This window comes from Malania oleifera, chromosome 9, assembly GCF_029873635.1.
Source record: "Malania oleifera isolate guangnan ecotype guangnan chromosome 9, ASM2987363v1, whole genome shotgun sequence".
In the NCBI taxonomy this organism is placed as follows: Eukaryota; Viridiplantae; Streptophyta; class Magnoliopsida; order Santalales; family Ximeniaceae; genus Malania; species Malania oleifera.
Window position 1 is genome coordinate 88,808,508 of NC_080425.1, and position 144,179 is coordinate 88,952,686.

Sequence of the window (144,179 nt, forward strand, 5' to 3'; positions counted from 1 at the left end):
ATGCACTACACGACGAAGGGCGAAACCAGAAAGAGTAGGATCATAGAAGATAGGTCCTCCAGAAGAAGTGGCTATGGGAGGAGCCAACTAAATAAGTGGAGGCTCGTTGTTGGCAACTGGGGTGTCCTCCATCTGAGAAGAGTCACCTTGTACGTCTAGCTTCTTCTTCAACTTCCTACTCGCCCTCTGCTTTTTGGCCTCGACCATTACTGCCTCGTACTGATTAAAGTCCATGTCTACAAAAAGAAAAGAGGGAGAAGTGAGGAAAATTTAAATAGAACAAAGTACACATACAATATGCATAAAGCTCAAGAAAAGCAGAGACTAGGAGAGACGTGACTCAACCCCCATTGCACAAGGACTTGCTCCTTGAGCAGCTGCTCGTGGGGAATAAGCCCCTGCTGAGCATTGGCCCACAACTCTTGAAGGATAGCTTCCTCTAACTGAGACAAAGTGGGAGCCAAGTGTCGCAATCGGGCTAAAACAAAGGGTACGATTATACAATAATGTATATATAACTTAGGAATCTACAGAATAAACAAAACATGGAGGGAAGAACATCACCATCTAGAGGAGTGGACCACACACGGGGCCCATGCTAATATAGCTCTCCAGACGCAAAAAAGAACCGAAACTTCCAATCATGAATGGAAAAGCTACCAAGGGTAAACAACTTGTAGTCTGGAAGGGCATTGAAATAGTATAGGTGCTTCTTTACAATATGCCTTCTCATTTGATAACAACTCCGAAAAAAAGGCACGGTGGGCTAGTGACCTCATTTGAGGAGAAGGATGGCGAAACACGTCAACGTCAAATAAGAATTGGGGGCCAACTGCAAAGGGGCAATGTTGTAGAAATGAAGCATATTGGAGAAGAAAGCTAAGAAAGGAAGCCTAAGACCTAGTTCAAGGTAATCAGTGTACAGAAATATCTCATTTGGACCGAGCAGCTAAGTTGACTCGGAGCTGGTGGGTAGCCTGATGTGGATAGTGTCAGGGATAACGAATAAACGACGTATAATCTGTAGCTCTGCTAGGGTAAGGTTAGACCGAACATTCCTAATGGTTACAGAGATTTGTATTGAACCTCGAAAGAATTCATGGAGCCAATACTTTAAAGTGTCAAAAGGACAAATAATTTACACTATACAAAGATTTGGATCAATAGTGCATATTTCCAATAGTTTACTAAAAACACATCCAAGGAAAATGAAGAACGCAGAGAACATTCAAACAAGATATGAAGAACATTAAGAACATAGCATAAAAAATCAGCACACAATGCAAAGAAAAAGAATGAAAAGATGCAAGGAAAAGGGCGGAGTGAGGGTGTACCTAGTAGCAAGGGAACCTCTTGGCTGAGATAGGGAGCAAATGGGCTAGCAAATGCCTTTTATAGAGAGAAGTTGGCCCAAATCTCTACAAGAAAGCAAATCTAGAGGAGGTGGGATCATTGATTATTTCATGTCTCGAGGAAAAGGCTGTAAGTCCCCGTATGGGCCCACAGTCCCAAGAAGATATTTTGTATAACCCACGTGCTGGCAAAGGCTCTGTACAAGCACGTCTCCTAACTAGATGGGACACCTAAGAGATGTATAGTCCCAAGGAAAATCGCGATACCCCAAAGGTATGACTCACTTAACAAAAAATCTTGAAACTCTGTAGGTGAAAGCAATATTATGGAAACTCTTTGAACTTCAAAAGTACACCACTGTTTGTGAACCCGTCTCGAAACTGGCCCAATTGATGAGCAACGCTCATGAGGCCTCAAGAAGATGCACAAAAATGAGCATGACTCATTAGGCAAAGAAGACCAGCCCAACTGATGGGCTAAGGCTCATGAAGCCACAATAGATGCCCAAAAAATGAGTACGACTCATTAGGCAAGGAAGACCTGCCCAACTGATGAGCTAAGGATCATGAGGCCACAAAAGATGCCCAAAAAATGAGCATGGCTCATTAGGCAAAGATGACAGACCCAACTGATGAGCTAAGGCTCAAAAGACCACAAAAGATGCCCAAAAATAAGTATGACTCATGAGGCAAAGAAGAACGACCCAACTAATGAGCTAAGGCTCATAAGGCCGTGAAAGATGCCCAAAAAATGAGCATGAATCATTAGGTAAAGAATACTGAGAGCTGCTTGATAGGATTCCTCGACAAGAGCTGGTCGGAACAAAGTTTCCAAGACGAGCTGCTTGGCAAAACTCCCTGAGAATGGCTCGTCAGAACAAAGTTCCCAAAAGAAGCTGCTCGGCAAAATTCCCCAAGAATGGCTGGTCGGAACAAAGTTTCCCAAGAGGAGCTACTCGGCAGGATCTCTCGACAAGAGCTAGTCGGAACAAAGTTCCCCAAGAGGAGCTGCTCGACAGAATTTCTTGAGAAGAGCTGGTCGGAACAAAGTTTCCCAAGAGGAGCTACTCGAAAAGATTTCTCGACAAGAGTTGGTTGGAACAAAGTTCCCCAAAAGGAGCTACTTGGTAGAATTTCTAGGGAAGAGCTGGTTGGAAAGAAGTTCCCCAAAAGGAGCTACTCGACAAAATTACTCGAGAGGAGCTGTTCGGAATAGAGTTCACCAAAAGGAGCTACTCGGCAGAATTTCTCGAGAAGAACTGGTCAGAACAAAGTTCCGCAAGAGGAGCTTCTCGACAAAATTACTCGAGATGTAACGACCCGAATTTAAAATGGAATTTAAATGATAAAAAGAAAGGGAAAGGGAAATAGGAATAGTAGGAAGCTGCCAAGCTTCATCGACAAACACAGGGTTTCATCGACGAAGGCTTTAAGAATTTCGTTGACGAAGCCCTGTGTTCGTCGACGAGAAAATACCGAGAGGGGGAAATGAGCCAACTGAATTTTGTCGATGAAGGACTGAATTTCGTCGACGAAATTATCAAAGAATTCGTCAACGAAGGTCGAGCTCGTCGATGAATTCCACTGTCTATATATATGAAAAACCAATTTTTATTTCATCTGCAAGCTTCCTCTCCACACTCTCTCTCTCCCCTTCGGCTCTCTCTCTCTCTCTCTCTCTCTCTCTCTCTCTCATCATTTTTGGGCCAGTTTTACGCCGGATCGACGATCCGAAGTCACCACGACGCTCTTGGGGAATTCTCTCCAAATCTGCCAGAGCGGATCGCTGGTGAAAGCTAGTTGGAAATCATCCCTGAGTTGAGGTAAGGCTTTTTAAGCCAAATTTGGTCTTGTGGTAGTTGTAGGAAATGATGTACGTATGAAAATACTTAAGTTTAATACTGGAAATTTTTAGTTTTAGGGTATTGATCAGGAAGTCCTACGAGGGTCAGACTAGGATATTTTAGGAGCTTTCTCAGTAGTCAGGTAAAGGAGTAAACTAAAGCAGTTATTTTCCATGCAAGTTATTATTAATTATGAGCACATTTATTTTCAGAAAAACATATACTATATTTGTTAATCACATATGAAATGTATGTTGGAAAATACTGCTATTATGATTAAAAGGTATATGTATGTATAAGATGCTAGAAATGATGATTTTAGAATATGAGGTATGACTTTAAACGGCACATGTGTGACATGAACATTATTTTACATGAAGTGATTCATGATATGAATGATTTTACGAACAAAACATATTTTCAGGTATTATGAAAAAAATGAGTTATGTTGTGATGATTTTGACGAATATATGATAAATGATTTATTTTCAGAGCATATATATCTGAAACGATGTTGGCGCGAGGCCATATATTTTATGTTATCGGCACGAGGCCGTATTTATGTTTTGGCACGAGGCCATATTTATGTTATCGGCACGAGGCCGTATTTATGTTTTGGCACGATGCCATATTTACGTTATCGGCACGAGGCCATATTTATATTTTGGCATGAGGCCATATTTATGATTTCGGAGCGAGGCCGTATTTATGAAAATGATCGGCACGAGGCTGCTATTATATCATGTATTATATGTTATCACAATCAGGATGTTAGTTTAGTTCAGTTCAGGAGCTTGGTATCGTAGCTATATTGTAGATCAGATATCTAGGTTAGATTAGTGCTAACTATCCCACGAGGGAATGGGAGATAGATAGTCGATGTGGCTTTCAATAGAGTGCGGACGTCCACCTGGCAGTCCGGACCAGGGTATGGCGGGCCTATTGTACTTATAGACATTTGATTCGGTAGTGGTCGGCCAGCCATTGTCGGGTCCCACCTTTGGGCTGCACAACCCGTCATGGGGGGTAATACATGACATTAGCTAACTATTCATCCTGGGTATATTTTCAGTACTATTACAGTTATGACAGATGTTTTATGTATGTTATGATTTATTAACAAATGTGAAAGTACATGATTATCTAGTATGATATGATGAATATTTGTTGAGTTATGAAATGTATTGTATAAGTATAGTTGCCTTAAATGTTCATGTTGCCACACAGCTGTATTTAGTTTATTTTCCCTTACTGAGAAGTGTCTCACCCTCAAACTTAATTAATTTTTCAGGAGCCCCTGAGAGACCGACGGGTCAAGGCCGCCGTTGAGATAGTGAGGTTACCCTGTGAGGAGGGTAAGATTTTGTAATAGGGTCAAAGTTATTTTATGTTTGACCTTAGAGATATTTTGATGTATATGGTGATGTATAGAAGTACAGTTTTTATAAAGTTATAGAATGCTCTGGTATTATGCTTTATGGATGGATGTTTGGATTTTATGTTTATTGCTGCGTAGAATTCCGCTGTGTTGATAGGTATCCCCATTACCCACAGGTTCAGGTTGATCATTTTTATTTATTATGTTATATTATATTGAGGATCGTTACATTTGGTATCAGAGCCTAGGATACTAGGTTCTGTAGTCTCTAGAGTGCAGCAGTAACAATACTAGAGTATAGGATAAGGAAATTTGAGGTTTGGTTTTGTAGTCTAGATGTAGGACTTCCGTGGTGGTTTGTGTGATTTTCCTGGGGTAACGATTTCAGGAAAGTCATTGTAAACTATCGTCGGGTTGGGTATCTAGGCTGCAGGATTGAACCTTGAATTGAGATTAAGAGAGATGAGTTAATTAGGAGAATATACGATATGAGTTGAGTGACATGTATAGGTGATTACGCACCGAAATTGCATAATTGGACGTTTAACCCGAGCTTTACAGTTTATGTTTTTAATTAAATATCCAAAATTATCCAATATTTTAATAAAATGCCAAAATCATTATTCTTGAACTTTATTGCACTATTTATGAGAATTTGGTAATTTTTTGTCGCAGGAAAATTCCCGGGAACCAAAATCGACACCTGTTCGTATTTCGTGCATAACTTTTCCGTCCAAGCTCCGATTGAGACGATTCAAATTTTTGGAGAAAGAGAAAAGGATCATCTACAACTTTCATGTTTTGACTTTTGTGAGATACGGGCTCCAAAAGACCAGAATTTGCAACAAACAGAGAGTTAAAAAAATGAAAAAAATCAAGTTGCTGGGTTGCTTGGATCCGGGTCAGCTCCTATTGGGTCTTAGGGCACCGCCCCCTACCCTTTAAATTCCCTTCTTCTTCTCCCCTGTTTGGGGGAAGCAGCCCGTGGGGCGGCTCTCTTCTTCTTCTTCTTCTTCTTCTTCTTTTTCTTCGTTTTATTTTATTTCAATTTCTGCTTTGCTCTTCTCTTCCCTACTTTTCCCTTCTCCTCTTCTCCTTTCTCTTCTTGTTTTTCCCTTAGTTCTGTATTTGTTTTCTCTTATTATTCTTCCCTATTCTCTTCCCCAATCTTTCCCTACTCTTCTTCCTTAAATCCCTCTGCTCCCTGCCATCTTCATGCTCCAGCAGCTGCAACAATACCAGCACCACCACAGCCGCACTGCAGCCAGTCACTCTACTGGAACCCGAGACCACTGCAACCTGCCCCCTGTCCTCTCCGGCAGCCCCTGCACGACACCGGAAGAAACTCTCTGCTGCAACAGTTTCTTCAACCAAGAACACACAGCAGCAGCAGCCGCGGCTTCACCATACCAGCAGCAGTTCCTGTTCGCAGCAGCTCCACAAAACAGCAACTCCTTCCTGCTGTCCAAGCCACACACAGCAGCTGCATCTGCTGCCATGGCCCTCTCTCTCCCTCTCTCTCTCTCTCTCTCTTCTTTCCTCTGCTCTTTTCTTTCTTTTATTTTAAATTACAGCAGGATATTGTTTTTTTTCTTCTTCTTTATTTGGTTATTATTTAGAGTTTTGAAAAGATTATATGAATGAGTGTTAAAGTGATGTTAATTTATTTTAGTGAAGTTTAATTTTTACTTATCTATTTGGCTTTTAATTGATGTTATTGTTAAATTTGAAGAATTTAGATTAGTTTTGCTTAGAGCTCTTATTCAATTAAAGATTCGATTTTTATTAAGCGTGTGTGTGTTGGGTTTAGTTTCCACTGGGTGTTTTTAATTCCATGTTTTAGGTGACCATTTTTAAACTAACGCGTGTTAAGTTTCCTTGAGTAGGTTAAGGTTTCCATTAGTGTTTGTTAGTTCAATACATGTTAGTTTAGAATTTCAATTTACGTGTTATTTAATTCGTTAAAAGTGAAATTGAACAACTTTGAAAATCCTGAATCTGAACCGAGTTCAGTGCAATTTAATTTTGATTGGAAGAACGTTAAATCTGAGATTACACGCATTCCCTGAGGAGACGATCTAGCCCTTGGGCTTAGTATTACACGACAAAACTCCTATACTTGGGATAGCTTCCGAGCTGCTCATTTTTCGAGTGAGTCAATAGGAAGGGGTTTTGAGTTAAGTTATCATGTTTTTCAGGATGGACCTTGGTGGTAATAGTGCCCACGCCAGTGGAAGTGAGGGTGCTGGACCCTCAGGCGCTGCGGGTAGTGATTTAGATGCCGTTTTACGCAGCGTAGCCCAGCAAGTGATGGTAGAGATTGCCAGAAGTTCGAAGGAACATGGTGGTCCGTCTGTAGGCCACGGTAGTACGATCGAGAAATTTATAAAGATGAGTCCTCCAGCTTTCTCGGGAGGGACGGATCCTGCAGCCGCTAAGAATTGGGTGTAGGAGATGGAGAAAATGTCACGCCCTGAACCCGAAAATTAAACCTAGGGGTGAATTTAAGTAACCTAACCTGTCTCTGTATCGATTAAACATACATGATACCACATAAAAAGAGGGTCTGACCCCGTAGGGTGAACGGATGCCCTGCATACATACATACAAACGTCCATACTCATCAAAATACGCAGCGGAATATGGTCTTTCTTTACATAAACTGTACCATACCAGAGTCTATACCATAAAAGGAAATACATCCCTACGAATCCCATACATACTACGGGCGTCTACAAAAACCATCATGACAACCCGGTTACAAAAACTCGTACCTATCAGGCACTAGTAGTAGCTAAACAACACCCCTCGCTTCCGGATGCTAGGATGCTAATTTCGGTTACCCGAAGGACCTGAAAAAACATTTGTATATATATATTCGGGGTGAGAAACCTCTCAGTAAGGGAGAAAACAAGTTATATCAGTGTGTGGCATACCAGTGTCATTTTACATACTTCATAACACTTTACATACAATACAGTTAAAACAATTCGTACAGTTTCAAAACAATTCCATACATTTCCATACAGTTCCAGTATTTTCACAAAAACCCATTCCAGTTCATACGATACCCAAATACATACATACATACATACATACATATGGTCAGTGTCGTCACACTAGTTCGCAATTACACCAGGTCACCTCGTCTCACAGCGATTACATTGCTACATACGCAACTACGCTGCGACGATCAAGGCCCAATGGTGAATCCATTGCTACATACGCAACTACACAATGTCACCTAGTCTCATAGCGGTTACGTTTCTACACATGCAACTACGAAGATCTACGAATCAGGCCCAATAGTGAATCCAATGCTACATACGCAACTACACAAGGTCACCTAGTCTTACCTCGATTACATTGCCACGTGTCAAACTACGCTGTGTCGACCTAGGCCCACTGTGAATCCATTGCTACATACGGTGTATATCACACCTTCGGTGACCAGTCGAACCATACTAGTGATATTTCACACCCCGGATATAGAGCTGGCCACTTTCGCCACGGTAACTACCCGAAACCTGGCTATTTTACAAATCCCTGGAATCATTTTGGAACTCAGGATCCTATACATTTCAGAGTACGGTATTTAACTGCAACATAGCTGTTTCACAAATAACTGGAACAAAATACATTCATACACACATACCACACTTATTTGGTTTACGGCAAATCCTATCGTTTACAATTTCAAGTATACAGTTTATGGAAATATGGATTACGGTCATCTCAATAATACAATTTTAAAGCAAACAAACAGTTTTCCAAACAAACAAGAGATGATACCCGAAATCCCCAATTTTCTCGAAAATTGTAACCCGAAAATCCCATGTTTTTAGCCAATAGATTTCCCCAAATAAGTAGTCAAAACATACATACGATTGTAGCCTATGGGCTTACCGATCCTGATTTAAAAAATGAACTAATATAAGTAGAATCCCCTTACCTTAACCCGAATTCCAACCACGAACTCTACGGTCCTCAAAACTACGAACCGAGACTCCAAAACCTACAAACCACAGTACATAACATACTTACAATCCGTACTACTATATATATACCGAATTAGAAATGAAAACCGAGCCTTACCTCGATTTTGGCCTGAAACCCGAAATCCTTCGAAACGAGATTCTGATCCAGTAGAAACGTAGAGAATTCTTTACTGATCCTTGTAGTAATTGTGGATTTGTGAATCCGGTGACAAACGACGAAGGAATCAAAGAGAGAGAGATAGAGAGAATATCCAAAACTTAGCAATGAAGAAACCCAAAATATCCTTTTATAGACCTTTGACCCGAGGGATTTCGTCGACGAAAAGGTGTCTTCATCGACGAAAAATCTGGCATTTCGTCGAGAAATCGGAGGCCTCGTTGACGAAGTCTGATATTTCCCATTTTCCACCTCTCAGCTTTTCTTCGTCGACGAACCTCTGAATTTTGTCGACGAAAATCCTACTACCTTCGTCGACGAATTCTGGCTTCGTCGACGAAGCCTGCAAAATTTCCATTTTACCCCTTTTTTACATAAAAATTCACATATCACGGTTCGGGTTCTTACAGAAAATATTTGCAGTGCTGCAGTATTCAGAGGAGCAGAAGGTGTTGTTTGCCACCTGTAAATTGGCTAGAGAGGTCGAGAGATGGTGGTCGGTGGTGAGATTATTAGAGCAGCAGAGGACTGTACCTGTAGAGATGACGTGAGATTGGTTTAAAGAAATATTCTTTGATAGGTATTTCTAGCCTCGTCTAGGGAGGCTAAGATTGAGTAGTTCTTGAATCTGAAACAGGGATAGCTATCAGTGCAGTAGTACGCTACGAGGTTTATCGAGCTATCTCGCTTCGCCCCGTACATCATTCCAGATGAGGCTAAGAAGGTACGATAGTTTGAAAGAGGCCTGAGGAGAGAAATTTATAAGCAGGTATCAATTTTGAAGTTGCAGGATTTTGTTGAGCTAGTGGATAGAGCCACTATAGCAGAGATTGGAGAGCGGTTGGAGGCGGAGGAGTAGAGACAGAAGAAGAGATCCAACCCTTCTGGTTCCCAGTAGGGAGTCGGCCGTGCCGCGTGGAAGAGAGGTGGCTATTATAGAGACCGGAGACAAGAGACCGGGTATCGCGGTTTCCAGGGTGTGCAGCCATCTCCAGCTTGCCCATCTTGTGGGAAGAGACACTTAGGGGAGTGTCGTGTCGGGCAAGGTGTCTTTTACAGGTGCGGGGAGTCAGGACATATGATGAGGGAGTGTCCGACACAGACTGGTACAACTCCTGCTCCTAGACCTGCACGAGAAGGTTACCAGGCACCACGAGGAGGCCAGCAGAGGAATACGGCCCCAGCTAGAGTTTTCACTTTGACGTCGAGTGACGCTGAGGCGGCCGGCGACGTGGTGACAGGTACTGTTAATATATTTTCGTTTAAAGTTATTACACTTTTTGATTATGGTGCCACACATTCATTTGTGTCATTAGAGTGTGTTAAATTATGTGGGGTAGAAACGCAATCATTAGATGTCGAGCTATTAGTAGCTATACCGATCGGGTCAACGGTGAGATGCAGTAGGGTACTCTGTGGTTGTCCAGTTGATGTTTAGGGGAAGATTTTATCTGCCGATTTGGTGGTATTAGATATGCACGGGTTTGACATTATTTTCGGCATGGATTGGCTAGCGGCTAATTCTACTATTATAGATTGCCGTGCTAAAGAAGTGATATTCAGACCTCCAGGGAAACCAAAATTTAGATTTACAGGGTCACGAGTGTAGTCTTTACCTCAGATAGTCTCAACTATTTAGGCGAGGAGGCTGCTTCAGAATGGCTGTCTGGGATTCGTGGCTTTTGTGAAGGAAATGTCAGAAAATGAATTGAAGCTTATTAATACGCCTGTGGTAAAGAAATTTACAGATGTATTTCCAGATGAATTACCAGGTTTGCTGCCTGATCGTGAAGTAGATTTTTCCATTGATCTACTTCCAAGTACAGCGCCTATCTCTAAAGCTCCGTACCAAATGGCGCCGGCAGAGTTGGTGGAATTGAAAGACCAGTTACAAGATTTGCTTGATAAAGATTTCATACGACCTAGTGTATCACCGTGGGGAGCTTCAGTGCTATTTGTAAAGAAGAATGATGGGTCTATGAGGATGTGCATAGATTACAGAGAGATTAATAAAGTGACTATCAAGAACAAGTATCCTCTACCCTGTATAGACGACTTGTTTGATCAGCTCCAGGGTACACGGGTGTATTCAAAGATCCATCTCAGATCAGGTTACCATCAGGTGAAAGTGAGGGCAGAAGATGTATCGAAGACGGCTTTCAAGACCAGATATAGGCATTATAAGTTTCTTGTTATGCTATTTGGTCTGACGAATGCTCCTGCGGTATTTATGGACTTAATGAATAGAGTCTTCCACCAATACCTAGACCAATTTGTTGTTGTTTTTATTGATGATGTACTGGTCTATTTGAGGAGCTATGAGGAGCATGAGATACATTTAAGGCGGGTTTTACAAATGCTTAGGGAGAAGAAGCTGTATGCAAAATTCAGTAAATGTGAGTTTTGGCTCGAGAAAGTTGTGTTTTTAAGGCATGTCATTTCAGGAGACGAAATTTCTATAGATCCTACTAAGATTGAGGCGATAGTGAATTGGACTAGACCAAGGAACGTCCAGGAGATTAGGAGTTTCTTGGGTTTAGCTGGATATTACCGTCATTGTTGAGGGGTTCTCAGTTTTATCAAGGCCTCTGACACGATTAACAAAGAAGAATGCCAGATTTAAGTGGGACGACAGCTGTGAGCAGAGTTTTCAGGAGCTGAAGCGGAGATTAGTCACAGCGCCGGTATTGATCATCTCATCTGGGGGTGAGGAGTACACTATTTACAGTGATGCGTCTTTGAAGGGACTTGACTGTGTGTTGATGTAGAATGGCAGGGTAGTGGCGTATGCATCTAGACAGTTGAAAGAATATGAAAAGAACTACCCTACCCACGATCTTGAGTTGGCTGCAGTGGTACACACGTTGAAAATTTGGAGGCATTATCTGTACGGTGAGCAGTGTGAGATCTTTTCTGACCACAAAAGCTTAAAGTATTTCTTCATGCAGAAGGAACTGAATATGAGGCAGAGAGGGTGGTTGGAACTGATTAAAGATTTTGATTGTACTATCAATTACCACCTAGGGAAAGCAAACGTGGTAGCTGATGCACTGAGCAGGAAGTCTGGAGTATCAGCATTGACAGCTATGGAGATCCAGCGTCCGATCATGATGGATCTAGAGAGACTCGACATTGAATTGATAGAGAATAATACTCTAGTATGTATCGCCAACCTAGTGGTACAGCCTACTTTGCAGGAAAGAATTAAAGCTGCCCAGAATGAAGATCCAGAATTGGTAGAGGTGATGGATAGAGTGCAGAGTGGTTAGGGAGAGGAATTCCGCATCTCAGATGATGGAGCTTTACAGTTCCGTTCCAAATTGTGTGTTCCTGCAGATGCTAACATTAGGAGGACGATTTTAGAGGAGGCTCACAAATCCTTGTATACAGTTCATCCCGGCAGTACGAAAATGTACAGGGATCTGTGAGAGTTTTACTGGTGGAGTGGAATGAAGAGAGAGATTGCTGAATATGTCGCCCAGTGCTTGACATGCCAGAAGATCAAAGCTGAGTACTAGAGGCCGCCAGGCTAGTTGCAGGCGTTGTTTATCCCAGAGTGGAAGTGGGATCATATTTCCATGGACTTTGTTTCAGGGCTGCTGTCGACATCGCATGATCAGAATGCGATTTGGGTGATAGTAGATCGTTTGACTAAGTCTGCCCATTTTCTCCCTATCAAGATTAGCTATTCCCTTAGCCGTTTAGCGGAAATTTACATTCAGGAGATAGTTCATTCTCATGGGGTGCCTGTATCTATTGTGTTAGATCGAGACCCGCGATTCACGTCACGATTTTGGAGGAGCTTACAAGAGGCTCTGGGGTCTCAGTTATCGTTTAATACGACATTCCATCCTTAGTCAGACGGACAGACTGAGAGGACAATACAGATACTAGAAGATATGCTCCATGCATGTGTACTAGATTATGGGGGTAGCTGGACTCAGTTGATGCCACTGGTAGAGTTCGCATATAATAACAGTTACTAGTCCAGTATTGGCATGACACCGTTTGAGGCACTGTACGGTAGGAGATGTCGATCTCCTTTGTTTTGGGATGAAGTGGGTGAGCGGCAAGTAGTGGGACCAGAGCTAGTACAGCAGGCATACGATAAGGTTCGGCTTATTAGGGAAAGAATTAGTGCAGCTCAGAGCCAACAGAAGAATTATGCCGATAATCGCCGCAGGAACTTAGAGTTTGATGTGGGTAATCACATATTTTTGAAAATAGCTCTGATGAAAGGGGTTATGCGATTCGGGAATAAGGGTAAACTTAGTCCTAGGTTTATTGGTCCATTTGAGATTCTAGATAAAGTGGGACCAGTAGCCTACAGACTAGCTTTGCCACCTGTGTTATCCAAAATTCACGATGTATTCCACGTATCGATGTTGAGGAAATACGTTCCAGATCCTTCTCATATCATCAGTTATGATGAATTGGAGCTTAGTGATTCACTAGGGTATGAGGGGGTACTAGTACAGATTCTGGATAGGAAAATACAGGAGTTATGTAATAAGAAGATTCCTTGGGTAAAAGTTTTGTGGAGGAATCATGCGGTAGAAGAGGCTTCCTAGGAGTCGAAGGAGCAGATGAGACAGAGATATCCGCAATTATTTCAAGAAGTTTAAATGTAATTAGAAAATATGAGTAAATATGTAGTTTTCTTTTGCAAGTACATGTAATGTTTTAGTTAGTATGTGATCTTTTAGTTTTGGGGGAAATTTATTTGGTATATGTAATCTCCCAAGACTTGAGTTGTAACCACGGTATTCCTCCGCCATAAGTGAGGGTAAGTAATAAAACGAGTAGACCATTTTGCCTGAGGGATGATAAATTATATGAATAGTAAATTTTGAGGTCGAAATTTTTATAAGGAGGGGAGGATGTAATGACTCGAATTTAAAATGGAATTTAAATGATAAAAAGAAAGGGAAAGGGAAATAGGAACAGTAGGAAGCTGCCAAGTTTTGTCGACGAACACAGGGTTTCGTTGATGAAGGCTTTAAGAATTTCGTCGACGAACATAGGGCTTCGTTGACGAGAAAATACCGAGAGGGGGAAATGAGCCGACTGAATTTCGTCAACGAAATTATCAAAGAATTCGTCGACGAAGGTCGAGCTTGTCGACGAATTCCGCTGTCTATATATATGAAAAATCCAATTTTTATTTCATTTGCAAGCTTCCTCTCCATTCTCTCTCTCTCTCTCTCATCATTTCTGGGCCAGTTTTACACTGGATCGACGATCCGAAGTCACCATGACGCTCCTAGGAAGTTCTCTCCAAATCAGCCGAAGCGGATCGCTGGTGAAAGTTAGTTGGAAATCATCCCTGAGTTGAGGTAAGATTTTTTAAACCAAATTTGGTCTTGTGGTACTTGTAGGAAATGATGTACGTATGAAAATACTGAAGTTTAATACTGGAAATTTTTAGTTTCAGGGTATTGATCAGGAAGTCCTACGGGGGTCAGGTTAGGATATTTTAGGGGCTTTCTCAGTAGTCAGGTAAGGGAATAAACTAAAGCAGTTATTTTCCATGCAAGTTATTATTAATTATGAGCACATTTTTTTTTTAGAAAAATATATGCTTTATTTGTTTATCACATATGAAATGTATGTTGGAAAATACTGCTATTATGATTAAAAGGTATATGTATGTATAAGATGCTAGAAATGATGATTTTAGAATATGAGGTATGACTTTAAACGGCACATGTGTGACATGAATATTATTTTACGTGAAGTGAATCATGATATGAATGGTTTTACGAACAAAACATATTTTCAGGTATTATGAAAAAAATGAGTTATGTTGTGATGATTTTGACGAATATATGATAAATGATTTATTTTCAGAGCATATATACCTGAAACAATGTTGGCGTGAGGCCATATATTTTATGTTATTGGCACGAGGCCGTATTTATGTTTTGGTGCGAGGCCATATTTATGTTATAGGCACGAGGCCGTATTTATGTTTTGGCGCGAGGCCATATTTACGTTATCAGCACAAGACCGTATTTATATTTTGGCGTGAGGCCATATTTATGATTTCGGCGTGAGGCCGTATTTATGAAAATGATCGGCACGAGGCTGCTATTATATCATGTATTATATGTTATCACAACCAGGATGTTAGTTTAGTTCAGCTCAGGAGCTCGGTACCATAGCTATATTGTAGATCAGATATCTAGGTTAGATTAGTGCTAACCATCCCACGAGGGGATGAGAGATGGATAGTCGATGTGGCTTTCAGTAGAGTGCGGATGTCCACCTGACAGTCCGGACTAGGGTACGGCGGGCCCATCGTACTTATAGACATATTTGATTCGGTAGTGGTCGGCCAACCATTGTCGGGTCCGGCCTTTGGGCTGCACAACCCGTTATGGGGGGTAATACATGACATTAGCTAGTTATTCATCCTGAGTATGTTTTCAGTACTATTACAATTATGACAGATGTTTTATGTATGTTATGATTTATTAACAAATGTGAAAGCACATGATTATCTAGTATGATATGATGAATATTTGTTGAGTTATGAAATGTATTGTATAAGCATAACTGCCTTAAATGTTCATGTTGCCACACAGCTGTATTTAGTTTATTTTCCCTTACTGAGAAGTGTCTCACCCCTAAACTTAATTAATTTTTTAGGGGCCCCTGAGAGACCGGCCGGTCAAGGCCGCCGTTGAGATAGTGAGGTTACCCTGTGAGGAGGGTAAGATTTTGTAATAAGGTTAGAGTTATTTTATGTTTGACCTTAGAGATATTTTGATGTATATGGGAATATATAGAAGTACAATTTTTATAAAGTTATAGAATGCTCTGGTATTATGCTTTATGGATGGATGTTTGGATTTTATATTTACTGCTGCGTAGAATTTCGCTATGTTGACAGGTATCCCCGTTACCCACGGGTTCGGGTTGATCATTTTTATTTATTATGTTATATTATATTAGGGGTCGTTACACGAGAAGAGCTGCTCGGAACAAAATTTCCAAGAGGAGTTGCTCGAAAGCATCTCTCGACAAGAGCTGGTCATAATAAAGTACCCCAAGAGGAGCTGCTCGACAGGATTCCTCGAGAAGAGCTAGTTGGAACAAAGTTCCCCAAAAAGAGTTGCTCAGAGGAATTTCTTGAGAAGAGCTGGTCGGAACAAAGTTCCCCAAGAAAAGCTGCTCGAAAAAATTACTCAAGAAGAGCTATTCGTAACAAAGTTTCCCAACAGGAGCTGCTCGGCAAAATTTCTCAAGAAGAGCTGGTCGGAACAAAGTTTCCCAAGAGGAGCTGCTCAAAAAAATTCCTTGAGAAGAGCTGTTCGAAACAAAGTTCCCCAAGAAGCTGCTCAGAAGTTTACCTCGAGAAGAGCTGAGGAGCTGCTCGGAAGAAATCCACAAGGAGAGCTGCTCGGGGTAAACACTTGCGAGAGCCAGCTCGAAGTGATCGGTTCGGCAAAGCCCATGCATCTCAAAATCAGCCGAAATTGGCTCTGCATCGGCTCGGATAAGCCGTCTCCCTCCAATCTGGCTCTTTCTTTTCTTGTTTGTTTGCAAAGAATTATTTTCTCTTTGAGAGTTATTTTCCGCCTCCAGATCAAAGGAACTTAAAATATATTTTTTGTTTTTATGCATCACATCAAACAAGGGAAGATACCAAAAATCATTCTTCACAAAATGAATATTGCAATATTCTAAATTCTTTTAGTGTTGACATCCATGAGAGGTCAAGCCTAAATACTTGCCCTGTTTTATAACAGATAAAGTGACCAGGGAGTGTTTTAAATAGCATGGTCATTTTTCACAAAAGAGAGGAGACAAATCTGCAACAAGAAGGTCTATGGAATCAACTTGCTAAGTCCCTATTTTGAAGTACTTAAAAAAAGTGCTTATAATACTTATCATTTAAAATAAACACTTTTACAGGAAAAAAAAAAAATGCATTTGGTTTGCAATGGGATAAACACCGGTGCAATAAGTTCTTTTCTAGAATCATTTTTTTAAAAAATAAACAATTTAAGCAAATTTTGAAAATTTTATGATAACTTTTTGGCCACTCATAAGTGACACCATTCATAATAATAAAATTTAGTAACTATTTTATAATTTAAAAAATACATTAAAAGATAATCATATGTTATTTTATTATGTATTATAATATATTATTATTAATGAAATATAATTCAAATTTGGAATGAAGAAAAAAACCATCTTTTAATTTACATTAATTTTAAATAATTAAAATAATAATTTAATTAAATAATATTATATAATTTTAGTTAATAGAAAATATTTAAATTTGAATAAGAAAATTAATATAATTTTCAGTTAAATTTTTAATTAAAAAATTTATATTTTTATTTAAATTATATTTAAAAACATAAATAAGTTATTATAATCCAATTATGTATTGAACAAGAACTATTTATTAGTTTAAATTAATATTAAATAAATTAAAATTATAAATTTAATTTATAATATTATTTTTATCATAATTTAATATGATAGCTATATGTTATAAATATACATTAATTCTAAGATTATTTTTAATTAAAAATAATAACCTTATATTATTTTTAATAGAAAATATTTAAATTTTAATTATATATGATTAAAATCATTATTAAGGTAATTGTTAACTAAAAATAATAATTTTTTTTAAATTTAAAATATGAACCCTATAATAAAAGTATGCATCCATATACCATTTATTTTTAACATAACCAAACATCATTTACAATAATTCAATACTTTTTCAATCCAACACTTATTAAATTCAGCACTTTTTTCTAAAAAACACTTCTACATCAGCTGTTCCAAACGATCCCTAAATAAATCAACATGCATCAAAGAAGGAAAATAATACAAATTCAGCCAAACAAATCATGATACAAATATTAGTAGCAATAGAAACATATAAATTATCTAAGAAAAATCTAATTTCATTTCTCGTCAACAATATTTACATGTTCTCAAAAAAATAATGCAGTTTGGTGCACAACAAAATAATAGTAGTTATATCGATTATTTGATAAAATTCTAATGCCATAGATGCTGCCCCTTAAATAGAAGCTGCCTAATCCGCCCTACGATCACGGAATTTCAAAACATATTTTGGCATACAGTGAAGATGCTTTCAAATACAGCAATGCACTGATGCAAAATAGTGATTCCACTGAATTTGCAACTCTCACAAATTAATTTTAAAATTTTAAAATATTAATTTAATTAATAATATTACTTTAGCATAAATTAATATGATAATCATATGTTATAAATATAAATTAGAACAAGATTATTTTTAATCAAAAAATAAGATTATATTATTTTTAATTTAATAAAAATATTTAAATATTAATTAAAAATGAGGGTTAAATAATTATTAATTAAATTTTTAATTAAAATTAATCGTATACTATTTTATTATGCACTATAACCTATTAAAATTAATCATATACTATTTTATTATGCACTATAACCTATTAAAATTTTGTCCTAGAGTATACTAAATTCATCACAATAAAATTTGCTCCAAGAGTCTCGGGTTCGGCACCAATTTTGGGGGTGGGGATTTAGAGGTAGTTAGGACCAAAGTAGCTTTGTGATTATGATCAATAAACTTTATTCAATGAAGGTGATGAGAAGTCTATATATGATATGTCTTGCACTTATTATTTTCTTTTCTTTTTTTAAAACTCAAGCTATTCTTCCCTTAAAAAAAGGAATTAAAATAATAAAGAGTTAGACATAAGCTTTTCTTGTGAAAATTAGTACGGTAAAGGCACATTAAGAATTTATAATCTCACAGATCATCAATAGAAATAAAGAATTTTATGTTGACATTGAAGGTTCTAAAATGAAATGCAACTAGTGTCAAAAATAAACTAAAATTAATAACCAACAACTATTAAATCCACTAATTTTTCTATCAATCCAATCTACAAAAGCATAAAAAATATATAAAATGTTCGAAAATATAATAAAAGACTAACTATTTCCTTATTCGTGTATACTGTTAGGTTTAAGTTCATATTTCAAATTTTTTTTTTATAGATTTATTCGATTTATTGAAAAAACACGCAACATATTAATTTTTTTTTTTTTTTGAAAAAGTTAAGTTAGGGAAAATAGGTTTTAATATCCATATAATAGTCATGTTAGATTTATTCTTTTCATGTGCTATTTCAGTATAAAAAATATTGTGGATTTTTAACAAGTATTTGTAGTTGGTAACTTAATTCAGAACAAAAATTACTTACATTTGATGAAGGGTAAAACTTGAAAGTGTTAGATCAAAAAACAAAATCACAAGTTCAAATCAAAGGAACAGTCTCTCCATAAAGCTACATACATAATATATTTTTATTAAATCCTGATTTGTAGTGTGAGAACGTCAAGCATATTATAATGTTTTAGGTAAGGGAGCTACAAATGGCACCAATGAAGGGACTATACAAGGAAGGAAAAAAGGCAATTGCGTGAGATGTTGGAGTATCGATTTTTTTGGGCTTTAGGCTAGTAACAAAGTAACTTCGTTGGTAAGTTTGTTGTATCAATTGATAACCCTAGTTATATTTTTGACCTTTTTTTTTTTTTTTTTCACACTTAGACCTTGTGAATCAGAAACGGATCCATCAAATAATATCTGCATTTTATTTATTAAATTATTTTTATTTTGGTTTAAAGATTTAAATATTATCTACACATACTTAACTATTTGGATAGTTATTTTAGGTGACAATTGAGAAATACATGTGTTCTTATATTACAATGTGGGCAACAACCCGCATGTTCGCTATATTTATCAACATGTCAAAAAAGGATATTGTTATGAGTTTTTGTTTATTGTGTGGTTCGTACACTTTGGATTTTCATAAACAAAAAAGAAAGAAAAACATAAGGGGGGCAGCACAACAGGGACTCGTCGACGAGTGCCCTATCCTCGTCAATGAGTAGATCTCGAGAGCAGAGAAATCTCAGTCAAGGGCTCGTTGACGAATCTCCTGTTCTTGTCGATGAAGAGATACCGAGACTCATAAAATCTCATAATTAAAGAATCGTCGATGAGAGGATAGTCTAGTCGACCAATGGGGTTCATTGGTTATCCACTATTCTCGTTGACGAGTGTGCTTGGGCTACGAGAAGAAATTTAAATTTTGAATTTGAACGTTGTGGTGGTTGGGTAATCAGAGGGAAACCTCCGAGGGACTGTTATATATGTCATTCTGGGTGTATATTGACATAGAGAGTGATCATTTGATATGTGTATTGTGTGCTTTGACATTTTTTTAGTGAAATTCTTGTGTCATTACTTTTGTCGATGTAGGTTTTGCCGAACCACATAAATCTTGTTGTTGTGCTTGTTGTTTCTTGTTTACAGGTTATGTTTGATTTACTTTTTGTTTGATTAATTCCATTGTGCATCCTATATCCGATAATTATTATAACAAATTAGCATTAGAGAGATTGTTGTCACGGCGTCGGGATCATCTTCTGCAAGATTTGACATTGTCAAATTCGATGGAACCAGAAATTTTGGTTTATGACAAAGGAGAGTCAAGGATATTCTTGTGTAACAAGGAATGACTAAGGCTTTACTTGACAATTAACCGGAAGGAATGGATGAGGCAACATGGGTAGATTTGAAAGCAAAGACCGCTTCTACAATACGCTTGTGTTTGGCTGACGAAGTGCTCTATCGTATGATGGAAGAGGATTCTCCAGCGGCTATTTGGAGAAAGTTAGAAAGTCGGTACATGTCCAAATCTCTCAACAATAAATTTTTTTAAGCAGCGTCTTTATTGGTTTAAGATGGTTGAAGGACAAAACTTAGATCAACATATTAATGCCTTCAATCAAATCACCAGTGATTTGATGAGAGTTGGTGTTAAGTTTGACGAGGATGATAAAACTTTGATGTTGTTGAACCCATTGTCATCGACTCATACCTATGAAAATCTTGTGACCACACTTACATGGGAAAAAAAAACTCTTGATCTAGAAGAAGTAACAAGTGTTTTGCTAAATTTTCATCAAAGATTGAAAATATGTGATGAAGGAGAAGGACTTGTGGTAAAAGGTAATAATGAGCGAGACTAAGGAAAATCCAAACATGGATCAAGTCAGAAATCCCGTAATCAATCCAAGAAGAAGAAAGAAATTCGGTGTTATAAATGCGGTAAAAAGGGGCATGTGAAACTGGAGTGTCCGAATTGAAAGAAAGAAAATTTTGAAAAACATGAGGGTACTTCAAAATCTGCAAATGTAGTTCAAGAAGGATATTCAACGTGTAGTGATAGTGATGTTTTATTTGTTTCAGCGGGGTCGGATAATCTAACAGACTCTTGGATACTTGACTCAGCATGTTATTATCACATGACTCCAAACAAGGAGTGATTTAACACTTACAAGTTAATAAATTATGGATCAGTTCTTATGGGTAGTGATGCTTCTTGCAAGATCATTGACATAGGAAATGTAAAGATAAAAATGTTTAATGGTGCTGTGAGAACTTTGTGTAATATAAGACATATACCAGAGTTGATGAAGAGTTTGAAATCACTCGGTACTTTGGATTGTAATGACTTTAATTACAAATCCAAAGGCGGAGTTCTGAAGGTTTGGAAAGGAAATATGATGGTGATGAAAGGGCAAAAGCTGGATGAGAATATCTACACATAATAGGGAACTACTTTTGTAGGTGAAATTGCAGTCGTAGATGCTGAATCAGATGATACCGTCTTGTGGCATATGCGTCTTGGGCACATAGGGGAACACGACGTGAAGGAACTACACAAGAGGAAACTCTTGAAGGACTTGAAATCATGTAAGCTGGAATTTTACAGGATTTGTGTTCTTGGAAAACAGAATAGGACAAAGTTCGGATTTGCTATACACAAGACAAAGGGTATTCTTAATATGTGCATTCAGATGTTTGGGATTCAGTTACAGTTGCATCAAAGGGTGGACATGTGTATTATGTGAGTTTTATTGATGATTACTCATGGAAGGTTTGGGCATACTTCATGCGTCACAAATTACATACGTTTGCCACGTTCAAGATTTGGAAGGCTGAAGTGGAAAACCAGATGGGGAGGAGAATCAAATACTTGAGGTCAAACAATGGGACCGAGTACGCTAATTCTCGATTTATGGAGTTTTGTACTGAGCATGGTATTAAGAGACACTTTATAGTTCGCCGGACACCTCAGCAAAATGGTGTGGCGAAAAGGATGAATCATACTTTTACTCAAAGGGCTCGGCATCTCATATTAAATGTAGGGCTACCGAAAAACTTCTAGGCCGAGACATTTGGTATGACTTGTTTTCTGGTAAACCGATCACCAAGGGCATCACTAGAGGGTAAAGTGGCAGAATAGTTATGAATAGGAAATGCTGTAGACTACTCCGAATTGAAAGTATTCGGGTATCTAGCCTATGTTCACGTGTCTAGTGAGGAAAGGTCTAACCTTGACCCAAAGTCTCGTTGTTGCATCTTTTTGAGATATCCAGAGGGTGTAAAGGGGTACAGGATTTGGGACCCAATAGCAACAAAGTGGTGATCAGCAAGGATGTAGTCTTTGATGAAAAGTCTATGGTGAAGCGTACTCAAGAATGTGATGAACAGAAACAGGAGCTAGAAAGTTGGGGCAGTAATAAAAATATTGTGCAGGTGGAGTTGGAAGCTTAGGGCAACAGAAATGATCATGGTCCTATGGTTGTAGGAAGCTCTAGCTCAGGAAACCAGCAAGTTGACGACCTTCCTATACCGAGATCCAGACAAACTATCAGACCTCCACCAAGGTATAGATTTGAAGAATTAGTGTCTTATGCTTTCCTTACTAGTTGCAATGATCCAACTACATTTCAAGAGGTAGTGCACGGCCATGAGAAAGGTAGATGGATGAAAGCAATGATTGAAGAGATGGAGTCACTACGTAAAAATCAAACTTGAGATTTGGTAGAACTTCCAGATGGGAATAGACCGATAGGTTGCAAATGGGTATATAGGAATAAGGAGGCGATTTCAGAAAAGGAAGGATAGAAATTCAAAGCATGGTTGGTGGCAAAAGGATACAAAAGAAGGGGATAGATTATGATGAAATCTTTTCTCCAGTAATCCGACATACTTTTATCATAATTGTGTTGGAGTTGGTAGCCCATTATGATCTTCATTTGGAACAAATGAATGTGAAGACGACGTTTTTTCATGGTGACTTAGAGGAAAAAATCTACATGACACAGCTAGAGGGTTTCATTGAACCGGGGAAAGAAAATTTAGTTTGCAGGTTAAAGAAATCTCTTTTTGGGCTGAAACAATCTCCAAGGCAATGATATAAACGGTTCAATTCTTACATGATCAAGATTGACTACAAAAGGTGTGAGTATGACTGCTGCGTATATGTAAACAAGCTTGAGGATGGTTCTCTTATTTTCTTATTATTGTACATCGATGACATGTTGATAGCTGCAAAAGATTTAACTGAGGTGAATCAGTTAAAGGACCTGTTGTAGAAGGAATTTGACAAGAAGGATCTTGGTTCGGTTAAAAAAAATACTTGGGATGGAGATTCATCGTGACAGAACTACAGGGAGATTATGATTATCTTAGGACGGTTATGTGCATAAGGTGTTGGAGAGGTTTAGCATGACTGATGCAAATCCAGTGCATATACCTTTAGCGAATTATTTTAAGTTGTCTACTGCGAGTTGACTAAGTACGGATGAGGAAATCTGAGATATGTCAAAGGTCTCCCATGCTAATGCTGTGGGGAGTTTAATGTATGCCAAGGTGTGTACGAGGCCAGATTTGGCTCATGTTGTGAGCATGGTAAGTAAGTTTATCTCTAATCCAAGAAGGCAGCATTGAGAAGTTGTCAAATGGATACTAAGATACTTAAAGGGTACATCGGATTATGGCATCATGTTCAGCAAGTAACAATGTTGTCTTTCAGTTATGGGGTATGTAGATGCTGATTATGCTGGAGATATGGAAGACAAAAAATCTACAATCGAGATATGTCTTTACCCTTGTAGGAGGACCGGTATGTTTGAGATCCATGGTTCAGTCTCTAGTAGCATTGTTCACAACTGAGGCGAAATATATGGCAGTTGCCAAAACTGTAAAGTAAGCCTTATGGCTTACCGATTTAGTTAGAGAGCTGGGATTACAGCAAAATGGAGTGATACTGCATTGTGATAGTCAGAGTGTCATTTATTTGGTGAAAAATCAAGTGTACCATGCTAGAACTAAACATATTGATGTGAGGGTGAGCTTATGTTGGAGAAAGTTCACACTTCTGAAAATGCAGTGGATGTTATGACGAAATTGATTACTTCTGAAAAGTTCAAGCATTGTTTGGACTTACTTCGTGTCTCCAATTGATAGATGGGAGATAAACCCAATCGAGCGGTTCAAGTTCAAGATGGAGTAGTAAGATGTTTTTTGGGATTCTCCTAAGGGGCGTATAATCGCCAAGATAGAGATTGTTGTTTATAATGTAACTCTTATACTTTGGATTTCATAAACAAAGAATGAAGAAAAACATAAGGGGGGGCAGCATAGTAGGGACTCGTTGACGAGTGCCCTGTCCTCGTCGATGAGTAGATCCTGAGAGCAGATAAATCTCAGTCAAAGACTCGTCGACAAATCCCCTGTTCTCGTTGACGATGAGATACCGAGAGCCAGAAAATTTCAGCGTTAAAGACTCATTGACGAGAGGATAGTCTAGTTGACAAATGAGCTTCTTTGACTCGTCGACAAATTCCCTATTCTCGTCAATGAGTGTACTTGGGCTACGAGAAGAAATTTAAATTTTAAATTTAAATGTTAGGGTTAGGATTATACACGGTTCGGTGCGGTTCGATTTTGGCCATAACTGAAAACCAAACCAAAATTTTCGATTTTGGAATTTCTGAACCAAAACCAAAACTGAACTGAAATTATGCTTTAATTGAAAACCGAAAATGCGGCGGTTCGATTACGGTTTTTCGATTTTAAACCGATTTTTCTTTTGTACCTTTAGTTTTCATAAAGTTGTTGAAAATTTATTAAGCATTTTAATTTTTTATAGGGACTCATAATTTTAACAAAATAAAATTTATTGGACACTTTTAACAAAAATAACCTTTATTTTTCATAAAGTTCTTAAAAATTTATTAAGCATTGTTATTTTCTATAGTGGCTATATGACTATATTGCATGCTATCTTTTTACTAGTCATATTATATATATCTTATATAAATCGATTTTTCGATTCGGTTTCAACACAAAACCAAAACCGAAATCGAAACCGAACATTTTTATTTTTGAAAACCGCAAACGAAACTGAAAACCAAAAAACCAAAAAACCAAATAGTTTATGATTTCGGTTTAGTTTCGATCCGATTTTTGGCATTTCGGTAATTTTTGTATACCCCTAATTGGGGTGGTTGGATATTCAGAGGTAAACCTCTGGGGGACTGTTATATATGTCATTCTGGATGTATATTGACATAGAGAGTGATCATTTGAGAAGTGTATTGTGTGCTTTGACATTTCCTTAATGAAATTTTTGTGCCATTGCTTCCGTGGATGTAAACTTTGTCAAACCACGTAAATCTTGTTGCTGTGCTTATTATTTCTTGTTTACTGGTTGTGTTTGATTAATTCCGTTATGCATCCTATATCCGACAATTATTACAACACGAGCAACCTAAATTTGATTTAAAAATAAAATTTGCTGATTATTGTTCTTATGACAAAGGTCCTTACGTATTAGTCAACTTCCTTTTTCTTTTTTCTTTTTTCTTTTTTAATTTTATGAGTGATTTCATGTATTATTTACAAGTAATTTACATATAATTCGAGACTCGGAGAAAGCCCACTTCCTATGGTGGAGTCGTTAACATGCTATTCCAGATCTTGCACGGGGAACACAGTCACCGACCTCCCTCTATGCCCTCCAAAAAAAATTAACAATAAAAGAAAAGAGGTCCATGCAATGCATCAAATCACTTAACCACCCCCTTGTTGGGGTTTTACAGATCAAGTAATTAATGGAGAAAAATAAACAAAGCGCACACACACAAATATTGACACCAGAGTTACGTGGTTCGGCCAAATTCTGGCCTACATCCACAGGAGCGAGAGATTACTATTTACTGTGAAAAATACAGAGGAGGAGGAGGATACAATCACTCAACTCTCACTCAACTTTTACAGTTCTCTCTCTACACAATCTCTCTACTTCACATAGCTTACACTGCAACACACTCTCTCACACTTTGCACTCTTATGCACGCTGCAACAAACCACACCACCCTACACAACTCCACACACACGTATATATATATATATATACACAAGGGGGAACAAAAAATTCAACGGGCGGTGGCTAAATGTCAACATGTCCGGCAGAGTAGGTGGAGCAGCAAAGGTTGATGGAGGAGCAACCGGCGCCGAAGATGTTGAAGGAGCAGTAGCCGTCTGCTTTGACTGGGTATGGATCCATCAATTCTCCCCCTCCATACCCATAGGAGGAGAATAATATGTTAATCTTCAATTGACGTCCATCCCAGCTATATCCCTACATAGCTGGAGCTTCTCATAAGTTACCCCCTTTGTTAACATGTCTGCCGGATTCTCTTTAGTATGAATTTTGACTAGCTTCAACAGTTGTTGTTCTATCACTTCGCGTATCTAATGATAGCGAATGTCGATATGTTTTGTTCGGGAATGGTACATTGAATTCTTGCTCAAGTCCAGTGCACTCTAACTATCACAATGTACCTTGTATTCTTCCTGTTTGACTCCTAACTCTTGAAGAAACCGCTTTAACCACAATATCTCCTTCCCAGCTTCCGCTGCGGCAATATATTCTGCTTCTGTTGTGGATAGGGCAACACACTTTTGCAATTTTGACTGCCATGATACAGCTCCCCCTACAAAGGTGAACAAAAAACCTGATGTGGACTTTCTTCCATCAAGATCACCTATGTCTGCATCAGTGTAACCCTCCAAGATTGGTTCAGCTTCCCCAAAACATAAGCATAATCCCGATGTACCTTTCAAGTACTTGAGAATCCATTTCACAGCTTCCCAATGGTCTTTCCCTAGATTGGAAAGAAACCTGCTCACAACGCCTACAGCGTGGGCAATGTCTGGTCTCGTACACACCATTGCGTACATCAAGCTTCCAACTGCTGATGAGTATGGGACTATTGTCATTTCTTTCCTTGATGAGTGAGACAACTTCTTGCTTAGCTTGAAATGATTAGCCAGTGGAGTACTTACTGGCTTGACACTTTCCATGTTGAACTTTTTGATTACCCGCTCAATATACTTCTCCTGTGATAACCATAATTTTCTGGCTTTCCTGTTGCGACTGATCCTGATGCCTAGGATCTGCTGAGCTGGGCCTAAGTCCTTCATTTCAAAAGATTTAGACAACTCCATCTTTAACTTGTTGATCTTGCTTGCATCCTAACCAATGATCAACATGTCATCAATATAGAGTAGTAGTATGACAAGATTACCATCAGGAAATATCTGAACATATGCACACTGATCTGCTGCAGTCCTCTTGTATCCGTGACTCACCATGAAAGAGTCAAATTTTCTATACCATTGTCTCGGTGCTTGTTTAAGACCGTAGAGACTTTTCTTCAACCTGCAGACTAGATGTTCTTTCCCTGGAACTTCAAATCCTTCTGGTTGCTCCATGTAGATGTCTTCTTCCAAGTCTTCATGTAGGAAGGCTCTCTTCACATCCATTTGTTCAAGCTCTAGATTTAACTTGACTACTAATCCGAGTATGACTCGAATTGTTGTCATTTTCACTACTGGCGAAACTATCTCGTCAAAGTCAACGCCTTTCTTCTGTTCGAAACCTTTGATGACCAATCTGGCTCTATGCGTCATAATTTGTCCACTACCATCTTTCTTAAGCTTGAACACCCATTTGTTCCTTAGTGCTCTCTTCCCTTTGGGAAGTCTTACCAGCTTGTACGTTTGATTCTTATGTAAAGAATTCATCTCTGCTTTCATAGCTTCTATCCATTTAGCTTTGTCGGTATGAGACTGGACCTCTTGGAAACTTTCTGGCTCCCCCTCATCAGTGAGTAAAAGATATTCTGATTTTGGATATCTTCTCGACGGAATCAAAACACGAGCTCTTTCAGATCTTCTGGGCTCAACTTCTTCTAGAGGAGGATATACTTCATCATCTGACTGATGTGATGATTCTGCAATTTCTGGTGAAGGGGGTTGTTGCTCCCCCTGCTCAACACCATCTACATCTGTTTCCAAAAGATCATCCTGCAATTCTCCATGGTTTGTGGGAGAATATGATGGTGTAGGATCCGTTACAATGACTGGAGCACTGGAACTAGGCTGGTTAGACTTTATTTGTGGTTCAAAGTCCTCAAACACCTGGTTTTCATGGAAAACCACATCTCTCGATCTGATGACCTTCTTCCTCTCTGGATCCCATAATCTGTAGCCGAATTCATCATCTCCATAGCCAATAAAGATACATAGAATAGATTTCACGTCGAGCTTTTGCCTCTGCTCATTAGATATACATGCAAAAGCTTTGCACCCAAACACTCTTAGATGAGTGTAAGAAACTTTTCTTCTGGTCCATTCTTTCTCTGGAATTCCAAAATTAAGTGGTGCTGACGGTGATCTGTTGATAAGGTAACATGCGGCACGAATAGCTTCCCCCCAAAATGGCTTAGGTAATTTAGCCATACTGAGCATACTTCTAACTCTCTCCATAATGGTCCGATTCATTCTTTCAGCTACACCATTATGTTGTGGGGTACGTGGAACCGTCTTTTCATGCCTAATACCACGTTCAGTACAATATGCTCTGAACTCGTTGGAAGTATACTCGCCTCCATTGTCTGTCCGGAGGCACTTCAATTTCTTCTCTGTTTGCCTCTCTACCATAGCATGAAATTCCTTGAAATATTTAAATACCTGGTACTTTGTTTTCAGAAAGTATACCCACACCTTCCTTGAAGCGTCGTCAATAAAGGTAACAAAATACTTGTTGCCGCTGATTGATTCTACTTCAATGGGTCTGCATACGTCAGAATGTACCAAACTCAATGGCTTCGACCTTCTCTTCATAGAGGAACTAAATGAAACTCTATATTGTTTCCCAAATAAGCAATGATCACATGGGTTTAAGGCAATACCTTTTGTGATTTTGATAAATGCCTTCTTCGCCAGTGTAAGGAGCCCTTTTTCACCCACGTGTCCGAGTCTCTTGTGCCATAGGTTTGGTGATGCTTCATCTTCCACTGCATTGATGGCATCAGTACAAATCTTCACTTGCGTCTTGTACAATGTGCAACAAATGTGTCCTCGTGCTATTGTCAAATTACCTTTTGATAATTTCCAAGCACCTTTCCCAAAGTAGCTTTCATAGCCCTGTTTATCAAGGGCTGCACCAGAAATAAGGTTGAGCCGAAGGTCTGGGACATGTCGAACATCCTTTAGTGTTATGGTGCAACCAATATTGGTCACAATCTGCACGACTCCGATTCCCACGATCTGAGAAGAGCTAGTGTTCCCCATCTTTATTGTACCAAAATCTCCAGATTTATACATCGTGAAGAATTCTTTGTGGGGAGTGGCATGGTAGGAGGCTGCTGTGTCTACCACCCATTCAGTGTCGTGGTTCCCAATATGACAACATGCATCTTCATCAATTAAAAAGACTGATATATCTTGGGTTAAGGTGACCGAGTTCTCACCTTCCTCTTTCTTTTGTTGCTAGCGGCTTTGACCATGATCCCGCCGAAATTTTCGACAATCTTTCTTCATGTGACCTTCAATGCCACAATAGTAACAAGAGATTTTCCCTCTCTGCCAATTTTTACCATCACTAAATCTGCCGCGATCCTAGGATCTTCCTCTAGATTTGCTTCTACATCTGCCTCTACCTCGACTTCTGGTACTGGTACTTTCTTGAGGTCGGCCTCTGGTTTCAGTAACAAAGGCTTGTGACTGATCTGCACCTGTTTCCTTTCTCCTGGCCTCTTTATTGAATAAGACATCTTTTACCATCGCCATGGTAAGTTTGTCGTCAGGAGCTGAATTGCTGAGAGTGATAACCAATGTCTCCCAACTGTCCGGTAAGGAACTAAGAAGCAGCAATGCTTCTGCTTCATCACCAAGATCCATCTTTACTGATGAAAGCTGATTTACTAGATTTTGGAACTCACTAGTATGTTCATCTATAGAGGTCCTGCTTTTTAACTTCAGATTAACAAGCTGTCTCATTAACATGGCTTTGTTGCGAGCAATCTTGGCCTAGTATATGTTTTCCAGCTTCTTCCAAAGACTATAAGCATCAGTCTCTTGTGCGACGTGATGATATACCTTATGATCAATCCATTGTCTGATTTGACCAATGGTCTTCCTATTCATTCTTCTCCAATCATCATCTTTGACGAAATTTAGTTTCATACCTTTATAATCCAAAGAATCTGCCAGATCCTTACAATTAAGGAGATCCTCCATCCGAGACCTCCACAAAGTGTAATTGGAGGCTGTGAGTTTGATCATAGTACCCGAGTTTGACTCCTCCATTGATTTTTAAGTACTAACTTGCTCGTACAGAAAAATTGGTACAGAATTTCGAGAAACCGAATATACGGTTGCGTTCGGAACGGTCAAAAACCCTTGTAATGGCTTAAGTTGTTTGAAAAACGGACCTGGAATGGCCTTGAAAAGCCTGGTCAAAATTCGGTCAAACCGGTCAACTCTGGTCAACTATGCTGACGTGGCAGTGATGACATGTCAGCCTGACGTGGATAGGGGCGCACTGCGGGTCCCAGGTGCTGACGTGGCACTGCCCAGGTTGCTGACTAGGCGCCACGTGTTGCTGACTGGTCGCGGGTCCCGACTGACGTGGCCTGGCGCTGACTCAGCGCTTACGTGGCCGCTGATGTCAGCGTCTTCTTTCTGCGAATGTGCGCCGGACGTTTGCCATCGCGTGAACGCGTGTGACGATGCTTCCCGATCAATAGCCGGCGCGTGGAGGCGCATATGGGAGCATGGAAACGTCGCCTGGACGTTGGCGGCGCGTGTAGGCGCGTACGGCATTTTCCGAAATCGTTTGGAGCTCCAGTTGACACCGTTTGCTTCGTCTCGACGAGTAGAGTTTGATGGTAGCCTCAAAATTAAATTTTGAGTTACTGGACAGAGGCTCAAAAATCTGGGAATTTTCTCCGATCTGAAATTCTACTCCAACAATACGCTTTGATACCACTTTGTTGGGGTTTTACAGATCAAGTAATTAATGGAGAAAAATAAACAAAACGCGCACACACAAATATTGACACCAGAGTTACGTGGTTCGACCAAATTTCGGCCTATGTCCACGGGAGCGAGAGATTACTATTTACTGGGAAAAATACAGAAGAGGAGGAGGATACAATCACTCAACTCTCACTTAACTCTTACAGCTCTCTCTCTACACAATCTCTCTACTTCACGTAGCTTACACTGCAACACACTCTCTCACACTCTGCACTCTTATGCACGCTGCAACACACCACACCACCCTACACAACTCCACACACACACACACACATATATATATATATATATATACACACAAGGGGGAACAAAAAATTCAACGGGCGGTGGCTAAATGTCAACACGTCCGGCTGAGTAGGTGGAGCAGCAAAGGTTGATGGAGGAGCAGCCGGCGCCGAAGATGTTGAAGGAGCAATAGCCGTCTGCTTTGACTGGGTATAAATCCATCACCCCTCTACCCTTTTGAGAGAGAGAGAGAGAGAGAGAGAGAGAGAGAGAGAGAGAGAGAGAGAGAGAGAGAGAGAGAGAGAATTACTATAAGATGGCACACATGCACTTTGGCATCCAATTCATAATGCATCCTATACCATACGTGGGACAATGAATGGTGACAAGTTCTATTTCTGTACTAGTGTGATAAATTATCAAGAACACATTTGTTTCCACATTTGTCTTTTTTTCAGAACAGGAAAAGAAAAGAAAAGACAATCCTGTTTTCTTTTTCTATTTTAAATACAGTTTCCTGTTTTCTGATTTGAGAAATACATTGTCCGAAATCAATGCATTCTCTTTTAAGTCAATAAATATGACTTTTATTTAATTTAATTGTGGTTGGAGCTGCTTAGACAAATGAAAGTAATGGAGGATGTGGTCTTCATAGAATGATACAAATTTGGAATCAAAATATATAGAATCAAAGAGTTACACACTTAACATACAAATTTGGAATCAAAATATATAGAATCAAAGAGTTACACACTTAACATCACCTCCTTATCACTGGTAAGGATGTGTAAACAAAGTGAGTATAGCTTGATGTAAAAGAATTTGGTTAGTACAAACTTTTTTCTAGCTGTATTATGGAACATTTTTTTATCATTCTTTCTAAACAAAGTCAAATTTCCTCTCTTTCGGCTTCTATTCTCATCTTCATTTTTTTTTTTTCATTGATTCAAGAAGCAAAATGATTTGTTGGGCCAAACAATCATAAACAAGCATATTCGGGTGAGCCGACAAAATAGAAAAAAAACGATAACATATATGCATTTACTAAGTAATGCTGAAAGTATGGAAATCTTTTAGAAGCTCACAAACAAGGCAGCCGGCTTTGGTCCATTAGCTTTTGCACTAAACCAGTGGCAGAAGCTTTGGCAATCTCAGAGGGTACGATGTCATATGCTGTTGATGGTAATTGTGCTAACCTGTAGACATCAAAATAATTCTCAGAAAAATCTAAATTAGGTATAGATAGAACTGCTCTTTTCACTTCCCAGGACCAAGATGGCTTCTTTCTCAAGAGGGTCCTGGAAAAGGAAAGAAAAACAAAGGCTTGCGAAGTATGTTCTGAAATTTAAGAACAGTGACATGATAGTTAGGTTTCTGCTCTATAAAGGGCCAAGAAAACAAAACAGAAATGGCCAGACTACAACCGTTTGAGCTGGCACTCTTTTAACATACACAAGTTCAACCATGTTACTGACATAAAAAGTTTAAGCCAAATTCCACCTTGCCAAGAAAGATGGTTCCCTGGTGCACCTGCACAAGAAGAGAGAAGAAAACAACTTCGTTTTGTTGGACAATGTTCAGAGAATCATCACGCAGCACTGAGGCAGTTTTCCCAAGTCCCATATTTTGAGCTGAAGCTCCCTCCACCATTCTGTTCTGCATACTCACAAATAACTGATCGAGCACAAGCATCCCAATTCCATGCTATATCCCTCAGTGACACAGGTTCCATGAGGCTTCGGAGAGAGATGCTGAGCTTTGACTTTGCCTTCATGGAAAGATCTTCGTCCTTGCTGTCAAAGCAGAATGTTGGACCAAATTTTATATCAAATGACGTATATACATAATTCAGGTGGTAGAAGAAATGACAGGGGGGACAGGGAGAGGAGGGAAATTAAGGGAAGCCTCTGAAGCGCTTGGGTTGATCAGCTCCATCCACACAATGTTGCCAGAAGAAATACCAGCATAATAACTAAAAATAAATACAAAAATGCTGGTAAGAGGAGAAAAAACTATAAAAAAAAAAAATCTAACCCTATGTTTTGAGGGGCCTCTAATTTAGATTTGTTTTGTATATGGAATGAGATGTAATATTATATTGAAATTTATCCAAATCCAAATTTAAGGTCCGAAATCCGTGCTCGTAAATACAACGTAAGTGTACAAAACATACAACATAAGCATGTTATTGAGAATTCCACTTGTGAATTTGTCTCACATTGAAAAATTTGAGTGGATGATGGGTATACATGGTTGGGCCCAAGACCCAAAAGACTTAAACTTTTGGGTCAAGTTGGTACTCGCTCATGTGTATTAAGATCACCTATGGACTCCTCTAGTGCTAACAAGTGGTATCAGAGCCGACGATTCATAATTCTGGGTGAACGACATCGTAAAAGTCAATACGTCCAACTAATTCTCCTAATGTGCTAACAGTTGAAGGACCAAGTGTGTGACCAAGGCCAATAAGGATCATCTAAACCTAGGATGGATCCGAATAGGATCAAGATGTGGGAGGTAGGATTGGTTTGGAGACATGTGGAATGCAATTCGAGGCATATAAAGCGCCAGTGGAAAGGCTCACTTAAGCAACTGTTGGGGAATCGGGCTTACTCCCATAAGGGAGATGATTTCTGTTCAAGGGGGAGCAGTTGGAATTTACAAGTAATGGGGAGATTGTTAAGAATTTCACTTGTGAGTTTGTCCCATATTGAAAAATTTGAGTGGATGATGGGTGCTTATATAGATGGTTGAGTCCAAGACCCAATAGTCTTAAGTTTTTGGGTCAAGTTGGTGCTCACTCATGTGCATTAAAACCACCCATGGACTCCTACGGTGTTAACAAGTGGTATCAGAGCCAATAGTTCATAATTCTGGGGTGAGCGACATCGTAAAAGTCAGGACGTGAAATTAATTCTCCTGACGTACTAATAGTTGGACGACCAAGTGTGTGAACAAGGCCCATAAGAATATCATCTAGGCTTGGGATGGATCCGAATAAGGTCAAGACATGGGAGGTAGGATTGGTACGGAGGATGCTTATATACATGGTTAGACTCAAGACCAAATAGGTTTAAACTTTTGGGTTCAGTTGGTGCTCACTCATGTGTATTAAGACCACCCATGGACTCCTCCAGTGCTAACAAGTGGTATCTGAGCCGACAGTTCGTAATTCTGAGTGAGTGACATCGTAAAAGTCGAGACGTGAAACTAATTCTCCTTACGTGCTAACAATTGGAGGACCAAGTGTGTGACCAAGGCCAATAAGGATCATCTAAGCGTATGATGGATCCGAATAGGGTCAAGACATAGGAGGTAGGATTGGTTTGGAGGGTGCTTATATACATGGTTAGGCCCAAGACCCAACACGCTAAAACTTTTGGGTCAAGTTGATGCTCACTTATGTGTATTAAGACCACCCATGGACTCCTCTGTGCTAACACATGTCAATATTTTCAAATACAAAATAAATATAAAAATGTAGCCAACAAGCTAGGAAAGGTTGCATCAAATGTGGAGAACATAACACAAGTCAACGAAAAAAAAAAAAAGCATGCCAATATTTTAAAATATAAATAATCCTTTCGGATTCAAAAATTATTTCACCCCATATTTGGAGAGGCCCTGGATTTGGATAAAATATAATATAAATTATATTGAAATTTGTTCAAATGCACCCAAATCCAAATTTAAGGTCCGAAATCTATGCTCTCAAACGCAGGGGAGAATTTGTGACGCACAGGGGGTTTCATGGTCATTCACGAACAATCAAATTCTTGTGCAGTTTAATTTTTTAATTTTTTTGGAAAAGCTCAGATTGCATGTGCAAATGACATGGATGAAAATTAACTTTTGGCCATCTCTGTAAAAAAATAATCACCTTATTCAGAAAATATTTGGCAGAAAAGCCAGAAAATTAAATGCTATCAGTTCGAAGTTTGATTACTAAAAATATCCTGAGCTGAATAAGATTTGTATTTAACAAAGATATTCAAACTTTCATATTCACCTCTAAATCAATCCCTTATAATCCTATTAGCAATTTTTTTTTTCACACTTTCCTAAAACCCAGTATTTGTAACCTAAAGCACCTGGCCTCATAGCTTTCTTAACAAAACAACTCTTAAAAGTAATAGCTATTTTATACATCATCTTGTAAGTGCTTGACCCATTTTTGCACTAATTTAATGGTCAGCATCAGCTCGAATCTCCCCATCCACATGAATGACCAATCCAGTATAACAAAAATATCACTCATTATTGAGGATTAAGGGCACAATTTTGTCTTCTTTTTAATCTTTACTGCAGGAGCTCAGGAAATTTTAAAACAGACCTCTGCTCTTGGTCAGATATTTTTGCCATCTGACTGTATCTTCTGTAAACTTTTCTCTAGTTGAGCTGGCATCCCCTTGGTGCCCTCTAGTGCAACTCTTGTTCTTTTAAAAGAAAAACAATTAAGGGCTATTTAATTATGGAAAATAGTTTTCATTTTCACATTGTCTTCCAATTTTCCAACATTGGTATGGGAAAGTTGGAAAACATTTTCCTACTGCTTTCCAAATGTTTGATTACTGGAAAATAAGGCACATTCTAATAATTCTTTAAAAAACTGGGGAATAAAAAAAACAGTTTCAACAACTAAACTGGCCCTTAGTATCTTCTTGCCCTCAATTTTCATGATTTCCTAATCTCCACCACAAGTCTTATGAAAATCATATCACATGCTTCTCCAAAATCCTACTCACAATAAAACCTTCATATAATGCACTCCAAAATTCTAAAATAATGTTCACATTTATATTTTCTATGTAAATCTGTCAGCCAGCAAACAGTATATGGTGTTATTATATCCAAAGGAACCATTTGTTTGGAAATTGTGCAACTTATTCAGCATGTCTTCAACTGGGCTTTACCACATCCCCTATATTCTCCTAAGCCTCAATTACTGTTTAACAAACATTCCCTACTAAAAAAGCTTCTCTAACTGTAGAAACATGATTTGAAATGTCATAGGACTTACATATTGCCCCCAACAGACAGCTTTATCTACTTCCACAGGTGCACATTATCATGTTAGTGCCGAGGAAGTCCTCAGAAGCCACTTGATAATAGGTAAGCATCAACTCGACTCAAAAGCTTAATTGGGCCTAACCATGCATAATAAGCACCCACCATCCAATTCTCAACAATCTCCCCCTCATTTAAGAGTTCCAACAATTCCCCCTTGAAGCCCTTATTTGTCATGCAACCAACTAGGAGTCATTACTCAACCATGGGAAAGGGCATGAAACCATGGGAGTCCACTCCTCTTCCACGTGCCTACATTTGCAAGAACACATGCACTAAAGCCCAATTCAAACTCTCCCCTTTTGAGCTGAAACCATCTCTCTTATAGGAGCAAGTCCAATTCTCCAACATCCTACTCATCAACATCTCCACTAACTATCTTCTAAAGTTCATTAGAATCCAATGATACCTTAACATCCTCCATGCTTATGGTTGATTTACTACAACAATGTTTGAATGAGGTGCTCATAAGATTTAGGCAATAAACACAACAATATTAGGGTTTGATCCTCATCATCAATTCAGGGCCGGCCTAACCATAAGGCGGTTGAGGTGTTTGCCTTTGGGGCCCCCAATTTTTTTTTTTTATATAATCATGTTAACATTATTTATTATGCTCTCTTCCCATATATTGACTTCCCAACTACCAAGTAAATGAAATTGTATTTTAAAATGTAAAATAAATGCAATTTAATTTTTTTTTTCAAGTCTCAATGTCTTATGACTGTTTGGCACAACTTTATTATGTCTCTAACTCTCTATTACTCTCATCTTTTTCTCTCTGTCTCTCTCAAAAAATCTCTCCATCTCTCACTCTCTGTCACTCTCATCTCTTGGTCTCTCTATGATTTTTGCTCCGACTCTTGTGTTCATCATCTTCGGGCCTCTGATTCTCTGTAATTTTCATCAACCCTAATTTTGATTTCAGTGTTTGTGCAATATTTTTCTATTATTTTCATTCTGAATTTTTTTTTTTTCTATTTTTTCTTAAATTTTGGAAGCTTTGAGGTTAGAACGTTGTATCTGGCAAGAATCCGATATCTCCAAAGCCTCGCTCGCCAATCGATTTGCAATAATAATAATAATCAGGTTATATTGTTTCAATCTATTATTTTTATAGATTTATTAAATTTATTTTTATTTGTTTACATAATTAGTCAATTTATAGTTAGTGTTAATTTTGAAATTTAATTATGTCAATGAGAAAATATGAATTCGGATATGAAAAAAGAAGAAAGAAAAAGAAAATAGAAGAATTAGTGTTATCTCAAAAGGGAGCTCTTGATAAATTTATTTCTAGTTCTAAACAAAATATAAATGAGTAAGATGAAAATCCTCTAAGAAACGAGCAAACAATTCCAGAGATGGAATAATAATCTAATATAATAATAATAATAATAATAATAATAATAATAATAATAATAATAATAATAAAGATAACATTGATATACAAGAAATGCTAATTAATGATATTTCTTTTGAAAGACATTTTAAAAATATAGAAGAAGAAGAAATAAATAATGATGATAATATTGATGATAATATTTATAATCCAAAATATTGGGAAAATATAGATACCAAATTTCAAAATTTATTAGTTGAAAAAGGTCCTATTAGGGATAATGATTTAATTTTTCCAAAACATGAAAATTCAAGATATTTTCCAAATATATATTATATTTGAAAAATTATCAAATGGAGAGAAACATGATAGAAAATGACTTATATATTCTCAAGATTTAGTAGAGTATTTTGTTTTTGTTGTAAGTTATTTGGCCAAAAATTAAATAACCAACAACTAGCTAATAAAGGGTGTAAAGATTGGAAAAATCTTAGTACTAAGCTTAAAAGTCACAAAATTAGTGAAGAACATATTTTCAATATGAGTACATGGGCTAATTTAGAGTTAAGATTGTTAAAAAATACAACAATTGATAAAAATATGGAAGAATAAAATAACAAAGAAAAAGAACATTGGAAAAAAGTATTATTGAAAATTATTTTTGTTGTGAAAACTCTTGCTAAAAATAATTTGGCATTTTGTGGGAAAAATGAACGAATTTATCAAGAGAATAATGAGATTTTTTTAAGTTTGATTGAAATGATAGTAGAATTTGATCCAATAATAAAAGAACATATTCGACGTTTTCAACATGGTGAAATTCATAATCATTATTTTGGTCATAATATGCAAAATGAATTGATAAATTTGTTAACTCTTAAAATTAAAAAGAAAATTATGAAGCAAAATATTATTCAATCATACTCGATTGCACTCCGGATGTAAGTCATCAAGAACAAATGTCTTTAATAATACAATATTTGAATCTTTCTACAAGTCCAATTAAAATAGAAGAACATTTTATAGAATTTCTAAAAGTAGATGATACGTCAGGAAAATGACTTTTTAATGAATTAATAAATGTCATACAAAATTTGAACTTGGTATTGAGAATATAAGAGGGCAAGGATATGATAATGGATCTAATATGAAAGGAAAACAACAAGGTATACAAAAGAGACTATTAGATATAAATCCTAGAGCATTTTATACTCCGTGTGGTTGTCATAGTCTTAATCTAGTACTTTGTGATGTGTTTACTTGTTGTTCTAAAGTTATAACTTTTTTTGGAGTAGTACAACGAATATATACATTATTTTCTTCTTCTACAAAACGATGAAAAATTTTAACCGAATATGTACCAAATTTAACTGTAAAATCATTATCACAAACACGTTGGGAAGGTCGAATAAAGAGTGTTAAGGCAATAAGGTTTCAAGCTTCTCAAAATTAGAGATGCTATACTTCAATTAGAAAAAAAATCCAAAAATAAAGAATGAATCTTATTGTACAGCAACTTATGAAATGGAAAATTTTGAATTTTTACTTGGAATGATTATTTGGTATGACATACTATTTGTTGTTAATTGTGTTAGTAACAATCAAAAGGTATGCGTATTGATGTCGCCGTTAATCAATTAAAAGGTCTTATTATTTTTCTAAAAAATTATAGGGATAATAGATTTATATCTTCCACGATTTCAGCAAAAGAGATTGCACTTAAAATGAATAGTGAACTTGTATTTCGTAAAAAACGTGTAATTAGTAGGAAAAAACAATTTGATGAGAATGCTAATGATGATACAACACACTTAGCTGAAAAATCTTTTAGGATTAATTTTTTCTTATACATAATAGATCAAGCTATTATTTCACTTAAAAGTAGATTTGAACAATTTCAAACAAATGAGAATACTTTTGTTTTTTTATATGATTTAAACATATTAAAATCATTAGATGAGAATAATTTGAAACAAAAATGTTTGACACTTGAGAATATTTTAAAATGTGGAACACATTTAGATATTAATGGTTTTGATTTATTTTTAGAATTGAAAATTTTAAGAGAAAGTTTGGAAGAAACGAGTACACCAATTGAAACATTGAACTTTATAAAAAAGATAGATTGCTTTTCAAATGTATTTATTACTTATAGAATTTTATTAACAATACTTGTGACAGTAGCTTCTACAGAAAGAAGTTTTGCAAAACTTAAACTTATAAAAAATTATTTGCGATCAACTATGTCACAAGAAAGATTAAATGAATTGGCTACGTTATCAATAGAAAAAGAAATACTTTAAAATCTTGAATATAAAACTTTAATTAGTGATTTTGCATCTCAAAAAGTTAGAAAAATTAATTTTAAATAAAAATAAAAATTAAACAAAATATTAAAGGTCCCTGATTAAATCATTCGCTTAGGATCCCATATTGTGAAGAGTGGGCCCTGCGTCAATCTTAACATCAATATTGGCAAGATCTACGACTATTTTATTCAACTTATCAACATGAGTTTACAGTCAGTTCATATTTGTTGATACAGCTGCTCTAGCTTCAACCACATGTCGTCTGGTATACGTTCATTTTTTACCTCTCTAATTATGTTGTCGGCCAATGATAACAGAATCAGATCATGAGCTTTCTCCAACATCTCTTCCTTCTCCTCATCCTTCAAACCCTCTGGCAAGGTGATCTTTCCCTTTAGCATCTTCAACAATCCTTGCTGTGCAAGAGCTGCTGATACATTTAGTTTCCACAAATTGGAATAATTATTCTCATCAAGATTCTAAATATCAAGCTTCACAAATGACATCTTAGCTAAACCCTTCAATGAACCAAAGCTCTTATACCATTTGTTATGACTGGTCAAGTGTATGGCACTCTTGACTATCACAGAAAACCATGCTTCCATCCTTATCAACTCCCTTGTATTTGACCAAGCCATTCAGCCACAAAGCTTCCTTCACTACTTCTACCAAAGCCAGATATTCTACCTTAGTTGTGGACAAGGCTACTGTTGATAGCAAAACTGCCTTCCAATGGATGGTATTTCCAAGAAAAGTGAAAACATAACCTGTCAAGGACCTCTGCTTCTTTAAGTCACCTGCATAATCTGAAGTTGGATATCCTATGACATTAGCAACTGTCTTGCCCTTGCCATAAACCAGGCCATAACCAGCAGTCCCTTTCAGATGCCTAAATTAAACTTTACAGTTGCCCAGTGCTTCTTCCAAACAATGCGTATATCTGCTCACTACACTGACAACCTGTAATATCTAGTCTAGAGCAAATCATAGCATAAATAAGAGAACCACGTATGGAATTATTTCCATATACCTCTCCCTACTCCTCAGTAGTAGGTAATAGGACCATTGAAAGTTTAAAATGTGCAGCCAAAGGAGTACTAACCGATTTGGATTGACCCATCAAAAAACATTCAAGCACATTTCAACATACTTGCTCTGTGATAGGAACAATGTCTCGGCACTTCTTTTTCTAATGATTTCCATCCCTAAAATCTTCTTTGTTGTACCTAGATCTTTCATTTCAAACTCACTGCTTAACTAAGCATTCAGGTTATTGATCTCAGACATGTTTTTAGAGAGGATCAACATGTCATCAACATTTTTTTTTTAATAATAAAAGAAGGTATTTAGATAGAGAAAGAGAAGTTACAACAAAAGGCGACAAGAAGTCCATCCCAAAAAAATAAAACAAAAATAAAATGAAATGAAAAGAAGAAAAAGAAAAAAGAAAAAATTAACAGCTAAACAAGGAACCCCCTCTGTAACCCTTTTCCTTCATAGTTCATCGAACTCTTCAACATATGATAACAGACAAATAAATGAGTCACCTGAACTTATTATGATACACACAACTATCACACTAACTTTTGATGAAACCATTACCTCACATAACAGTGTCAAACTGCTTATACCACTGTCAGGGTGACTGCTTCAAGCCATATAATGACTTTTCCAACAAGCACACATGATCTTCTTTTTGAGAAACAACAAATCTCTCAGGTTGATACATATAAATATGTTCACTCAATTCATCATGCAGGAAGGTTGTTTTGACATTTAACTGCTCCAGTTCTAAGTCATAATTAGCAACCATAGCAAGCAATACACGAACAGAAGTATGTTTTATGACTAGGGGAAATACATCAAGAAAATCAATATCTTCCTGCTGTGGAAAACCATTTGCTACCAATTGTTCTTTGAACTTCGCATCTTCCACTCCAAAGATTCCCTCTTTCTTCTTGAAGACCCATTTGCTACCAACGCTCTTTTAGTCTCTTGGCGGTTTAGTTAGGGCCTTGGGGTGGGCAAGAAAAATTAGAAAATCAAACCAAACCGCAAAACGGAACAAAACCAAACCAAAAAATTGGTTAACCATTTTGATTCAGAGCTCTTAATTTTTTCGGTTATCGGTTCAATTTCAGTTTAGCCCATTCAATAACCACAATTAACCTAACTGAATTGATATACTATAAATATACATATAAAATAAATATTATATATAATATCATATAAAATTTTAATAATTTAAATTAAAAAAGTTGTACTAATCTAATTTTCATGCTTAAATTTTATTTTAAATATTTTAAATTAACATGTTGATTATTATGAAAAAAAAAATATATATTATTTTTAGTAACTTTAAAACTTTAAATTATACTTAACAATTCGGTTTGGTTAACCACTGGGTATTGGTCTAAAAACCGGTTAACAGAATTTTGGTTAAACATTTTAAATGGTTCGGTTTCGGTTTCGGTTTCGGTTCGCATTTTCTAACGAACCAAAACTTCAATTCAGTTAATGGTTTGATTAACTGAACCATGCCCACCCCTAGGTCTAGTCAGTTCCCAAATATGATTCTTGTGAAGTGACTCAATCTCTTCAATCATGGCCACAAACCACTGTGCTGATTCAGAACTAGACATGGCATCACGATATGATTGTGGTTCTTTACCATGAATGTCACTTGCTACACTTAATGAAAAACCAACTAAATTAACTAGATCAAACCTTTGTGTAGGCTTTAATTGCCGTTTCTCTCTGTCTCATGTTAACTGCCAATCATTTACCTGATCCTGTGGAACAATATCTGCCTGATTAGAATCATATTCCTCTAAATTAATGGGCTTATTTAGAGTGGTTGCCTGAACCCTAGATTTATTGGACTTGGATCTCAGTTCAACTTGAAGCTCCACCTACTCCTTAACACATTGATCATGACCAAGATGCTCATCAACATAGCAGCCTCATGGAAAGTAACATCCCTGCTAATAGTAAACCTGGAGTTCCGATTACCAATACACCATAATTGATAACCCTTAACCTCATATGCATAGCCTAGGAATATGTGTTCCATCGCCCTGACCTCTAACTTCCCATCATAGACATAAGCATAAGCAATACATACAGATTTTGTTCGAAGCCAACAGTAGCTAAAATGAAAAAAAGCAAATGCTTTAAAAGTGTGGCCAAAAGGGCACTATCAAAGGGATTGCCCCAGAAGTTAGACAAAGCTGAGGCAAGTAATAAAAAAGGAAGTAGCCGCAATTATAGAAGACAGTTCAAATTTCTCAGATGGAGTAGATGTAGCAATTCCATCAAAGAATGGGTTCCTTCTTTTTCCCATTCCCACACTCTACATAATTGTAACTTACACTATTTATATTAGTTCTATGCCTAACACTAGCTAGAAATAAGCAATGTGAGACAAAATACAAGATACCTCACATAAGCAACGTGGGAAAAAATGCAAGACACCACAACACATCATTTGTACGTTGTAACTATGATCAATTTAAACTGATCCAATTCTAAAATAGGATCTCCATTCTCCAGCTTAGCTCCTTTTTGGATGCCAAGGACCAAAGCCACTCTTCCAAGACAACTATAGTTTGAGTAGTTTAGATTTGATGGGTAGGTGAAAATAGTAGTTGTAGAACTTCAGGGAAAATTATGCTAATTTAGATATTGAGGAAATTTTCACTTTGAAAAATTCCGAGGGAGTGAATGAAGGAAAACTTGGGAAACTTCTTAATGCGAAGAAACATGTCAAAAGTCTAAGAAAGTAAGAATCAAAATTGACCTATATCTTGGTTAGTCCAAAATCTACCAGAGAATTCACAAAAACAATTAAGCTGAAATTTGCACTTTAAAGTTTAGGAGAAAGGAAAAAGTATTTTTGAAAATTACCAAAAAATAATAATAATGTAACAGTAGTAGAGAAAGCAATAGATTCGGGTGGGAATCAAGTCTCTCTGAGAACAACATGCAAATGCAATGAAACCAAATGTGCCATTCACTCACCTGCCTTCTGCTGGCAGCTTTTCTAGGAGTATAGGGGAGCAGTTCGGATAATTGGTTGGAACAAGTAATTTTAAGGGCAGAATTGATGACTGCAAAAAACCATAATGAACAATGTTAATTCAGGGGAAGAAAGAGAAATGCAGATTAGTACATTGAATTAAGTGTTTGCAACGCACCATTTCTGCAGATGAATGCTGTGATTTTGAGTTTGGATTAACAGGCACAGCATTGAAAGAGCACTTAACAATTGTCCCTTCACCACCTTCACTTGCAGCTGCAGCTGCTGCTGATGTATCGACATTTTCATCACCGATGTCTACCACAGTGTTTATTAGTTTCTGGTTTATCTCCCTTATTTCATCCAGTAGAGCATAATGCGCCTGCAACATGTGAGACGTTATTATTAGTATTAAAGAAACTAATGGGGCACATTCTTGATCTGTTCAAAGTGTCACAGCGGCAGAGCATGACATTTCCTCTGTTGGGACGATCACTTATAATTAAAATTTTTTAGAGAGATGATGTTGACACTCCACATTTATTTAATCATATATTAGATAAAAAAAATTTTACCAACCCTTTGATTTGCATGATAAAATGATGACTTTGCCCTCTCTTTTTGTCCTTTTCACTTGCAGAATGAAAGTCAACTGGTAGACTGTTAATTAATACGTGAAAAAGTAAATGTAGAGTGCAAATGGCATTTTCTGGACTGCCGATAGCTATTTTTTTTTAAATTATTTATTAATGACATTGAGACTTGTCAAGAGTGAAAAATGGATTTAGGCACAACCATAGGTAGCATATCTGCACTCATGTATTTTACTTTTCAATTTTTCAAAATCTCCTTGGCCTATTTGGTATAATTTTTATTTTCGGTTTTTTGTTTTTTTTTCTGTACTGTGAAGAAACAAATTATGAAAATGTGTTTACTTATGTTACTAGTTTTCTATTTCTATTAACAATTTTGAGTTGTCTGCGAAATGAAAACTATATTTTATGGTTTTTAGTTGTTTTGGCAACCTATTGCTAGAATATGTTAGTATCCAAAAATGACTTTTTTAGATTAAATCATTCATTTTATCTATACTTCTTAATCAAACCAAAATAGAATGATCATATAAATTTAAAATATAATTCAGATAAAAAATGCCCGTAAAATTTCAAAAAACTAAAATATGATAAAAATTATTTACAAAATATTTTTACTTTATTTCAATTGTCATATACAATAAGATTGTTCTTGGAAAGTGAGTTTTCTCAAGTACAATAATTATAATAAATTTTATTTTTATTATATTATTTTTAATTTATATTACTATTTACTTTCTTTTTTTTTCAACAAAAGAAGAAATCATTAATAGAAAGAGAATTTACGAGAGGGACTATGAAAAATCTCCCGAGACTAACTGAGACTCTCCAAGTCAAAACAAAAAAAATGCCTAAGGAAAAAATCATCAAGTCAATGCGTTCCTCCAATCTCTTTGCAGCTCTTGAACACTTATTTCTTTAAAAAATTCATAGCCGAAGCACCACAAAGAAGCCAAATTATTTATTTTTCCCCAAACAACATCTAATTTTTTTCCCAAGAAAAATCTGAGTATTATGGATGAACCCCATAATACTAAGAAAAAGCCATACTTCCATATAGTTGTCCTGTCCTTTCTTCTACCAAAACCTACAAAGGATATTTCTAAAAGGTCTACCACCAAGGGAGGACAAACCCAACTTTCTCCCATAACGCCAACAAGCATATTCCAAATACTCTAAGCAAATTTTCACATTGCAAAAGTGTGAGAAGTTGTCTCAAAGTTCTTGTAACAAAGTACACATCCATCAAAAGAGAGAGCCTTCATAAGTCTCCTAATTTGCAACAAGTTATTGATATTTACCTATTAAACACAACCAACCAAGTGAAAGCCTTTACTTTAGGGGGAAAACCTTCCAAATAGTGGAGTATAACAAGAAAGAAGAGTTGGAATGAATCAAAAATTTTTAATATATATATATTTGCAAGAAAAAACACCTGATTGGTCCAAAGATCAAGAATGAACATCCCTCCCTAAAGATGGATTACTCCTGCTCAATAAAGATAACAAAGATGACAATTCCACCATCACCCTATCATTCAGAGGTCTCCTAAATGAAGATTCTAGGAAAGCAAAGGACTACTCAATTCGCCATCAAAGAAAGAAATGGCTTCATTTTGTTCAAAACTAAAATGAAATAGAGAAGGGAAAGAAGTAGAAAATGGTGCATTACCCAGCCAAGAGTCTTTCCAAAAACGAATATGAGAATCCCTCCCCACCTCAAGTTTAGTGTGAGGGATGAAAGAAGGATAAATCTGATAAATGGATCTCCAAAGAGCATATTAAATTAGCATTGTTATCCCACCCGTTCTCATCCAACCCGAATTTACTTCTTATTGCTTTATGCAAGAAGGACGATTCTTCTAAAGGGAAATAGCCATTTAGCTAGAAGAGTGGTGTTTTTAGAGGCCAACTTGCTAAGACCCAAACCTCCCTCCTTTAGATCTACAAAACTCATTCCAACTCACTAAATTGTCCCTATGACTCCCCCTTTTAGACCATAAAAACTCTCTCATGATCCTCTCAAGCTTCTAGCAATCCTCACCAAAATTTTGAAAACAAACAAGAAATATAATAGGATGCTAGCAAGACAAGCCTAAATCAAAGTAATTATACCCCAAGAGAAAAGAGGACTCCCTTCCAACCATCTCATCCCTTCGTCACCTTTTCGACTACCAGGTTCCAAAAATCTGCAGCAGGGTGAACCCCCGTAGGAACACCTAAGTGTGTCAAAGGCCAATCCAAAATACCACACACCACTTCATTAGCCCACTCCCTTGTGCACTCGACTGGCACATTCATAATCACTAAACCACTCTTCCCCATATTAATTTTGAGCCCAGATCCCCCTTTTGAAAATAAGAAGAATACCCAAAATACCCCTAAAAGAGAAACTGTCGTCATCTACAAAGAAAATGGTGTCATCGGCAAACCGGAGATGCTAATGCACCAATCCTCTCTCTCCACTTCTAGACCTCTAACCAAACCTCTTTCCACTACCCTATCACCATCCTACTCAAAAAATATGCTACAAGAACCAAAACAAAAAAGGGGATAAAGAGTCTCCTTGTCTAAAACCCCTTAAAGCACCAAACCAAGATTTTGGCTACGAATTCATAATTACTAGAAACCACACATTAGACAAGCAACCCTTGATCCACCAACGCCAACGCACACCAAAACCCTTTCTCATAAAAATCTTATCCAAAAAACTCCAGCTCATCATAAACTTTCTCAAAATCTAGTTTAAAAACAAACCCCCTCTTATTCCTACAAATATCCACCACCACCTCATTGGCAACTAAAATAGCATCCACAATCTGTCTCCCCCAAATGAACGCACTTTGAGCAATAGAGATGGTATCATCCAGCACCGCACTCAACCTATTAGCTAAGACTTTAGCAATAATCTTATACACACTAGAAACAAGACTAATAGGCCTAAAATCCTCCATTTCAATAGAATTAGATTTCTTTGAAACCAAAACTATGAAGGAGGAATTAAAGCTCTTACTAAGGGCTCTGTTATTAAAGAACTCGCTAAAAAATTTCAGAAAATTATCCTTTACCATATCCCAACAATTTTGAAAGAAAGCAATGTTAAAAACATTTGGGCCTGGAGCTTTATCCCTAACCATCCCAAAAACCACCCCCCTAACTTCTTCCTTATCAAAAGCTCTCTCTATCCAACAAATCTAATCAATAGATATAGGGTTCCAATCTAATTCCTCTATCATCGACCTACAATGATCCTCCTCTAAATACAAGTTCTGAAAGAAATTGGTGATACGAGAATCAATCTGACCTTGATTATTAGAAACTATCCCATCCCCCATATCTAACTCCCTAAATAAATTCTTACTTCTTTTCCCATTAGCTAGTCTATGAAAGAAGTAAGAGTTGAAGTCACCTTCTTTGACCCATTTGAATTTGGTTTTTAGTCTCCAACTTATCAACTCCTAAAATATCACCTCTTCTAGCGTGTTTTTTTTAGGGAAATTCTCATGATCTGCTCACTATCTTTAAGATTACAATCTTGCTCCCTCCTAACCAAACACCTCCTTTTTCCAAACATTCGACCTCTCCTTTAGGCGTTCCAACTTTCTTATGAAACGGAAACCACCCCAACCCCTTTCCAGATCTTCTCCCCAAAAGTCCCTAACCAAAGGCTTGAAGGCAGCATAATTAAGCAACATATTTTCAAATCTAAAAGGAGTAGGACCCCAAGAGACCTTACTAGATTCCAGCAAGATTGGAAAATGGTCAGATGTAGTCCTAGGAAGAACACAATGAGAAAGGTTTGAAATTCATCCTCCCACTCCCTACAAAACAAAACCAATCAAGTCTGCTAGCCACTGCTCTAGCCCCCTTATAGACCAAGTAAACTTGCATTCCCCAAAGGAATATCTATTAAACCACAATCCCTGATAAGCAAATAAAAAATTCTGCATGATAGCTTTTACTCTACCACCCCATCTCTCTCATTCGGGAATCTCACTGCATTCAAATCACCACCCAGTGCACCCACTATCCACCTAGGACTCCTCCCAAAGGGAACTCGAAAGAGTTGGTCTAGTAGGCCCATACACGGAGGAAACCCCCCATTGACCCCTTCTTCACATTTTGAATAACAAGGAAAGAGAGAAAAAGCTAGACAAAGTATCCAACTTGGAAATATTTTGAGAATCCCACATAACTAGGATGCCACCAAAAGCACCACGCAAGAATAAGAACTCCCACTCCCTACTTCAGCCCACGCCATAAACTCCTAACAACCCCCCATCAACCTCTTCCAATTTAGTCTCTTGAATAAGAACGATAACTGGACAGTATTTGTCCATGACTTACTTCATCAAACTCCTCTTCCTGAACCCCCATAGTCCTTTTACATTCCAACTAACAAACTTCATAGTTTACCTCGCTTACCCAACTTGCGAACCCCTGTATTGCATTTATAATTAAAAGAATAAACTAGATTTTTAACTTCATAGTTTACCTCGCTTGCCCAACTTGCGAGCCCCTTTACACATTTATAATTAAAAGAATAAACTAGATTTTTTTAGCTCTTTCTACGCTTTCTTTTTCCTTCTTTCATAAGTCCTAGGACTAAGGAGTTTAAGTGGGTCTATATCATCGTCGTCGTCGTCCTCATCATCTCATCACTAAATAACCATTAACACTCCCCCTCAAGCCAGAGCATATATATCATATGCTCCTAGCTTGTTACAAATGAATTTCACAGGAGCACCTCCCTCTACTCTAGTGAACATGTCAACAAGCTGAAACTCAGGCTTTACATGAGTGGTCGTAAAGAGCTTTTGCACAAGTTTCTCTAGAATAAAGTGGCAACCAACTTCAATGTAATTTGTCCGCACACGGAAGATAGGGTTGGAGGCAATATGAAATGCAACTCCCATAGCCCTATACTCTAACTTAGCACTTGACCTCACAACCACAAATTGTTTATTACTTTTCCAAGACACCGAATTACTACCGACAAAGATACAATACTTGGTTGTGGATCTTCGATTAGAAGGTAATCCAGCCCAATCTGCATTGGTATATCCCTAAATATGATTGTGCCCCGATCCTGATATAAGAGACCTCTCCCTAGTGCACCTTTGAGATATCTCAAAATGCAAATTGCTGCATCCCAGTGACTTGTTCTTAGGAAATCGAGAAACTGAATCACAACACTTCTTGCGAAGGATATATCTGGTCAAGTGACTGTGAGATAATTCAACTTTCCAATAAGTCTTCGATACAGACCTAAGTTAGGCAACCCCTATATCTAGCATTAACTTACTATTGGGATCCATGAGTGTATCAACAGCTTTGGATCCCAATAGCCCTGTCTCATCTAAATGATCAAGAACATACTTCCTCTATGACAAGAAAATTTCTGTATGAGATCTTGATGCTTCTATACCCAAGAAGTACTTCAATGGTCCCAAGTCTTTGGTCTAAAACATACTCTATAGAAAAAGCTTTAGATCCTGGATGCCACGATCATCATCACTAGTGATCACAATGTCATCCACATATACAATAAGAAAAATACCGCCCGAAGAAGTATGACAATAAAATACAAAGTGATATATTGCACATAGATGAAGGCCAAACTCAAGTAGTACAACGCTAAAATGGTCAAACCATACTCTTGGAGATTGTTCTAATCCATATAATGAATTATTTATTCGACATACTAAGCCTAACTCCTCTTGAGCAACAAACCTAGGAGGTTGCTCCATATGTACCTCCTTATGAAGATCACCATGTAGGAAAGTCTTCTTCAAATCTAACTGATGTAGAGGTCAATGACAAGTGGTGGCTAAAGAAATGAACAAACATACTCAGGCAAGTTAAGCAACTAGGGAGAATGCGTCTGAATAATCCAAACCATACACCTAAGTATACCCCTTAGCAACAAGGCAGGCCTTCAAATGAGCCACTGAACTATAAGGATTGACTTTCACATTGTACACCTAGCGACAAGCAACCATAGACTTATTAGGAGGATGAGGCACCAAATCCCAAGTATCATTATCATGTAGTGCACGCATCTCTTCAATCATTGTTGTCCTCCACCTAAAATGGGATAGGGCTTCAAAAATAGATCTTGAAAGAGGGATAGAAGATAAGAGTACTAACAAAAAAGTAATAAGAGGGTAACAAGAAATCATAACAAACAAAATTAGAGATTGGATGTTGGGTACAAGTGTGTTTACCTTTTCGAACAACTATTGGAGGATCAACATCACCAAAAATAAGATCGTCCTACGAGAGAACTAGAGGCACAATAGTAGAATATGGAGGAGGCACTTCCCTTTTGAGTGTTTTGTGTGTACTTGCAAATTGGGATGATTCAAGCGACGACGAGGACTCAAACTAGATGAAGATGTAGAAGGATTGGGCTCAGATACTAGGTTTGGATCTAGAAGGCAAGGCAAAGGAAGGGACTCATCAAGGTCAACAAATCTCAAGGAATCAAAGTAGTATGGTGTAGACTCAAAAAAGGTGACATCAGCAGAGACAAGGAATTGAAGTAAAGTAGGACTATAACATTGATATCCCTTTTGAGTAAGAATAGCCTAAAAAAACACATTTGATAGCACAAGGATCCAACTTATCCATTCTTGGAGATAACTGATGGGCATAGTACACACAACTATATATACGAGGAGGAAGGAGAACAAAGGAGCCTTAGGAAAGATAACTGAATATGGTATTTTACCACTGAGGACAAAGGATGGCGTTTTATTGATGAAGGAGCAAGCTGTGAGCACAACATCACTCCAAAAGACTTTGGGGACATTCATTTGATACAATAGGATACGAGTGACTTCAAGAATATGTCTATTTTTCCGTTCTATAACTCGTTATTGTTGGGGACCATGGGCATAAGAGGATTGATAGCTAATGCTCAGTTTAAGGTAGAAAAATTTGATGGTACCAATAATTTTGGTATGTGGCAATGTGAGGTGATGGACATCCTGTCATGCCCCGAACCCGGAAATGGGACCTGGGGGTGAGAATGTAATCTAACTTGTCCCTATATCATACAAATCACCACAGATACAGTACAAAGGATGAGGGTCCGACCCAAACACAATCATATACGCAGCGGAAAAATGTCATCTATATACATATGCAGTACCATACCAAAGTTTATACAAGAGCAGACACAATGCTCTATCAAAGCGTACAAATGGGTGCCCAACACATCCCAAAATGGCAACCCACCAAAATTACAGTCCTAACACTTACCTAGTGCTAAACGCGGTACACCGGCCACTACGCTCCCTATACCAGGACGCTAGTTCCAGTTACCCAAAGGACCTGTAAAAATGTACGTACAGCAGGGGTGAGACACCTCTCGGTAAGGAAGAACACAGGTTATATCGGTGTGTGGCATTTGAGTGTTATCATGATACAACATACACACAGTTAAATGCATTTTCAGTACTAATTCGCACAGTGCATACACGCACACATACGGCGGCCATTTATACGCAGCCTCGTCACAATACATACACATGATCAGTAATCCTGGTGTTGTCACACCCTTCGGCCCGAAGCCGGCCCGCGACATACGACGTTGACTCGTAGCCAACCAGCAAACACGACGCCACCGGCACATGGCTAGTCCTCGACTCCCATGGCATCGTACCGACGCTAAACTGGTGGATCCACACCCTTCAACCTGATCTGCCGGAATAGGCTCACGCCCTCGGATATAGAGTCGGACATTCTTGCCTACATGGCAGGCGGTAAAATACATGCCCTCGGATATAGAGCCAGACACTCTTAGTACCTGAAATCATTTCGGAACCGCGTTCCTACAAGCATTTCAACATATTACACACACATGCATGCTCATATAACCAAACAAACCACACCCATTTGCCAATCTAAATCATGGTTTTTCAAACAAATACAGTTTACACAAGTCAAGGCACGGCCATCCCAATATCGCAGTATAAATCACACATATACTCGATTTTCGACAAAATCCGGGATTTAGCCCGTCGCCCCCATTTTCTCAAAACTGTAATAATGAAAAACCCATAGTTTTCTCCGTTAGATCCCCCCAAATGAGTAACCAAAACACACACAGGACCATGGACCACAGTTCCACCGAGTCCGATTTCAAAAATAACCAATATAAACATAGTTCCCCTTACCTTTTCCCCGAAAGCAAATCCCGAACTCCAAGATCCCTAAACAGCGAACCGAGTTCCAAAACCTACAAGTCACAGTACAGAATATGTTCACAAGATAGTTACCTACAAAACTACAGGATCAGAATTGAAAACTGAGCCTTACCTCGTTTTTCCGCCAAAACCCGAAAATCTCCGAATCGAGATTCCGATCCGTAGAAGTTGTAGAGAATCCTTCCACGATCCTCGTGGTAACTTCTGTTTTCCAATTCCGTCAACGATTGGCAAAGAATTCTAGAGAGAAGGAGTAGGGAGAAGTTTAGAGAGAGAGAGAGATAAAATCTAAATTTCTTAATGAAGAAGTAATGAGAATTTCCTTTTATAGCCCTTTGACCAGGGAGAACTCGTCGACGAAATGGTGCCTTCGTCGACGAATTAGTGGCCTCGTCGACAAATATGGGATCTCCGGTTTTCCCGAGACTCCTCGGCTTCTCCTCGTCGACGAGTCTCTAAATTTCGTCGATGAGAAGAACAAAGGCTTCGTCGACGAAATCTGGTTTCGTCGACGAATCTTGCTCTTTTACCAACATATCCCTTTCTTTAGAATTTAAATCCATTTATCACAATTCGGGTTCTTACACATCCTGTATCAGCAAGAGTTAGTTATTGCTTTGGATGATAAACCAGTAGATATGGGTGATAGAGAATGGGAAAAAATCAATCGTCAGGCATGTGGTACGATTTGTCTGTGTCTCGCTAAAAATCAGAAATATTGTGTTATGAGAGAGACATCTGCAAAGAAATTGTCGAAGACATTGGAAGATACTTTTATGACCAAGAGTCTGGAAAATCGACTCTATTTGAAAAAGAAATTGTTTCACTTCCAGTATCAACCAGGTATTTCGATTAATGACCACATAAATGTTTTCAATAAAATTTTGGCCGATTTGTTAAATTTGGATGATAAGGTGAAAGATGAGAATAAAATCATATTGTTACTGAATTCTCTCCTTGATGATTATGAACATCTAACCACCACTTTATTGTATGAGAAAGATAAAGTTACTTTTGATGTTGCTTGTACTGCATTGATTAGTACTGAATGTAGAAAAAAGGATCAGAGGGTCCATACGGAAACAGCAGAAACACTAACAATAAGGGGACGTTCTCAGAGTCATAAGCCTAGAAGGAGGAGTACATCTCATGGGAGGAGTAAATCTCATGGGAGACCTGCTAAAGATGAATGCGCCTTTTGTCATGAGAGAGGGCAATGGAAGAAAGATGACCCTAAATTACAGCAGAGTAATAAAGGCAAAGCACATTCTAATGTCAATATAGCCAATGATGATGGAAGTGAGTCAGATTTTTCTCTTGTTGGAACATCTTCGTCACATTATTTTGGTGAGTGGATTTTGGATTCTGGCTGTTCCTATCACATGTGTCCCAATAGGGATGATTTTCTAATTTTGAAGAATTAGATGGTGGGGTTGTTTTTATGGGAAATGATAATATCTGTAAACAACTGGAATAGGATTAATACAGTTGAAATGTCAAGATGGAATTATTAAGACCATGATTGATGTTAGGTATGTTCCAAGCCTAAAGAAAAATCTAATTCCATTGGGTACCTTAGAATCTAAAGGGTTCACTATCACTTAGAAAGATGGAACGGTGCGCTGGTGGTGATGAAAAAACTAAGGAAAAATAACTTGTATTATTTACAAGGTAGTACAGTTATTAACTCAGCAGTTGTTGTTTCTGAAAAAGATGCAGGTACAGATACAACCAGGTTATGGCATATGCGATTAGCACATGCAGGAGAAAAATCTTTGCAACAATTAGCAAAGCGAGGTTTGTTGAAGGGTGTAAAGGTATGCAAACTTGAATTTTGTGAGCATTACATTATAGAAAAACATACTAGAGTAAAATTTGGCACTGCGATCCATCAGACTGAAGGTATTTTAGACTACATCCATACAGATATATGGGGGCCCACAAAAACGGCTTCATTGGGTGGTATGCATTATTTTGTCACTTTTGTTGATGATTTTTTCAGAAGAGTTTGGGTTTGGGTGTATTCTTTGAAGCATAAAATTGAAGTGTGTGATATTTTCCTTAAGTGGAAAAAATTAGTTGAAACTCAAACTGGCAAAAAGATTAAACGGCTCAGATCAGATAATGGTGGTGAATACACAAGTGACCCATTTATAAAGGTATGTCAGGATGAAGGTATTGCTCGACACTTTACAGTTAAAGATACACCACAGCAGAATGGGGTGGCAGAGCGCATGAATTGGACTTTGCTGGAGAAAGTTCAATGTATGTTGTCTAATGCTGGGTTAGACAAAAGTTTTGGACTGAGGCTGTTAGATATGCGTGTCATCTCATCAACCATCTACCATCATCTGCAATAGGGGGAAAAACATCCTATGAGGTATGGTCTGGAAAGCCTGCTAGTGATAATGATTCTTTACATGTATTTGGTACTATGACTTATTATCATGTTAAAGAATCTAAGTTGGATCTAAGAGCCAAGAAAGCAATATTCTTGGGGATAAGTGCAGGAGTCAAAGGATACCGTCTTTGGTGTCTTGAGATGAAAAAAATGATTTTAAGCAAGGATGTGACTTTTGATGAACTTGCGATGATGAAGAAAACAATACGCAAGGAGTCACGAGTTGAAGAGAAGACCAGTGGTACTCAACAACAGGTGGAGGTTGAGACAATTTTGGGAAACCTAGTGAGAAATGAGACTACACAAGGTAACTCTCCAGTTACGGTGGGGAATAGTGTACAAGAAGAGGAGATTTCAATTCAAAAATCTTCACAACAACAAGAATCAATTGTTTCTCAGAGGCCAAGACGAGAAATTCGAAAACCTACTCAGTATACTGATATGGTGGCCTATGCACTTCCAGTTGTGGATGATAATGTTCCTTACACTTTCAAAGAAGCAATGAGGAACTCTGAATCAGACAAGTGGAAAAGAACGATGAATGAAAAAATGCAGCCTCTTCATCACAATCAAACTTGGGAGCTAGCCCAGCTACCCAAGGGTAAGAAAGCAATTGGTTGCAAATGGGTTTTTGTAAAGAAAGAAGGATTTCCAGATGCAAATAATGTCCGCTTCAAAGCTAGATTGGTAGCTAAGGGCTGCGCATAGAAGGAAGACATTGATTATAATGAAGTATTTTCTCCAGTTCTTAAATATTCTTTCATTCGAATTTTGTTGGCTTTGGTAGGACAATTTGATCTTGAACTAGTTTAGCTTGATGTAAAAATTGTATTTTTACATGGTGATTTGGAAGAGGAAATCTATATGACTCAGCCAGATGGATTTCAGGTTGTTGGAAAAGAAAACTGGATATGTAAACTAGGTTAATCGTTGTATGGTTTAAAACAGTCTCCAAGATAGTGGTACAAACGATTTCATCAGTTTATGATGAGTCATAAGTACATCAGAAATAAACATGATCACTGTGTTTATTTTCGCAGACTACAAAATAGATCTTTTATGTATTTACTCTTGTATGTTGATGATATGTTGATAGCTTCAAAGAACTAGAAGAAATCAACATGTTGAAAAGTCAGTTAAATCAAAAGTTTGAGATGAAAGATCTTGGTGAAGCAAAGAAGATACTTAGCATGGAAATTCGCAGAGAATGAATGAGAGGAAGAGTTAGTTTGTCTCAGAAACAGTATTTGAAGAGTTAGTTAGTTTTGGCATGTCTGAGCAGTCAAAACCAATAAGTACTTCTCTTGCTTCTCATTTCAAACTTAGTGCGGTTTTATCTCCTAAATCAGATGAGGAACGTAAGTATATGTCACAGGTTCCTTATGCAAGTGTTGTTGGTAGTCTGATGTATGCACTGGTTTGTACTAAACCTAATATTTCAAAAGTCGTTAGTATAGTGAGCAAGTATATGCATGATCTCGGTAAAGGACATTGGCAAGCTGTGAAATGGATTTTGAAATATATTATGAATACGATTGATGTTGGTATAGTATTTGAGAAAAATAATACTATTGAACAATGGGTTGTTGGATATGTGGATTCTGATTTTGCAGGTGATCTGGATAAACGTCGATCAACTACTGGATATGTTTTTACATTTGCTAATGGTCCAGTGAGTTGGAGGTCTACCTTACAGTCTATCATTGCCTTGTCGACAACAGAAGCAAAGTACATGGCAGCTTCAGAGGCTATTAAGGAAGCTATTTGGTTGCAGGGTTTACTTCAAAATTTGGGAGTTGTTTAGAAGCACATTATTGTGTAATGTGATAGCCAGAGTGCTATTCATTTGGCAAAGAACCAAGTCTACCATGCACGAACGAAGCACATCGACGTTCGGTTTCATTTTATGCAGGATATTATTGATGGAGGCAAGATACTTCTTCAGAAGATTGCTACAGCTGAAAATTCTGTAGATATGTTGACCAAGATTGTAACAACAATCAAGTTCAAACATTGTTTTGACTTGATCAATATCCTGCAAGTTTGAATATTCTTGAAAAGCGTTGATGATGTGGAACTCCAAAAAATGTTGGTGACTAAAAAATTTGTTGAATTTATCGTCAAGGTAGAGATTTGTTGTTTTTTTCCCCACATTAGTAGAATAGTTCCACATTGGTATAAAAAGTTGTTTTGAATTTTTTTTGTTTGTCCCACATTTGTGAGAAGCGTTTTTTGGACTTGAGGTTAAAGCTATATAAAGAGCTCAACTCTCCATTTGTAAAAAACACCTCAAAGTTGTACTTTGTCAAGAAGTAGTGGATTGATCGTCGGCGCCCGACGACGTAGGTAATTTTTTACCGAACCTCGTTAATTTCTTGTCTTGTTCTTTTTATTGTTTTTTATTATTAGTTTCTGCATTTGCTTTAACACTTTGTATTCTCAATAGCATTAGTTGTAGTATTGGTATTTGACACAAGTGGGGTGCTCGGCACAACATTGGGTACTGAAGTACTCCTTAGCATTATCACTACAAAGTATCTTGGCTAGCATGTCAAATTGAGTCTTTATTTGTGTAGAATTATTAGATATATGTCAACCTTTATTAGAGGCTGATCTTTAGGAGATTGACAGCTAACAAATCAGTTGATTTGTTAGCTATTTTTGGTTCCACGATCCTAGGGGATTTGGGTAGCATGTAAACCAATTCTGTAGATAGTCTTTCCTATTTTACTGCTTTCCATTTTAAATAGGATATTCTATTTTTAGTAGGTTGTAAATATTCCTGGTAATTAGATGAGAATTATCATCTATTTAAATGAAATGTAATCTTTTTCATATGTGGGTGGAATATTCTGTTTTCTTTTCCACATTTAAACATGGTATATGAGCATCCTCTAACCCTAATCTTCCCATATGACCAAATACGGTATGGCCACCGTGAGACGCGACTCCACCTCCTCAATCTCAGATGTCACCACCGAATCAGGAAACCATGGTCTCAGGCAACAAGAGCAGTTCAGATAGCAGCCTCATGCCCATTACAGGACATAGGGAATAACTATCTCCAATGGTCCCATTCCATGATGATGTTTATAGGCGGAAAGGGAAAGGATGATTATCTCTTGAGAGTTGCAGCCCAACCAAGCAAGGATGATACGAAGTTCAAAACATGGAAATCGAAAAATAACATGGTCATGTCATGGCTCATTAATTCCATGACAAATGACATTGGAGAAAATTTTCTTCTTTACGAAATAGCGAAGGAGATTTATGAAGCTACCAAGGAAACGTATTCTAACAATGAGAATACATCTAAATTATTCGAGATGGAAAGTGTTCTCCATGACTTATGCCAATAAGATTTGATAGTGACCCAATACTTCAACACCCTAAACCGCTACTGGCAACAACTAGACTTATTCGAGGAGCACTATTGGAGCTATCCCGAAGATGGAATCAGGTATAAACAAATTGTTGAAAAGAAAAGAATATACAAATTTCTAATTGGATTAAATAAAAATCTTGATGAAGTACGAGGAAGAATCCTAGGATCCAAACCACTGCCAAACATCCGAGAAGCATTTTCAGAAGTTCGTCAAGAGGAGAGTTGATGGGCCTTCAAGATTTTGCAACAAACCTGGAGTGTTCAACCCTTGCGGTTCGAGGAAATCCATATTACAGCAATGACAATAGACCAAAGAAAGGGAGGCTGTGGTGTGACCATTGTCGACATCCTGGTCACACCAAGGACACCTATTGGAAAATCCACGGTAAACCCGCAGATTAGAAACCTTCCCGCTTTGCCAACGACAAAGAAGGACGAGGAAATTTCGTCTCGGTAGATGAAAAACCAACACCATCCAAGCCCAGTCTCTTCAGCAAGGAGCAACTAGAATTATTGAAGAAAATGTTCAGCCAATCTTCAGTAGCCCCTAAAACTGTGGTTGGTACCGGTTCTTTGGTAGACAAAGGTAATTTTTTAAGTGCTCTTAATGTTAAAAAGGAAAAGCTAGGTCCATGGATTATAGAGTCAGGAGCATCGGACCGTATGACCGGAGATAAAAATTTTTTTTTCTACTTATAGTCCCTATTATGAAAATTTAATAGTTAGCTGATGGTTCACTCTCAAGGGTGGCTGGTACAGGTTCTGTTAAATTTTCAAAGAACCTAACAGTCAACTCAGTTCTATTAGTGCCAAATTTGGATTGCAATTTACTGTCTATTAGTAAACTCACTCGGGATCTCAATTGTGTTACTAAATTTTTCCCAAATATGTATGAATTTCAGGTTTTGGATTCGGGGAAGACGATTGGCAGTGCCAAGATGTGTTCGGGGCTTTATCTTCTCGAGGTTAATGATCCTCCTCAAGGAACAACTCAAAAATTCGATTGTTTAGTGTTTAGAAGTCAAAGTTTTTTTTTTGTCATTCGTTCTAATAATGATAGTGCAATTTATGTTGTGGCACTATAGGTTAGCACATCCAAATTTCATGTATCTCGAGAAACTTTTTCCTTGATTATTCAATAATAAAAATCCAAATGATTTTCATTGTGATATGTGTCAGTTTTCAAAACATGTTCGCAACTCTTAACCCAACCAACCCTACAAAGCATCCCAACCCTTTTCAATGATTCATAGTGATGTGTGGGGGCCATCTAGGATCAAGAATATTACTGGATCTTGTTGGTTTATATCTTTTATAGATGATCACACTAGACTTACTTGGATATTCCTCATGAAAGAAAAGTCTGAGGCAGGTCAGATTTTCAAAAATTTTAACACCATGATCCAAACACAATTCCAAGAAAAAATACGAATTGTGAAAATTGATAATGCCAAAGAATATTTCAAATCCATTCTTGATGATTATCTCGAGTCAAGGTATAATACACCAAAGTTCTTGTGTCGACACTCCTTAGGAAAATGGAATTGTCGAAAGCTAAAACTGGCACCTGCTAGATGTTGCCTGCTCCCTCATGTTCTCTACACATGTACCGAAACACTTTTGGGGTAAAACCATTCTCACTGCAGCCTACCTCGTCAACAAGATGCCCTCTCGCATTCTCAAATTCCAAACTCCTTGTCAAACTCTACTTCATTCCTTTCCTAAAACTCAACTCATCTCCACTATTCCCTTCAAAGTGTTTGGGTGCTCACCTTTCGTCCATGCTCATATACAACACTAGGGTAAACTTGATCCTAGACCAGTGCATTTTTCTCGGGTACTCTCCAAACCAAAAGGGTTATAAATTCTATTCACCAGCCACTAAAAGATATTACACACTCCATGGATGTCACCTTTTTTGAGCAACAACCATATTACCCTAAATCTAAAATTTAGGGGGAGATAACACAGGAATTCCAGATTTGGGATATTGAAGAGTTATCTCACCCTTCTTCTGATTCTGGCCCTTCTCACCTATCACAAATTTATGAATCTATTCCAACTACTGACCCCATTTCTCCTTCACATCCCTTCTTAGAATCTCCCATGAAACATCAGCATTTAGACACTATTCAACCAACAAAAAATGATGAGTTGATTCATATTCACGGAGGAGAAGGAATCAAAAAGAGATAGAACAACAAGCATCCCTTGAGCAAATCCAAGAGTCTGACTGAGCCCTAGATCAAGTGAAAATCCACTAGGTAACTGTAATCCCGAGACTTCCCATAATGAGTTAAGTAATGATGATAGTGATTGTCCTATTGCTGTGAGAAAAGGTGTGAGATCATACACAAAACACCCAACATACACTTTTGTGTTATATCAAGGGCTGTCATCGAATTTTAGATCTTTTGATCTTTTTTTGCCAACCTATACAAAATCCAGGTTCCTAATAACATACAAGAGGCTCTCAGTACACTTGAATGGAAGTTTGCTGTTTGGGAAGAAATCAATGACTAGAAAAGAATGGAACATGGGAGATCATAGAATTACCAACTAGAAATTGTTCAATAGGTTGCAAATGGATATTCATTGTGAAATACAATAAGGATGGAAGTGTTAACCGATTCAAAACTCAGCCGGTAGCAAAAGGATTCACCCAATCATATGGAATCGACTACGACGAGATATTTGCCCCTGTAGCCAAGTTAAATACGGTGCGGGTCCTCTTATCTTTGGCAGCAAATTTAGATTGGCCTCTTCACCAACTAGATGTCAAAAAATGTCTTCCTCAATGGGACCTCGCTAAAGAAGTCTACATGGAAATTCCTCTGGATTCGAGACACAAGCTACACACGACAAAGTCTGCAAACTCAGAAGATCTTTATATAGGCTTAAGCAATCCCCAAGAACCTGGTTCGAGAGATTCACAAAGGTAGTCGGGAGGTATGGCTATTCCCAATGTCAATCAGATCATACACTATTTGTTAAATACTCTCCCGAAGGAAAAATTTCTATCCTCATTGTATATGTGGACGATATCATTCTAACGGGAGATTATAAGGAGGAAATGAAGAGTCTCAAAAACCTTCTAGCTAAAGAATTCGAAATCAAGGACCTTGGGAATCTCAAATACTTCCTAGGCATGGAAGTGGCACGATCAAGGAAGAGAATCTTTGTCCCCCAAAGGAAATATGTTCTAGATCTTTTGAAAGAGACTGGGATGCTCAGATGCAAGCCAGCAGATACCCCTATGGATTCAACAACCAAACTAGGAGCCAAGGAATACAGTGCACCAGTGGATAAAGGTAGATATCAAAGACTAGTTGGAAAACTTATATATTTGTCTCACACCTAACCTGATATTGGCTTCTCTGTCAGTATGGTGAATCAATTCATGAACAATCCCAATGAAGAACATATGGAGACAGTTTATAGAATCCTATGATATCTGAAGCTAACACCAGGTAAAGGATTATTTTTTTAGAAGAATCAAAGAAGAGATATTGATGTATTCAGTGAAGCAAATTAGGCAGGATCAATACATGATCGAAGGTCAACATCTAGGTAACCTAGTTACATGGCGAAGTAAGAAGCAATCAGTTATGTCAAGAAGCAGTGCAGAAGTTGAATTCAGGGCAATGGCACATGACATCTGCGAAGGAATATGGCTAAGAAGGCATCTAAATGAATTAAAGATTTCAAGTGAAGAACCCAAGAAGATGTTCTGTGACAATAAGTCAGCCATCAGCATTGCAAAGAACCCAGTGCATCGTGATAGGAAAAAAAAACATGGAGATGATCGACATTCCATAAAATAAAAAATAGAGGAAGGAATAATCAAGATGTTGTATGTGCCTACACATCTCCAAACAGCCGATATCCTTACCAAGGCTCTGCCAAGAAAGAATTTTGATGATCTAAGTTCCAAGTTGGGCCTAATCAATATTTACAACCCAACTTGAGGGGGAGTGTAGAATTATTAGATATCTGTCAGCCTTTTATTAGAGGCTGATCTTTAGGAGATTTACAACTAACAAATCAGTTGATTTGTTAGCTATTTTTGGTTCCACGATCCTAGGGGGTTTGGGTAGCATGTTACCCGATTCCGTAGATAGTCTTTCCTATTTTATTGGTTTCCATTTTAAATAGGATATTCTATTTTTGGTAGGTTGTAAATATCCCCAATAATTCGATGAGAATTATTATCTATTTAAAGGGAATGTAATATTTTTCATATGTGAGTGGAATATTCAGTTTTCTTTTCCACATTTCGACAATTTGGGAACAGAAAGCACAAAATATATCAAACAGCTCGTAACAATCTTTCATTAAATATAACCAAGTCATCCTAGGGTAGTCATCAACAAATGTAACAAAGTACTGAAACCCCAACTTTGATGTCACACAACTAGGACCCCAAGACAAGCATGAAAGGACTAACCACACATTTGGTGACCCAGGGAGCAAAGGGGACACAATGATTCTTGCTCAATTGATAGGACACACTCAAGATTAGACACAAAACTCAATGTAGCACCTAGTTGCTTCAACTTGTCGAAGGACGAATGACCAGGGCAACAATAGATTTGAAGTGGTGTAGCTGCGAATGTGCAGGCAATGGGCAGAGAAGGTGACTCAAAGTAGTAAAGTTCACGAGCCTCACGTCCTGTGCCAATTGTATTTCCCGTCGTCAGATCTTGAATAACCACAGAATCAGGGAGGAATACTATAAAGCAATTTAGTGACTTTGTGAGCTTACTACTAACATCATATTAAACGGAGATTTAGGAATGTATAAAGTAGAATAGAGAGAGATAGAAGGAGAAGGATTTACTGTTCCAATCCCCTTAACAACAATAGAGGACCAATCAACAAAGGTAACTTGAGGGAGATTTTTAGGATATTGGAGATTAGAAAAGAAGTTGGTTGCATCTGTTATATGGTCAGTGGCAGCAGAGTCAATAATCCAAGGACTAGTAGGAAGGCTACTAAATGACATGAAGACTATAGGACTACCTTTCTGGGCAAAAGTAACAATGTGATAAAATGCTTTTTGAGACAATTGATACTATAGAAACCTAGAATACTCCTCCTTTGATATAGTCACAGTACGTGGTTTGCTAAAACAAGTGACTAACGAAGGAATCAATACTTTTGGGATTTGCAAACGCCATCCCAACATTCATTAACTCAAACCAATGATCATAAGATTAATTTCCAGGACAATTGGAACAACCACGAACAAGGTGACCCACCATGAACAAGCCACAAATTAATCAGTACAAGGCTGCCATAGCACCAAGAAACTCACATGCAGCCCCAAGAAAGCGACAATCAGCACTGGAGCAATTGGAGAGGTGAACCACCAAAACTACCATGAACAAATCACCACCAACCTCAGATGCAGCCCCAAGAAAGCAACACTGCCACAGCCTCACACAAAAGAAAAAGCTTATGAGCACTGCCACTGCCCCAAGAAGGTTACCAATGACTGGCTAACACCGAACAACAACTAACAAATTACCATGAGTGCATTGTCACAACAAAGATTCGATCTTGGAGCAAAAACACATGCCTAACGGCTTGATATTTTGGTATATGGAAGGAATTAGAATGGTGAATCAAAAAACACAGCAAATCCCACCGTTTCAGACCCAATAAACTCATTAATAATTGATAAACAGCTTCATGAAGCATCAAATAACCATTCCTTGGGTGACGCACTGCCACGGACGAGGTAAACAACTCACCAATGCATATAGCACTGCCATAGTGATTACGCGCCGAAACTGCGTAATTGGACGTCTTAACCCGGGCTTTACGGTTTATATTTTTAATTAAATGTTCAAAATTGTCCAATATTTTAATAAAGTGCCAAAATTATCATTCTTGAGTTTTATTGTGCAATTTATGAATTTTTGGTATATTTTATCGCAGGAAAATTTCCAGGAATCAAAATCGACACCTGTTCGTATTTCATGCATAACTTTTCCGTCCGAACTCCGATCGAGACGATTTAAATTTCTGGAGAACAAGGAAAGGAATATCTACAACTTTTGTGTTTTGAGTTTTACAAGAAATGGGCTCCAGGAGGGTCATATTTGGCTGAGAACGCAGAGAGCAAAGTTGAAGAGAAGAAAAATAATAATAATAATAATAATAATAAAACCATGTTTTTGATGTGACCCGGCCATGCATGGCCGGGTCGGGTTAGCTACCAGCGGCTCATAGGTTTTTTTTTCCCTATCCTATTTATACCTTCTTTCCTTCCCCTGTTCGGTGTGCCTCCGCGCACCCTCTGCACTCCCTCTCGTTCCCTCACCCTCTCTTCTCTTCCACAGCCTCCCACGGATTCCCCGCTGCAACTCCTACCCGCAGCCCCTGCTAGCCAACCAAACACCAGCAGACCTCTCCATACCAGCAGCTTGCAGCAGCTTCACGGCACAGCAGAATACCTGCAGCAAGACTCCTGCCAGCTGGACCCGAGGCAACCACACAGCAGCTTCCACCTGAAGGCCAACAGCTCCAGCCTGCAGCAGCTCCTGCTCTCTGCTCTATCCTTCATCCTCCGACAGGCCTCTCAGCCATCAGCTCCATCCGAGCCCCTTTGAGAAGACAACAACTCCACGGTCCAAGCCACAGCCACCTCTGCGCAGCCACATAGCCATGACTCCAGCCCCTCTACCAGGCCAGCAGCAGCTCCTCTGCTGCTGCAGTCTATATCTCTCTCTCTCTCTCTTTTTTTTTATCTTTTCTCTTTCTTTTAATATTACTAATTAATCAGTTGAAATTTTGTTAACCTTTTATTTGAGCTTATTGTTATTTTTAGATTTTGAACATTATTTGGGGTGTTTCATGATTAGTGAAGTTTAATTTTTTTCCTTTTTTATTATTCTCTTTCGGTTAAATTTTTTCCCGTAGATCAGTTTAATGTTCCAAGTTATTTAATTAATTTAGTTAGGGTCAGTTTCGTCAAAGTTCATATTTTTTTTTTCAGTTTTGTTAAAGTTCGTATTTTTATTTTTTCGGTATCATTCAAAGTTTAGATTTTTGATGTGTTTGCATTTTTGTCCGAGTTCTTGGTTTGAATTATTGATCCATATTAAAGGTTTGATTTTTGGTGTATGTGTGTATGTTTGATTGAGTTTCCATTACATGTCTTAATTCCTTATTTGTAGTTGCCATCTTTACTAATGCGTGTTTGGGTATTTCCTTAAGTAGACTAGGATTTCCATACTTGTTTTTTTTATTGCAAGCATGAGTGGCTAAGTTCGGTAACTTGGGTTGTGGGTCGATGTCGTTTGCGTTCCATAGTTTATTAGTTATCCTATGATATCATTGTTAAACTTTTATTTAGTTAAAACCGAAAATTGAAGGGATCGTTGATAAATCGCTAGCTCTTGCTTCTTGTTTTGTTGTTGACGTTAGGCACATCAAAACCTTGATTTAATCTAGGGTTTTCATCAACTAATTTACACGACATTCGTTTGATGCTTAATGAGAGTTTATATTTTCCTCCGTTTGGATGTGGCAAATTTACTCGAGTTTAGTAATAAAATTTCATCTTATTAATGCCTTGATTGGATTAACAAGAAGAGGAGTAAGGCCTAGGGAATTAGTAAACAATGGAAGCAAGCAGACATTGACCCGTAACCCGAGTGTTTGGTAAAATTTGTTTAGTTTTGGTTGCGTTATTAGATTTACATTTTTGGAAAATTGATAAAATTTCAGTTTCATTTTGATAGTTTACCCAAGCTTCTTCCTCTTTGTTTACTGTTTTCAAAATCATAAAAGACCAAAAAGATTTTCAACCCATATTTTACAGCAACAGGATTTCACTAAACTTTCACAAATACTTTGATATTCAGTGGTCCCTGTGGAATACGATCCTGGACTCATCCTTGATACAACTTGACACTTCTGCACTTGGAAGCATAACTCAGAACGAGTCAAGTTTTTGGCGCCGTTGCCGGGGACTAATTGGTGTCATCGAAGTGTTTCTCAGATTTCAGAGAGGTGTTTTAGAGCTGTGAACGTCTTCACAGCCTGGGTGATATCTACTTCCTCTCCTTTGACCTGTTTGCTTTTATTGCGTTTATACTATGTTTGTATGACTAGTTGGGCTAGAGATAACACATTTAGACTAGTCAGGACAAACTCATCCATCTCATCATTAAGTGAACCCGTTTCACTTGAATCACTATTTGATACACATAGCATCATGGCTGAAAATGAACCTCATGATATGGAGAACCCTAATAGGACACTCAGAGAATATTTGCAACTTGTTAGGACCAGTACCCCATCCTGCATTGTTCTACCTTTGAATGCAAATGCTTTTAATTTTAAACCTAGGATGATTCCATTATTACCTCATTTTCATGGCATTGAATCTGAAAACCCATATTTACATATTAAAGAGTTTGAAGAAGTTGGTGCCACATTCATGGATAGAACATGCACTGAAGAGGTAATAAGACTGAAATTGTTTCCCTTTTCTTTAAAAGATAAGGCAAAAACCTAGTTTTATTCCTTAAGGCCAAGATCCATTGGGACTTGGCAAGAAATGCAAACTGAGTTTTTAAAGAAATTTTTTCCCATGCAAAGAACTAATGTTTTGAAAAGACAAATCATGAATTTTTTCCAAAATGATGTGGAAACATTTTATCAGTGTTGGGAACGTTTCAAAGACCTTTTAAATGCATATCCTCACCATGGGTATGAGAATTGGAGGGTCATCAGTTTTTTCTATGAGGGGTTGCAGCCAAAGATGAGGCAATTTGTGGAAACAATGTGTAATGGTGAGTTTTTCAATAAAGAGCCTAAAGAAGCTTTTGACTATTTTGATTATTTGGCTGAAAACGCCCAATCTTGGGTTGTCTCTGATGTGTATGATAGATCTGAAAAGCAAAAATGTATTAGTGGGGGTGGTAAGTATCAATTGGAAGAAGTTGATAATTTGAATGCTAGGCTTGCATTGTTGTCCAAAAGGTTAGATTCCATTGAGCTTAAGGAGGTAAATGAAATGCATGTTTTACCATCATCTTCTAAAAAATGCAGCATATGTGAGGATCCAGGGCATGCGACTGATGCATGTCCAACTATTCCTGCTCTTAAGGAAGTTTTGCTTGATCAGTCTAACTCGGTGTATATGGTTTCTGAGATTTCTTATGAACCTTATTCTGATACTTACAATGCAGGTTGTAGAAGTCATTCAAATTTCAGTTGGATGAATGACCAAGTGGAGCCATCTCCCCAGGAACAAAGTCAATAAATTCCTTATGCAGCATCTGGCCAAGACTCGGGACCCTCTTACTTTGCAAATCAGCCTCCTCCGATGCAAAGAAGGGAAATGGAAGATTCCATACAGCAGCTAACCGTTAGCTTGCAACAGTTCATGGCAAGCCAAAATGTGATCAATTCTAAAACTTCTCAAGCCATCAACGAGATAAGCACCGAATTGACTAGGCTGAACACATTATTGAATGCTTTGGAGATAGATGAATCTAAATTTCAAGCCCAGCTAGATACTCAAGTGCAAATTGCAATCAGGGAACCGTTATCCTTTATTGAAGCAAATGTCAATGATTGCAATGCCGAAACAAATCTCAGTAGTGGTAAGGTGACTCGTGCACCAGATGAAGAAGTTGAGCAGAATGGTGAGACTTTAACCTTCATGGAACCAGGTACAAATTTTAATGTTGATGCTTCTGAAGAGCCAAAGGTAATTGTTTCAAAAACTTTTCCTCAAAGGCCGGTTCTTAAAGAAGTATATTTCATGGAAACTATACTGGATAAGGATCCTTTCTTGTTAAACCAAGAAAGACAATTTGAAAATGTGTTGTCTGATATTGTGGAAAGTATTGATTTATTCATAGATAACTTCTGTACAGATAACAAAGCTGATGCATTATGGCGACTCAAATTTGGAGATTTGCTAGTTCAATTTATAAATCTGCACCCACCAGACGAAATTCCTCCCGAGCCTCCTCCAGACACACTATGACGTTTTTCTTTCCTTTGATTTCATTTTGTTTCATTCTGTCTTATTTTTAGTTTATTGATAGGTACAATTTCCTTTAGTTTAGTTTTCCTTTTCCATTATTTCTTCATCCAGGTACGCCCCACTTTTCCTGTGCACAGTTTTTCTATTTCCCCTATGCTTTTACATTGAGGACAATGTTCCATTTTAGTTGGGGGGGTGAGCATTTGCATGTGACACTCTGCACGTATACGTACTGGATTTTATATTAAACAAAAAAAAAAAAAAAAAAACACAAAAAAAAAAACAAAAAAAAAAATCATCAAAAAAAATCACAAAGATCACAAAGAAGGAAAGAAAGAAAGGAAGAGTAGTGAGGAATTACATTGAATTATGCTATGCTTAACATTGACTCGTACCCTTCACATACCTACATATAACCTAAGAACTACACACTTGAGTCATTTATGCATAGTTTCTCTTTATATGATTTTATGACTCCATGAATAATTGATTGGTAGTACATTCATGTTAATTTGGCTATATAATTTTCTGTATTTACATGACATCTCACGAGGTTGAATACACACTCACGTGATTCATTGCACTTAGGGTTTCCTGTGAGCATTGAGAGAACACCCGTGGCGACTATGACACCTTGTGAGATATCCTTGAGTTATGTATCGTCCTTTTGAGCGTTAATATCAAATCAGAGTTCATGGAACTCAATTCTCTTTTTTCTGGATGATTCCTTGTACACTAGTCTTTGTTTTTTATTTGCTAGCCTAGAGGTGACTTCTAGTGGGGAGATAGAAACCTAGGTCTTGTAGCCTACTCAAGATGTGAAGGCTGAGCCACCCCTAGAGATAGACTTAGTTCATAGACCACTATTCAAGCTTAATTCCCATTGATTGTTTGAAGATTACAAAAGAAGTGTTATGATTGTCCTAATTAATCAAGAAAAGACAGAAAATGAAAAATGAGCAAAAGAAAGGATAAGAAATAAAAATGCGCGTGAAATGAAATGCTAATGTCTGCTCCACAGAAATAACACAAAAAGTCAAGGACACAACACATGTTCTCTACGTACGAAGATTCTTCAACCAGTTAATGCCTCAGATGTGTTCACGACAAGTTTGTGAATAAGTTGATCTAGGGTGGTCTCAGTTGGATGTGGCGAGTAGGTGAGAAGATGCTAGGGTGAAGGACCCGACACCTCATAAATAGGCTAGATCCCTTCCAGACTAGTCCACTCCGTACATTTACCGTTGTTCCTTTTATTATGTGGGATGTTTGATCGCAACACTCCTCCTCACATATAATGAGCGAACCCATTTCTTTCATATGTTCAGCCAACCAACTCTAATTTCGGGCACCCGAACCTTTAAAAAGTGAATTTTTGAGTGAGTCTATTCAGACACCCAAACCTCAGACCGGGCACCCGAATCACATGAGTTAAATTAATTTTTACTGAAGTTAAAAATAGTTAAACAGAGTTAATTTTGCTAAACTTTTTTAAACAAATTTCAGAATACCCTATGTGTCCCCCAACCACCATAATTTACCTTTTCTCTGTATATAGGGGTTCATTTGTCAAGATTAAGTGAAGATTAGCAAATAGGATTAAGCCAAAAACTCTCTCAAATTTTCCAAACCCTTTTTACTCATACTACCTCCATACACTCTACAACTTTGATTTTATTGATTAACCAAGTGTAGTGAGATTGCTTAGAGTGTTTATACATCATTCCATATTGTTTATAACTCTCATTTGTATTGTTTATTGATTGATTTTGATATTTAGAGTTAAGCATAAGTTTTCCCATAAATTTTATTTGATAAATCTAGTGTTGGGAAAAACTTATTAGCTTAAGGATCTTTGCATTGTCATTGCAAGATTCATATAGCTATATTTTTTTTGTACAAAAGATTTTACAAGCTATAATTTTTCAAACAACTATTGTGCCTATTTTATTGAGGAAAATATTTTTGAGTTGGTTTGATTATTGTTTGCAGCATCTTTGAAACCCCAATCTAGTATTGAGATTTGATATATCTAGTTTCAAAGAAATAGCTTGTTAGAACACTCTTGAGCATACTTGTAATTATACCTTGCTGAGTGTTGATTGCACATGTAGAGCACCGAGCTTATAGTTCATACATGTTGATGTGCGTTGATTATTACATGTGCTGAATTGGTACATAATCTGCTCGTTTAGAAGCACTTTGATTGTACGCAAAATTTTATATCATTTGTATTCCAGGCGTGGGCCTGAAGAGGGAGACTAGCCCTATTGAATAGTCCCGGACTAGCTTAGACCCGGTTAGGAAAGCTAGGTGCGTCATCCTGGTAAGACGTGTTGGTTGAGGTCAGCCCCTTGAATTGACCTTGTTGTATTAGGTGCCGCTCCACCCGTTAAATGAGCTTTAGTGGAATCCTCGCGCTTGAGAACTAGAGGCGGGGACGTAGGCACAGTTGGCCGAACCCCAATAACATTTCTTGTGCGTGCTTTTAATTTTTGCATTTTAAATTCCAGTACATGAATGTTTATATTTTACTATTGTGAATGATTGGGTTTATAATTGCATAGGCAGACCCTAGGTTGAGTAATACTGTTGCTAGATTAGTTGAACCTAGGAGGAAATTTTTAAATACCCAATTCACCCCCCCTTTTGGGAATACACCAAAGCTAACAGCATAGACGAAAAAGGTTGAATTTTTGAGACAAAAAACTAACCTAATAACTTGATAATACAATCTACAAAAGGAATCAGAGCATGGCAAAGGAAACAGCAAAAGAAAAAGTGACCGGAAATTCACTTATGCGCTGGCGCATGGGGTCGGCCCTGTCGCCATTTGGCCGGCGCATAGGGGCTGCTCCGGCAATGGGGTTTTGTGGGGTGAGTCATCAGGGGCGGTCTATTTATGGGTGTATGGTTGGTTTTGTGAAATAATATAGGATGGAGGTGAATCTAGGAAGGGCAGCTGCGGGATGGTGTTTTCTGGCGACGGCTGAGGAGAGTAGGGTTTAGTTTGGATCACACTTTGATACCATGTTGAGTAATTGGGTAAAATGGAAGACCAAAACTCAATGATAGGTATCTCCCTCTATTTATAATATATGTAAGTACTAAGCACAATAGGAATGACCATAATACCCTTACTAACTCACACTTATTACTAACAAAACTCTAAAACAATAATAATAATGCTAAAAGACTAAATAACCTTTACACCCCCCAACATCACAAGAAGGATTAGTAGAATTATCCATAGGAGAACAAATGAACCCAAGCCCAGTATTATAAGACACAGGCTCCTTAATGTTTAAAGACTTTAAAATGATCAAAGTTGTAATTAATGAGATTTATACCTTCTTGAGCATTCTCAGGAAGCAGTTGAAGGTAATCTCTGTCCCACTGCTGTGATATCGTTACCGACTTGACACGCTTAGCCAGCTCTTCCCCCTTGTTTTCTTTTCTATAACTTCCAGATTGACTCAAATATATAGTCTTATTCTTTGTCTCCTAAGAGGTAGCCTCTTGCCTCATGATTTTGCAACCACACATTTCTGGCATCCAAGAATCTCTAATGTATCCAAAGTTTTCAACTGAGAAGAGCCCATGCACACGACTTCAAATTCTCGAATCTGCTCCCAAAGAAAACCATTATTATCCTCTAACCAGCCCTCCAATTCAATATCGAAGTCCTGCAAAAAAACACCTATGTTTGGCTTCACAAAGTTGTGCTATATTTTCGACAACTTTTTGAAGGATCTCATTCTTTTTAACCGCTTCTTCGATTCTGAAGATGTTTTACATTACTTGCTTCTATCCTCTCTCCTTGAAATGAGAGGTCACAGCAGGTTTTATTTTTTCCAGCGATGCTATCTGAGAATCCCCCATAATTGACGAATGTCTACAATATTCCAACTTTTCGATCATTTGTGCCTTCGGCAAGTTAGAATCATGTTTATCTCCTGGAATCTTCCTCGAACTAGGATTTTCCTTCTCCAGCCACCCTAGGTCCACTGATCCAGCCACTTAGAATTTTGTGGGCCTGCCAGGAAAACAGGCTTCAATACAAGAATTCCTGGCCCACAGTGAGTGATGTAAAGCTGTTTATCCACTTTCAGAATTTTCATCCTTCTACTCACTGCATGTCTCCCAGAGAAGGGAAGAAAATCCACAAATTCTTATTAACTAGACCCCATCTATGCAATCTATCCAAGGTGTTGACTGTTGAGTCTCCTCAAAAAATTGCCAGCTAAGCAACAAAAGAGTATCTTGGTATATGTCTTTTAAACCATATTGCCAAACTCCAATCATTTGGAGTATTCTTGTCTGTGAGTAGGTTCCAAGCTAAATTGAATGAGAATTCCCCCAAAGAATGTGTGATTCCACATATATTTATCAGCTTTTCCAGAAAATGAGTTACCTGACAGGTTGTCCTTTATTTTCTCAGCATTTTGTGATAATCTCCTCGGCTAATTCCAACTCCCATTTACTTTTATCATTTTAATCATATTTTGTAATTGTTATTTGATTCAAGGACAAAATTAGCATTTCTTAATCAAGTTTTTAATTTGTAGTTCTAGAAACATTAACCAAGTTGCTACTTTTCAGTTTTTAGTTTCTGTTTCTAGTTTTTAGTTTTCATTTCTGCTGTTCATTTTTCATAATTTTTGGCAGTAAAACCAAATGGCTCCTAAAATTCCACTCATCTCACAAATCTTAGACATTGGACCCACACTACCAATTTTGTTATTGGGGACAGCTGTATGCTTCCTTTACAATCCAGAGAATCAGTTGGAGCCATAGTTTCAAAAGGCACTAGTGTGACTCGACATAGGTGGATGATGTAAGTTGATTTCCAGAAAACGAAATGATTCAAGATGAATAATGCCAGATGCCTAGAAGACATGCAATACAAAATCTCACACTTATAATAAGGAAAAAAAATCTGTTGAAAATGCAATTCTGCCCGTACAAGAATTATAGATGTTGAATATCCCATGAAATCTAAACATACAACATGTTTTTCAAATGGAAATCATCACCCAATAATGGAATTTACTACACTATTTACAAATTTTGATATGGCTTAATGTTTTGCTCGCCAATAAGGTGCCTTCAGTCTGCCATGTATCAAAACAAGGTTAGAACCTGATCAATGAAATTTGTGGGTTCTACATTGATAGTTGAGCATTGCAACATTACTTTTATTGGAGTGAAACCACAATTCAAAGCATGAAAGCATCTCAACAAAGCCCTATTCTGTTCCAAAAATCCTCCTGTACGTATCCCTATTCACCCCTGTATCTCCTTCTTTTTGGCTCTACATAATAGCTCTGAACGCCAAAATTAGTTGCTCCTATTCACACTCACCCTCCCTGGGAAAAAATGTTATCAACCAGTAAACTTTTCCTAAACCTTGAACAAATCAGCACGGTGCGCTGGGGCGGTTTTTTGATAAAAATGAAATAATCTTTGAATGGCCAAAATGATCAACAAAAAAGTGAAATGGCAAACGGATGTTTTACTAATAATAAAAATGGCCAGGACATGGGAGATGAGCAAAGTGGCCACAGTCGAAAGCAAGTCTTGGTGACCAAGTAATTTAAGGGTCCTTAGATTTTCAGTTCTAAGCAACCAAAAAATGTGTTTCGAGGCTACACATAGCAGAATGAAGATGTGGAAATAAATAATTGAAGAAATCAAGGAAAATAAGATCATCGAGAGCAGCTTTGAAAGAAAAAAGAATAAACCTAACAGGCCTAAAACTAAAACTACTTAGCCATATGACTCTTTGCAAACAAGAAAGGCAGAATTGACTACTCTTGCTGAACCAAAAAGCTAAGGCAGGCAGAGGAAGAAAATGAATAATGAAAAATGAGGTTGACAACATTTGAATGACATGTAGTGCTCGTGTAACACACTTTCCAGAAGCTCCAAATTATGTCAAAGAGAGCACTGAAGCAGCTAAATACCTCAATCCTTGGCCTCTTGACACAGAATGTTGCAGTTGACTCCAAATCACATCTATCGTTAATGTCATCACCAAATGAAACAGTTTCTGATGGCATCAAATTCCTGTCCTGCTGCATCATTCCCAACCCATTAGTCCCATACTGCCCGGAAAAACATTTTGCTTGAAGATGACACCTAGCTGTGTCTGCCAAATCTTCACCAACTGCAGCTCTAGATCCATTCCCAGGGGCTGATCCCGCCATCATATCCATCATACTGACGACCGACCAAATATCATTTACAGAAGCACTTAATGCTTCATGTGAGATTGAGTTCACCTGAAATTATGATGAAATTTCCACATTAATATTTCAGTCTTCTGAGCAATGCAAAATAAAATTGTCCCCACAAAGTAAAAATAAAAACAATATTATCATAACTAACCAATTTAACTAGGTGTTGAACTGGCTTCTCATCACATGACTGCCTGAAAATGTTTTCTGAAGCATTAACAAGATTACCGTCTGCATTATCAATCTCTGCAAGCAAGAGTGATGCCGATATGCCTGTACTTGAGATGGCAAAAGGTTCAATTGGCACCAATGCATCACCTGTAAGTTGATGCCCAACATTTCCAGCATTTTCTCCTGAAGTGTCAGGCTGATCCAACATTGGCAGAGAAGGAACAACAAGAGAGCTCCTAGATTGCAAGAGACTACCAGTTTTTGTAAGGGACTTTTGCAGATTTTTCTGACCGATCTGCAAAGGACAATGTTGAAGGTCCTGAGGTGATGCACTTTGACAAAGTTGGGGAGAGCTAATAGGAAATGAAGCTCCAGCTTTCAATTGCTGCTGATTATGATACATTAACTGCTCCCTTGCAGAATGATGCAGAAGAGCCTGTGATTTAACACCCACACGATGTACAACTTTTGAGTCATTGGGTTCATTAACCCAACGCGGTGGTGTTTCACATCTTCGTGACTGTGCTGCCAACTGCTGCTGGCCCAATTTCTTTGCCTGATGTTGCTGAGATTCTTGCTTCAGAAGTTGTGCTTGTATTACTTGCCGATCCTTTTTCTGTTCCAAATGCACATGCATACACGAATTTGAATGAATGGGTTTAATATCTGGCTGTGACATAGTCATGCCAATTTGGGACAAGGTCTTAATATTTTCCTGTTCAATAATGGCCCCAGGAATTTGCTGAGATCCTGTAGCAATCTGCCGCAATGAACTCACTGCATTTTCTTGTTCTGAAATTAAATTTGGACCTTGTTGTGAATTCCATTTTTCCCGCTGAGTAGTTTCAAACTCAGATATAGAAGGCGTATATCCTAGCTGTAAGCCTTTCACATTGCTTTGATGCACAGTTATCGAGCTTGTCATCATTTGGTCTACATGTGACTGCACTTTAGGTGTTTGAGATTCTTGCACCTGCTGCAGGGAGGCCATTCCAGTTTCTGAAAGTTGTTCTTGCTTCAATGAAGAAGCAGGATTTCTACACTTTGCTAAATTTAGAATACCAATGATCCACTTCTCACATTCATTTAACTTTTCCTTGTGAGGGGGTAGGATTTTATCTTTGGATAGCTGTAGTACTGCTATTAGGTAGTCCAGTGTAACTTTTAATTCTTTAAACCTGTTAATATGGTCTGCCTTCAGCTGTGGAATATAATTGTTTTTATGAACAGTTAGCGCAATGTACTTGCACACAAAAATGAGAAGAAATGTACTTTACGGAAGGATGCAGCAAATGTATTTTTGGCTATTCAATTAGTATAAATAAGCAAAGATGCAACAGGAAATGTACCTGTGGGATCATAGCAGAAACCTTTTGGTGCATTGCAAGCATTTTGGGTAAGTACATGTCCTTCATACTTTTAATCTACAAGGTAACGTCAACACCAAAAAATATTATTATTTTAAAGCTGCTGCTCTTCAGGTTCCATGGTGTGGAAGCAATATTACACATATATACATGGTCAGATAATGATTACATGAGAGAGAAGAAGAATGCCATACTAACACTTGCTTCATTTTTAGATTTATATACGGCATGTTAAATAATTGATAATGAAGCTTGGTGGGTGAGCTTTTTTTCTTTTGGGGTAGGGGTTGGGAGAGAGAGAGCACATAACACTAGGGCATGAGATACAATCTTGCAACATGAAAACCAAACTAAAAGGAAAGAATAAGGAAATTACAAATCAGTGCAAGGGTCACATAACAAGAACAAACAAGCCTTAAGTTGGGTGGGGTCAGCCACATGAATCCCCTTCTGCCATTATACAAGATCTAGAGCAATATCCTCAAAAAGTAGTACACTCAAATCCTTGCTCATAATCTCAGTCCAGGTTTTCTAGGTCTATCCCTCCCCCCTCCTACTGCGTCTAACAGCAGATAAATAACTGTTATTTGGTCTATGTTGCAAGGGCCCTAACCAGCTTAATTGCTCTAAATATGTTACATTACCTTTCCATTAAAAACTCTCATTCCTCATCAATCATAGCATCAAGGTCACATAAGAAAATTAACATGAAAAATTTATAATTGTATAATGTTTAGTAGCATAGAAGGATCTGGGAGATAATACAGTAACAAAAAGAAGTTAAATATGTACAGATCATGTCACCAAAAAAGTATTTTACTTTTCAAAAATGCACAACACTACAAATTCAAGTTCATTTCCACAACTACAATGAAGGGATAAGCATCTTCTAACGGAGCTTTTAGATCTCTTTTTTATCAGACCATCAGCCCCGATTTTCTGATAGGAGGAGGAGCAGGAAGAATAACTAAGAAATATTATTTACTATCTAAAAACATTTTATGCTAAAATTGTAAATATGAATATCTTTATTTCTTATATATTTTATGTTATTTCATATGATGAAATTATTTTAGTTCTCCATGAGCAGAACTCGTTTTAGCCGACCCCACTTAGTGGGACTAAGGCTTGGTTTTGTTGTTGTTGTTGTATGAGCAGAACTTGTTTAATGAAATGATAGAGTTGATTATACATTCGAAAGCAAACAATATGTTTTATATATTCAACATAACATGCTGACAATAGTATTGATGCTTCAACAAATATATAATCAAATTATACCATTAATGATATTTCTATTCTCTCTCCTTTTTTTTTTTTTTTTTTTGAAATATGACATATTGAGCAATAATATAATTGTAGCATAATTGCAGTTGAACAATCATCATCCCATCAAATCTATAATTTGTAGAGGCAGACATAAGTACAGAAAATCCAAGGTGGCAAGAAAAATAAATTCAATTATCCAACCAATGTCATGATACTAAGGGATGTGTAATAGAACTCATAAATTCAATTTAACTCGGTATATGTTAGTTTACATTACGCTAAGAAAGAAGGAAAAAAGAGAGAATAAATTAAGAGAGATAAGTTCCTGTCTAGAGAGAAGAGCTCGCACAGACCAGCCAACTATTTTATGTATGTACTGATGATGACAAAAATACCCCTAAAACAATAAGAGAATAATACCCCATATCATAAGCTGCCGCCACTCTCAACGCTTCTTAGTTGGTGGTCTATATCACCTAATCCCAGCTTCGTACAGCTGTTGCTTAGAATGTCAGCCCTTTGTGAACAAATATCCTACTTGGTACAACACCTTACAACTCAGTAGCCACAACCTTCTTCACAACAGCATCTATTACAAGGTGACAGTCAGCCTTGAGATTTACTGTGACAAATTAAGTCTTCCAGCATTCAGGTTGAGACCCAGCTGTGATACTTTGAGATTTACTGCGATAAACTAATATTTCTTTGCGAAATTTTGATGCCATTGTGATGAGTTCCAACTTCAAGTGTCTGATATATGCTCTCAAGGAAAATTCAGCACTCCCAGCACCTAAAGTCAGGTTTAATTCTGACATTATGCAAGATATTATGGATTAATATTGATAAATTGGAGAACCTACAACTTGAATATGGAATTGGGAAATGTTACATTGGCTTCTCTGCCTTGTCTTGAGGATAATGGTTGTTCCAATGGAAATTTTTCCAAGAGAAAAATCATAGATTGGTTGTTTTAGTTTGATACTTATTTTGAATATATTGAGACATTGAAACAAGGAGGACAAGATTAGCATGTTTTAAGCTTGTGGGCTATGTGGACGAGTGGTGGGATAGAATAAAATACTACAGCACACAACGTAAAACTCAAACCTTCTCTTGATTAGAATGTAACGTTTATCAATATCAGAATTCTTTCCCAACTGTTATGATAAAAAGATCTTCCATCTCAGAAAGAGTTCTTATTTTCGACAACATGAGCTTCCAATCTCAAACCAGTCTTCTGTCTATCAAGGATGAAATCACAGAAAAGAGGAAACTCAAGTAAACCTGATTCTCAAAACAGCCTATCAAGGATGAACCAGAAATTATTGTTGTTACTGACTACACTTATGATCACAGAAAAGACGAAATTGCAAGTGCACATGAATTCCCAGAACAGCCTATCAAGGATGAAACTGTTACATTATCACTTTACCTGAAAGCATAAGCTATTAGGTTGTGGGGGCAACAATAAGCTATTAGGTGTTGGACCAACAATGCTATCAAGCCTCAACAGAAACAGAAATTGTTGTTACTATAAACTACACATATGATCACAAAAAAAAAGGGGAAAATGCAAGCGAACCAGAACTTATCGTTGTCGTGGATTATCAAAGTGGAAATAAAAGATCCGTTAATTGTGTCGATGGTAGAGCACATGATGCCATCCTTGAAGAGCAAGAAAATGCAATGGAATGAAATGTTCAAGTTATAGAAGAGTCCAAGCAGCAGACAGAAAAATTCAACATTAAAATAGTGAATTGAATAGCATTTTAGAGGATGAAACTGTTGAATCCTGTGATAAGTTTGAAACACATAAGCCCCAAGCCTTAAATCATTTTCGAAAGAGTGATAATTCTCCATCTATCAACTTTACTAGGAATCTTGAGGACGATTTCAATTAATTTGTTGTTGATATTTGCATGTTAGTTGAAAATGGACGATATGAAATTACCAGTTGATAGCCTCATGAATACATATCTATATATATCCCCGCGTGCTACATCATTGTGAAACTCAAGGTCGAGTTTTCTCTGACAAGGGGAATTTGATGGAGGATCACCAGCAGAAAATTGTAGATGATCATATTTGGTTTGAAGATTTAAAAATTAGGGATTTTGTAGTCGTTTGGAGATACTTGTTTATTTCAGTAATTTTTAATTACTTTTGGGTTATTTATGATTTTTAACTGTTTTGGGGTTATTTGTAATTTTAGTAGTTTTATCTTTAGGGTTTCTAAGTTGCCTATAAATATAGGCCTATTATATTACGATTAATTAACATTGAATGATTAATTGTGAGTTTCACATTTCTCTCTATCTTGCTGCGGTCTCTCTGCCTTCTCCCTTAAGTCTATTCTCTCCCTCCTCATGTCTCTTCTTCCTTCTTCCTCTCCCCTTCTTCTCTTTCTGTTAGTCCCTCTGCTCTGCTTCTACTTCTGCTCTGGCCTGCAACATTCTCTCTTCTTCTCCCTTTTTCTTTCTTCTTCTCTTCTTCTATCTTTCTCTCCCTCAATTCTCTCATCTCTGTTTCTGTTTGTTATTATCCAAGTTGTGAGGGTTAGTGTCACACCTAAAAAGGAGGCCTCTTTAGCTTTAACCTTCTTTGAACCCAAATTGGATCTCTCTTTTCCACCTTACAACTAATTATGTCTTTGAGTGATGGAGCTCTTGACTTCCCACTGTTATTTCGGCCTCTTCCATGCATGACCTTGGAAAAGCGTGAAAAGCGTACTTGTCCTTCTTACCACTTCAAACCTTCTCTTTCCTCAGTAAAACCTCGTCACACTTTGCATAGAAATGATTGTTCTCCTATGCCACAACTTCCTTCCATAACTGAGCTTCTCGATGCAATTTAGATAATCCTTCCATGACCTGTTTTGTCTTCCTCAAATCAGTGCCTATCACTGTACAAGAAAGATCCTTACCTGAATCCTCCACCAATACTGAAAGCTCTTTCCTGGAACTCCTACAACCATCAAGAAGAACATCTCTTGGGATGAATAAAACAAGCCTTGTCCATTCCACCCCAATCATAATTCCAAGAATTTTCCTTCCCTCGTGAACCTAATCACTATCCAGTACTCCAGCTTCCCAAATCTTATTTTACAAGAGAATCATCCCAACTGCGCAACTACCGAGGACAAGCCATCTGCAATCCATTAAGCTGCAGCAAAAGAATCCCTAACCCATAGATTACGAACTGGGTTTCTCTCAAACAAAGAAACAAGGCCACCATTCCCTCAAAACTTAGGTTAAAGGATTTTCCTTCAGCCTAGACTGTTCTTTGAGACCAACTCTCTCTCTTGACAATCAATAGCCATTATCGATCAAAATCAGAAGAGCAATGGCTTTGAGAGCGAAGAGAGGAAAAAGAGCATTTTTTTTCCCTCTAATGTCACATTTTGACTTGGAATAAATTTGAAAAATAGGGAAAATTGTCAAAATTGGTGCTAGAAATAGCGCTAAAAGGAGAGTTTGAGTTTGACTCCGAAAAGGGCCACAGTAGGAACTAGGAAATGCCCCCTGACAAGTTGCCTCTTCTATAAGACAATCAACATGCTATTGACTTTGTTCTAGGGTCCAATAACCAAATCTCCCACATTATAGGTTGAAATTTAGGGAGCGTGTTCAAATGAATAGACAAACAGAAGGACGGTTAAGGAAAGGACACATTAAAACCCAGTCTGTGCAGGGCTCAAGACCTAATAGCTTAAGTTTTTGGGTCAAGTTGGTACTCACCCATGAGTATCAAGCCTCTATGAAGATTTCCCGATGCTAACAGCACATGGAGAATGTCAGATGAGGCACTAGTTTAGGGAGAGGAGGACAAGGAGACAAGAAGCCCTATTGTACCTGAATGCACCATAGTAGCACTACATGTAACGATTGAGTTTGGCATTGTTGGACAATACAAACAAAGTTGTATACACCTCTTGGGACACGACGGATGATGTGCTCATGTCAACCACCACCTCTTATGACCTCCCTCCAGACAGCCTCTCCCTTCACCACTACCTCTACCACAGTTAGAGGGAGTCTCAACCATGGCAGGACTCTCTTTAGGGAAGCTAGAGACAAGAACTGAGACCTGTCTTTGATGATTGGTTGAAGCTCAAGACTCAACCAAGAGAGGAATTTGGCATCCAAGAATTCCATTCACTGCCTCTTGATCATCTCAACATCAGTACTCATGAGTTGGTAGATATTTAATTATTCCACGAGTGCTATTGTACTAAAAAATCAGCTTACTCTCTCGGTCAAATTAAAAAATTTTCTCTTACATGTCAAAAATGCAAGTTTGATTCTTGGGAGAAGCTCTCGTGAAGATCATCCTATACACCAGCAGTCTGGTGCAAACATTGGCAGCAATTTTTTGGCTGCAAGCTATTCCACAATCGAACAAGTAGCATGTCATTCTCCTTCATGCAAATCTCACTCTTTGGATTCTAGAGGTGGTGGAGAATGAAGCAGTGTCATTGACTTCCCTTTTGCATTAATGCACACTTTCACTGCTTTAGAGCACAACTAATAGTTGGAGCAGCCATCTTGTTTAATGGCTGTGACCTGCACATAGACATTATTAGCAAAAACTTTATGCCATCAAGACAGCCATCAACACAGCAAGAACAGCACACACCAGGCCAGAATCAGCACTGAACAGATCAGTTACAGTGCCAAGCAGCACAGTACAGGCGTACGGCACTGAAAAGCAATTTGGAGGCACGCTAAGGCTTCAACAAGCATCCATAACCAAACTAAATGCAGCTGTCACAACCCAGCAGTTACAACAACCCAGGAAGGAGCACAGGCGACATAAAAAGGAAAAATAGTTCAGGAGAGGAGGGTGAATTGGATAGTGATTTTGATTACGATGGAGGGATACTTACAGATGAGGTTCGTGAACAAGAAGGCTTTAAATCAGATCATTCAGATTTTCCGGTGTGCTGCAGTCTCCGTCTCTGAAGGATGATTTAGAGGGAGATCTTGGTTTGGGGAATGACAAAGGAAATGAGGGAGAAGATAAGATTGAGCAGAATGAGATTGGTTTTTTCCCTTCTACTTCTCACTTTCAAAATGTGGCGGATAAGAAGGGTATGCAGTTTGTTGATTCAGAGGGAAAGGAAGTCTATTTGGATGGCATTACAATCAAGGCTAAGAAGGGACAAATAGAACTAGCTGATTTGCAGTTCACTATCAACTATGATGGGAAGAGTTTGAAACGAGGTTTTCCTAGGTAGCATTTTGTTTTTTGGGGTGGGGTGGGGTGGGGTCGGGTGGGGTTGGGGGGGGGGGGGGGAGGCAGTTTTGGTGTGGGTTTTGTTTAGGTTCTGTTTGGGGGGTTGGCAGTTGTGGTTTGGGTTGTATTTTTCTTTGCTTTAATTTTCCTTTTTTGATTATATCTTGTCCTCACTTGCTTGTATTATCTTCTTCTCATATTATGCCTTTTTTATTATTAAAAAAAAAAAAAAAACGTGAATAGTCAGAAAGACCTCAGCATAACAGCTACGCAGCAATAAAGCAACTACAGCCAGCCTGAATGGGCTGGTAGGCAGTGTGAAAACCATCCTGAAACTCTAGAAAGCAGGAGGTTAAATTACCCTTGAAACTGAAACTCACAAAAACAGAGCCTGACATCAACTGGTTGCAGATGCAGGCAGGAACAGGAAACAAGAAAGTCAAAACACCTATCAGAACCTCCAAGGCAACAGACAAACCGATGCAAGCAAAAGAAACCATTCCAGACTTCATGCAGCCAATCACACCACAACTAACCTAGGAATGCATCGACTAGCAACAGCAGTCTAATACTAATAAGTTTCAACAGCTATCTCACCAGCGACACCTTCTGACCAGACAATGCATCCAACAAACAATGCACAAAGCCCAACCAAGAAAACAAGTGGCCCCAAGGCCCAAAGAACCCTTAAACAGGAGAGAGCATCTGATTTAAGAGTCAACCGAGGAAGGTAAGGAAATGGAATTAACTTAGGGTTAAAGTAAGAGAAAGGAAGAGGAGAGAAAAATGGGAGGAGAGGAACAGTCAACTGGGAGAAAGAATTGTACATTCTGTTTTCTCTCAGATCAGACCCTATTTAATTAATAAAATAAATATAACAAACATCCTTCACATGCACTCAACAAGCACTAAATAATCTATACCTCTAACATAATAGAATACCATTTTTCTTAAACATTTGTTAGCAATATTTAAAAAGATTGAGAAAGGACAAATTCTTCAAAATCAGCAAAAGGGCTATGAAGACCAAAAAAAGATGAAGGAAAAACTTCAACAACTTCTTATAATCATTGTGAATTCAATTGTAAGCTCCTTTCTTAAACTTCATAAACCATTTATATACATCATGTGTCTTGGAAAACAAGTAGAAACCTTCTAAAATTTAATATTACCATATAAGAACCTGAATTTGGCAGATAAAACCTTCAAAAAATATTGAAATAAAGAATTAAACTCCAAAAGATAAAGATCACGAAGTTAGGACTATAGTTTTCAAACATGTGACTGGCATGAGAACCTTTATTCCTATATGGGCTTATTGGAGGTGGGTTCCACTGTTTCTACGCAAGCCCAAGATGGCACATTTTTTCTGGGGACTACGAAATCAGTGGAGCTCAGAATTTTTACCACCATGCTATGATACTACTGTAACTACATCAACGATCAATGAAGCACATTGATAGTCATAAATCAAATTTTTAGACAACACCCACAACATCGAATCACTTATCAAAATAAATAGTAGCGTATATGTTGATAAAAGAGCATAGCGGAGAAACAATCACAGAAGATCCTCATTAACATGACAAAATGTAACACCTCTCGCTCCTAGCACTTTTTCTCCTTAGAGATTGTTGATGGTTATCTTAGTCATTTGGCATTGTTAGTGCGTGAGTGTTATGTTAACAAGTGTGAGTTAGTAAGGGTAATATGGTCATTGGTATGGACTTTGACATAAATTATAAATAGAAGAAGAGACCTCTCATTGTGATTAGGTCTTCCATTTTACCCAATTATTCAACATGGTATCAGAGCATGATTCTGAGACCTAAACCCTAATTGTCACTGCCACCATCAAAACCAAAGCCTAAAACCCTAAATCTACTGCATGTCTACCATTGTAGAAAAATTTCCAGCAACACTATAGCCCTAAAAAAACATCCGGCAGCTGCCGAAAGCCAGAGCAGTCGCCGTAAAACTCCTGGGCTACACTGCCAGTTCAGGCACACAAAGTCCACTACAGACTTTGCAAAAACAACATCATAGTCACCCACAAACACTTCTGATCTGCCCACCACTGAAATCTCATCTCCAGAAGCTTCTCCACGCGCCCTCACGTACTGGTCAAAGGCTGCCAGGGCCGACCGCACGCGCCAGTGCATGAAGCCAATTTCAGGCATGTTTCTGGCCTGTCTTCCAACAGTGCTCAAATCCCTCTATAAACATATTATTGAAGTTTTCCATGACGTTTTTTGTCCAAAGATGTCACCTGTTTTAGTTGCTCATTTACGACATCCTAGGAATAGTTGTTACATGCTTCACGAAGCTGTTTGTCAATGTTTATTGAGTTTATTGAGCCTGAAATACTGGTATTTGCTGTGTTTTTTATTTGCACATTGTGGGCTTGTGGTTTGCATTAGTTGTCAAAGGTTGTGTATGTTCGGATTGAGTTGATAAATTCGAAAAATATGGTGCCCACTGTGTATTTTTTATTTGCTGCTCTATCAAGGTTGTATGTGTGGGGGTGGAGTTCCTAAATCCCAAAAGTGTCTCCCTCGCCAGTTACTTGTTTGAGTGAACAACGTACTATAGTTGTCTCAGAGGAAAATTATTTAAAGTTACTACAGTATCAGGCATCCTAACAGGTATCTCATCACATTGCATTTTTTCTTAGAAAAGCAAGTATACCATCTGCATGTCATCCGATATCTCTCCCACTCTTCCATGGGTTATCAACTCTGCTACTACTGACCATATGACAAATGTTACCAACTTATTTTCCACTCTCCAATATTCTACAAATCTACCTCAAGTTACCCTTGTTGATGGGTCCACTACTGCTGCTAAGGGAATAGGAACAGTAAATCCTACTCCCTTCATCTCTCTTTCTTCTATTCTCTACATTCCTAAATCCCCCTTTAATCTCATGTCAGTTAGTAAAATTACAAAGTCACTAAATTGCTTTGTAACCTTCCTTCCTTCCTAATTCTGTTCTTATTCAAAATTTGAAGACAAGGAAGACGATTGACGTAAGGCTGGCCGCTGTGGGCTTTACTACTTTTGGCTCACTCTTTTCTCCTATTGCCTGTAGTGCCACCACCACACCACATCAAATCCATTATCGCTTTGGTCATCCATCATTGTACAAGTTAAAACAGTTAGTTCCTACTTTGAGTTCCATGTCTAACCTCGACTATGAATCATGCCAATTAGGAAAGCATCATCATGTTCCCTTTGCCTCCCAAGTCAAAAAGAGTCATTAGCCCTTTTATGCTAGTCCATTCCAATGTTTGGGGTCCTAGTGTCGTGTCAAAGTTGGGGTTTCGATACTTTGTCACTTTGGTCAATTTCTGCTGTAGAATGACTTGGTTGTGTTTAATGAAAGATTGTTCTGAGTTGTTTAATATATTTTGCGCCTTTTGTTCTCAAATAAGGACTCAGTTTGATATGCCAGCTCAAATACTTTTGTAGTGATAATGCTAAAGAGTACTTCAACACTCACTTCATTACCTATATGACAAACACTGGCATGATCCATCAGTTATCTTGTGCCCACACTCCACAACAAAATGGAGTTGCAAAGTAGAAAAACAAACATATTATTGAAGTCACCCAAAGTTTTTTGTAGTGATGCTCTACTCGCTGCTTGCTCTCTTATCAATAAAATGTCATTTTCTGTCCTTGGTCGTAAAATCCCATATTCAATTATCTTCCCTAAGGCAACTTCGTTTTCCCTTCCTCCTCGTATATTTGGTTGTCTCTCCCTCATTCATCAATTAAATCCAAGAAGGGATAAATTGATCCTCATGCTCTCAAATATATATTTTTTAGGTTATTTCTATACACAAAAAGGATATCAATATTATAGTCTCATTTTACATCGATTCTTTATCTCTACTAATGTCACCTTTTTTGAGTCTACACCGTACCATTTTAATTCCTTGAGTTCTCTTGACCTTGATGAGTCCCTTTCTCTACCTAGCCTTCACAATCGTAACTTCCTTACTTTGTCCAATCTTCCTGCATCTTCATCTAATTTGAGTCCTTCTAGTCGCTTAGATCATCCCAATCTGCAAGTGTACACATGACGACTCAAGGGAGAGAGCCTTCTTCAGCTTCCACTTCTACGCCTCCAGTTCCCTCATTTGATCATCCTCTTCCCTAAGTGGTTGATCCTCCTATTGCTGTTCAAAAATATAAACATACTTGTACCCAACATCCAATTTCTAATTTTGTTTCTTATAATTTTCTTGTCACCCTCATACTACTGTTTTGTTAGTACCCTATCTTTTAGTGCTCTTCCAAAGTCTATTTCTGAAGCCCAGTCCCATCTTGGAATCAAGAATGCAATGATAGAAAAGATGCATACTCTACAGGATAATGATACTTTGGAATTGGTAGGCCTACCTCCTGATACGCCTATGGTTGGTTATCGTTGGATGTACACTATGAAGGTTAATACATATGGTTTCTTGGCTCAATTGAAGGCTTGCCATGTTGTTCATGGATATACTCAGGTCTATGTACTGGACTATTCAAACACATTCTCCCCTATAGCCAAACTTGCCTCAGTATGTTTATTCATCTTCTTAACCACCACTTAGCACTAGCCTCTACACCAGTTACACATGAAGAATGCTTTCATACATGGTGATCTTCAGGAGGCAGTCTATACGGAGCAACCACCTATATTTGTTGCTCAGGGGGGTCACGCTTAGTGTGTCGGTTCAAGAAGTCACTATATGGTTTAAAATAGTTTCCAAGGGCATGGTTTTGTCACTTCAGTGTTGTAGCACTTGAGCTTGACCTTCAATCGTGTGCAGTAGAACATTCTGTATTTTATCATCATACTTTATCTGAAAGGATTCTGCTTATTGTGTATGTGGATAATATCGTGATTACTAGTGATGATGATCAAAGCCTAAATTAGTTCCTACAAACTAAGTTTTAGAAAAAGGATTTGGAACCATTGAAATACTTATTGGGTATAGAAGTATCAAGATGTCATATTGGAACCGTTTTGTCATAGAGGAAGTATGTTCTTGATCTTTTAGACAAGACTGGATTGTTGGGATCCAAACCCATTGATACACTTATTGATCCTAACAGTAAGCTAATGTCAAATATGGGTGATTTGTTCCCAAACCAGGACGATATCAGAGACTTGTTGAAAAGCTGAATTATCTCACAGTCACTCTTTAGAATATATCATCCGCAACAAGTGTTTTGAGTCAGTTTCTTGATTCTCCAAGAAGAAGTCACTAGTATGTAGTAATTCGCATCTTGAGATATCTCAAAGGTGCACCTAGGAGAAGTCTCTTATATTAGGATCGAGGTCACACTCATATTCAAGGATATACTGATGCAAATTGGGCTAAGTCACTTTCTGATAGAAGATCCATAACAGGGTACTATATCTTTGTTGGTGGAAATTTGGTTTCTTGGAGGAGTATAAACAAATTGTAATGGCTTAGTCAACTATTGAGTTAGAGTATGGGGTCATGGCTTACACTAAATGCGAACTTGTTTGGCTAAAGAACCTGTTGGAAGAGCTGGGTTTTCCATATTCTCAGTCTATGGAGCTAATGTATGAGTGTTAATGTGTTATGTTAACAAGTGAGAGTTAGTAAGGGTATTATGATCATCGGTATGTACTTTGACATATATTAAAAATAGAGCGAGAGACCTATCATTAGGGTTAGGTCTTCCATTTTACCCAATTATTCAATAGAGGGGTGCGTGTGTGTGTGTGTGTGTATAATAACAACATCACAATAAGAGAAAAAATCACTCAAGAAACATATAATATTGCTTCAGTAGGAATTGCCACGATGTTAATGTTATTAATGTTAGGGATCAATATATATATGCATACATACATACATACATATATATATATAAAATAGATTACCTTCTGATAGACCTCTTCTCGCCAATCAACTAAATTTGCCTCCTCGCTTACACCTACCAACAAGTGCAAATAAATGCATAGACATCACTTAAGCAAAAGTAAGTACAGGAAATTAATACAAGAAAGATTTTGTTTCTTAATCATCATTTTTGAAGTCAGAAAATTTTTTTTTAAGTCCAAAACTAAAAGATGCACTAGCTAATAAATTGTGTGCGAGTATAAGGCATATGTTTATCAAAAAATTTATTAACCATTGAAGTCACTTTGTTGTTAGGTAGAAATTTTTCCCACATTTGGTTTGCCTCTCTATTTTTTTTTAATAAATTATATTGGTATTGCCCTTTTACGGCTCCTTTTTACTTTCATGATGCCTTTTTTCAAAAGGGATTCAAATGCACGAAATCTAAATATTGTTTTTAAAAAAAAAAAAAAAACTTGAGACCATCCCAAACTAATACAATACTAGGGGTGAGCATAATTCGGGGAAACACGAATAAACCAAATTAACCAACCGAAATTGGTCGGTTCAGTTTGGTTAAGAAGACAAGATCGGTCGATTCGGTTATGGTTTTACAAAGTTCGGTTAATCAGTTAATCAGTTCGGTTAAAAGGAATGTTAATTCGGTTAACCGCAATAACTGATTTAATAATTAATTAAAATTTAAATATAAATTATTATATGTTAATTTGTTAATATGTTAATTAGTATATGCTAATTTGTTAATATGTTAATTAGAATATGTTAATTTGTTAATATGTTAATTAGTATTTGGTAAAAAAAATCTACAATTATATTATGTTTTTATTAATTAATTTCAAATTAATTCGATCGGGTTCGGTTCGATGAGGCCCCTCTATTCGGTCGGTTCAGTTATCAATTCTTGTTAACCGAAAATTTTGGTTAATTCAGTTACTTAACCGAATTTGGCCGAACCGACTGTTTGCTCACCCCAATACAACACAAGCAAAAGCTATCTGAAAAAATCAATAAATCAACAACTCTATGCAAGCAAGCCCAGAAATATGACCAAGATGTCTAGAAAACCATTACTGCTGCTTATTATTATAAGCAATTTCTTCTCAGCCGCTGGTTAGTTCTATAATGCATACTAGTATTTCGGAACAAGCAAAAGAACTTAAGAAAGCCCAGTTGAACTAAATAACTATTCCCCTAAAATTTTTCAAAAAAAAAAAAGAAAAATAAAATTATGAAAAATAAAAAACTACGGCTTGTTCAGTTGCAGAAACAATTTTCCTTTCCCATTTTCAGTATCCCAAAGAATTGGAAAAATACCCCTTGTTTTCCAATTTTTCAGCATTGTATAGAAAAGTTGGACAACAATAAAAAGTCATTTTCTAACTTTTCTATTCAAATGTTGAAAACTGGAAAATAAGATCACATTTTTGTAATTTTTGAAAAACTAGAAATGGAAAATAAAACTATTTTGAACAAGTAAACAAGCCCTAAAATTTCCTAGATTTACTTGAACTCTTAGCTATTTTAGTTCTGGAAAAAATAGTTTTCATTTTCCATTTCCAATTTTCTAAAGAACTACAAAAAATGCCACCTTGTTTTCCAATTTTCAAACACTTGTATAGTAGGAAAGTCAAAAAACATATAAAAAGGTATTTTTCAAGTGTTCTATACTAATGTTGGAAAAATGGAAAACCAAATGGCAGTTTTGTAATTATTTGAAAATTTGAAATTGGAAAATGAGAACTATTTTCCACAATTGAACAAGCCATAAAAGACATAGGAATTTGTGCAAGAACATGAATCTCACATCATAACACTTGATTTATTAGAAAGATGTTGTTTCTATAGAGGATCAATCAGAAGTGCAACAAATCTATACGTTGACATTTTGAGTGATTATGTCCAAGCTGTTGCATCTCTGTCCATACTCCATGATTGTCTCCTTCTTTCCTTTTGTTTCCTTTGTTGTTAGTTGTACATAATAGACTAGGATCTCTATGATTATTAGTTTGTATATTGGTAGTTAATGCTTTCCTAAATTAGTCTATCATGATCCTAAACTTTAGGATCCTACCTTGTATAGTGGCTATTTATACCATCGATTGGAAGAGAAGAATGTGCTTTTCAAAAACCTTCTTTTTGACTTGGTATTAGAGTGGGTTCATATCACCGCTTAATTCTCATATTCTTTGCACCATGTCTAATGACAAACCTGAATCAACCTCAACATCAATTATCCGTGTTCAAATAGAAAACTCTAGTTTCTCAACCAGCGTCATTCTTACTGAAGTCAACTATGATGTATGGTCCTAAATCATGGAGATGCAAATTGCAGGACGTGAGAATCTTGAGTATATTATGGGCAAAACATCCCTTCCACAGACTATTGATGCTTCCTATGCAAAGTGGTATACTGAAAATCAAAAGGTCAAGGGATGGTTGCTCACTTCTATGTCCCTAGAGATTATGAAGCACTATATTCAATTGCGCACTGCATGTGTAATCTGAAGTGCTCTTGGCAAAGCTTTCTATGATGGGTCAGACGAATCGCAGCTTTTTGCACTGAATCAGCAAGCCTTTTCTGCCAAACAAGTCAGACGCCCTCTATCAATCTATTATGGTAATCTTTTAGATATCTTCTAAGAACTGGATCATCATGATATGATTGTAATGAAAGATCATGATGATGTTATCGCCTATAGAAAATCAGTTGAACGATTGCGTGTACACATTTTCCTGAATGGACTGGATGAAGAATTTGAACAAATCTGAGGTGAGATTCTCAAGAAGGATCCTACACTGGATCTTGAAGCCGCCTATGCATATGTACGTCATGACTCTGTTCGCAGAGCGACACTAAATAGTGAACCTGGTCGTGCTAAGTCATCTGCCATGGTGGCTCGTCTGGCCAAGCCTAAACCAGATCGAGTATCTAGTCCCATCACTGACCCAAATCGGTCATTTGGATCACAGAATCGTAGCTATGAAATTGGAACAGCAAGATCATAACGTGTTTGTACTCATTGTGGTGAAACTAGACATACTAAGTCATGATGCTATGAGCTAATTGGGTATCTAGAATGGAGGGATCCTTCCAAGGCACCCTACAAACAGAACTCAAAACCAAAACACCATGCTTCAGTTGGAGTAGCCGAACCTTCCACCAACACCCCCAAGGAAGCCTCAACTTTAATTGCTACATCTGGTAAGGTTCTTCATACTTCTGCTTCTATAAGTAATAGTGAATGAATAACTGATTCTCGTGCTACTGACCACATGACCTTTTGACAATCATCATATTCAGTCTATGAAGCCATCTAAACAACATATAGTATCCACAGCAAATGGTACTCCCCCTGTTGTTGGAGAAGGTTCTATCACTCTTACTGAAAATTTGAATCTAGATTATGTTCTGGTTGTTCCTACCCTCAACCATATCTTATTGTCTATTTTTCAAATAACTCTCACTTTGCATTGTATTATGATTCTTTGGCCTAACATCTATGTTTTTAAGGACATTCGAACTCAGAAGACAATTGGTTATGGTACTAGACGGGGGAAGCTCCATTATCTTGATCTAATGCCAGCAAGCTCCCATCAGTTACCTCAAGCTTTCTCAGTGAATAAGTCTGCAACAACTCAGAATTCTGAAATCTGGTTGTGGCAATGCGATAGACGGTTAGGTCATGCATCTTTTAGATATTTGAAGAAATTGTTTCCAAAGCTCTTTACTCAATTAGCTATTTCAGATTTTAAGTATGACATTTGATCATGTTCCATTTCCAACAAGTATGAATAAAAGTCCAACACCATTTATGGTTATTCACTCTGATGTATGGGATCCAGCAAATACCTCCTCTATTAGTGGTAAACGTTGGTTTGTTTCATTTATTGATGATCACACCCATATGACTTGGATTTTCTTAATGAAATCGAAATATGAAGTTAGTTCATTGCTCCAAAAATTTCACAAAAATGATAGCCACCATCAATCTAATGTACAAGTTCTCCGCAGTGATAATGGTGGAGAATTTGTTAATCAAGATCTGAAACAATACCTGGATGTTCACGTCATTACCCATCAAACAACTTACACTTACACCCCTCAGCAAAATGGGGTTGTAGAGCGTAAGAATCAACATATTCTTGAAGTTGTACGTGCTTCCTTGTTTACTGGGGTGAAGCTATCACCGCTGCAGCTTACCTCATCAATCATATACCTTCTAGTGCATTACAGTTTCAGACCCCCTTTAATGTTCTTCATGAGGCCATGAGTGCTCCTACTATGCCGAATCTGTCACCTAGAGTATTTGGGTAGCCTTTGTGCATCTTCACATTGAGAAATAAGTTGGAACCTCAAGCTCTCAGGTGTATATTTTTGTTGGCCATACTTAACATCAGAAAGGCTATCGGTGCTAGCACTCCCCTTCTCGCAAGTTGTATGTCACTCTTGATGTTGTATTTCATGAGGACAACATGTATTATTCTACTCTCGAGTCTTGAATTTAGGGGAAGAATGGAAACGAATTGCAGACCCTTAATCATCCTCTGGACACCTTGGATCTTATGAGTGGTGAAAAATTGGATGAGAGTGGTGAATGTCCAAATGGTGAATGTCCAAGTGGTGAATATTTGGATAACAACAATGAATGTCCAGATAATACAAATGAGCACAATTTGGAGGATGAGAATAGTCAAGCTCTAATAGAAGTGGTACAACCAGTTACTCAACCAACTACTTCCCCCCTTTCACAATGTACCAGTTGATCAATTGCTTCAAACAGTCGAGCCCATGTCGGAGTCTCAGGTAACTTCTGAAACCCAACTAAAGGTACTACCCAATCGAACCACAAGAGGAAAACCTAGAGTAAACTATGAACCTCTTCTTAACGCTAAGTCTCAGTATCCCTCAAGTAATTTTGTTTCTCACCATAGATTGTCAAAGGAAAGCGAAGCATTTGTGAATCAATTATCTACTATATCTATTCCTAGTAGTGTGCAGGAGGCTTTGAAATATTCTAGATGGAGGGAAGCAATGAATGAATAAATGAGGTCCCTCCACAAGAATTCAACATGGGAAGTGGTTGACTTACCTGTAGGAAAGACACCAGTTGGATGTAAGTGGGTTTTCACTATTAAATACAAAGCTGATGGTACCATTGAACAGCTCAAAGCAAGGCTTGTCGCCAAGGGATATACTCAAACCTATGGGATTGATTATATGGAGACATTCACACCCACGGCAAAAATCAATATTGTTCGTATTCTACTATCTCTGGCTGTGAATCTAGACTGACTCTTACACCAATTCGATATAAAGAATGCTTTTTTGCACGACTATCTCCAAGAAGAAGTATATATGGAGTTGCCTCCTGGATGTATTATGCAGACCAAAGGAAGCAAACAGGTCTGTAAATTGAGGAAGTCCTTATATGGTTTGAAGTAGTCCCCTAGGGCGTGGTTTGGAAGGTTCATGAACTTTATGAAGTCTATTGGATACAAGCAAAGCAACTCAACTCATACTCTCTTCTTGAAGAATAATAAAGAAGCCATCACAATTCTTATTGTATATGTTGATGATATGATAGTGGCTGGAAATGATCCTGAAGAAAAGAAGGCATTGCAGAGTCATCTTGCCCAAGAGTTTGAAATGAAAGTTCTCGGTCAATTAAAATACTTCCTTGGAATTGAAGTGTCGAGATCAAAGAAAGGGATTTTTCTGTCTCAACGAAAATATACATTAGATCTGTTGAAAGAAACTAGTATGACAGCATGTAGTCCATCCAGCACCCCTATGGAAGAAAATCTAAAACTAGGCACCCATCCAAATCAGGTTCATGCTAACAAGGAACGTTATCAGAGACTAGTTGAGAGGTTAATGTACCTTGCACATACCAGACCTGATTTAGCTTATGTACAAAGTGTGGTCAATCAGTTCATGCACTCTCCAGGAGAAGAACATATGAATGTTGTCATCCGAATCTTGCACTACTTGAAATCTCCAAAAAAGGGAATTTTGTTTTAAAAGGGGGACAATCTGAATATTAAAGGTTATACCGATGCTAATTGGGCTGGGTCAATCAAGGATAGACGATCTCCATCTGGATACTTCACATTTGTAGGTGGAAATTTAGTTACTTGGCGAAGTAAGAAACAAGAGGTGGTTGCTAGATCCAGCGCTCAAGCCGAGTATAAGGGAATGGCCAAGGCAGTATGCGAATTATTATGGATTAAGAATCTAATGCAAGAGTTACATATTGAACAGATAAGTCTTATGAAGTTATACTGCGATAACAAGGCAGCATGTGATATTGCCCACAACCCAGTTCAACACGATCGAACTAAATATGTTGAGGTTGATAAGCACTTTATCAAGGAGAAACTGAAAGCAAAGCTTATTGAAGTTCCTCATGTTCGATCTCAAGACCAGCTCGCTGATGTGCTGACCAAGGCAGTGTCCAACCAAGCATTTAACAGCTGTCTCGACAAGTTGGCCATGAGTGATATCTATGCACCAACTTGAGGGGGAGTGCTGACATTTTGAGTGATTATCTCCTAGCTGTTGCACCTCTGTCCATACTCCACGACTGCCTCCTTCTTTCCTTTTGTTTCCTTTGTTGTAAGCTGTACATAATAAACTAGGATCTCTGATTTTATTAGTTTGTATCTTGGTAGTTATTGCTTTCCTAGATTAGCCTATCATGATCCTAAACTTTAGGATCCTACCTTGTGTGAAACACAAAGCCCTTTTGTCTTTATTCAACAAATATGGGTTGTTGGAGCAGGCCAGTGGGCAGCCCATGTCATTTCCTGCATGCCCATGTGAAGTCCTGCAGCTGCCCATGCCATATACATGCAGCCCATGTCATTTCCTACATGCCCATGTGAAGTCCTGCAGCTGCCCATGCCATATACATGCAGCCCATGTCATTTACTGCATGTCCATGTGAAGTCCTGCAGCTACCCATACCATATACATGCTGCCCATCTCGCAGTGAAGCCCATACATGTTGCCAGCCGCTCCATACCACCCATGTGAATGCTGCCAGCCGTCCCACATGTCAACCAGCGCAGACCCACGTCTCCATTATTTCAGCAATCTGCCCGAATGCCTATAAAAGGGCATGTTTGCAGCTCAAAAAAAAACTGAACAACCCGAAGCATCTCCCTTTTTTCTAGTTTATCCTATTGTAATTAGAGAAATTTGTATACTCCTAATTCAAGAAAGAGGTATCATTATTCTCTTCTTGTAATTAGAGAGAAGTTGTATCATCACTTTTTTATAGTGGATTCCTTCTAGCCTTGCCCATGGTTTTTCCTCAATTTGTTTGGGGTTTTCCACATAAATCTTGGTGTTAATTCCTATTTTCTCATTCCTTATTTTAGTTGTGCAATACTGTTCCTACCCATTTAATTTCCTAACAGTGGTATCAGAGCCTTGGGTTACAGCCTTTGGGTTGGGTTTACTATTCACGGTTACTATTCACACGTGTCACCAGATACTTTTATAGTATTGTGAATGTATACAAGATTTGTTCAAGTATACAGTTCCATTCATTTACGATACAGTTCACGTATACGGCATTGACCACGGTGAAAAAGTGGGAGCCAATTTAGTGGAGGAACATATCTTATCTACTACAATGGAAACAAAGAATGAAATTGAGAAGTTCAATGGGGGTAATTTCTCCCTTTGGAAATTGGATGAAGGCGGTCTTAAAAAAGGACAATGCTTAGCAACAATTGGAGACAGACCAACAGGGATAACTAATGAAAAATGGATCAAGATGGATGACAATTTTGTGGCCAATCTTCATCTAGCATTGGCAGATTTGGTGTTATCAAACATTGCGGAGAAGAAGTCAATAAAAGAAATTTGGGATGCGCTAACAAAGCTCTATGAGGTTAAGTCACTTCACAATAAAATCTTCTTAAAGAGGCGACTCTACACTCTATGAATGAGTGAATCCACATCGATTACGGATCACATCAACAACCTTAATACATTGTTTTCCCAACTGATAACGTTAGGCCATAAGATTGAGCCAACTGAACGAGCGGATCTTCACTCCAAAGTCTACCTGATTCGTATGATCAACTCATTATCAACTTAACAAATAATATTCAGTCAGAAAATCTAGTCTTCGATGATGTTAGCGGCTGTTCTGGAAAAGGAATCCAGGCGCAAAAACAAGGAAGACAGATTGTCTAGTTCTCAACAAGTTGAGGCACTACCGATGACGAGAGGAAGATCAACAGAATGTGCCTTTAGTGGGAGTCACAATCATGGTAGATCAAAGTCAAGGAGTAAGAAGAATTTTAAATGCTACAATTGTGGCAAAAGGGGGCACATCTCGAAGGATTGTTGGTACAAGAAGAAGAATGCAGGGAAAGCTCCAAAGGATAAAACTTCTCAAGGATATGCTGCGAGTACCTCTAGTGATAGCGAAACCCTATACAGCAAAGCGGAAACTATCGCTAAAGGTGTTAAGAATCTCACTGATGTATGGATCATGGATTCAGAAGCAACTTGGCACATGACCTCTCGCCGAGATTGGTTCCAATCATATGAACTTGTTTCAGGCAGATCTAAGATCATAGGTAATGATCATGCCTCAGAGATCGCTGGTGTTGGTATTATCAAATTGAAGACGTACGAAGGTACTGTTAAAATGTCAACCTAGAATATCTTTGTAAATAAAAAACAAATTAGGAAAGTGAGTAATTATGGGGGATTTTGATTTCATTTAATAGGAAAATTATTTCCTTGATTAGAATAGGTTATTGTATTATATATTGGATTGTACGTAAGAACAAAATTATGAAAGAAATATTTTTTTCCAATCTTTTCTTCTTTCATGGTATCAGAGCTAGGGTTTCTTAAACCCAGCTAAAACAATGGCTGACAGCAGAGATTCTATCTCTGCCACAAACATCACCGGTGATTCAGAGGTTACGTCCGGTGGGAGTTTGAATGATAACACAGTTTTTCCATTTTCACTGGAAAAATTAAACGGAAAAAATTTCCGTGAATGGGCTCAGTCCATTAAACTAGCAATTAAGGGAAAAGGAAAGATTGATTACCTTACCGGTGAGCGAAGGAAACCAGATCCATCCAACGCCGTCGCCTTGCAAAGATGGAGGTCCGAAAATTCCATGGTCACAGCTTGGCTCGTCAATTCAATGCAACCATCAATCGGAAAAATTTATTTGTTTTTGCCGACGACGAAGGAGGTCTGGGAAGCCGTACGCGAGACGTACTCCGATGGCGAGAGTTACTCTCAAATCTTCGACATCAAGACCCGATTGTGGCAGATGAGGCAAGGCGAGAGAGGGGTTACCGAGTATTTCATGGAGATGAGTCATCTCTGGCAGGAGCTCGATCTGAGCATTGACGAAGAGTGGGAGTGCTCCGGCGATAGCACACGATACCGAAGGAGGCTCGAAAACGAGAGGGTCATCAAGTTTCTTGCCGGCCTGAATCGAGAGCTCGACGACGTGAGAGGACGGATCCTTGGCCGGCGCCCTCTCCCTTCAACCCGAGAAGTTTTCGCAGAGGTCGGGCGTGAGGAGAACAGGAGACGGGTAATGTTGCGACCCCAAAATGATTCCGCTGGGCTGGACCCGGCTGCACGTGGATCTGCCCAAAAATTAGATGGGCCGCACACCGGGCCGGACGCTTCAGCCCTTACATTAAAAGGCCGCCCTTACATTAAAAGGCCCAGGAGGACCTAGTCAACGGCCACAAAGAGGTAAAATGTGGTGTGAACATTGTCGAAAAACAGGTCATTCAAAAACTACCTGCTGGGAGATTCATGAAAAACCGGCAGACTGGAAACCGAGACAATACCACAAAAATCGTGGGTACCAGGCCCACACTGGCGGGTCAAATAAAAGATCACAAGGAGAGAACAATGATACCCCATCCGGCAGTGTATTCAGTCCTGAACAGTTGGATCAGTTATATAAGATGTTTTCATCAATGCAAACATTGGGTCAGTCTTCCTCTGGTTCTCTAGCTCATCGAGGTAATCATCTGACAGCTTTAAAAACTACATCTTGTTACAAATGCCCTTGGATAATTGATTCGGGTGCATCCGATCATATGGCTGGGTCATATCAATATTTTTCATCCTACTCCCCATATGCCGAGAATTTGAAGGTAAAAATTGCAGATGGGTCTCTCTCACCAGTTGCTGGAAAATGAAGTATTCGCATATCTGATTCCTTAACTTTACAATCAGTCTTACATGTCCCCAAGTTATCCTGCAATCTATTATCTATCAGTCAGTTAACAAAAGACTCAAATTGTTCCGCTAAATTTGTTTCCTCCCATTGTGTTTTTCAGGACCTATCATCGGGGAAGACGATTGGCACTGCTAAAGCGTATGAGGGACTCTACTACTTTGAGGAGGCAAGTTTGAGTGAATTATGTAATACTGCAATTTGTGTTTCTGCATCTACTTCTAAAAATAGTGAACTTTTGTTATGGCATTCACGGATGGGTCATCCCAATTTTCAATATTTAAAACGTTTGTTTCCTTCTCTTTGTTCAAATAAAATGGCTTCTGAGTTTCAATGTGAAGTATGTGAACTTGCTAAACATCGTCGTACTTCTTTTCCATCATCCATATACAAACCATCTCGCCCATTTGCTATGTTTCACAGTGATGTATGGAGTCCCTCACGTTCCCTAAATCACACCAATACAAAATGGTTTGTGACCTTTATCGATGACCATACTCGTCTTTGTTGGGTCTACTTACTGAAAGACAAAACTGAAGTCCGTTCCATTTTTATCAATTTTCATACCATGATTCATACACAGTTCCTAACTCATATTCAAATCCTACGTACTGATAATGGTACGGAATATTTCAATACCATCCTGGGAACTTATCTTCAAGATCATGGGATTGTTCATCAAAGTTCTTGTGTGGATACCCCTCAACAAAATGGGGTTGCTGAATGAAAAAATAGACATATACTTGAAGTCGCCCGGGCTTTAATGTTTACTACCCACATGAAACATTATTTTTGGGGCGATGCCATTTTAATAGCCACACATCTCATTAATAGAATGCCAAGTCGAGTACTCTCATTTGTCACTCCTCTACAGAAATTTCAGGAAAACTTTCCTAACTCTCGATTCCCTTCCAGTCTCCCACTGAAAATTTTTGGCTCTACTGCGTTTGTTCATGTCCATGCACACCACCGCGATAAATTGGATCCTCGTGCCATTAAATGTGTTTTCATTGGTTATTCACCTACCCAAAAAGGCTACAAATGCTATGACCCGGTCTCAAAACGACTGTTCGTTAGTCTTGATGTTACATTTTTTGAAACCACTCCTTATTTCTCAAAGCCTTCTCTTCAGGGGGAGAAATGGAGGAGTGAAGATCGGTTCTTTGATTCTTTTACTATTGAATCTGCGGTTACTCCAGTTACTTCATTCCCTGGCCCGTCTATTGAGTCTTCCATTACAGTACTTCCTGATCTGCCAAACACAACTGAACACTTACCCTCAGGGGGAGATGTAGGAGAACAAAACAACGCAGACATACTGGTTTACTCAAGAAAGCCGAAAACAAAGGAGAAGGAGAACCTCATATCTGAAGCACCAATAGCGTTGGACCCGGTGATGGCTCCGAATAATCATGATCTGGTAATTGAGTCTTCTTCTGACAATTCTGCACCTGATGATATCAATCTACCTATTGCAATCAGAAAACAAACCAGGTCATGTACTCAATATCCTTGGTCGAAATACATGTCTTATAAAAGCTTGTCTACAGGATATCGTGCATTTGTCTCTAATCTGGACAGGACGAAAGTACCAAAAAACATTCAGGAAGCTCTAGAAATACCAGAATGGAGAGAGGCAGTCTTGGAAGAAATGCGAGCCCTAGAAAAAAATGGAACTTGGAAGTTGACAGATTTACCGAAAGGGAAGAAGCCAGTAGGTTGTAAATGGGTTTTCACAGTGAAATGTAAATCTGATGGAACAGTTGAAAGATATAAAGCCAGACTTGTTGCAAAAGGCTTTACACAGACCTACGGCATTGACTATATTGAGACATTTGCTCCAGTGGCAAACTTAAATACAGTTCGGGTTCTCTTGTCCCTAGCAGCCAATTTAGATTGGCCACTACAACAACTTGATATCAAAAATGCTTTCTTAAATGGAGAATTAGAAGAGGAAGTTTACATGACTATACCACCAGGATTCAGTAGAACAAGTGAAGAAGACAGAGTGTGTAAACTAAAGAAATCATTATATGGCCTCAAACAATCTCCAAGAGCGTGGTTCAATAGATTTGCAAAGGTACTAAAGAATCAAGGGAATCGACAAGGGCAATCAGACCATACACTATTCTTCCAACAGTCTCAAGGAGGTAAGAAAACAATTCTAATAGTGTATGTTGATGATATAATTCTTACTGGTGATGATACTGTAGAAATGGAGAGATTGAAGAAGGTTCTGGCTACTGAATTTGAAGTTAAAGACTTGGGATAGATGCGGTATTTCTTGGGCATGGAAGTGGCAAGAACAAAAGAGGGGATTAGTGTTTCTCAACAAAAGTATGTTACTGACCTCCTAGTTGAAACTGGCATGCTAGGGTGCAAACCCAGCGAAACCCTGATAGAAATAGTAAAGAGGGTTGAAGATTGTGGAAAACCAGTAGAAAAGGAGAGGTATCAGAGATTGGTTGGCAAACTGATCTACCTATCACATACCAGACCAGATATTGCATTTGCAGTTAGTGTAGTAAGTCAACACATGCACTCACCAAAGGAAGTTCACTTCGATGCCGTATACAAGATCCTTAGATACCTCAAGGGATCCCCAGGAAGAGGACTCTTCTTCAAGAAATGTGAGAGCAAGGAAATAGAGATCTTTACAGATGCAGATTGGGTAGGATTAGTGGAAGATAGAAGGTCCACCACAGGATATTGTACATTCGTTTGGGGAAATCTCGTGACTTGGAGAAGCAAAAAACAGAATGTGGTGGCTCGTAGTAGTGCTGAAGCTGAATTCAGGGCACTCGCTCAAGGGATTTGTGAAGGATTGTGGTTACGAAAACTATTGGAGGAATTACGGGTACTGGTAAACCTTCCTATCAAACTCTATAGTGACAATAAGGCAGCTATTAGCATCTCTCTTAATCCAGTCCAACATGACAGGACTAAACATGTGGTGGTAGATAGACACTTCATCAAAGAAAAAATTGAAGAGGGAATTATATGTATTACTTATGTACCAACCAAGGAACAAACTGCAGATATTCTCACTAAAGGCTTGGACGACAGAGTTTTGATGATCTTATTAACAAGTTGGAGATGATTAACATTTATGATCCAACTTGAGGGGGAGTGTTAAAATGTCAACCTAGAATATCTTTGTAAATAAAAAACAAATTAGGAAAGTGAGTAATTAGTGAGTAATTATGGGGGATTTTGATTTCATTTAATAGGAAAATTATTTCCTTGATTAGAATAGGTTATTGTATTATATATTGGATTGTAAGTAAGAACAAAATTATGAAAGAAATATTTTTTTCCAATCTTTTCTTCTTTCAGGTAGGATTCACACTATTCAAGGGGTACGACATGTGAAGGGCTTGAAGAAAAATTTACTGTCTCTTGGACAGTTGCATGACCTTAGCTGCAAGACTCGTATTGAAAATGGGATCTTCAAGGTTGTCAAAGGCACGCTTGTAGTGATAAAGGCAGAAAAGATCATGGAAAATCTATACATGCTGCTTGGAAATACGATACAACAGGGAGACGCATCAGTTGCATCAACTCAAGAAGAATCAATGATAATGTGGCATTGTAGACTTGGCCACATATCTGAACGTGGTTTGAAGATCCTTTCATAGCGTAATCTTCTTCCCGAGCTTAAATAAGTAAGTCTACCTTCCTGTGAGCACTGTATTACAAGTAAGCAACATAGATTAAAATTTGATAAATCTACTGCCAAAACCAAACACATTTTAGACTTAATTCACTCAAATGTTTGGGAATCACCAGTTGCATCCCTAGGAGGAGAAAATTATTTTGTATCATTTATTGATGACTATTCCAGGAGATTATGGGTATTTCCAATTAAGAAGAAGTTTGATGTGTTTCAAGTATTTAAAGAATTCAAAACGCAGGTGGAACTTGAATCTAGAAAAAGAATCAAGTGTTTAAGGACAAATAATGGAGGAGAATATACAGACGGCAATTTTATTTTATTTTGCAATCAAGAGGGTATTCAAATGCAGTTCACTGTTGCACATACACCTCAGCAAAATGGCGTAGCAGAGCGGATGAACAAAACCCTATTGAAAAAGGACCAGAGCCATGTTGAAGACTGCAGATCTAGCCAAGTCATTCTAGGCTGAAGCAATCAAAACCGCTTGTTATGTAATAAATCGGTCACCGTCAACAGCAATTGGTTTGAAGACACCAATGGAGATGTGGATCAGTAAGCCAACCCAATATTCTTCTCTTCACATATTTGGATGTCCTACATATGTGATGTATAATACCCAGGAAAGAACTAAAATGGACCCAAAGTCCAGGAAATGCATATTCTTAGGTTATGTTGACGAAGTCAAGGGGTATCGCCTATGGGATCCCACTGCCCGCAAGGTCTTAGTCAGCAAGGATGTGATATTTGCACAAAATGAACTGCAAGATAAAGAAAACAATAACACTCTAAAAATGACTACTATTGTTCAGATAGAAGAAAAGAAATATTCTTCTGAAGCCACACCAGAGCATGAGGAACAAGAATCAAATAAGGTCAATGATATAGAAATTCGACGTTCAGTATGCGAGACAAAGAAACCATCATAGCACTCAGATTATGTCATGGCAAGCAATACTGCATATTGTCTTCTAACAAAAGATGGAGAGCCATCAACTTTTCATGAGGTGATGTTTCTCTGTGGATGACAACAATGCAGAAAGAAATTGAAGTCTTGTATAGAAATAAGACATGGGAACTTGTCCCATTGCCACACGGACGTAAAGCCATTGGAAATAAATGGGTCTATAAGATCAAGCGAGATGGCAACGATCAGTTGGAGCAATATTGTGCAAGACTGGTGATGAAAGGAAGGGTATGCTCAGAAAGAAGGTATTGATTATAACGAGATATTTTCTCCAGTTGTTAGACTTACTACTATCAAAATTGTATTGGCTAAGTGTGTTGTGTTTGATTTATATCTAGAGCAGTTAGATGTGAAAACTACTTTTCTTCATGGAGAACTTGAAGAAGAGATTTACATGCTCCAATTAGAAGGTTTTGAAGAAAAAGGAAAAGAAAACTTGGTTTACGGGTTAACCAAATCTCTGTACGACTTAAAGCAGGTGCCAAGATGTCGGTACAAGAGATTTGATTCCTTCATAATTAGCCTCAGATACAATAGATTCAGTGCAAACCATTGTACGTACTACAAGAGGTTTGGTAATAATGATTTCATTATTGTGCCGTTGTATGTAGATGATATGTTGGTTGTAGACCCCAACAAAGAAAGAGTCCAAGCATTGAAGGCACAATTAGCTAGGGAGTTTGATATGAAGGATTTGGGACTAGCAAACAAGATTCTAGGGATGCAAATTAACCGAGACAGAAAAGACAAGAAGATTTGGCTTTCTCAAAAGAATTATTTGAAGAAAGTCTTGCGACGCTTCAATATCCAAGATTGTAAGCCAATTTCTACCCCACTTCCTGTCAATTATAAATTATCCTCAAGTATGTGTCCTCGCAATGAAGCAGAGATAATGGAAATGCCTCGAGTGTCGTATGCATCAGCAGTGGAAAGCCTAATGTACGCTATGATTTGTACGAAACTAGATATTGTTCAGGCAATCGGTACGGTCAGTTGGTTCATGGCGAATCCTGGTAGAGAGCATTGGAATGTTGTGTAGAGGGTCCATAAGATACATCAAAAGGACCTCAGATGCTACATTATGTTACAGAGGATCGGAATTTATTGTCAGGGGATATGTTGATTCAAATTTTGCAAGTGATCTAGATAAAAGAAATCCACTACTGGTTATGCGTTTACTCTTGCAGGAGGAGCGGTAAGCTGGGTATCACAGTTACAAACTGTTGTGGCATTGTCAACGACTGAAGCCGAATACATGGCAGCTACTTAGGCTTGCAAGGAGGCAATCTGGATTAAAAGGTTAATGGAAGAACTCGAGCACATACAAGAGAGGATTCTTTTGTATTGTGATAGAGTGCCTTGCATATTGCAAGGAATCTGACTTTTCATTCCAGGAAAAAACACATCGGAGTACAGTATCACTTTGTTCAAGAAGTTGTGGAGGAAAGAAGTGTGGACATGCAATAGATTCACACCAAAAACAACCTAGCATATGTTATGACAAAACCAATCGACGCTGACAAGTTCATATGGTGTAGATCCTCTTATGGCCTAACAGAAACGTAAGTGGCATGAAACTGGCAAGACTAGAAAGGATGAAAAGATGTTTGAAAATGGCTTTAAGTGGGAGAATGTGAAATGTAAAGCCCTTTTGTCTTTATTCAACAAATATGGGTTGTTGGAGCAGGCCAGTCGGCAGCCCATGTCATTTCCTGCATGCCCATGTGAAGTCCTGCAGCTGCCCATGCCATATACATGCAGCCCATGTCATTTACTGCATGCCCATGTGAAGTATATGGCAGCCCATGCCATTTACTGCATTACCATGTGAAGTCCTGCAGCTGCCCATGCCATATACATGCTGCCCATCTCGCAGTGAAGCCCACACATATCGCCAGCCACTTCATACCACCCATGTGGATGCTGCCAGCTGTCTCACATGTCAACCAGCGCAGACCCACGTCTCCATTATTTCAGCAATCTGCCCAAATGCCTATAAAAGGGCATGTTTGCAGTTCAAAAAAAATTGAACAACCCGAAGCATCTCCATTTTTTCTAGTTTCTCCTATTGTAATTAGAGAGATTGGTATACTCCTAATTCAAGAAAGAGGTATCATTGTTCTCTTCTAGTAATTAGAGAAACGTTGTATCATCCTTTTTTATAGTGGATTCCTTCTAGCCTTGCCCATGGTTTTTCCTCAATTTGTTTGGGATTTTCCACGTCAATCTTGGTGTCATTCTTATTTTCTCATTCCTTATTTTAGCTGTGCAATACTGTTCCTACACATTTAATTTCCTAACACCTTGTACAGTGCCTATTTATACCATCGATTAGAAGAGAAGATTCAAAAACCTTAATGATGATGGTGCAAAGGAGAAAGAAAATATATCCACCAAAGAATGTTAAAAAACTTGAACATTTGAGCAACTTACTTGGTGAATGTTCTGACAAGACATTTTGAGGTTGAAACAACTGCTTTTGCTGCTCAATTAGATGCTGTGGCCAGAGCAATGTGCTTGATGTCTGAAGTTCTTGCTGTAATGGATTTGGCTCATCCTGTATCTTTGCCAACTTTGAATGAACTCGAGACAGCGCTTGCTGCTCTGATGGCTGTGGTTTTGTCTGTTGCCCTTGGGTCGGGACTGAGATTGAAGGTTTTTGCTGGGTGTACTGCTGCACTGCAACCCCAGCTTGTTGCAGCATATGTTCGGAGTACTGATTCTTTATACTAGAGTCACCAGATTGGGCTCCAAGCAATTGCTGCCGCAGCTGTAGTCCACACACATTACTTTGCTCACCCCACTGGTGCTGATGCACATTTGAACTATCGCCTTTTTTACCCAATAACTGTTGCGACTGCAGCCGTGACTGAATGCTGGGGACACAAGTTTGTTCCTTGACAGACTGGATCTGTTCTCTGCTTGTGGGATTTGATTGTTGTCCAATTAACAGCTGCTGCTGTTGGGATTGAAACATAGTCTGCTGCAGCATTGGTATTTGCTGTTGATGGATAACAGGGGCCTGGTGAGGCAGTCGGTGTTGCCTGGTAAGTGCCTGGGGATGTTGCTGAACTCCAGACTGTATTGACAATTTTGAAGATTTCTTATTCTGCTGAAGACCAGACGATAGAACTGACTGCATCTTACGAGGCTGCTGAGTAGATGATGCTTGCATCACAGATTGCTGGGAAGTTTGCATCCGAGTGGGATGCGAAAGATTCTGCTGCTGCTGCTGCTGGGTGTGAGTTTGTGGCTCATGATGAAATTTTTTCCAAATTTGAGACTCTTGGTGGTGCTGTTGGGGCACAAGTTTCTTTGAATGTGGGGCTCCTTGCATATGACTTTGAGAATTAGAAGGCACCCCTTGTCCCATTGATGTTCCTGTGGAATCCTGCAAAATGCCAGAGATGTACTGCAAATTTTGATCCAGGCCAACAGCATTAGGAGCAGCTGTGGGATTGGCAGCACTTTGCCCTACAGTAGATCCAATGTTATTCTGAGTGTTCTGGGATAACAGTTGCTGGCGTAAGTGAGACTGATTAGCCAATGGAATAGAGGGTGATTGCCTTCGTTCATGCTCCCGTGACTGAATACAATGTGATGCTATTCAAAATTGAACATTTCAAAAGGGCCAAAACAGATAATATGTTATGGATTAAAACTTGTGAAATAGAAGTTCTTAAACACATATTTGAGATTCTATAAAATTAATACTCTGTTTTGAGAAACAAACAAAGGAAAGGAAAAGAAAAGAAAATGAAGATATGTTGGTTTGCTTTGGTTTATAATACAAGGAAGAGAGAGCATAAATCTGGAGGGAAAAGCCTTTCCTTCCTAGCATTGTCTGCAATCCGCCCAAAAATGGCCACTTGAAGAAGTACTCATGACTCAAAGTGGGCCAAACTGCTTTTGAGCTTTTTAACCTACATTAATGGTTCATAGGTCATAAAGCTATAAAATGAAGGATGAAGTTATAAACTTATAATTTTAATTTATTCCTTTTACTTTCCACCCTCAACCTATACATGTGAAAGCAAATGCTTCTTGCTTCCCTAGTATATTAATTTCTCTTCCCTTCCTTTCCATTCCATTCCACCTTCCCTCAAGTTTGGGGTCATTTTCCATTCCATTCAAAGAAACTTGTGCCCCAAAAAAAAACATCAGATCAAGGGCAGCACAAGACCAGGGGGTTCTGGCAGATCTGAAATTTAAACATGGTCAGCATTCTAATAATAACAAATTTAATGTTCTGAATTAAATTAGAAATTGGTCAAATTACTTGATTATAAATGCAAGAAAATCAACATGAAGAAAATAAGATAGATGTGGGAGATGGGGGCACATCTCCATGAGGAAATATCTTGAGACTAAGAAAACAAATGTACAGTACTCTTGATTCACAGATACTATGAAGCGCACAACATTAAGGGAAAGCAGAGACAAACCATCTGGAAAGAAGCCACAAAGAGTATATATAGACATCGCAACTGATGCATTATTTGTAGTGCTCACTATTTTAGGAACAGGTTGAGTAATAAAACTATAGAGTCCAACGGGTGAGAGAGAGTATACAATACTCTTGATTTACAGTAACTTTGTGGCATGCTGTGTGAACAACACAAAGGAAAAGCTGACCCAAACCACCTGGAAAGAAGCCACAAGGGGTAAATATAGACAACTGATGCATTATTTGTCATGTTCACCATATTTAGGAATAGGTTGAGTACTGAAAATATAGAGTATAAAGGCTGAGGGAGAATGATAAAGACCAAAATGAGATCATCAAGAAATAGTCTCATATCTCCTTCTGGACATATAGCATTTCACTTAGAGGATTGTATGAGCAGAACTGTTCAGCCAACTAAAACTAATAAGGTTCTCAAGTGCTCATTATACTGAAAGTATTAAAGAAATGCAAACGTCAGATATTAGCAAACCTGAGTACAAATATGAAAAGCATACCCTAATGCATGTGACATGTAATTGACAACTGCAAGCTAATGAAGTTTCTTTTGCTACACTGCACAAAAAGCAACTTATTTTTCATGATACTACCTGGATCTCGAGGATTTTCATGTGTGCAGGTACAGCTGGAGCTCAAAGGTTTAGCAGCAGTATTATTATTTACTGCAACCACCGCCTGCAACTTCATCGATATCTTATGCAGATAATCTTGCTGAATGTACAATTTGGAAAAAAAAAAAAAAAAATTAATACATCCTCAGAAACTATGCTTAAAAGTTCAACCTATATAAAAGTTTATGCGCACAGTTTCATATACTGACTGCCAATGTAAAGCTTAAAAAGGACGGAAAAAAAGGGGAAAAAAAAGAGATTTATTGATAACTAGCCATAGAAAATGAATATGCAACTATAAGAACCACTGTGCTTTTAATTAAGACTAAGTGGAAATCAACACTGCATGCTCCTAATAATACTATTAAGTATTGTAGGATTTATGAACGACCATAGATCAAGTCCCAGTGCAAATGTTGGCTATCTATGTATGATGTTGTTAATGTGTTAAAACATACCTGGCTTGTGGCAGCTGTATATACCCTTTCCTCAAACTTTATAGCAATCTTTTGAACTTCTGATAATGTCTGTGGTCCCGTGGATTGAACATGCTTCTGTAACTTCTCCAGTCTACAAAATTTTTAATACAAAAAAAAGATTACTGGGTATGCTGGCTAGGAGAAGTTAGGCAAAACTAAACAATCTCACAATGGGTACAGAATGTAGAATCATATAGCTTGCAAAGAAAGTCACTATGCTAATCAACCACTTCAATTACCTTCATGCAAATTGCCCTTCCCCAAATTTTGTCAAAGAGTAGTAAAGGAAAAGAAGAAAAAAATGAAGTATTGAATCACCTGTTTGCCAAAGGGATGCTATTGAGCAGGGGGATTAATATTCCTTAACCCAATGAAGGGTGAAAGGGACAACCAGGGGAATGGATTAAGTTAGTCAGTCCTTTGGGGCAAGAGGTTATGGTGTCTATTGCTCCTAATTCAAATCATCAGAAAAAGAAAAAGGTACAGAGAGTTGAATAAGTTGGTGCATGGTATTTTTTATTTTTTTTATTTTCCATATTGTGAGCGTGGGAGAGGTGTTCAAGTATGAATAAGGGGCATAAAATTGTTGAACTATGACTATTAGTTGGAATGTTAGAGGTAGAGGTGACCTTAGGAAGTAGAGGCTGATTAGGAAGGCAATTGAATAGGGCTGTGACTAAGGGCATTTGGGATCCTCATTTTAAGGATTGGGAATTTCCTCCTTTGAGCAGCTCACCAGGCAGATTGTGCTTCTAGAGTTGATTATCCTGTAGGTTTTTTTCCTCTTCTTTTTTACTAGATATTAAACAACGGGGCAACAGGTGGTTCTCTTGTTATGTTCCTCCAAGGTGCGCTCTCAGATCCTATCTTTCGATTGACCTGTGTGCAGCATAGGGTTTCTGTTAAATTGAGGGGCCAACCTTGATGTAGTCAGGTTTCCTACAGGAAAAGGAAAATAAATAAGAAAAATAAAGGATTACTGCTACAGGATAACATTTTTTTTTATAACACTTTTATCTGGAGGAAGATGACTTCAGAAGAGTGGAGTCCAATATTGGATGATAAGGTGTCTCCATTGAAAAGACCATTTTAGGAGGAGCAGCTAAGGATTGCTGTGCTTGGGATGAAGGGTGATGGTGCCTGGCCCAAAATTTTTTGCTAAAGCTTGATATACACTGTTGGCCCATAACGTAATTGCTTAAGCTTTTAGGCAAAGCGGTTATCTCACAGATTTTAATAGAGCTTTTTGTGGGGATGTGTTGAGAAATGAGTTGTAAAGGGTTTTACATGAATTTTGAAGGATTTTTGGCTTATTAGCTCATGAGTAGTGCATGCAAGATTATTTCCAAGGTTCTTGCTAATAGGTTGAGTGTGGTTTAGCAATACTATTTCCCATACTCAAAAGTGCATGATTATGAAAGGTTTACTCTTACAGGATAACATGTTTTTTTATAACACCTTTATCTAGAGGAAGATGACTTCAGAAGATTGGAATCCTATATTGGATGATAAGGTGTCTCCATTGGAAAGGCCATTTTAGGAGCAGGTAAAAATTGCTGTGTTTGGGATGAAGGGTGATAGTGCCTGGCCCAAACATTTTATGTTAAAGTTTGATATACATTGTTGGCCCTCAACCTAATAGCTTAAGCTTTTAGACATGTTAGATTACCACTTCACCTAAAAGCTTAAGCTATTAGGTTATGGGCCAACAATGTAAATCAAGTCTTAACACTCCACTGCGCGTGCAGCCCGACAGCATGTGGAGAGACAGCCAAACAATGAGTAATACCCATATTGGGGACACACTAATTTTTTTTAACAAACTTACACCAAATGCAGGCAACAAGACTAGAACCCAAGACCTCCTAGTAACCAACTTTGATACCATGTTAAATTACCACTTTACCTAAAAGCTTAATCTATTAGGTTGTTGGTTAACAATGTATATCAAGCCTTAATAAGGCAAAGCAGTAATCTCACAGATTTTAATCAGATTTAATAAAGCTTTTTGTTAGGATGTGTAAAGGAGGGTTTTACATGAATTTTGAAGGATTTTTGACTTATTAGCTCATGAGTAGTGCATGCAAGGTTATTGCCAAGGTTTTTGCTAATAGGTTGAGTGCGGTTTAGCAATACTATTTCCCATACTCCAAAGTGCAGAAGTATGAACGGTTCCAAATTTCCCATATAAAGACTGGACGTAGGCAAGTTTTAGATGTTGTACTGGTAGCCCAATGAACTAGTGAAGGATATGCACAGGAGAAAGGATAAAGGCATCGCCTTTAAGTTTGATTCTAAGAAAGCCCATGATCATGTTAGTTTGGAGCCTTTTAGAAAAGGTTATGGCAAAGAAGGGTTCTGGATGTGGAGGTCTTGGATGTGGGGTTGCTTGTCCAGTGATCCTTTCTCAGTCATTATTAATGAGGAACCTAAATTTTGTTTAAGGCTCCAAGGGATGTTAGGGCAGGAGACCCTTTGTCTCCTTTTTTATTTGAGCAGGATGATATATAGGCTTGTAGCAGGGGGTTTTATCCAGGAGATTGCAGTATTTTTGGGGAAGGAGGGGGGAGGGGAGGGTGAAAGATTTGTTGCATCTCACTTGCAGTTTGAAGATAATACCAATTTTCCTGTCTCACCACAGGGATTCCTTTAGGAATCTTTTTACTCTTCTTCAAATTCTTGAGACAGTTCTAGTTTGACGATTAATATGGTTAGATGGTATTACTGCAATAAATCTGGGGACTTCTTTCTTTAGCACATAGTGATGTCTTGAAGTGACCTTTGAGTGTTTAGGGGTTTCTTTGAGTGGAAACTGTGTATTTGGCATTTTGGGACCTTGTAGTTGCTAAAGTGCATGAGCGTCTTGACAGGTGGAATTTGGAAAGGGTGCATTGTTTTCTTTGGGTGAGCACAGCACTTTTATTTAGGATTGTCTTTCTACAATTCCCCTTTATGTTTTGTCTTTATTTATGATATGGTGGCAGATAAGATAGAAAGATTACACAGGATTGGTAAGGGCTGGGGGAGAAGAGGGACAATTTGGTTAGTTTGGGGGTGGTTTGAACTTTAAAGGTCTAAGGAGAGGAGGTTTGGGTCTTCACAGCTTGTGCCTGAAAACACAACACTGATGGCAATAGCAGTTTCCTTCAGTTTCCCTGGGAGCTAAATTCCCTTTGGCATGAAGGGGTCGCTTGCAGGAAAATGGATGGATGCTAATATGGAATGGAAGTTCACCTCACAAACTTCCTCTTAATTTTTCTTTTCATTTGGTATAAAGTGGATGATGGATCCTGCATCTGTTTTTCGGAGGATATATGGGTGGGAGATTTCACTTGACCAGGCATTTATCTTACTAATCCCCCAATAGAGTTAAAACCAACAACATGCTGTTAGATAGGAGATCTTAAAATGCTTTATCCCTGGATGTTTGTGCTATTTGTTTTGATAGTTCTGAGACTCTCTTATAGCATTATATACTTGCTAAAGGGTTTGAGGAATAGATTATTTGATTTTTTTTCTTTTATTTTTGGATAGAGTTGGATTTGTCCAAGATTGATAGAGGCTTTTTGAAAGAAGAAACGATTGGAAAAAATATTTCTTTATTATTTTGTTCTTACATACAATCCAATATAAAATACAATTACCTATTCTAAACAAGGAAACAATTTCCTATTGAATAATATCAAATCTCCCATAATTACTCACTTTCCTAATTTGTATTTTATTTACAAAGATATTCGGGGTAGATATTTTAACACTCACCCTCAAGTTGGATCATAAATATTAATCATCTCCAACTTGCTAATAAGATCATCAAAGCTCTGTCATCCCAAGCCTTTAGTGAGAATATTTGCAGTTTGTTCCTTGGTTGGTACATAAGTCATACATATAATTCCTTCTTCAATTTTTTCTTTAATGAAGTGTCTGTCTACCTCCACATGTTTAGTCTTGTCATATTGAACTAGATTAAGAGAGATGATAATAGCTGCCTTATTGTCACTGTAGAGTTTGGTAGGAGGGTTCACCGGTACCCGTAATTCCTCCAATAGTTTTCGTAACCACAATCCTTCACAAATCCCTTGAGCGACTGCCCTGAATTCAGCTTCAGCACTACTACGAGCCACTACATTCTGTTTTTTGCTTCTCCAAGTCACGAGATTTCCCCAGACGAATGTACAATATCTTGTGGTGGACCTTCTATCTTCCACTGATCCTGCCCAATCTGCATCTGTAAAGATCTCTACTTCCTTGCTTTCACATTTCTTAAAGAAGAGTCCTTTTCCCGGGGATCCCTTGAGATATCTAAGGATCTTGTATACAGCATCGAAGTGAACTTCCTTTGGTGAATGCATGTGTTGACTTACTACACTGACTGCAAATGCAATATCTGGTCTAGTATGTGATAGGTAGATCAGTTTGCCAACCAATCTCTAATACCTCTCCTTTTCTACTGGTTTTCCACAATCTTCAACCCTTTTTACTATTTCTATCGGGGTTTCGCTGGGTTTGCACCCTAGCATGCCAGTTTCAACTAGGAGGTCGGTAACATACTTTCGCTAAGAAACACTAATCCCCTTTTTCGTTCTTGCCACTTCCATGCCCAAAAAATACCGCATCTGTCCCAAGTCTTTAACTTCAAATTCAGTAGCCAGAACCTTCTTCAATCTCTCCATTTCTACAGTATCATCACCAGTAAGGATTATATCATCAACATACACTATTAGAATTGTTTTCTTACCTCCTTCAGACTGTTGGAAGAATAGTGTATGGTCTGATTGCCCTTGTCGATACCCTTGATTCTTTAGTACCTTTGCGAATCTGTCAAACCAAGCTCTCGAAGATTGTTTGAGGCCATATAACGATTTCTTTAGTTTACACACTCTGTTTTCTTCACCTGTTCTACTGAATCCTAGTGGTATAGTCATGTAAACTTCCTCTTCTAATTCTCTATTTAAGAAATCATTTTTAATATCAAGTTGTTGTAGTGGCCAATCTAAATTGGCTGCCAGAGACAAGAGAACCCAAACTGTATTTAAGTTTGCCACTGGTGCAAATGTCTTAGTATAGTCAATGCCGTAGGTCTATGTAAAGCCTTTTGCAACAAGTTTGGCTTTATATCTTTCAACTGTTCCATCAGATTTACATTTCACTGTGAAGACCCATTTACAACCTACTGGCTTCTTCCCTTTCGGTAGATCTGTCAACTTCCAAGTTCCAATTTTTTCTAGGGCTCGCATTTCTTCCATGACTGCCTCTCTCCATTCTGGTATTTCTAGAGCTTCCTGAATGTTTTTTGGTACTTTCATCCTGTCAAGATTAGAGACAAATGCACGATATCCTGTAGACAAGCTTTTAGAAGACATGTATTTTGACCAAGGATATTGAGTACATGACCTGGTTTGTTTTTTGATTGCAATAGGTCGATTGATATCATCAGGTGCAGAATTATCAGAGGAAGACTCAATTACTAGATCAGGATAAGTCAAGGGCTCATGATTATTCGGAGGCATCACCGGTTCCAACACTCTTGGTGCCTCAAGTATGAGATTCTCTCTCTCCTTTGTTTTCGGCTTTCTTGAGTAAACCAGTATGTCTGCGTTGTTTTGCTCTCCTGCATCTCCCCCTGAGGGTAAGTGTTCAGTTGTGTTTGGCAAGTCGGGAAGTAATATAATGGAAGACTCAATAGATGGGTCAAGGAATGAAGTAACTGGAGTAATCATAGATTCAGTAGTAAAAGGATCAAAGAACCGATCTTCACTCCATTTCTCCCCCTGAAGAGAGGGCTTTGGGAAATAAGGAGTGGTTTCAAAAAAAGTGACATCAAGGCTAACGAACAGCCGTTTTGAGATCGGATCATAGCATTTGTAGCCTTTTTGGGTAGGTGAATAACCAATGAAAACACATTTAATGGCACAAGGATCCAATTTATCACGATGGTGTGCATGGACATAAACAAAAATAGTACAACCAAAAATTTTCAATGGGAGACTGGAAGGGAGTCGAGAGGTAGGAAAGTGTTCCTGAAATTTCTGAAGAGTGGTGACAAATGAGAGTGCTCGACTTGGCATTCGATTAATGAGATGTGTGGCTGTTAAGATAGCATCGCCCCAAAAATAATGTTTCATGTGGGTAGTATACATTAAAGCCCGGGCTACTTCAAGTATATGTCTATTTTTTCGTTCAGCAACCCCATTTTGTTAAGGGGTATCCACACAAGAACTTTGATGAACAATCCCATGATCTTGAAGATAAGTTCCCAAGATGGTGTTGAAATATTCCGTACCATTATCAGTACGTAGGATCTGAATATGAGTCCGGAACTGTGTATGAATCATGGTATGAAAATTGATGAAAATGGAGCGGACTTCAGTTTTGTCTTTCAATAGGTAGACCCAACAAAGACGAGTATGGTCATTGATAAAGGTCACAAATCATTTTGTATTGGTGCGATTTAGGGAACGTGAGGGACCCCATATATCACAGTGAAACATAGCAAATGGGCAAGATGGTTTGTATATGGATGATGGAAAAGAAGCACGACGATGTTTAGCAAGCTCACATACTTCACATTGAAACTCAGAAGCCATTTTATTTGAACAAAGAGAAGGAAACAAACGTTTTAAATATTGAAAATTGGGATGACCCATCCGTGAATGCCATAACAAAAGTTCACTATTTCTAGAAGTAGATGCAGAATCACAAATTGCAGTATTACATAGTTCACTCAAATTTGCCTCCTCAAAGTAGTAGAGTCCCTCATACACTTTAGCAGTGCCAATCGTCTTCCCCGATGATAGGTCCTGAAAAACACAATGGGAGGAAACAAATTTAGCAGAACAATTCGAGTCTTTTGTTAACTAACTGATAGATAACAGATTGCACGATAACTTGGGAACATGTAAAACTGATTGTAAAGTTAAGGAATCAGATATGCGAATACTTCATTTTCCAGCAACTGGTGAGAGAGATCCATCTACAATTTTTACCCTCAAATTCCCGGCATATGGTAAGTAGGATGAAAAATATTGATACGACCCAGTCATATGATCGGATGCACCCGAGTCAATTATCCAAGGACATTTGTAACAAGATGTGGTTTTTAAAGCTGACAGATGATTACCTCGATGAGCCAGAGAACCAGAGGAAGACTGACCTGATGTTTGCATTGATGAAATCATCTTATATAACTAATCCAACTGTTCAGGACTGAATGCACTGCTGGACAGGGTATCGTTGTTCTCTCCTTGTGATCTTTCAGTTGATCCGCTAGTGCTGGCCTGGTACTCACGATTTTTTTGGTATTGTCTCGGTTTCCAGTCTGCCAATTTTCCATGAATCTCCCAGCAGGTATTTTTTGAATGACCTATTTTTTGGCAATGTTCGCACCATATTTTTCCTCTTTGTGGTCGTTGACTAGGTCCTCCTGGGCCTTTTAATGCAAGAGCAGAGGCATCCGGCCCAGCGTGTAGCCCATCTAATTTTTGGGCGGATACAGGTACAGCCGGGTCCAACCCAGCAGATCCATTTTGAGGCCGCAACATCACCCGCCTCCTATTCTCTTCCCTCCTTACCTCTGCGAAGACTTCTCGGGTTGAAGGGAGAGGTCGCCGGCCAAGGATCTATCCCCTCACGACGTCGAGTTCTCGATTCAGACCGGCAAGAAACTCGAAGACCCTCTCGTTTTCGAGCCTCCTTCGGTATCGCGTGCTATCGCCGGAGCACTCCCACTCCTCATCGATGCTCAAATCGAGCTCCTGCCAGAGATGACTCATCTCCATGAAATACTCGGTAACACCTCTCTCGCCTTGCCGCATCTGCCACAATCAGGTCTTGATGTCGAAGATTTGTGAGTAACTTTCGACATCGGAGTACGTCTCACGTACGGCTTCCCAGACTTCCTTCGCTGTCAGCAAAAACAAATAAATTTTTCCGATTGATGGTTGCATCGAATTGACGAGCCAAGCCGTGACTATGGAGTTTTCGGACCTCCATCTTTGCAAGGCTACAGCGTCGGAAGGATCTGGTTTCCTTCACTCACCGGTAAGGTAACCAAGCTTTCCTTTTCCCTCAATCACCAGTTTCATGGACTGAGCCCATTCACGGAAATTTTTTCCGTTTAGTTTTTCCAATGAGAGTGGAAAGACTGTGTTATCATTCGTACCCCCACCGGACGTAACCTCTAAATCGCCGGTGATGTTTGCAGAGGAGGTAGAGCCTCTGCTGTCAACCATCGTTTAGCTGGGTTTAAGAAACCCTAGCTCTGATACCATGAAAGAAGAAACGATTGGAAAAAATATTTCTTTATTATTTTGTTCTTACATACAATCCAATATATAATACAATTACCTATTCTAAACAAGGAAACAATTTCCTATTGAATAATATCAAATCTCCCATAATTACTCACTTTCCTAATTTGTATTTTATTTACAAAGATATTCGGGGTTGATATTTTAACACTTTTTTTTTTTGCTTAGACTCAGAGGTTTTGGTAGGGGTAAGAATGCTGGCAGGATGTAGAAGTGTGTTGTTCTCACTGTCCTGGACAACCTGGCTAGAAAGAAACACATGCGTGTTCAATGGAAATGTTTTATCGATAACATTAACAGAGTTGAATTTTTTGCCTCCTTTTGGGCATTTTAGTTCGTTGTTTCAAGGGAATTCGTTTCTCTGGTTTCCAGCAAGATTTTCTTGATTTGATGCTGTTTTTTTTTTAACATTTTTTTTTCTTCGTAGTTCTTTTCTTACTTTCTTTTTCGGTATTGGGAGGATATTTTATCCTCCACTCAATATTCTGTTCTCTCACTTAATAAAGTTTCTTATTTAATTTTTTTAAAAAAAAATTGATAAATACACATAAATGTAACTTGCGAGCATATGTGTGAGCGTATCTTCAACCTTAATCTCATTCTCTTCCTTGGTCAAATCATGTTAGTTTCCGTGTTAGATCTTCCTGCCAACTAATTCCTCTTTCCAAAACAATAGGACATATGAATGAACTATAAGATAGTATTAAATTGTTTAAGCAACAATATAAACAGTCCAACAAAAGCAAATTTTCCATTAACATTTGGGACATTTTTGTTGGGGCGTGGCTCGTATGGGTGTTGGCAGCTGCACCACCCAGCCACAATTGTTGAAGCTGGAGACGGACGGCCACCAAACTCTGCCTACCATGTTGAATTGCAGCTGCCTTGTTTGACTTCCTCCCCCTCCCATATGTGTATTTATATGTGTGTAATTGAGTGTGGCAGTGTGGTGACTGGCAGCAGTTTGAGTGCAGCAGAGGGCTGTGTTGTGTGCGTGCAGAGAGCTGCATTGTGAGAGTGCAGAGAGGTGTGGTGTGTTGTGTGTGAGGCAGAGTAAATCCTTGTAGAGAGAGTGAGAGAGGAGTTGAGGGCAGCAGCCTCCTCCTTTTCCTTGTATAATTCTCCCAACGGTTATAGTGGATTTTATGCTCTCCCGTGGACGTAGGTCACAGTGGACCGAACCACGTAAATCTTGCTCGTGTTGTCTCGTATTTGTGTTGCTTAATTTTGCTTGTGCGGTTGTTGCTCGTGCATCACCTTCCAACAATTTTGTCTCTACACATAGTAGTCATTTTCATCCCATCATTAGAAGATATATATATATATTTCATTTTAAAAAGTTTTTCCCTTAATAGGTGAATAAGAGCATGCTAAGGATCACAACATGGATGTCCTGAAATAAATTTTGAACTATAAGCTAGTGTTCCAGGGACAGAAACTGAAAAACTCACAGTTCAATTCCCAAGACATAAACAAATCTTTTGCTCATTGATATCAAGGAAGTGGAAATGAGTAGAAAATAGAGTTTCAACCACCATGATTCAAAATTAGGAGCTAAACATCTACCGACTTTATCAACCAGTTCAACAAGCAAATACAATTTCTCAAAGGGAATCACAAATTCATCTACCACGCCCAACTCCTCCATGGCAGCCATAACAGCTACAGAACACAGAAAGACCCAAACTGGGAAGTGGCAAAGCTCGAGGCTGGTAGTACTAGTACCTGAATTTTAGGACTAACAACATAAATGTTTTTGAAACTGATCATAAAATCTGGGAAATAATTTTAAAGTGGTATGAGATAATTGAATTTTTAATTATATTTCTGAAGCAAACTAAAGTCAACTCAAAGGGACAACATAATTGGTGGATTAAGTAGCAATAAATTTTCAGAGAATAATGATTTAGCTGAAGCTTGGACTTGGTAGGAGATGGAACAAGAGATAAAATGTCACTTTCCTCCAGCTAACAGTGATCTACAGGCAAGGGGTTCATAAAAAGTTCACATGACAGAAACAAAGGGACATCATAATGATATATCCATTCAAGAGTATAAAAGCATTCAAGTATATCCTCATCTCGTGTCCAATTGCTTTATTTTTTTTTACCAGAATGACGTGTTTAGATTGCCATTAGGATGAATATATAAGCACGATATGAGTACAATATAAACCACAATGTAAGCACTTTGAGATGGTACAAATCACTTACATATTTTTGAGAACCTTTTGCCGAAACCCAGGGGTCAGTTGAGTCCTCCAGTTGCAGGATTCCATATCTGGTACACCTTGTGCTGGCCTCTAACTGTTAGTATGCGTCTAACTACAAGGGAAAAAGTTCAGAGATTTCCCTCGTTTTATGTACAATCCCCCGCAAGAACATAGTTTTTGTGGAGTAAAGAATGAAATTTGTAGAATACACATTAAGGGGGAAAAAAACAAAGAGGAACATCGCATAAACAATCCAACCTTTTGATGAGGAAAAGGCAAAAATGGAAACAATGCATAGCCAAAAACACACGCAGAGAGGTACATGCACATATATAGTCACCGTGTACTTGTACAACAATGACTCTTCTGGTTTCAGCACTAATTGCATCAATATCATGTATTTGAAAAAAACAGTTATACCCCTGGTGTCAGCATTAATTGCATAAAAGATAATCACATAATCACGTTAATGTTCGTAACACTGATAGTGATTGAGTTTCTATGTGCAACAAGAAAACAAAATTCTTTACTCCAAACAAGAAATAAAAATTTCTTCATTCCACAAACAATTTTTTTTTTCGTTCCTCTATTTTCCTTTTATCTCTTTCTTTATCCTTCTTTTTCCAATTTTGATTATTTATTTTCTGTTTTCATATTCGCTGTACATTATTTTTCAGTAATAAATTTCTTCTTTTTTTTTTTTTTTGAGATAAATAAGCTTCTTATATTCGTTGCTTATCGACAAAACAAAATTTTGCAGAAACTCACAATTAAACCCTAAAATCCTTCATCAAACCGAAACGAAACCAAACAAAGCAGTAAAAAACGATAGCGGGTCGACAAAGTTCAGTGAGAGTGATACAGAGAGAGAGCGCGCGCGCGCGCGGAGAGAGAGAGAAACAGAGACAGATAAGAGAGCGAAGGTTGAGACCTTCTGATGTCGGAGTCAGTGGCCTAAGCGGCGACGGCGGCGACTGCCATGAACGCCGAGACTTTGCGGAGGAAAGCAAGACGGTGCGTTTGGTTGAGTGCGTGTACTACTTATACACCCGCCAGCATGAGAGTCGTTTTGCGTTTGAAACTTGTAAACCTTTTTTTCCGAGAGAAGTAAAAGTGGGACCCAATAAAGTGCCCCTTTTAAAAAAAAATTTGTGGGGCCCACTAGACCTGGACGTGGACAATGCCTCCTCACCAACGTGCCACGTGGTTTCGAACTATTCTTTCATTCGTAAATATTTTTTTTTTCATAAAATTATTTAGAGCATCTATTTACGGGATTTTTTTAATTATTTAATCTTTACCCTCACATTATTTAAACTGTCAAAAAATATATGTATTATTTTATATATTTTTGAATTTTAAAATTTATATTAAAATATAACATATAATATCTGTATATTTTCTCTCATTTTATTTATTAATTTGCTTCTTCAATTTTTAGCACACATAATTCATAAATAAAATATTATCGCTATTTATGTCTTATCGTAATAAACTATCTCTTAAAGAAATTAATTTTATATGATCACAAATATTAAGACTCTTCATTTGAATAATTAATTGCTACAATATTTTTTTGCTCACTATTCAAGTAATAAGTATTTTTACTTTTTTATCACGATTCAAAATTATAAGTTTAGTTTTAATTTCATAAAACTGATCTTAATGGAATGAAAAGTAAATAAGTTTTGCCTTCATAATATTACATGTTTATGATAATAAATCGGCGTATCACAATATTTCCTTAATAATTTTAAAATTTAAACTTCATTTTATTTCATAAAAATAAAATAATATCATCACCAGAGAAGACAATTTTAAAATTATTACAACAAACAAATACTTAAATAAAGATAAAATATAATAATAACCAACGGGTACTTCAAAGGGGAAAAAGCAAATGTATCCAATGGCTTAACTTTTTTTTTTTCCAAAAAGATATCTTCATCTAATATTTTCAAAATGGATTGAAAAATCAAATTTTGTGATAATTATATGAAAAGAGAAATTTTTTATTGGTCAATTATCATTATATATCTATGTCTAAAAGAGAAATGAGAAAATTTAATTTGGTGGACATTCTAAATCAAAATAATGGTAATAAGAGTTTCACTAACAATAGTTTGAATAAATTAAAGTAACACATGATTATTAAAACTAGGACTAGATAATTTTGAAAAAATGAGTACAATAACTTAAAACAAGGTTTAATTATTTGAAGAAAAAATATTTTCAATTAAAGTAACACATGGTCCGCTAAATACTTAATGAATTGAGAGTACAAAACTTACAGAAGTCACTTACAAAATTTAGTATGATAACTAATGCCTTTTTTGTTCCCTATTATTAAGGGTGAGCAAATGGTTGATTCGACAAAGTTTGGTTAATTAATCAAATTAACTGAAATTTTCGATTAATAATTTCCTCCAACTAAATCGACCAAATTCAGTGTTATCACCGAACTGTACCGACCGAACTACCTTTTCAGGCAATTTGATTAACTGAATTTAACCAAAATAGTTTAAAATTAATTATAAAAAACATAATATAATTGCAAATTTTTTACCATATAATATATTTATATTACTAATTTATATTTAATTTTTAATTAATTAGTAATTCGGATAATTAAGTTAGCAAAATAAAAATTTCCCATTCCCGAACCGAAAATCGAATACCCAAAATGACCAAAATCTGTAACCAAACCGAACCAACCAAATCGATCGGTTAATTCGATTAATTCAAGTAAATCCGAATTATGCTCTGTAACGACCTGAAAATTCATACCATTTTTTTTTCATTTGCATGTATATAGTATACTGATAATCATTTTACTCTGATACTCATGTATTATCTGCTATAACATCTTAGGCCCCAAGTGGGTATTGAGAAATTCCTATTTACAGAGTAACATACCTATACAGCGGTAAACATAAAGTCATACATCCATATTTATAATACCAGATTTCAGTATTTTCTCAAAATATACATACATAATTACTCATCATCCCAGAGTCTACTACCAAAAACTCCTGAACGCTACACGAAAATACAACCCCTAATAACACTTACCCTACAAATAGGGTAGTGTAAACGACCTCTCTACCTACGAGCCTGATCTACTCGTCTAACTGGATCACCGGAAAAATGTTAATTTATTAGGATGAGACAATGTTTAGTACGAATAAATATGTTATTACTAGTGTGTGACAACTGAGTTTACATAAATAATTTACTGATAAATAACTGAACTGAGATATCATGTAATACTATGTAACTTACACTTACATGGCTTAAAATACAACTATGTTATCTGAGTTTTCTATTTATTCATACTTGTTGACTCTATGAGTCCAATCCTATTTTGATAATGATAAATCACTTGATATTTGATCTATGCGTTGAGAATGTGAGCAGGAACACTACTTAGCATGTACGGAAGGTGATGAAGTCATGGAAGCCATGAGGATTAAAACATATATGTAACGACCTAAAAATTAAAACTATAAATAATAATGGAAAAAAAGAAAGAAATTGGAGAATGAGTAGCGGGCCTCATCGACAAATGCTCTATCTTCGTCGACGAGTGTCCTTCTAAAGATTGTCGACGAATTCTGTTCCTCGTCGACGAAGGAATACCGAGAGAGTAAATTTTAAACTCTGAATTTCGTCGACGAATGTATCTTCTCGTCGACGAAGTATCTTTAGTGGCTCGTCAATGAACCCACGTGTCTCGTCTACGAAGTCCTGCCTATAAATAAAATTTTTCATCATTTTAGCGAAAAAATTCGGGAACCTTCACTCTCTCTCTCTCTAAAAAACGGTTCTCCCATCCTTCTCTCTTCTATTTTGGGTTGGATTTGACCCGATTTGACGATCCATAACCACTACGAGGTTTGTAGGATCGTTCTTTGTAAGGCTGTAAAAGTTGATCGTTGGTTTGAGAGGTTTGGGAAACATCCCAAAATCAGGGTAAGTGAGTTATTTTGGGAATCCCTTAACGAATATTGTTATTTGGAGCCTAGGGAGTATTAAATAAATATTTTTCTTAAGATTTGAGTCAGTTGAAGTTTATTTAATTAAACTAAGATTTTTGGATTCAGGGTCCAAGTGAACGTCGTGGGTATCAGTTTGAGGATCCTACAGGCGTAGTTCAGAAGTCAGGTAAGGAAAAATTATATATTAAATCAAGTTTTCATGAATTAAAATTGGTTTATGTTTTATTTAAGTATATATATATATTTCCATGTGGGTATAAAATGTCAACCATGTAAATTTATGTTTTTTGAGCCTACAATTGCTTATATAGCTATATATATATGTGAAAATGAACTCATGAAAGTGAAAGGTATTTTCTGAGAAGCTATGTAAGAAATAAAAGGCATTTTCAGCATATAAACGTTAAACGTGGGTTGGCTTATTTTATAAGAAATATGTATGAATTTTACTACTAAATTGTGTGGTATGAGTAAATGTAAGTTCTGTGCAAATATATGTTAAATGTATGAGATGCGGGTTAAGTAAGTAAAGTATTAAGAATAAAATATGATATGGACTATGTTGCTTGTGTATGTTAATGCAACCATGTAAATGTAAGATAGTTGAAAAAGAGTCATGTTAGCAAATTCTAACACATTTCTATGTAAACTAACTGATAATAGCTAAAAGGAGCTGTAGACTAACTGATGATGGCTAAAGACCAGCTGTAGTACGAAGGAATGAAATGACAATGAAATGATGATGGAATGAAATATAAAATGTAAATGATATAAATGGAAAGAGTCACTTAAAGTGAAATGCAATGTTATATTTAAGCTATGTATATGAATTGATTTGAATGGTTGAATAATGACAGAAAGAATAATGTATTATGTTATTAGAAGTATTTATGATAATAGAACATGTTAAGATTGAGCGAGGCGTACTATTTGTCTGAGGGCTTACTGAGAAATGCGAGTGCACTAGTAACTTTAGATGTGGCAACAGCTACATAACGCACTAGGGCAGAGGGAACCTACTTGTATAGGCCGGTAGATTTCCCTATCCTTGGGGCCTTCGCTAGTAAACATTTGTTTGAACTGTGTGAGTACGAGATTAATCTAATACTTGAGGGCTTACTGAGTAAGGTGAGTTCCCTAGTATGCTTCAGTAGTGACCTTCGGGTTGCCTAAGTATCATAGCAGAGGGGTGCTACTTGTATGGCCGGTTAATCATCCCCATCCTTAGGTAATCTCGTGGGTTAAATTTTTGTATGTGATTGATTAGGTTTAGAGAATAATTTCAGTATTTATGATATCGTTTTGCAAATGTTATTATAATGATATTTATAAACCTCATGTTAGCCACTTGGTGTTTTTAAAATATTGTTTCTTCCCTTACCGAGATGTGTCTTGCCCGAATATAACTATTTCTTTTTAGAACATCCTCGAGGTCCGGCTTAGAGAGCTCGAGGGTATTTAGCATTTTTTAGGATTGTAAAGAGAATGGGTATATTTTTTATATACTATGGGGTTGTATAAAGTTAAAGTTTATGTTTTATGTTTTTATGTTTTAAGTCTATTGAGGAATGAATGATTGTGAATACTGGTTTTGTGGATTGAGTTTTTTGGAGGTATGTATATATGGTAATGCATGTGATGGATGGTTAATATGGATTATAGATAGAAATAGTAAACTCTAGTCTTATAATTTTATATTTATGGAGATTATGTTTATGTTTTCCGCTGCTTATATGTTGATTTATGGATTATCAGGTATAACACATCGGACCCGGGTTTAAGGGTTTGGGGCGGTACAATATATATATGACCTGACACAATCTATGGAACTAAAATAGTAGAAGAATGAAGATGCAAGTGTCAAGTTCAAGATCGTCATGGGAATGGGTATTTAGAATTGATATATGTGCATATTTTATATGATATAGCTAGAAGCTCAATATATACCCTACACATCCATCTCATGAAAACCTTCTAGGGTTAAACATGGACTTAGAGAACTTATTTTGAACCCCGGAGAATGCTTTATAGGAGATTAAAGTAAGAGAGTTCAAATGTTTTTGAAAACTAAACTGAAAATTCTAAAGTTAGTCTGCCTAGACAACTGAGGAGTACCTTGAAAAGTCTGAAAATACAACTTCAAGCGACTTAAGTTTTACTTTAGACATCTAAAGAATTTTCTCAAAAGACTAAATAATTAGTTCAGTCATTTGAAGAATTAATTATGAAACACAGAACAGGCAAACACCTTCAGACGTCTGAACCGTCAAGTTCAGTCGTCTGAACTGGGACTTCAGAAGACTGAACCCATAGTTCAGTCGTCTGATCTTATGTCCAGACTATATTTTTTAGTGCTTTAAGGAATATCAGATGTCTTAACCCGAATGCTCATTCGTATAAACCTGCAGAAACTTTAAAAATCTGAACTTTAGCGAGCGAACACGTGAGTTATTCACTTGATCAAATTAATCCAACGGTTGGGACTTATCCTATGGCTGAGATTACTTATGTAAACAACCTCTAAACCCTAGTGCCTCACTTTTGGTATATGATTGGGAGCATTGAACATATACACAACTCTTGGAAGTGTTGAACACATTGCTTAGCTCTTGCCTGCGATTTCAAAACGTTTACTACATATCTAAGCTTGGGTTACGTTGATTTTCAAAAGGAGTTCCAGAGAATATTGTGCAAACAACTTGGGTATTGAGGTTTGGTGACCAAAATAATTGTTTGCTTATTCTCAAAGACTTTTTTCATCTCATAAACTTGTTCTTGAATATTCATTTTGAGAGATTGATCTTGAGTTATTATTTATATATATTTTTGTCAAAGATCACTACTTGAGAAAAGTTTTTGTTTAAAACTAAAATCTTGAAGAAAGTTTTAAATATGTTGACCTTATAGGTCACGCTCGGTTTTGATTATGACAAATACTTATTGTATCTATTGGGTGTTTGAGATTTTGTGTAGGAACTAAGATTGTTAAGATCTAGACATACACAAAGCAAGTAAAGCCTGAAGACCAATTTCTATTCAGTGTTGTAATATATTTCATTTAATTGGTCTGTAATAGTAACTAGGGCTCTGGTTTGTAATAAGCTCACACACATCACATGTATGATAATACGTAAGCTCAAACTAACCATAAATGAGAAATAACCTTAGAACGCCCTTAGGGTTTTCGGTCGATCGACAACGGACTTTTTCGGTGTCTTAATTTTGGACATAAATGACCCTATGACACACACATTTGCACATATGTTTGTTAGGCATTTGAATAGGGTCTGTATGTTTCAAGACGTGACCAAAATGCACAGTTGGTGCACTTTTAGTCGACCGGCCAACATAGTTCATTTTGGCTTGGTCGACCGAACCAAACCTGGGTCAACTGTTGACCAATGTCCTGGTCGACCGAACCTATGCAGTTCAAAACCCCCCAGTCGACCAAAACCCTCTCTGGTCAACATTTTGACCATCTGGTAGACCGAGCAAAAATAGTACACCAACTACTTGGTTGATCGACGGTCCTCGGGAAAAATCCCAATGGTCTGGTCGACCGAACCAGCCAGTTCAAAATGGCCCAGTCGACTGAACCTCGAAGATTTGGAAAATCACCTTCTCCTGGTCGACCGAGCCTTTAATTCAAAATCCCCCTGGTCGACCGAACCATATGAGACCTGGTCGACCGAAACATTTCTGATCGATCGAACCTCTCGGGTTGCACTGATTTTTACCGCGGTTAAACATTTTTTAAACAGAGTTAAAATATTTGAAATATCATTAAACTTTATTAATAATACCCAATAAGTCCCCAATGGTCATATTTCCTCCCATGTCTATATATATGAGATCATTTGTGAAAATTAGACATGGATTAGCTACTTTGATTAGGGGAGAATTCTCTGAAAATCCAAAAGCCTATACTACTCATTTTTTAACCTCATTCACTCATGCTTACCCTCTATTACTGCCTACATCATCTATAAGTGGATTGAGTGTTTGTTCCCATAGGTTTGCTTTCCTTGTCTTGCTTGGTTGATGCGATTTTATTGAGAGCTAAACCTAAGTATTCTTAGGGCACTTCATAAATAAGTCTCTCCTAAGAAGACTTTTATTTGATCTTCTGAGGTTGTATATTCATTGCAATATCTTGAGAAGATCGTATAGTATTTTTGTTGCAAAATCCTTTCATAATCATTTTCAAATATCTTTTGTGCTTTTATCTTGAAAAATATTTGAAGAGATATTTGTTTGCGTGATAGTGATCTTTGTTGTAATATTCACTCACTCATATATTATTTGCTGAAAACAAAGATTACACATCTTTTGCAAACCAAGCATATACATCAGTTGATACTCACATGCTTGAGACATCCTACTAATTGAAATACTTGGGACTTGACATTTTTGTGTGAACTTATTGGTTAAATATCTTTTGTACAAAGTTTTCTTGTTTGACACTCTCACGTACGCATTACAGTGATAGAAAATACCTTTGAGAGTTGAACTATCTAGACCACACTGAGCTTACATATTGAATCATATTGTAGTGTATGTTATTGCTCTTATTTGGGTACATATCTGCTTTACACAAAAACACAATCATTGTACCATTTGATTATATACACATTTTTTTGTATTTCCAGGCACGGCCCTGAAGAGGGAGACTAGCCCTGGAATAGTCCCGGACTGGCTTAGACCCGGTTAGGAAAAGTAGGTGCTCCATCCTGTTAAGGCGTGTAGGTTGAGGTCAGCCCCGCTAATTGACCTGCTTAAGGTTGAGGTCAGCCCTGTACTAATTGACCTGGTTGTAATCGGTGCCGCTCCACCTTTAAGTAAGCTATTAGTGGAATCCTCTGGTTTGTGAGTTAGAGGCGGGGACGTAGGCACAGTTGGCTGAACCTCGATAACATATCGTGTGTTTGTGTATATTGTCGCACTTTATATTTACCGCACATGTATGTTATTATATGAATGATGCGCTTGATTTAAATTTCCACATCATTTTTATCTACACATTTGGAAATTGCATAGACAAACCCTAGGTCATGTATATATCGCCATTGGATAGATTTACCTAGGAGAAAAAGTTTAAAATTCCAATTCACCCCCCTTTTGGGAATACACCTTTTCTAACAAAATATATCTTCATTCAAAGATTTTCTATTTGATTAGTGTAAGAAGTATTTGATTGCAAATCCTAAGAGCCTCTAAATACATATTCTTGAGGGATATTATTTTTGAAACATAGTGTTTAAATCTTTGCAATATTCAAAGTCGTATATTTATTCAAAGATTCAACTTTACTAATTATTGATAGTAAGAATATAATCTACGCATTATCATAGATTATTTTTGAAAGGATCTTATTTTCTAATCTTACATAAAGTATTCTAAAATTGAACCATACGTTTCTCCAAAGCATTTATTTATAAAATCATTTTTGGGAGAAATAAATTTAAAGGATTGATTTTTGAAGCATATCATTCATACAACGATATCATCGTTACATACATACTAAGCTTCAAGTTTTATCATATGAATATGTGTCAGGAATTTCGATTGTACTCACTAGCTTGTGTAGAAGCAATATTGAGTTTTTGCATAATTCTATTTCTATATTGTAATCACGGTTCGGGTTATGAACTGGGTGAGGAGAAAGTTGTGCCTCTTGTAAGCAGCGGAGTAGGAGGAAGTTGTGTCTCTTGTAAGCAGCGGATTGTAAGGGAAGCTCCGTCTCGATTAAAGGAGCAAGGATTTAGTGGAATCCTTGAGTGGGTTGCTCAAGGCGAGGACGTAGGCCAAGTTGACTAAACCTCATAAAATCGTGTTTGCCTTCTCTCTTCCCTTAACTTTTTAATTTCCGCTTGCTTTTCATTATCAGTTTTTGCATGTTTGTGTGTTGGTTAATTTTACATGCACTTGACAATTAATTAGGTATAATTGAATTTATTGAAATAATAATTTGAATTAATTTCAAACCCTTACAATTATTTTGTTAAATATTGAAATAGGGATTAAGTAATAAAATAAACTAAACTATTTTTGAAATACCCAATTCACCCCTCTAGGATAACACCGTAATTCACATTTGGTATCAGAGCGGGTTTACATAGACTTAACTGTCATTTTTGTAAAATGATCATATGACACACATCAATGTAACCTTATTCGGTGATGGACACTCATCCACTAGACCACCTATTTTCTACAGTGTAAAGTACACCTATTGGAAAAGAAGAATGAGTATATATCTTTTAAATGTGGATTGGAAAATGTGGAAAATTGTTTCCAAGGGAAACCATGTCCCTATTAAAGTTGTTGATAAGGTAAATGTACCCAAAACTGAAGATGAGTATACTAAAGAAGATTGGAAATCTATGCAAATAAATGCTACTGCAATGAACTTGCTATTTTGTGCACTAGATGTAAATGAGTTTAATAGGGTGATGATCTGTAATACTGCTAAAGAGATTTGGTAAAAAATAGAAGTTACATATAAAGGTACTAAGGAAGTAAAAGATAATAGGATAGACATGCTTACTAGTGAATATGAGGCATTTAAAATGACTGCTGATGAATCTATTCAATCCATGTACACTAGATTCACACACATCACGAATTCTTTAAATACTCTTGGTAAATTTTACCCTACTTATGAGTTGATCAGGAAAATACTCATGAGACTACTGCCGGCTTTGGAAGCTAAGGCTACTGCAATAGCTGAAAGAAGGAATCTGAAGGAGATGCCAGTTGATGAACTAATCAGATCGCTCATCACTTATGAGCTAGCGATAAATGAGAGGAAGAATTAGAAAAATAGAGCAAAGAAAGTTACAGCATTTAAGGCATCATCTAACAGCTCCAGTGAAGGATATGATTTAGAATCGGATGATAACATGGCTCTTCTCACTAAGAAATTTGGAAAGTTCATGAGAAAGAACAAGAAATACACCAGAAAATTCAAGGGCTCAAAAATAGAAAAGGGAGAGACAAGAAGAAAGAAGCAAAAGGAGGATCTTCCTATGTACTATAACTATAGAGAAGTTGGGCATATCAAGCCAGACTGCCCCCAGAAGAAAGCGTCCAAGAAGAAGAAGAAGACACTAAAGGTCGGTTGGGATACTCATAGTACCAGTAGTTCAGAATCTAAATCCAGTGATGACGAGATTGCAAATCAGTGTATAATGGCTCATGAAGACCACGAGGTACAATCTTTTTGTTTTGTTTCATCTTACTATTCCAGCGATTCAGAAAATGAAAATGGCATGCTCTCTTATGATGAACTGCAACATGAATATTTATATACACTTAAAATGTTTGAGAAAATGAATAAGAAAAATTCCGTTTTGAAGTTAAAATTGAAGGAACTTTCAAAGTTAGTAAAAAGTCAAAATGAATCTCACGCATCCTCAATGAGAGACAAGGATTTGAAAATTAAGGAGTTAGAAAAGAATTTGAAAGATAAATCTAAGCTTATTTGTAAATTTACAGAAGGTCAAACTAATTTTGAAAAACTCCTTGGAGCTCAAAGAAATTCCCTAGATAAAAAAGGACTTGGTTTTAATGGAAAAGAAAATTTGAAACAAAAATATCTTTACATGAGTTATTTTGTTAAAGAATCAAAGACTTATGTTCCATTAAAAGATTCTTATAAATATACCGCATGCTTTAAATGTAAAAGGATTGGTCATATAAAATTTAATTGTCCTTTTAAGAACAGAAATGTTAAGATGAAAAAGGTATGGAGAGTTAAAGGAGAGTCAAGCACTAACCCCCATGGACCCAAGAAAATCTGGGAACCAAAAGTAGTTATCTGTTATGTCTTGCATATGTGCTTAAGACTGTCCACTTCGAAAGATAGATGGTATATGGACAGCGGATGCTCACATCATATGACTGGGGATAAAGCTAAATTCGCATCCATCACACCAAAGAATGGATGATTTGTCACTTTTGGGGGCAATGCAAAAGGAAGGATTAGATGTGTAGCTAAAGTTGGTAACGATTCATCACTTATTATAGAAGATGTTCTACTAGTTGATGGTTTAAAACATAATTTATTAAGTATAAGTCAACTATGCGATAAAGGTTATAAGGTATCTTTTGAACATGACAAGTGCATTGTTGAACATAAAATTGATAACAAAATTCTATTCACTGTTGAGCGTCATGAAATGTATATACCACTAGCATTGACAATCTTGCTTCTCAACGCGTAACTTGTTTTTCTGTTATGAATGAGATTAGTTGGATTTGGCATAGGAGACTAGGACACACAAACATGGACTTAATATCTAAACTAGTTAAGGAAGGCTTAGTTAAGGGATTGCCTAAGACAAAATTCATGAAAGACAAAATTTGTGATGCATGTCAACTAGGAAAACAAACAAGATCTAGTTTTAAGAAGAAGAAAGTAATCTCTACTACTAGGCCACTTCAAATGTTACATTTAGATTTATTTGGTCCAAACCCAATTCAGAGTTTAGGAGGAAAATCATACACATTTGTTATAGTTGATGATTATTCTACATATACATGGGTGCTATTTTTAGGTCACAAAGATGAAGCGTATGAACAATTTATTAAACTATGCAAGAAAATTAAAAATGCAAAAGAGTATACAATCAAAAATATCTTGAGTGATAGGGGTAGATAATTTAAAAATCAAGATATCGAAGAATATTGTAATTTATTAGGAATATCCCATAACTTTTCAGCTCCTAGAACACCTCAATATAACAGAGTAGTTGAAATAAAAAAATAAGTCTACACAAGAAATGGCCAGAACTATGCTTAATGAACATCAGTTATCTAAGTACTTATGGGCTGAGGCTGTAGAAACCCGAAGAATTTATAGTAATTAAATAATAAGAAAAGGAAAGAAAAGGGAAATTTCACAAAAAGGACAGGGTCTCGTCGATGAACGCAACGTGGACGCGTGTCTCATCGGCAAGAATTTACTGAGAGGTTGTTTTCAGGGCCATAATTTCGTCGACGAGGGCAGCATCTTCATTGACGAACCGCCTTCATAGACTCGTTAACGAGGCGACATGGCTCATCGACGAGATCACATGGTCAGCCACCTATAAATATGCAAAAAATGGGTTTTCAGCAAAAAAATTTCCCTCTCTCATTTTCTCTCTTTAGAAAACGGGTTTCTCTCACTTCTCTCTAGATTTCTGGCTCTGATTCTCCCTGGTTCGACAATCAAAAGCTACCATGGTGATCCTGGGGAGATTCTCTACAACCTAGTTAGAGCATAAATTCAATTTGAGCAGTTTGGGAACCATCCTAAAATTTGGGTAAGTGGATTTTTAGGTATTTTTAATATTACTAGTATTATTTGGGGCTAGATTTTATATTCTATGAAAATATATTGGTGTTTTGTGGAATAAATTTGGGGTCACATATTTGGTGTTTTGGGCCTCTATAGTTATGGGTTGAGGACCCCAACAAGTATCTGTTCGGGAGCCCGGGTAAATTATAGTTCAAGTAATTATAAATAGGCAATCTCAAGAAATATGGGTATATTGATTTACTGGAGAATTTGTATATGTAAATGCAAGATTTTGGGGTTGGTACACTGAGGGTGCGAGAGTTGAGTAGAGGCCAGCCTCCCAGCCAGATAAGTAAGAGAAATATGATATGCTAGGAATTTTAGAAAGTTTACCAGAAAAATTATGTATATATCAATTTTTCCAAAATATTATTATTATATTAGGAGATGCAGATTTTAGGCATGGGAATTTAATTACTTAATTGCGTGGCATAAGTTCATAACAATTTAGTATAGTATTTATATAGTTTTACAAATATAATGTTTTATAGTATATTAGTAGAAAATATCAATATGCAGTTTTCAGAAAATATGATTTATAGTATTTTTCAGAATGCCATGATTTCAAAACCATAACACTCAGTTATTCAGTTATTCAGTCAGATATTCAGGTTATGTAGGTCAATTTAAAAATTTTATGGTTATTTTAAAATCACGGTAAAAACAGTAAGATAATTATAAGTATCAGTAATAAATAGTGTCAAACCCTGATGAATTATTCAGTCAGATTCAGATAGCAGCGCATGGTACCGTTGCTATTCCAGATCAGAGTGCAACTATGTATCTCAGGTAGTGTGTGGGTTATTGTCTACCGTGCTTGGAGAGATTGCAGTCTTCCCAGAGGTCTGGGTTGAGGTGGCCGGTTTGACGAGGTAAAGACTAGTTATCGTGCCCGAAAAGATTGCAGTGGGCCAGATTGATGGTTAGTATAGTTTCAGAATGACTTATCTGGTGGGCCAACCAGTGTTAAGTCCCGCCTATGGGCCGTACAACCTTATCATGAGGGGTTAAATCATGACATTCAATTCCTAGGATATTATCATAGTTATTTCTATATATACAGATTTACAGTACAATAGCAGATTTATTATATTACTAGAATTATGTGTAACTAGAAAACTCATATGCACAATTGTATTTTAAACTATGATAAATGTAAGTTGTACAATATATTATTCTATCAGTTTTACGGTTTCAGTAAAATATTAGTAAATTATTTGTGTAACTTACTCGCCGCACACTAGTAATAGCATGTTTCCTCTTATTGAGCGTTGTCTCACCCCAGTGAATTTAATATTTTTCAGGCGAACCAGTTAGGAGAGTAGAGCAAGCTTGCAGATAAACAGATAAAGGAATCAGTTGCACTACCATGTCTTTAGGGTAAGGGTATTCAGGGGATAGTATATTGAGTAGTTGATATTGGGGTGACAAGTAAATAAGTACATATAGTGTGGAGACACTAGACTCTGATATTGTAGATATGGGTGTATGACTTTATGTTTTCCGTTGTGTAGGTGTGTCTTTTGTGTGTACAAGGATTCCTCAGTGGCCTTATGGGCTATAGAAATATGGTAATGTTACATGGGAGTTGGAGTAATTTTTATTAATTGTATTAAGGGAAGAAAAAAAGCAAGGAACGCAGGTCGTTATAGAGGTAGTGAATATCGCCTGCTATGTTCTAAATAGAGTTTCGATTAGACCATCTCTAAATAAAACTCCTTACGAATTATGGAATGGCCATAGACCGAACATCTTGTATTTTCATGTCTTTGGTTGTAAATGCTTTGTGCTTAGAGACAATGAACACTTAGGAAAGTTTGATGTGAAATCAGATGAAGGTATTTTTTTAGGATATGCCTTAGATAGGAAAGGCTACAGGGTATATAATAAACGAACATTAACAGTTGTAGAATCCGTTCATGTTGTTTTCGATGAATCCAATCAATTTACTCAAAAGATTGATGAGGATGAAATTCATATTAATAAGGCATTTGAAAAACTATGTACTGAACATGATTTAAATAAGAGAAATGAAATTAAGGAACAATCTCCTGAAAATAATGAATTTGAAAATGAAGTTAATGAACTACCTAAAGAATGGAAGTACATAAAGAATCACCCTATTGATCAAATAATAGGTGAACCATCCCGTGGAGTAGCCACACGATCCTCACTTAGAAATATGATTAGTCATTGTGCATTTCTATCTCAAGAAAAACCTAAGAATGTGAGTGAAGCAATTGAGGATGAATCATGGGTGATTTCCATGCAAGAAGAGTTAAACCAATTTGAGAGAAATAAAGTATGGACATTAGTTCCTAGACCTGAGGATAAGATAGTTATTGGAACAAAATGGATATATAAGAACAAGAAAGATGAACATGGGATAGTTGTTAGAAATAAGGCAAGACTAGTAGCTCAGGGATATAACCATGAAGAAGGAATAGACTTTGAGGAAACCTTTGCACCTATAGCTAGAATGGAAGTCATTCATATGTTGTTAGCTTATGCTGCTTTTAAGGATTTCAAACTATATAAAATGGATGTCAAAAGCGCATTTTTAAATGGCTACATAAGTGAAGAAGTATATGTAGAACAACCCCCAGGTTTTGAAAACCATAAGAATCCAAAATATGTTTATAGACTAACTAAAACCTTGTACGGTTTAAAGCAAGCTCCTAGAGCTTGGTATGAAAGGCTGAGTGATTTTCTACTGGATAATGGATTTATCAGAGGAAAGATAGATAGAACACTATTCATAAAAACGAAGAATGAAAACATGCTCCTAGTTCAAGTATACATAGATGATATCATTTTTGGAGCAACAAATGAAGAATTGTGTAATGAGTTTGCAAGTACTATGCAAAATGAATTTGAGATGAGCATGATGGGTGAACTCAATTTCTTCCTAGGACTTCAAATCAAACAAGAAAAACATGAAATTTTTATAAATCAATCGAAGTATATTAGAGACTTACTCAAAAGGTTTAAATGGAAGATGGAAAAATACTAAGAACACCTATGAGCTCTTCTTTGAAATTAGACAAAGATGAACAAGGTATACCAGTAGATGTTAAGCTCTATCGTGGAATGATTGGTAGCTCACTATATCTGACTATCAGCAGGCCTGATATAATGTTTACTATATGTTTGTGCGTAAGATTTCAGGCTACACCTAAAGAGTCACATTTATTAGCTGTCAAACAAATACTTAGATACATGATAGGAACTGTGGAACTTGGATTATGGTATCTTAAGTATACATCATTTGAGATTGTTAGCTATTCCGATGTTGATTTTTTCGAAAGTAAAGTAGATAGAAAAAGTACTAGTGGCACATGTCATTTCTTAGGACATTCGTTAGTATCTTGGTTTTCAAAGAAGCAAAATTCAGTTGCTCTATCCATAGCCGAGGCTAAATATGTAGCGGCTGGAAGTTGTTGTGCTCAAACGTTACATATGAAGCAACAACTTATGGATTTTGGATTAAGCTATGATACAGTTCCTATAAGGTGCAACAATACTAGTGCAATAAACATATTAAAGAAGCCTATATCACATTCACGAATTAAACACATAGAAATTAGACATCATTTTCTTCGTACTCATGTGCAAAAAGGAGATGTGAAACTTGAGTTTGTATGCACAAATGAACAATGAGCAGACATATTCACGAAACCACTTGCAGAGGATAGGTTTATCCAAATTAGACGTGAATTAGGACTGATGCATGATCGAGAAGTTGTCTAGAATTATATTAGATTACATAATTCAGGGGGAGCAACATCAATTAATATTCACAATTGGTTAGAAATTTCAAATTTGGCTCATTTGTTCACATTTGGTATTAAACTCATAGCATGATGATTGTATGTTAAATGACACATGGTAATCCTCACTTAAACCTTTGAACTTTAGTGATTGTTTTGATTATCCATGTCTATGTAATTTGACACACTGCGTAACATATTGAAATTTAATTCAACACGGTTTTGCATTAACAAGGGGGAGAAGTAACTTAAATAACACAGGGAGACATATTTCACAGTACAATTTTGAAATCTAAAGGTTGCATATTTTTAAAAGATGAGATATAATTATGTCAACACATTTTTGTTATATACCTTTTTGTTGATGTCAAAGGGGGGAGAAGAATATAAGATTATAGCAAAATTAGTTAGCAAAATTAGAAAATTAGCTTGCAAAAGTTTTTTTTTTAATGCAAGGGGGGAAAAGAACATAAGTACATGAGTTATACGTTGTAGTAATCGTACAAAAAAATTAAAAAATTAAAAAATTAAAAAATTAAAATAAAATTTTAAAATTTTAAAAAATAATAATTAATTAATTATTAATTAAAAAATATAATATAATAATAATAATATAATATTATAATGATATAATACATCCTGAAGGATCTTAAGATCCTTCAGGCGGAAGGAAACTATAGAGGCCTTTTTTTTTTTTTTTTTTCTTTCCTTCGTTCTTCGTCTCCTCTCTCTCACTCTCCTCCATCTCGTTTTCGTTTCTCGGCCGATCAAAAATCCAAAAATACTGTTGGGCTCTGCTCGCCGCCACCGACATTTCTACTGAAGCGAATCTATCGTGGGAGCGGCATAGGCATATCTCCTGGGGTAAGGTCAAATCTTAAACTTATCTCAATTTTTCTTAAATTATAAGCTCCATTAACGAACGGAAATTGTCAGGAGACTCGTGGGGAGATTCTCTACAATCTAGCCAGAGCTGGTTTTCAAATTGGAGTTCCGAGATACCAATCCTAAATCGAGGGTAAGTTTGATAATTTAGACTTTTATTAGGCTATTTAGGATATTCAGAACTTAGAAAAATTTTAGGAAAAGTTATTCTAGGAATTATGATGGATAATATGATGAAATTTGAATTTCTGGGATTTTTTTTAACGACTGGGGTGTAGGCTGGGGTATTAGCGGACCTTTTCAGGAATCAGGTAAGGGAATTAAGTTAAATCAGTAATTTTATGAAATTTGAATCCATTTAACTATTATGTTTATATAAATTTATATATTTATATATTTACTTATTTATTTATTTATTCATTTGGGAATTTAAAAGCTATTTTGAAAACCAACCGTTCGAAATGAGTTTTATAAACGTAGGATATATGGTATGATATTTTTGAATAAAATAAACGGTAGAAAACTTGTTTATTTATATGGATATGTTAAAATGTGAAAAATTGTGTGGCAGATGATTTAATTTGTATGATTTATTGTATATTTGGTTTTGGGATTTTGAAATACTGGAAATGCTTGTGAAAATACTGGAACTATTTATGAAATGCAGGGGTTTGAACTAACGGCCAGTGACCGGGTATTGTTTGATTGGCCAAGGGCTAGAATTATTATTTGACGGCTGAGGGCCGAGTTTTATTTGATGGCTATATGCCGAACTGTAATTTTGGCCGGGGACCGGGTTTTTGGAATAATAAGAAATATATGTGAAATAATGTTTTAAATGATATTTTCTATTATTTAAATTGCATGATATGCTTTAGGAACCCTGGGGACCAGTGTAGTGTGAGCACGGTACCGTTGCTAGAGATTTGTTATGTGGTCGTGTGCGCCCACACCAGTGTTGAGAGGTGTAGGGGTGGCCTTGTCCGATTTGCCTACGTGAGGAGAATGAACCCTTAGATGAGGGCAATCGGAATAGCAGTTGTAGCTGCGTGTACCCGCGGAGTATGTTAGCGGAGAGTATGGATGACTACTGTCTGAGTGGATCCCCCAGGACATTAGTCCAGCCTTCGGGCCACACAACCCGTGCCATGGGGATGTAAATGGTGTGTTTGTCACAGGGAGTGTCTTATATGCATTTCTGTTAATTTATGTGAATATGGTTAATTAATAAGATAACTTTGAGGGCTTACTAAGAAAGGTGAGTGCCCTGGTAGCAATAATAGTACTAGAGCAGAGGGAAGCTACTTGTATAGGCGGGTAATCTTCCCTATCCTCGGCTAATTGTGAATGTTTGTGTAAATTAAGAATGTTTTCATAAATGTGTTTATCTATTTAGTGAACTGGTTATTTTTTGTACACTAAATGCATGCTAGCCACACACTGACATTAACTTAGTCATTCCCTTACTAAGCTATGCCTCACCCCTACTTTACAAACAGTTTTTTCAGGGAATCTTATAGATCGGGTCTAGCAAGCTAAAGGAGTCAGGCTAGTGGTGTGAATTTTATGTAGGTAGCGTGTAGATAGAGATTTTATTTTTGTTTAGTTTTGTGGGATGTAATTATGTGAAAATGGATATATTTGTGTATAAAGATAATTAGAACTCTGGTAGTGTAATTTGAGAATTTTATATTTTATTTCCGCTGCGTATGTGTATTTTATATTTGAAGAATAAGGTATTAGGTACACTGACGTCACTAAAGTAGCACTCCAGGCCCACGTGGCAGGTCGGGGTTGTTACATACGTGCAAAACTATTGCCCATTTTACATTGTGCTAAAGTTTATATTGTGCATTATTTGAGGCGGAGCCTTGTTAGGTGTAACCCATTTTATATTTTTGCTCGTGTATTTGTCATCATAAAAAATGGGGAGATTGTTGACTCTATGAGTTCAATCCTGTTTTGATAATGACACATCACTTGGTATTTGATCTGTGCATTGAGAATGTGAGCAGGAACACTACTTAAGGTGCACAGAAGGTGATGAAGTCATGGAAGCCACGAGGATTAAAGCATATATATATGTTGGCACAATCTATGAAACTAAAAGAGTAGAAGAATGAAGATGCAAGCGTCAAGTTCAAGATCCTCATGGGAATGGGTATTTAGAAATGATGTATGTGCATATTTTATATGATATAGCTAGAAGCTCAAAATATACCCTACACATGCGTCTTATAAAAACCTTCTAGGTTTAAACATGGAGTTAGAGAACTTATTTTGAACCTAAAAAAATGTTTTATAAGAGATTAAAGCAAAAGAGTTCAAATATTTTTGAAAACTAAATTAAAAATTCTGAAGTTGGTCTGCCCAGATGACTGAGGAGTACCCTCATAAGTCTAAAGATACGACCTCAGATGATTGAAGTTTTACTTCAGATGTCTGAAGAATTTCCTCAAAAGACTAAAGAATTAATTATGAAATACAGAACAGGCAGAACACCTTCAGACGTCTGAACTATCAAGTTCAATTGTATGAGCTGGGATTTCAGAATACTGGACCCACAGTTCAATCGTCTGACCCTGTGTCCAGACTATATTTTTTAGTACTTTAAGGAATATCAGACGCCTGAACCCGAATGCTCAGTTGTTTGAACCTATGAGAACTTTAAAAATCAAAACTTTTGCGAGAGAACACGCAAGTTATTTATTTGATCAAATTGATCCAACAGTCAGTGTTAGACCAAATAGTTAAAGGTCTTTCATTCCTACTGTGCTTTGATGCTAACAACCCATTAGTTGCTCTCAAGGTCACTAACGTTTCACTAAGACATGTTTTCAGGTATACAAAATAGCATTTGAACCAACAAACAGTCAAAGCAACTTATGCCATGACCAGAAGCACAAGTGTCTCAATGCATTCATGGACGATACACAAATAAACAAAGTCATCTGAAGAATGAGTGTGTGAATGAGAGAGATATCATCTTGTAAATATCTTGTACATAGAGTAAAACTCAATACTAAGGGCAAGAAAGAGGCGTATCACACACACACAACAAATACTAGTAAAGTCATTTAAAAGTGTATAAAGAAACCCCCAAACAAACAAAAGACCTTCTTAGAACTTAAAGGACAAAATATTAAGAAGAAGGATCTCGTCGACGAACATAGGGCTTCATCGACGAGCATAGTACAAATTTCGTCGACGAACACAGGGTTCTTATTGACGAAAAGATACTGAGGGGCTTCTGAATTCAAAGCCATAACTCGTCGACGAACACAAGGCGTCGTCAACGAATGGCACAAGAATTCATCGATGAACACAGGTTCTCATCGACGAAAATATACCGAGAGGTACTAGAATTCAGAACTAGCAACTCGTTGACGAACACAGGTCTTCGTCGATGAATTTACTGAAGAGATCGTAGACGAACACAGGGCTTCGTAGACGAACGTCGGGCAGCAGCGAACATTAATTGCTGCAGAACGACTATTTTGAATCTTGTCCTACATTCATAAATGCCCAACGACTCTCCAGCGTTGCACTCGGCATTTAGTATATAAATAGGAGTAAATAGCATTTACTTCTTACCTAGAAAAATTATATTGTAAGAAGATCATTCATTGGTGTTGTTATTTTTAGGGTTTGCTCACAAACTCACTTGCCCTCTTCTTGCTGCTCTTAGTCTTGCATTTATTCTATTTACAAGAGGATTTTGAGTAAGGATTTTACTGGTTTAATTAGCTTAAATGGAGTATTCAAGCTTACATTTAATTTTCATCTACCTTTTGTAAACAAAGGCTCTTTGTGAGTTGTTTTTGGGTGTCTCTAAGTGAGCACCTTGTTGAAGCTCTTTGTGAACTGGTGTGTATTGGCTTCTCCGCCCGAAGGAGGATTATAGTGGATTTTGGGAATCCTTGAGTTGGTCTCAAGGCATGGACGTAGGCGGGGTGCCGAACCACGTAAATATCTTTGTGTTAAGCTTTTCTTCTCTCATATCTCATTTATATTATTATTGTGATTTTCTATATTTCTTTTTACACAGAAATTTTATACACTTGCTCTTGGTAAGATTTCTGTGTTTGTAGAAAGTGAGCACACCACTGAAGAAAGTCTATTCACCCCCCCTCTAGACATACTACTAGGCCAACAGTCAGGACTTATCCTAAGGCTGAGATTACTTATATAAACAACCTATAAACCCTAGTGCCTCACTTTTGGCATATGATTGGGAGCCTTGAATGTATACACAACTCTAGGAAGCGTTGAATACATTCCTTAGCTCTTGCTGCGATTTCAAAGCGTTTACTACATATCTAAGTTTGGGCTACGTTGATTTTCAAAAGGAGTTCCAAAGAATATTGTGCAAACAACTTGGGTATTGAGGTTTGGTGATCAAAATAATTGTTTGCTTATTCTCAAAGACTTTTTTCATCTCACAAACTTGTTCTTGAATATTCATTTTGAGAGAATGATCTTGAATTATTATTTATATATACTTTTGTGAAAGATCGCTACTTGGGAAAAGTTTTTGTTTAAAACTAAAATCTTGAAGAAAGTTTTAAATATATCTTCATTCAAAGATTTGCTATTTGATTAGTGTAAGAAGTATTTGATTGCAAATCCTAAGACCCTCTAAATATATATTCTTAAGGGATATTATTTTTGAAACATAGTGTTTAAATCTTTGCATTATTCAAAGTCGTATATTTATTCAAAGATTCAACTTTACAAATTATTGATAGCAAGAATATAGATCTGCGCATTATCATAGATTATTTTTGAAATGATCTTATTTTCTAATCTTGCATAAAGTATTCTGAAATCGAACAATACATTTCTCCAAAGCATTTATTTATAAAATCGTTTTTGGGAGAAATAAATTTAAAGGATTGATTTTTGAAGCATATCATTCATATAACGATATCATCATTACATACATACTAAGCTTCAAGTTTTATCATATGAATATGTGTTAGGAATTTTGATTGTACTCATTAGCTTGTGTAGAAGCAATATTGAGTTTTTGTAGAATTCTAATTCTATATTGTAATCACAGTTCAGGTTGTGAACCGGGTGAGGAGGAAGTTGTGCCTCTTGTAAGCAGCGGAGTAGGAGGAAGTTGTACCTCTTGTAAGCAGTGAATTGTAAGGGAAACTCCGTCCTGGTTAAAGGAGCAGGGACTTAGTGGATTCCTTGAGTGGGTTGCTCAAGGCGAGGACGTAGGTCGGGTTGGCTGAACCTTGTAAAATCGTGTTTGCTTTCTCTTTTGCCTTAACTTTTTAATTTCTGCTTGCTTTTCATTATCAGTTTTTGCATGTTCGTATATTGGTTAATTTTACATGCACTTGAAAATTAATTTGGTATAATTGAATTTATTGAGATAATAATTTGAATTAATTTCAAACCCCTACAATTATTTTGTTAAATATTGAAATAGGGATTAAGTGGTAAAATAAACTTAAATATTTTTTAAATACTTAATTCACCCCCCCCCTTGGGATAACACTATAATTCACAATACTGCTAAGAATATAGTATATATCTGTTGTTATTTTGTAAATCTATATATGTATAAATAACTGAGTAATATCCCTAGAAATATGTATGTCATGATTTAACCCCTCATGACAGGGTTGTGTGGCTCGTAGGTTGGACTTAACTCTGGTTGGCCTACCAGGATAAGTCACTTGAATACTCTACCAATCCTCAGTCCGGCCTTTACTGCAATCCCTTCAAAGGCACGGTACTGGTATCTACCTCATCAAATCGGTCCCCTCAACCCAAGAATCTGAGGAGACTGCAATACCTCCATAGGCACGGTGGACGGAATCCACACACTATCTAAGATATGTGGTTGCACTCTGATCTGAAATAGCAATAGTATGGTGCTCTGCTGACTGAATCTGTCTGAAATAATTAATATGACTGAAATAATTCACGAGGGATCTGCTACTATATAATAATAATAATAATTCAAACAATTATCTTACTGGTTTCATCATGATTCTAAAATAAGCATAACACTATAAATCTTATAAATATCTGTCTGTAAAATATCTGTCTATAAAATATATCTATTTGTATAATATCTGTCTATAAAATATATTTGTATGAATAGTATCTGTTTGTAAAATATATCTGTTTGAATAGTATCTGTCTGTAAAATATATCTGTTTGTATAGTATCTGATAAAGCATATTTTTGTGCAAAAATACTATAAATCATGATATTATGAAAACTACATAAACACTGTAGTGAGCAAATATCTACTCATGCCACACAAATAATAAAACTCATATTTTGAAATCTATAAAATTGTATAGTTTATACCCTGTACCTTAGTAAACAAATACTATAATTTACTAATAAAATTTTCTGAATTTACTAGCATAGCATATTTCCTTTACCTTGGCTAATTAAACTCGTCTACTGGTTCTAACTCACG

General features: G+C 37.4%; 1 protein-coding gene across 7 annotated transcripts; it reads right to left on the reverse strand.

The window, feature by feature from the left end:
• Positions 1–7,193: 7,193 nt before the first annotated feature.
• On the reverse strand, positions 7,194–120,817 carry LOC131163616 (mediator of RNA polymerase II transcription subunit 15a-like). 7 transcript variants are annotated; one of them, XM_058120228.1, is made up of 13 exons: positions 120,664–120,817; positions 119,734–119,844; positions 109,191–109,302; positions 108,712–108,832; positions 106,090–107,259; positions 88,795–88,847; positions 76,362–76,436; positions 74,993–76,213; positions 74,569–74,886; positions 44,178–44,381; positions 44,002–44,090; positions 32,349–32,459; positions 7,194–7,426 (listed from the first exon to the last, which is right to left on the reverse strand). In XM_058120228.1, exons 2-13 carry the CDS (start codon positions 119,796–119,798, stop codon positions 7,414–7,416), a joined length of 3,552 nt encoding a protein of 1,183 aa, XP_057976211.1. In that variant the 5' UTR covers positions 119,799–119,844; positions 120,664–120,817; the 3' UTR covers positions 7,194–7,413. The 7 variants fall into 7 exon arrangements, 6 of the variants coding, with proteins under 6 accessions (XP_057976211.1, XP_057976213.1, XP_057976209.1 ...); XR_009139074.1 differs by lacking the exon at positions 7,194–7,426 and adding an exon at positions 32,764–33,056 and having other exon boundaries at positions 32,281–32,459; XM_058120230.1 differs by lacking the exon at positions 32,349–32,459 and having other exon boundaries at positions 7,195–7,426.
• Between the last annotated feature and the right edge of the window lie 23,362 nt (positions 120,818–144,179).

Excerpts from the sequence above, each read along its gene's own strand:
- LOC131163616 (XM_058120226.1), bottom strand. The coding sequence starts at position 119,798 with ATGGAATCCTGCAACTGGAGGACTCAACTGACCCCTGGGTTTCGGCAA. Across the intron at positions 88,848-106,089 it reads CTTGTCAGAACATTCACCAA|GTGTAAGCGAGGAGGCAAAT; the intron begins GTAAGTTGCTCA and ends ACTTGTTGGTAG. Across the intron at positions 33,057-44,001 it reads AAGCTGCCAGCAGAAGGCAG|CAAGGACGAAGATCTTTCCA; the intron begins GTGAGTGAATGG and ends CTGCTTTGACAG.